General features: G+C 48.9%; 3 protein-coding genes across 14 annotated transcripts; 2 read left to right on the forward strand and 1 right to left on the reverse strand.

Annotated features, from left to right (window-relative positions):
* Positions 1-40,624: 40,624 nt before the first annotated feature.
* GUK1 (guanylate kinase 1) lies at positions 40,625-99,861 on the reverse strand. 3 transcript variants are annotated; one of them, XM_065398718.1, is made up of 9 exons: positions 99,791-99,853; positions 80,878-81,077; positions 64,459-64,572; positions 59,136-59,177; positions 57,508-57,604; positions 48,501-48,639; positions 47,454-47,538; positions 45,473-45,558; positions 40,625-41,729 (listed from the first exon to the last, which is right to left on the reverse strand). In XM_065398718.1, exons 3-9 carry the CDS (start codon positions 64,568-64,570, stop codon positions 41,694-41,696), a joined length of 597 nt encoding a protein of 198 aa, XP_065254790.1. In that variant the 5' UTR covers positions 64,571-64,572; positions 80,878-81,077; positions 99,791-99,853; the 3' UTR covers positions 40,625-41,693. The 3 variants fall into 3 exon arrangements, 2 of the variants coding, with proteins under 2 accessions (XP_065254790.1, XP_065254789.1); XM_065398717.1 differs by lacking the exon at positions 80,878-81,077 and having other exon boundaries at positions 99,791-99,861; XR_010561138.1 differs by lacking the exons at positions 40,625-41,729; positions 80,878-81,077 and adding an exon at positions 46,133-46,268 and having other exon boundaries at positions 45,477-45,558; positions 99,791-99,861.
* A 109-nt stretch (positions 99,862-99,970) lies between these two features.
* On the forward strand, positions 99,971-108,782 carry MRPL55 (mitochondrial ribosomal protein L55). 5 transcript variants are annotated; one of them, XM_065399261.1, is made up of 5 exons: positions 100,000-100,098; positions 103,821-103,913; positions 104,108-104,305; positions 106,505-106,706; positions 108,510-108,782. In XM_065399261.1, exons 3-5 carry the CDS (start codon positions 104,280-104,282, stop codon positions 108,657-108,659), a joined length of 378 nt encoding a protein of 125 aa, XP_065255333.1. In that variant the 5' UTR covers positions 100,000-100,098; positions 103,821-103,913; positions 104,108-104,279; the 3' UTR covers positions 108,660-108,782. The 5 variants fall into 5 exon arrangements, with proteins under 5 accessions (XP_065255335.1, XP_065255334.1, XP_065255333.1 ...); XM_065399263.1 differs by lacking the exon at positions 103,821-103,913 and having other exon boundaries at positions 99,971-100,007; XM_065399262.1 differs by lacking the exon at positions 103,821-103,913 and having other exon boundaries at positions 99,978-100,019.
* Positions 108,783-121,413: 12,631 nt separating this feature from the next.
* Positions 121,414-138,246, forward strand: C2H1orf35 (chromosome 2 C1orf35 homolog). 6 transcript variants are annotated; one of them, XM_065398641.1, is made up of 10 exons: positions 121,414-121,764; positions 121,938-121,994; positions 125,043-125,220; positions 126,555-126,705; positions 127,319-127,364; positions 127,789-127,871; positions 129,930-130,002; positions 131,263-131,342; positions 132,043-132,183; positions 136,919-138,246. In XM_065398641.1, the coding sequence occupies exons 3-10, from the start codon at positions 125,127-125,129 to the stop codon at positions 137,238-137,240; spliced, it is 990 nt and encodes a 329-aa protein (XP_065254713.1). In that variant the 5' UTR covers positions 121,414-121,764; positions 121,938-121,994; positions 125,043-125,126; the 3' UTR covers positions 137,241-138,246. The 6 variants fall into 6 exon arrangements, with proteins under 6 accessions (XP_065254713.1, XP_065254711.1, XP_065254714.1 ...); XM_065398639.1 differs by having other exon boundaries at positions 121,414-121,461; XM_065398642.1 differs by lacking the exon at positions 121,938-121,994.
* Positions 138,247-142,817: the final 4,571 nt, after the last annotated feature.

Here is a 142,817-nt window from a genome sequence, read left to right on the forward strand (position 1 = left end):
CAACTAGTCCCTGGACTCCTGGAAGGCGGGTGGTTTTTTAAGTCGTGACATCCAGGGCCCCCCATGAATACCGATGTCCCCCCCAAATAATAGGATGCTAGAACTGGCTCCGGAGGGGAGAGCTGGGCCGTAACTGGCTGTGTCTTTGGAAAATCCATGGTAACCACCAGGGCAGACTCTTCCCTTTGCCTCTCTTTGGACCTTCGGCGTCCCTCCCCCAAGAACTCCTGGGCAGCGCAGAGTTGCCCTGAGTGGCTGACTGGCTTTCTCAGCTGCTACAGTATAGACCTAGCCTAGGCCTCATCTCCTCAAATTCTGCTCCCATAACCAAGAGCGCTTCCCATGTAGGGTGACCATATTTCCCAAAGGTAAAACGGGACACCACATGGGGCTAGCCCCATTTCCCTCCCTCTCCCCGCTTCCCCATGCAGGGCTGGCCCGAGCCGCTCACCCGAGCCCTGCCCCTCCCTCCCCATGCAGGGCTGGAATGGCTGCTTGCCTGAGACCTGCCTGCCTCCCATGTGAGGCTGAGGTGAGTCCTGCCTGCCCCCCGCCCGAGTCCTGCCTCCCCCACCAGTACTTGGCTGGCATCACTGCTCACCCCCCTTCCCCCACACGTTCCTCTGCACCCCACTTTTTTGACCAAAGTGGGCCTTTGTTCCGTTTGCTCTTGCCAACTGATCAAGTTGGCAAGAGCAAACGGGACAAAGGCCCACTTTGGCCAAAAAAGTCGGAAGGGCCTGGACAGGTCTTAAAAAAGGGATTGTTCCGGCCAAAACGGGAATGAGACCCTACTCCAATGAGACTGATCCGCCACCAGCTTTCACAAGCGTCACCATGGGCTTGCCAGCTACATTGTCTCAGAGAGCTGCAGACAGAGAGGCCATCTCCTATGCTGTGCAGTGGAGGCCTTGAAAACTAGTATCACGTACACTGTTCTCTCTCTGTGCGAGAGTGAAACCATGGAGAATGGCTGCTGAAAAGCAGCCAAGGGCGATAAACCAAAGCTACTGCAGAATCAGTGAATTGTTATGGGGCTCCACCCTGCGACGAAGGGAATCTGGACACGCTATCTGGAGAATCCGGCTCTCTGCCCCGAACAGCAGGAACGTTTCCCCAAGTCATCGCTTACCAGTGACTGTTCACGTGTCGCAGGGGGAGCCAGGATAGTTGATGGTCCACCGTGCATGCCATGCACTCGCTCCCTGCAGGGCAGACAGGGACGGAGGAGCAGAACCAAAGCCAATCACACAGCAGGGAGATTCATTGCCTCCTTCCCCTGCTCCCCCAGGCTCTGCCGAGCCGAGTGGGCGGGGAGCACGAACAGCACTCACAGGCCCCTGCACTTACGCTGTGATCAATCCTTGGCCGGATAACAGCGAGAGCGCATGGTTAGCAGAGTTTCAATACAGCATTTAGTCAGGGTAACCGTCTGCTGCTGGCAGCTTATTGCATGGGGTCGGGGAACCAGGGAGACCTATCGGGGCTCACCGACAGCATAGAAAATATCCAGAGAAGCACTCAGCAAAGCCCGCTTCCTCTCCGCCCACCAGAAAAGGCTGTTTCAGGCTCTGCCACGGCTGGGCTTCTCTCTGACTTATAGATTGGTATCCTGCTGGGCCAAGGTCAGAGGCACTTTGGCTACCCACGGCACTAACAGGAAACACAACTGCTGTACGGGAGAGGGCACTCCCAGCCTGGCCATGCCACAATTCTGAGCCACCCTTCTAACTGGCTCCAGGCACAGCGTACCGCCACACACCACGCTTGGCACCTGATTCGAAGCCCACTGGACTCGGGGGGGAGCCTATCCACGGATTTCAGTTCGCTTTGGAGCAGGCCCTTGGGTAGTAACCACGGCTGCCAGCCGTGCCTCACCCCTGCTAGAGGCCTAGGCTGGGACATGAGTGCCTTTCTGTAAGCTGGCACGCGGCTTTTTGCCACAAGGGCTGTGACCGTGGTATCGGGTTGGCAGATCCTCCTTCCTCTGTGCAACTGGAGACTCTAGAGTCGTGATACTCACGCTGAGGCTCACGCATCCCAAGTGGCTCTTTAATGCGTCTCCTGCAGATCTGCGCAGCACGGGATATTAAAACACGGTGTGATTGTTTCATTCACTATAGTGCTATAGAGTCAATCCATTCACACTCCTCTGGCTCTTGTGGGTAATCTGATCACTAATTTGGCTCCTGAACCACTGAGGTCTGAGTAGCACGGCTCTCGTGCATATGCACCTCCACCCACCACACACGCTGCTGGCTCCAGGCTCTCTGCCCGTTGCTAGTGCACTATGGGAGAGCTGCCCAGCTTTTCCCACAATGCATTGGCACAGCCGCTCTTCAGCGGCCGGGTGGAGCATGGAAACACACAGTCAGGAGGCAGAAAGACTGTGGAGCGGACACAGCTCACCATGTGTTTGTTGTAACCGGCTTGGGTGACCGACAGTCACGGAGAGGTTACAGAAAGACAGCTGTACAGGCAGCATGGAGCGGCCTTTCGTCCCTGCCGAACGAGAGCGCGTGCTGGAGCCATCACCGTGACGGGCTCCATTGGAGCCTCCTCGCTCAGACAGCCCACAACAGGAGAGTGACAAGTGTCCTCCGCAAACAAACAAAAAGCAGGCCAGGAGCCCGGATGGCTTGGGGAGGGGTTGATAATGGGGTCTAGGACCGTTGACCTCTAGTCCGACAGGTTGCTAGCGATGCTGAAGGCGGTTACCATCCAAAGGCTACAAGAAACGGGCTGAGTCATTTCAGTCTAGTTCACAAGGAACAGGTGCCCACAGGATGCCCCTGTTGGCCATCTCAGCAGAGATGCAAAGGATTAAATAGAGGCTAACCTATCCTCTCAGCCCATAGGGTTAGGCAATTCCCCATCCACCTGGGGCCCTGTCCTGCTGACAGATGGGAGGCTTTAGTGGCCCGGGCTGTCAATCCAGCACCCTTCACTAGTGGCGCTGGATGCTGGAAAAAGATTTTAAAGACAACATCAATTGAGTTGGGGCAACATAGTCACTTTCCATTGATTGTTGCTATACTGGCAGTAGAGCTGACTGGGAATTTTTCAACTAAGCTTTTTTTTCCCATCCGAAAATGCAGATTTAATTGAAACTGAAAATGTTTGCGAGAATGTATCAGTTCCGACTGGAAGGTGTCTCAGGTCGAGGATGGAATTTCTGGTCAAAACAAGAGCAAAACCTGCCTTGGGATACCAAATAGCCCAGTGGTTAGACCACTCTGCTGGGATTTGGGAGACCCAGGTTTTAATCTGCACTCTGCCGGACTTGGGCCAGGCACTTGAATCTAGATCTAGATCTCCCACATACCAGGCGAGTGCCCTAAGTGATTGGCTATTCTGGTGTGGGTCTCCCATGAAAAGTGTCAGAAGTGTTCATTCTGATGAGGAATGAAACCCAGAGGCGGAAACCTTGATATTTTTGATGAAACAGAGTTCTCGTTTTAGCTCTAATGGGCAGATTACAACTAAATCCCCAGCAAGTACTCCCAGCCCCAGCAGGCCCTGCAATAGCATTTTATGGCACAAGTGTGTCCACCCAGCTATAGGTATAGCCCCTGCCTAGTAACAACCTAACCCACGCACACTCCTCCACTGGGAAAAAGTGCGACGGTCACCATTTTGGCTGACACCCTGGCAATTTACCTGGGGACCCCTAGAGCTAAAAGGCACAGGCTGCTACAGCTTAAGTTAGAGACCCAGGCTCTCAACTAGCCCAGCAGCAGCCCCCTACCCTCTGCAGATTGGGCACAGAAGAAACCTGATATCACACACACATCCAGGGGGTGGGGTGGGGGGGTCACACAAGTACAAACCGTCATGATCATGTGGCCCGTAGCGCTAGTCAAAATGTTTTTCATTCAAATGATTTTCTGAGGAAAAATGCTCTTCTCACAAAACAAAAATTTTCCAGGGGTAAACTTTAGTTTTGCTGGAAATTTTTCAGCAGGAAAACTGAAATGACGTTCCCGGCTGTCCGCCAGGAAGGTTCACCTCCCGCAAGGGAAATCGACAAAAACTTTCCTGGCCCAGGGACACTGCAGCTGAGCCTTCCACCCAGCTCCAGGAGCTGTAGCTCTCAGCCAGCTCGGGGAGCCAGAGTCTCTGCCTCTCCATCTCTAGAGCTTAGGGGGGAAATGGGGAGACAAAGCACCCACCTCTTTGGCTCCTGGAGCTGCAGGGGAGGGGAAGGGAGGCTGAGTAGCCAGGCACTCTGGTCAGGGAAGGCTCTGGTCAGTTTCACAACTGACATCGACAAGAGCCTTCCAGGAGAAAGGATGAAAAATTCCATTTGCTTCTTCTGAAATGGAATTTCTCTTCAAAATTTCCCACCAAAAAAAAAAAAAAAATCTCACCTTTGACGTTTCGTCCCAGTTCAAGACAATTTTTTTTTTAAGTGAAGTTTCTCCGGAAAAGGGATTTCCTTCTTCCAACTCGTCCAAAAAAGCCCTACATTAAACACGGGCCATAAAGAAACAGACATGCCGTTTTCCAAGGGACAACACTACTGGGTGTTTACAGAGCGACTTCCATCCCAAAGATTCCAACGTGCGTTACAAACTGCACTTCCCCTACCCATGAAATGCAGCCACCTCTGGGGTGGCATGCGGCAGCCGTTCAGCAGCAACAACCAGGAAAAGTGATTAGGAGTCCCTGGTTTTGACAAAGCTTACCAAATATGGCATTAAAAAGCAGCTACTCCCGCCAGTGTCTCAGTTCTTAGGATCTTGCAGGGAATTTGATTGTTTCTCCTAAGCAGTCTGCTACGAGTGATATTCCCGAGAGTTCTAAAGTACCTGGAAAAGTCTGTTCACTGTGGATTCAATTTCTCTTTTGATTAAACACCACAACTGTATAAAGAGCTGCATTATGTAAGATAAAGGATGTTAAGCAAACCAGATGCAAATTAAACTGACAGGTCTGTCATTCGGATGGACTGATATAGCTGTGGCAGCTGCTTCCCCAGCATTCAGGCCCCATCTCTGTCTCCAGCAGGACTCTTCTGCTGTTGAGTTTCCTCACTGTGATTCAATGTTGGAGTGTTTTTGTGCATGTGTGCATAAGAAAGAGCATGCAGGTGTGTGATTTGGGTGTGCACTTATGTCTGTGGAATGCTCTGAGTGTGGGTGTGTACACACTGCTGCGCATGCACGGTGTTTGTCAGCAGGAGTGCTGCGTGTACGTGCCGCGTGCAGAGCGTGTGTGGGGTGTTCGTGTGGTGCTGAGAGTGCACGGGAGTAGTTTGTGAGCATGAGTGTTGTCGTGTGGTAACACAACCTGCTGAATTTGTCTATGCAAGGTGTACTTAGAGCATCCGTGTGGCGTTCAAGTGCACCAAATGGGGTGTGTATGGCATTGGGGGGGGGAGGGATAGCTCAGTGGTTTGAGCATTGGCCTGCTAAACCCAGGGTTGAGAGTTCAATCCTTGAGGGGGCCACTTAGGGATCTGGGGCAAAATCAGTACTTGGTCCTGCTAGTGAAGGCAGGGGGCTGGACTCAATGACCTTCCAGGGTCCCTTCCAGTTCTATGAGATAAGTATATCTCCATATATGTTTGGGCCAGCATTATGTAAATGCTTGCATGTTTTGTCTATTAACCCCACTCAAACAGTTTTTCACCCTCAATCTTATGCCAACCCCCCGTGTCTCTGTATGAGTGGGCGGAACAGTGGAGGAGAGATTTTGTTAACAATCTACTGCTCCGAGAGAAAACGAACAAGATGAAACAAACTGAGAAATAGTATCTGTCAGAAAACCTGTTCTTTTTGCAGGCAGTCTAGGAGAGCCAGGTTCTTTGCCCAACTGGAGTGCTGCTTTATGTACCAACGTGAATACTACTTGCTTGGTGTGGGTCTCTCTCGGCGATAGATACTGCAACTCAATCCCCATTATCATCATCTTATTCAGGCATTCTCAGCAAGGAGTGATGCTGCCATATTTCTATAGGATCTCCTGAGACTCAGCTCCTTGAATGTACTCAGTACCTCTACCAGAGCCTCTGCTGTACTGTAACGTAACTAATACGGCGTATTCGAGAGAGAAATCAATTCTCCCCTGCACCTCGCTTCCCTGTGACTGAGCATCCCCCTAAAATATCCATTGACGATCAAGTCACCATGAGCCATGTTCCTCCATGCTCCTGCTGGGTGGTAAAGGTTAGCTGCTACGGTTTGGATCTGTCCCTAGGTTCCATTAGGACTGGGTCGTCTAGTCTAGACGCGATAAATCAATCCCCGCTGGATCGATCGCTGCCCGCCAATCGGGTGGGTTGTGTAAACATACCCTTAGACTTCTAAGGCCAGGAGGGCACGAGTAAAGGTTGCTGGCTATACTGGTGAAAGCCAGAGCAGCTCACTCTCCTAGTGCAGATGCAGTTTGCACTGGTAAATGGTTCTTTTGCCGATATAGCTTATGCTGGTTCCCTGAGCAAAATAACCCACACCAGCAAAAACATTTTTATGGGTGTAAAACGGTCTCTAGACTAGGGCTTTTGCCAGTCTATAAAAATGTCACACACACAGATCACACTTCTGAATGATACTGCTGTATCAGCAAAAGTTTCCAGCGTACACTTGGCCTTAGTCACTTAGGTGCTTTTGAAAACGTGGCCCTCTATGAACAATTCTTAGTCTGTAGTTTGATTGCAGACAGCTTCTGGCAGGAATTCAGAATTCAAGCTGTTTTAACTTGACACAGGACACATGACATGTTGCAGTTTGCTGAGTGGATGGCACGTAACGTAACTCTTTGGATCAAGTTGCTGGTGTAAATACTTATGATCACCAATCTGAAACTGGCTCTCTGCATTTCTGCACTATTGACTTGAAAATCTGTTTCTGCAAACATTCCTGCCAGTGAACCCATTCACTACAACGGTCATGGAAAGCAAACATGAATGGAGTATGGACGCTGCTAAATCAATTTACATAAGCATTCAAATGAACATTTGTTGAGGAGTTTTTCAGTAGCTGTAGCTACAGTCTTGCCCAATATGTATGCTTAAGTTCTGTGAATAGGTGCGGGGGGTGCTGCAGTACCCCCAAGGTTTTACGCGGGGCTCTGCTCCTGGCCCCACGCCCGGGGTCCCGACTGTCAGCCCCACGGGGGCTCTGCGCCCGCCCCCAGCTGTGGCCTCAGCCTGGGCCTCCTTCCCCCTGCGTGCATCCTCCCCTCCTGAAGCCACGGCCCTGCTCTCGGCCCCAGCTCTAGGGGGCGGCAGGGGGCTCAGACAGGGGCAATGGGGGGGTGTAGCACCCCCACTATAAAAAGTGTTCCAGAGCCACTGGTTCGGTGCATCATGATTAGGGCACATTGGTTCTCACCTACGTGCTTTTCATGTCTGAAGAGATAAACTTAAGTCATCATCTGACTATTTTTAGTCAATTATACCCCAAAAAATCCTGGCATATAATGATCTTTTTTCCTGTCTTTTTTAAAATCTCTCAGTGGATGCTAAAGTCACCATATGGTCCACAGTAAAACCCTAAATGCTTGTAGTGCCAAATAAATAATGATCAAAAGTAGACAAATGAAACCAAAGTTTAAGAGAGATGATATAATGCAGCCTATGATCAAGAGAGAAAAAGTCAGATTGAAAGGAGCGAAGCAAGCATTTGGTGGAAATACGCATGGGATTACAACAGAAGTGCAGATTTTTGCTGTAGGCAAAATGTATGCAACCACTTGAAGAATTTTAATTGTGGCTTATTTTGTACATGGGTCTAATCAGGAGCCAAGAGCTTTTAATACCAAGAAAGCGATTTTGTATGCAATGCCAGCTCTAACAGGAAGCCATCAGAGGGGCCATAATTAGGCAATAAGACACTCCCAGGCAATGGATTTCAGGGGATCTGTTGCACGCCTTGAGTGGTGTTAAGGGACATGAGGCCAAAGGGCATGGGACTTTCAGAGAGCAAGAAGTCCAATTATTTCCAAGGATTGCGCTGGCCCAGAGTGCCTGTTTGCTATTAGCAAGAGAACATAGAAAGAATCCTAAAAGAAATAAAAAGTTAGAGCTGCCCATTTTAAAGGGGCTAGAAATATACTTCTCCGCTCATCACGCTGTCTCACATACAGTTTGGTGGCCTGGGATGGGCTCACGTGGTACGGAAGTGGTTGAGGGGAAGGAGGAGTTGCTGGGTGCTGCACAGTGGGACTGGAGCAGGATCCAATGCCTCACAGTGGGAGGTCAGAGGCCAATCAAAAACGTGCGGCTCCCTCCACATTGTCACACCAAGGGTTACCCCGTGCCCAGCTCTTCTTCGACTGGGGCAGGCTCCTTTTCCAATGTGGGGCTAGTCAAAGCAGTGTGACTCTGGGGAGCCATAGTTACTGTCTCCCAGCTGGACGGGAGTTCAGATCTGCTCTGTGTGTGTGTCAGAAGAGGATGGGCCAAATACAGAGGGGAGTCTACGTTGGCAGAATTCACCCCCGAGACCTTGCCAAGCACGATTTTGCTCTCACAGTGGCAACGCCATAAAAGCCAGTGGTGTAACTGGCATCAGCACCAGGGACCTTGGTACACACCTCACAGCAACTTAGACATCACCCCCCGCCTGCCAACACATTCATCTCTGCATTTGTCCCAGTAAGCCAGCCCAACTCAGCATGACTCGCGGAGAGGGGTGCATCAGGAAAGGCAGCTCACCGGAGAGTGTAAAAGTATGTGAGGGAGGCCACCCCCTAGTGTAACTTACCTGTTCCCTTGCCCCATCCAGTCCATACAAAACGCAGCCACTCAGATCAGCTCCCCAGCCCTTGGCTCCGACTGCGTCACTTCCTTTTCAAATCCTTCCATCGGCTCACCCAGCTCCACGGCATCAAGTTTAAGCCCCCTGCAGTCACCTTCAATGCCCTACATAGTTCTGCCCCTCGCTACGCCCTGCTGCTGGGCTTACTGCATAGGCCTGCATCCCCATCCGTTCTGCCAGCAATGCCCACTCCGGTGCGCTGTCGGTCCACCTCTCCCCTCCACATCCCCCTCCGACCCATGAAACTCCCTTCTCAAGCTGGCCCGCAAGGTCACTGCCCTGCACTCATTCAAATCTCTCCCAAAGACCCACCTCCTCCAAGAAATGAGCCGCCAAAGCCCTCTGCAGGCCACGAAAGCCCTTCCATCAGCTTCAGTGGGCTTTGGATCAGGCCCGTCTAAGGCATCTGTTTATCTGTTTCATCTCTTCACACTCGGAGGGAGCTGCCCATTTAGGGACTGAATGCTGACAAGGAGGCCTAGAAGCACAGCAATAAGTCTGGGGGCCGCCGTCGGGGGAGCGGAGCGGGGGAGTGCGGAAGGAAGATAGGCACTTACTGACTGTTGACATTCCAGCCTTAATGTTAACTCGAGGTTATTTTTGTACGTACACACAGTGCCGCAGAGCATGCACGTTACGAGACAGGCAGACACCCGTACTTACAGCTAATCTTGGCTCGACGAAGCTTCCTGTCGGGCGGACGAGGAACATCTGTGCGGGATCCTGAAGGCAGCACAGCGCATCTGTCAAGGTGGTGGCCGCTCACAGCGGGTTTGCAGCTGGTTTTACACAGATAAGTACTAGCTGCCGTTACAAAGTTGCTCCGTTCACCGGGACCATTTCAATCTGGGCAAACCCTCTTTAACCCTTGTTCTACTCATCACCGTCAGAGACCGCAGCGGTGATCCAGTTGGCAGAGGGGATGTCACACTCACAGCAGAACTCAGCTCTCCCTGCCCTGCAGCTTTGGATAATCATCGCACATCACACCAGGAGGTGCAACCTGGAGGGGGAAAGACATTGGACATGGGTCTGCTGGACCACTGCAAAACACTAGGGGCCAGATTCTTTTCTCCTGTACACTGGCCTTACTCCAAACAGAGTCACTCCAGATTTACACCAGTTTAAGTGAGGCTTGGTCTACACTGAAGATTGGCCCCAGTTATAGCCCACAGGTGAGGCTGCACCAATGCAAGCTACAGAATAGACAGACTATACTGGACGCTGTGATTTGCACCTTCTTGAAATCAGGATGAGATGCACTGGCTTATATTGGCTTTGCCTGCCTACATCAGAGCAGCTACACTAGTGGCTGAAACCCCCCAAGGTGGACAAGGCCTGAGCTCCAGATCTGGACCCACCTCTCTGCACTACGTAGGGTGACCAGACAGCAAAGGTGACAAAATCAGGACAGAGGGTGGGGGGTAATAGGAACCTATATAAGAAAAAGACCCCAAAATTGGGACGGTCCCTATAAAATCGGGACATCGGGACATCTGGACCCTAGCGCTACGGGGCCTGCCAAAATGCTCCTCTTGTCTAACTCTGTGCTTACGTAATGCTTTGCCGCTTCCAGTATTTTACTGCTGGAGGCAAAGGCCGAAGCAGCCAGACATATGCAGGACGTACCCCCAGCTCCGGTTTGGCAGGCAGAGTGGGCATGAATAGATCTGTAAGCAGGGCCTGAATGCTTCCCTGACAGCTAGCTGGGAGGGGGAAGAGACCCTGGGTGCATTTATGTAAATACAGTTTGCTCCTGTTTTGCTTAGATTTGCTAGATATTCAGCTGATGGAGCGGTGTTTTGCTCATTGTAATCAACTTGGCTGGTGTTGGGTCACAAATTATGTTCGTGCTGAATGCGGGGGTAGTGAAATTATGGTTGCCAATGTTTGTAATTATTGTGGGAATACAGAAAAGCAGGACTGTGCTTAACCTGTCCCAAAGGAGAGAGTCACTTTCAGTGTAAAGAGCAACAGAGAGTCCTGTGGCACCTTTAAGACTAACAGAGGTATTGGAGCCACAGGACCCTCTGTTGCTTTTTACAGATTCAGACTAACACGGCTACCCCTCTGATACTTTCAGTGTAAAGAACCTTGGTAAAACAAGAGCTCGCATGTCCGAGCCCTGTGAAAGTAAGAAGGGTGGGGGCAGGGATACTAGTCAGGAAGCTGCACACTCTCAAGGGTTCTTCCTAGACTGCTTTAACCTGTTTCCCCCAAGCTGTTCAAAAAATACAGCTAAATAGACTCATTAGGAACCGCTTTTGTGGGTTAAAACTCACTTCATCATCAAAAATAACAGGAGTACTTGTGGCACCTTAGAGACTAACAAATTTATTAGAGCATAAGCTTTCGTGGGCTACAACCCACTTCTTCGGATGCATCCGAAGAAGTGGGTTGTAGCCCACGAAAGCTTATGCTCTAATAAATTTGTTAGTCTCTAAGGTGCCACAAGTACTCCTGTTATTTTTGAGGATACAGACTAACACGGCTGCTACTCTGAAACCTATCACTTCATCATGTGCATGGAGTGGAAAATACAGTAGCAGGTATATATAGTATACACAGTACATGAAAAGATGGGAGTTGCCTTACTAAGTGTGTGGGGCGGGGGTCTGTGCTAACGAGACAATTCAATTAACAGTAGAATACCAAGGGAGGAAAAATCACTTTTGTAGTGGTAATGAGGGTGGCCCATTTCAAACAGGATCTGCACTGACCAAGGACAGCAAGTGAGAGTGGGGAGTAGAGAAGGGGCGGGCATGTGAAGAGGACTTTTGGGTTGCTGAACTTAAGAACTTGAGGGGAAAAGGGCAAGGTCCAACCTACTTGGGGTGGGTCTTTTACTCATGGTTTATGTTTATGAACTGTGTTTTCCCAAATTAATGCCAAGTTACTTCCCTCCTTTTTTAAAAGTTTCATAGAATCATAGAATCTCAGGGATGGAAGGGACCTCAGGAGGTCATCTAGTCCAACCCCCTGCTCAAAGCAGGACCAATCCCCAACTAAATCATCCCAGTCAGGGCTTCATCAAGCCTGACCTTAAAACCCTCTAAGGAAGGAGATTCTACCACCTCCCTAGGTAACCCATTCCAGTGCTTCACCACCCTCCTAGTGAAATAGTGTTTCCTCATATCCAACCTAAACCTCCCCCACTGCAACTTGAGACCATTACTCCTTGTTCTGTCATCTGCTACCACTGAGAACAGTCTAGATCCATCCTCTTTGGAACCCCCTTTCAGGTAGTTGAAAACAACTATCAAATCCCCCCTCATTCTTCTCTTCTGCAGACTAAACAATCCCAGTTCCCTCAGCCTCTCCTCATAAGTCACATGTTCCAGCCCCCTAGTCATTTTTGTTGCCCTCCGGTGGACTCCTTCCAATTTTTCCACATCCTTCTTGTAGTGTGGGGCCCAAAACTGGACACAGTACTCCAGATGGGACCTCACCAATGTTGAAAAGTTTCTTTTCTACACTCAGACTCTGTGCTTGCGAGTGGGGGGAGTATTCCTCTCAGAGGCACCCAGGGGTGATGTATAAATTTCCCAGGTTACTGGGTGGGGGCTCAAGCCGGTTCTGTGTTGGATTGCTGGAAAGGAACCCCTAGATATTGAACCCGGCCCTGGTTGCTGCTGGCTCTGCCTGGCAGAAGGGTTACAGATCATTTACTGTGGGTCGGTCAGGTGGGAGGAGGAAATCGTTCGCCGCACTGTGCATAAGGTCAAAGCCGAGTCTGCGAGAGGGGAGCGATCTAAGCTCCTGCGTTCGCCATCGATGGTCACAGGAGCGAGACCGTCTGGGGATTGGTCCTGCTTTGAGCAGGGGGTTGGACTAGGTGACCTCCTGAGGTCCCTTCCAACCCTGATATTCTATGATTCTACCACATCCCCATGCCCAGACAGCCTTTGAAAAGCAATGCAGGGACGCAGCGCTTGTGGTTACAGAGAGCTGCCTTCTCACCCTGGCAGAGGGACACCAGTCGGCATCCCGGCCAAGCTGGGAAACATCCTGGTGGGAGGCACAGTCCAGTGCTCTGAAACCAGGGCAACTCCTGCCCTTTCCAGAGCTCTGAGACCAGTCCTGTTCCTTTCCAGCCTCACAGCCACACCTCTCAAACAGGCCCACACGAGATCTCCCCTCAACCCCCACAACAGCCTCCTCTCCAGCCTCCCAACGCACACACACAGACGTTGCCTCCCTTCAATCCATACAAAATACAGCCACTAAGATCATCTCCCAGCTCAACCATTTGACCAGATCCTTCCCCACTTCCAGTCCCTCCACTGGCTCCCCATCCGTTAGCCCAGCAAATTTAAGCTTCTGGTCACCCCACCCTTACAGGTCTGTCCGTCCTTTATCCTTTAACCACAAGTCCACACCGCCTCCGAGCCATATCCCCTAACGCTACACCCCCTCTGCACCACCCGCATTCTCACCCATGTCAACTCGCTTGTCATCTTCTCCCACAACTGCCTCGGCAGTCTCCTGTGCACGGTACAAGCTCACCACCGTGCTCAGCCACAGAGCCTGTACCCTGCCCACGCACCACCCCCTCTTACAGGCCCACTTGTCCTGTGCTGCCTCCAGTGAACCTAACTTTTAAAATAACCATCTCGCTTCTCCTTCCCGTACCCTCTGCCTTATACCATGAGCTCTTCAAGGTGGGACTGTCCCTGCTTCGCTGTCTGGAAAGCACTACCACACTGTGCGAACTAACTCACAAAGAGTAACAACATTTCCTATTTGTACAACACGAGCACCTAGGGGGCCCAGCTAAAATCAGAGCCCCTTGGTGCTAGGTGCTGGACAGACACAATAAGAGCTCCTGTCTCACGAGCTTCCACTTGGCACGTAAGCAGTGCTTTTCAGCTGTAGGGCTCCCAGTGCTTTACAGAGGTGGGGATCATCATTAGAGCTGGTTGGGGGAAAAAATGCCTGTTATAGTTCAGTGAAATTTTTTGAAGAATTGTTTTACCAGATTTCCCCAGGAGACGTTTTCCAGTGTTTAACAGAAACTGAAACCTAAACATTTTTTGAAAACTATTTTTGGTAAATAAATAAATAAATGAATGAATACAGTTTGGTTTTCAATAAAATACATCGGTCAAATTTTTCCCAGTTTTTTCAAAAATAAACTAAAGTGAAAAACATTCCAAGACAATTTTGGTTTAGGTTGAAAATCCATTTTTGGTCAGAAAAATGTCAGGTAGCACAATTCAATTCTTCCCATTATACAGAGGGGGAACAAGAAAGCAGGGTCAAATGACCCCCTCACTGGCCTTGGCTGAAACCTAACCTCTCTGGACCTGATTCTCTGTTGCTCCATGCCTGCACTTGGCACAGATATCACTCTCGGGACAGCCATGGACCTACCCAAAAGGCAGCCTTGGGGCTGCTCTAGCTTATGCTCCAGCTGCAATGGCTTTCTAGGGATTGTCTGCCACATTACACTAGTGGAAGTAAAATCTTTCCCTGTCACGTCCCTTCTCTTCCCTTCCCCAGCTCAGTCCCTTCACCAGGGGAACTGGGAGAGAGGCCAGACTAGTGTAGATCTGTTCTGGGAGCCCTACACCAACAGATAGAGCAATAGGTATTACCTGGGAGCCTCTTCCCTGCCTTTATGGCCTCATTACAATGATAGAGCAAAGAGACAGAGTACAAGGGAGAATCAGGTCCTCAGTTTCAGTTACCCAGTCTGTACAATGGGTTTATCAGCCCCCATTAGGCCCCAAGGGCCACAAGCTGAGGGTATCCTCCATTCACTACTCTCCCTGGACCTCACAGAAAGGGGCAGGAGGATCAGCCATCTCCATGGCACTGCAGCCTGCCATGCTCAGATCAAGGACATTTTAAATACCCCTCCTTACACCCCCCAAAGGTCTGTGCAGCAGATTTAAATGACGCGTAGATCACTCCAGTAGTTAAGAGGACTCTGTCAGGTCACCCACCCTCCGTTTGTTCCATCCATTTGTCCTAGATGCATAGATTCCAAGGCCAGAAGGGTCCATTGTGATCATCTAGTCCAGTGGTTTTCAAACTTTTTAGGCTGCCTGCCTCTTTCCAAATAACGTAGCCCGCCACGTACCGCCGTCTGAGATAGGGTTATGGTAATCTAATCATAGGTATATTAAGTCTTACTAAATAAAGTGTGTTGTCCGCCATTATGGGATTTTCCTCGTGTAGCCCGTGACGAGAGCTTGCGTACCACTAGGGGTCCGTGTACCCCAGTTTGAAAACCACCCATCTAGTTTGACCTCCTGTCTAACACACGCCAGAGAACTTCCCCCAAAGTAATTGCCAAAGCAGCTCTTTAAAATCAAGATTGGATGTTTTTCTAAAAGTGACCAGCGATGCAGAATCCACCATGAGGCTGGGTAAATTGTTCCACTGGTTAATTACCCTCACTGTTAAAATATTACACCTTATTTCCAGCGTGAACATGTTTAGCTTCCACTTCTAGCCATTGGATCACGTTAGACCTTTCTCTGCTAGATGGAAGATCCCGGTACTAAATATTTGTTCCCCACGTATATACTTATAGACTGTAATCGAGTCGTCCCTTAACTTTCTATTTGTTACACTAAACAGTCATGTCTCGTCTTCCGTTCGACTGTACGCTACACTGGCGCACTCTGAGTGGACAGCACCCAGAGCAAGGAGAGACAGTGCTTAGGTACAGACTGTTATTAGGGTTAAGCCTCCCTCACTATTTCTACCCCATGAATCTACATTTAAAAGTTTGGGTTAAGCCTGGACCCCTTCCTTGCCCCTCAAATGTCCCCATGCGACTGCCCATCAATTTAACCTGGGGTCTTCGTTGCCCATATGGTGCCACTGGCTATTAGCCAGCCTGTAAATTAAAGGCCTCCAGCTAGCACCCCATCACCCTAACGACACAGACAGTGCCCCTTCAGCACCATCTGCCTTTGCTGGAGGACCCACGCTTTACGCTCAAGCAGCTTCCTCAGTACTGTGACTGCTACTGTCACCCCCATTATCGCAGTGTGGCTCTGTCCCCCGCTGCTGTGTGACCCCACCAGGGCACCGCTCCCTGCTCTGTGCGAACAGCCCTCTCGTTAAATTAGTGCTCATCCTAGACACAGCAACATGATGGAATCCACATTGACGACGCAACATGAAGATGAGCATCAGTTCACTCAGGTTAGGAACAGATTTTCTTCCTTTCCTTCTCCTCTGTCCACCCCCAGCTCAATAGAAAAATGACAGCTTCTACCTAAAGGTTACCAGCTTTCATACAACATCCCCTGCACCCCTCCAACCCCGCTCCAAATCACCTTCGAATTGCTACTGCATTATTCCACCCATTTTTAAAAACTCTAATTAAAGACACACTCAAATCAGATAGCCTATTTTTAGAATAATGGCCTGGGACCAGCTCTGCCACAGAGACATGCTGTGTGACTTTAAACACCAGACTTAACCACTCTGTGCCTCAGTTTACCCATCTGCAGGCAGTCATACTAACACACCTCAGAGGGATGCTATGCAAGTAGATTTATGTCCATAGAGTGTTTTAAAGTTTTCTGGTGAAAAATGCTTGTTAGATTAGACTGTATTGCTTCTTCACTTCCTACATCCTGTGTCCCACAGAAGCCAAAGAGAAACAGTGTTCGCAATAATACTGCTCCCTGCTTTTGCATGTCTTTCACATTAATTTCCAGCACAACATACAGTGTCCATAGACTATCTACATATAATGCAAAACCTTAAGAGACACATGCACTCTCTTCTCTATCTCCCACACACGGAGACACCCTATGCACAGACATTACATTGTCACACGCAGGCTGCACAAACCTCAGACTGCTCTTCCAGTACATACACACACGAAACTGACCCACATACACCGCACAGAAGCTACACACAGATATTATGCATGCACACAAACCCCAACAGATACCTACACCTCGCACTCGTGTGCTCACACACAGAAAAAATACCAAGACACACCACATACTGCACACTCACAGATTGCTCTTTAGATTCACATATACCACTGAGACCATTCTGGGTCAGTCACTGCCTCCCACACTCACCAAGCCAGATCCACTGTACATCAGGCAAAACTGCCCGCAGCTACTCACCCCTCATGGCCCGTTCCTTTTGCTACCAGCCGTGATGGACCGTCCTCTGCTCAGACAACATCACAAAAGGCCACACACACACAAAAAACCATGGAAGGGACCAAAAAGAATCCCACCTAGCCACACGACTGTATTTTCCTGGCTCTTCACAGGAGAGGAACAGAGTCATGGGTCAAAGCTGGTGCCTGACAGGAGCAAAGCACACAGCTACGGCTACTGTATAAGGACTGCAACAGTAAAGAGCTCAGAGAAGAGGAGGGTTTGTCCAGGCTGTTCACTCCGTGCAGAGTTCCTCGGCTTACCCAGCACTGGGCTCCAGCCATGCACTCACTAATACATCCCAGACGTCAGGGGCAGGGGGTGGGCCCTGACTGTTCTCTCTGGCTGAGCAAAAATGCAGAGACGCTGGGTGAGTGCACAGAACACACATCTCTGGCGGGCTCGAGGGTCTGCTTTATATTACCGGACTTGTTTTGGCAGGAGGCTGCCGAAATATATGTGAAACAATGAGACAACCCAACATGCTTAAGCACTGGATTTACCCCCAGAAACACCAGCCTAAAAGCACGTGCGTTTTTCCTTCCCAAATTCTCTACATGTCCGACCTCTGACCTTATAAATGCTTATATCAGCGCAGCTATTTGTAGGTTATTTTTTTCCTGAGCAGAGAAGATGCATTACCGGACCCCATAGACAAGGACCCACCAACTCGAAGCAACTCTGCCATAACAGAGGCAAAGTCTGCAGTCCACTGCTATGATGATCAATACTCCCCACAACACACCTTTCAAGATCCGGGGGTCCTACGTACACCTATCGCAATGTGCGGTCTACCACATCCAGTGCGCTAAATGCCCCAGTAACAACTATGTGGGTGAAATGAAGCAACCACTATGCTCTCTAATGAGCTCACACAGAAAAATGATAAAAGACAAAAACACCCTATCACCCACGGGCGAACACTTTTCACAAAGCGATCACTCCACGTCTGACCTCTCAGTCCTTGTAGGAAACCTGCACAACACCTTCAGAAGATGAGCCTGGAAGCTAAATTCATAACTTAGCTAGTCACTAAAAATCATGCACTCAATAAAGACACTGGATTTATGGCACATAAGAGTCTATAACCCACTAATTCTCCTTTGTCCTAGGACTGCAGAGGTGTTACCTGCCCACTTTACCTTGAATGATCTCTTAGAATCACAGAATCTTAGGGTTAGACGGGACCACAAGAGTCATCTAGTCTAACCTCCCCTCCACCCCCCTTGCAACATGTTAACTCCTTATGATAACCAATCTGTTCCACCTTGCATTTTGCTGTGACACTGAGCACCTTTCCCAACCCTGAAGAAGTGCTCTGAGTAAGCTCAAAAGCTTGTCTCTCACCAACAGAAGATGGTCCTGTAAAAGATACTACCTCACCCACCTTGTCTCTCTAAAGGACCTTTTAAAACAGTTTATTCTGAAAATAAGGAAGAACGGTTCAAGCATATCCAGTGATTCAAGCCTTTCTGGAAGACAATCCTGTAAAGCTGAATAGAGATTAAACCAACGGAGTTCTAGAGAAATTACCCTAAATATATAGAGAAAAAGTGCCTATTGAATTTGTAAAGCCAACCTAGGAAATTGAATAGAGAATTACATCCTTGTTGCTGAATTACGTAGGTAAGATTGCCTTTCTTTCCATACGATGCTGCCCTAAGGAAATGGCTAGTTGCTCTGTTCTGCGTTTGGCGGGTGCCAGTGTGGTTTATTTGGGGTAAGGCGGTAATATCACCGATGCTGCACGATGTAATAATGTTTGTTACTGCTAGTTTTTTAATATCATTTTGTATCAAAAGGAAAAACCAGTTGTGCAATATCATTCCCATCTTACCTTTCAGAGTTTACCTTCGGCAGGTCTACACTAAAGGGGGTAAGTCGAGCTAAGTTACACAACTCCAGTTATGTGAATAATGTAGCTGGAGTTGACGTAGCTTAGGTCAACTTACTGTGGTGTCTACACCACGCTGGGTTGACGGGAGAAACTCTCCCAGCGACTTACCTTACGCTTCTTGTTCCAGTGGAGTACCGGAGTCGATATGAGAGCGATCTGTGGTCGAATTAGCGGGTCTTCACTAGACCCGCTAAATCGACCCCTGGTGCATTGATTGCCGCAGCATCGATCCCGATAAGTGTAGACGTACCCTTACATAGCATCACTTGCATAAACCGTGTCATCATATTTTCACTTTCAATTTGCCTTGCTGATAACCTCTTCAAAAGTTTTACAGATGCTCTTGAGTATATTTGCATAGCTACGTATATTATTTTAAATGGAAAAAAATATGTTGAGGCAATGCTAGTTTTCAAATTTAGATGTCAGGAAATGCAACAGCTAATGTTTTCATAACAGTACTTCACTCACATTGTACATGTGTAGTATTTCAGAGGACTAGTTAGGATGTTCAACACATCTTAACATAACATTATTGCAATATTTTTATTAAAATTTACCAAGTGAGCCACGAAGTCTATGTATTCCCACCATGACATTAAATATAATTGGGGAAAAGTGATATTTACTGATTAAACCAAAACCACACTACTTTTCCTAGATAAGTGTTTATATAAATATTGGCTATGCTGCTTTAGATCTATAGATAGGGCCCTACCAAATTCATGGTCCATTTTTGTAAATTTCACGTCCATAGCATTTAAAAAATCTTAAATTTCACAGTTTCAGATATTTAAACCTTAATTTTCACAGTGTTGTAACAAAACATGAATATGTATTTGAAAACAGCAAAATATAAACATGTAAAGCCCTTAAGACGCAACGTTTCTCAAACTGGGGGTCCCGACCCAAAAAGGGGTTGCAAGGCTATTGTAAAGGGGTCACGGTATCGCCACCCTTACTTCTGCGCTGCCTTCAGAGTTGAGCGGCTGGAGAGCGGCGGCTGCTGGCCAGGTGCCAACTCTAAAGGCAGCGCTGCCACCAGCAGCAGCAGCACAGAAGTAAAGGTGGCAATACCATGACCCCCTACAATAGCCTTGAGACATTCTTTTGTGTCGGGACCCCCAATTTAAGAAATGCTGTGTACTTTTGCATACTTTTAACCTTATAGTATAGGGTAAAAGTACATAAAAGACCAGATTTCACAGGGGAGACCAGATTTCACGGTCCGTGACACGTTTTTCATGGCCATGAATTTGGTAGAGTCCTATCTATAGAGTATTAAGTGCAATGTGGCTCAGCTAAGCCAAGCTAATAATGTCATGAGCATGTTTCCTCCGCAAAAGTTAGTAACTATGACATTGAAAACAATTATACTGAAGACTCAATGGGCCTATGGAGACAAGTTGTTGCAACAGATTTGGAGATGAAATTCAATCAAGTCCAGCCCCAAGTGGGAAGGTGAGAGATTTTTAGTCCTGCCTTAATTGCAAACCTTACACAATCTTAACTAATCTTACTGAGGTCTCCAAATTATTATTATTATTACTTATTTGTATTACCATAGTGCCTAAGAGCCTTAGTCAAGGACCAGACGCCCCCCCCCACACACACACACATACACACACACTGCGCTAGGCACTGTACAAACGCAGAACAAAAAGCAGGGTCTCTGCCCCATAGAGAGCTTACAATAATGGCATTATTATACTACCAGTATTATTTTCTATCCTATTCTTTATACAGCCCCATATTTTGTTTGCTTTCTTAACCACTGCTGCACCTTGAGCAAAGGTTAAGCAGAGTGGGATCCTGGTCTATGACTGGCAAATCTGCATACTATGGCAATACAAATAATAAATTAATTAATAAATACTAATAGAGTCCTCCACAGTGATGCCACAGCAAAGATCTTATTTCTTGATTTGGTTGCAGTTCATTCTGAACCCAATTCCATGGAGTCGTTCAAGCTGTTCTTTCCACTAGGTCAGGCCTGCACAACATGCGGCCCGTGTGGTCTCACTGTGCGGCCCGCGGGGGTTGAGTAGGTGGGCTCACTGTTCGGCCCGCGGGGGGGTGAGTAGGCAAGCGGCGGGTGAGGGAGGGGGGCTGAGTAGGTGAGCGGGTGGGCAGTGGCGGGGAGTCAGTAGGGAAGCCGAGGGGGGTGGGGGGCTGAGGGGGCGAGCGGGCGGGCGGGCGGTGGCGGGGGGGCAGGTGAGCCGGCGAGCCGGAGGGGTGGGGGGCCGAGGAGGCAAGCGAGCAGGCAGTGGCGGGGGGTGAGGAGGAGAGCCGGGGGGGGGGGAGGAGGAGGCAAGCAGCGAATCGGTGGCTGACCTGTTCTACTGATCTGGTCTGGCTCCCATCCCCTCTCCCAGGGCTGGCTCCAGGCACCAGCAAAACAAGCAGGTGCTTGGGGAGGCACATTTCTTGGGGCGGCATTCTGGCGCCGGCCATCATAGGCGCCGACTCCGGGGCATGGGGGAAAAGTGCCCCCGCCGCCCCAGCTCGCCGCCCCAGCTCGCCTCCGCTCCGCCTCCGCCTGCTCCCCTGAGCACGCCGCCGCCGCTTCTCCCCCCTCCCTCCCAGGCTTGCCGCGCGTGAAACCGCTATTTTGCGCAGCAAGGCTGGGAGGGAGAAGCCGAGCGGCGGGCGCTCGGGGGAGGCGGTGGTGGTGGAGCGGTTCCTCTACCCCCCTGTTACTTCCTGCGCCCCCCCCAGCTCCCCTCCGCTCCGCCTGCTCCCCTGAACGCGCGCCGCTGCTCCGCCCTCCCTCGCCTGAGAGGCACGCCCGGGGGAGCAGGCAGAGCGGAGGTGAGCTAGGGCGGGAGGTCGCGGGAGGCCCGCAGGAAGCAATGGGGGGGGAAATGCAGCACGCCGGGGGAGGAGGCAGGGCTGGGGATTTGGGGAAGGGGTTCGGAAGGGGTGGAGTTGGGGCGGGGCCAGGGGCAGAGGGGCATGGAAAAAAAAGGGGAGGGCGGCCAAAATTTTTTTTTGCTTGGGGCGGCAAAAATCCTAGAGCCGGCCCTGCCCTCTCCAAGGGTTGTAGCTGTCTGGAGGTGCCTGCCTTCCACGCCTTCCTCATTCACACCCCATTCATTCAACAGGGCAACTGATTACAAAGCGGGGGGAGGGAGATCTTATTCTACTTCTAGCAAAAAGACATTTTTCTTTTACCTCAATTATACTACCTTAGGGGCCCGCTATAACAAATTACCGAGGTTCAATACTGCTGTTTCGGTGGGGCGGCGCTGGGGAAGGAGGGTTTGTTTCTGCGGGGCAGGTGGCGCTGGGGGGGGGTGTGTTTTGGCGGCGCTGGGGGGTTGTTTCCGTGGGGCGGGCGGCGCTGGGGGGGGGGGTTGTGTTTCGGGGGGGCTGGGTGGCACTGGGGGGGGTTGGCGGCGCTCGGGGGGTTTCGGCCCTCAGCTGTTTTCTTTGGAGTAATATGGCCCTCGCCGCTTTACGAGTTGTGCAGGCCTGCACTAGGTATTCCCAAGGCATTTGTTGACTCAATTGCTAGCCACGGTCCTAGCTTTGTTAAATCCCTCACAGCCATCTCTGGTCTAAATAACGTTGGGTCCATTTGCAATATTTGCCACCTCGCTGTTGACCTTCTCCTTTCCAGCTCGTTAATAAACCGAACACCAAAACTCTTCTGGATCCTCGTGACTGTTAACCTTTTGCCATGCTGAGGATGGACCATTCGTTTCCACTCTTTGTTTTCAGTCTCTCATAGACAGGAAGGATTGCCCAGTGTTTAAGGCACTAGGGTTAGAGAACCAAGATTCCCTGCTCTGTCGTAGGCTTCCTCTGACCTGGGGCAGATCACTTGGGCCTGGTCTACACTAGAAAATTAGGTCGGTTTAACTACGTCAGTCAGGGGTGTTTAAAAATCCACACCCCGAGTGGTGTAGTTAAGCCGACCTAAGTCTCTACATAGCCAGCACTAGGTTGAAGGAAGAATTCTTCTGTTGACCTAGCTACCGCTTCTCAGGAAGGTGGATTACCTACACCAGTGGGAGAATCCCTCCCATTGGCAAAGGTAGAGTAGTGCTTCAGTGTAGACAGCAGCACAGCTCTGCCGCAGTAGAATTTCAAGGGTAGACTAGCCCTTAGGGTGGGTCTTCACAGCACAGTTAGGTCGAGGTATAAGTCAAGTGTTAACCGTAACCCAACTCCAGTCCACACACACACACAAGTCTGTAGCTCCAGTCAAATGGGATTTGAACTCAACATAGGTGGCCTCTCAGGGGCTGTTGGTTGGAGCTTAAATGCCACTGAAACAGAAGCCAGTAATGCAGTGGGGACTCAGCTATGGTCTGTCTGTGGCTCAGTTCCCCATCTGTATAATATCCCTCCCTGCGTCGCAGGGGTGTTGAGGATAAAAGACTCTAAAGATTGTGAGGTGCTCAGGTACCACAGTGATGAGGGCCCGGTAAGTACTTTAAATCAGTGGTTCTCAACCCTGGGTACGCATATCCCTGGAGGTACGCAGAGGTCTTCCAGGAGGTACATCAACTCATCTAAATATTTGCCTAGTTTTACAACAGGCTACATAAAAAGCACTAGCAAAGTCAATACAAACAAAAATATCATACAGACAATGACATGAGCCACGTTCTCACACTTCTAACACAGAGCCCAGGAGAAGCCGTTCTGACCTCACTTAAATAAGAAACAAAATGATGCAGCAATCAAGAGCATGAGGGGGTTGGAAGAAAGAGAGATGAGAGAAGGGTGCCTTACTCCATCTCATCGACCTTCTCCAGAGCTTGTTCTGACCTGCTCATTGTATCCTTCCTTCGTGGGAGCGGTTTACATCAGTGCACTGAGATGTGAAATTAAGACATAAGCTGAGCTTTACGGAACCCATCGGCATTGCCTGGGCATTCGCACCACATTGACGAAGACCCAAAGTGCTGCCCTGCCAGGCACCTGTTCAGACATGCACTCTGAGGGTTCCTGGCATCTCTCCACAAGTCTCATGCAGAGCTTTTCAAAAGCAGCCGACAAGCAACGCCCTCCAGCACCATCCTTGGGGGAGGAATAGACCCTTCCTCTAAAGGGGCTTCTTCATCAGCAGTTAAGGCGGCTGAAGCTACTCTGGACGACAGCTTCAAAACCTGCATTCCCTGCCTCTGTACAAATGTTCGAATAATCATTTTGTTTTCTTCATACAGGCCATGTGTAACTTTAGCGCCCTCGTGGCCAAGATGGAGTCTGCTCTCCAGGCAGCTCTGGCCAAGAGATGGCGCGTGCAGGAATGCAGCAGGAAAAATCCCTTCCACCCCAGGGGCACCTGTTCCAACCCCCCCAGAGTGAACACACCCACCCACAGGGAAAGTACAATGGATATAAGAAAGGGAGATATTTATTTACAGAGGGATGAGAGGAGAAAAACAACAAGGGGAAATATAGGGGGAGCAGTAGAACAGGGCTGCATCCAAGCCGAGGCCCCACAAGCTCGGTGGTAGCACAGTCTGGAAGGGCAGACACTGAGCAATGTGTCTGCATACAGAGTTCAGGAGTGCTGAGCAAAGTTCCAGTCCAGGGGTGAGTCTTGGGTGCTCCTGGTCGTCTTCGGCGCCAGTGAACTTTCCCCCAACAAACCCCTCCGGTGCCCTCTTCTGCCGCTCTCTGCAAAGCCACACAGAGCGACCACCTCCCCACTTAACCAGCTACAGCCTCCCTCCTTGTCCCCAATGCAGAGTCAGAAGCCCCAGTACTCACAGCCCCATGCAGCTCTGGGCAGCCGTGATACTGGGTCCAGCTGCGGCCTGTCCTTCTCGGGCAATTCCTCCCTGGCACAGAGCTGCTCCTGTCTCCTGTCCTGGGGTATCCCTGATCGGCCCTGTCCTTCCCAGGCCTCGGGCAGGTTCTCTCTGCTTCACTTTTCCAGGGTCTGCCGGCTGCCTCCCCCTCTCCCTGGAGCTCCAGCGCGGCCCCCTGGAGTTTCCCTCCTTTTTTCTTACTCTCCCCCTCCCACTTAGGAAAAAAATGTAAAGGGCCATGCTCTCTAAACCCCAAAGGGGTTACACATGTATCTAAGTCTTTGGGGATTAATGTGCAAGGATCTAGCCACTTGGTCACCATTGATGTTAATAAGAGTCACAATTCCAGCATGCTAAGCTGAAGACAGAATGACTATTTTCACGTACAACTAACCCTTTCACCACTGGGCCCTGCTGCCGATACTGGGCCTGGGCAATAGAACACGGTGGGGGGGCTCTCGGAAGTATCATCATTCCACTGGGACGTACCATGAGGGGACATGCAGTGTGCTCGATGTTGCCCTCTAGGGGTTGGTGGAGAGAAGATAAGGGACATCTCTCGCAGCTAGCCGGAGCAGGTCTCCTTTAGCACAAATACCAGAAGCCTGAGGTTTTGGAGCCAAAGGACCAAGATTCTCCTCCCAGCTCACTCAGCTACGTCCCTCTCTGTGATTTACATGGTATAATTGTGTCTGTAGCACGTGGATCTGGCACTGTACTGGAGACAGGGCTAGTGGGCTGTGTTGCCGGATGAGTACGCAGGGAGCACTAGAGGTGCATTTTGGCCCATGCACAAAGTACTTCAGGCACCAGCAAAGCCGTTAATTATTAAAGCAGAATGAGGCTATTTTTAATTCTGGTTTAAAAAAAAATCAAAATCACAGTTGCAAGGGAAGTTACTCATTAGAACCCTGCCTGTCTTTACAGCAGAGGCCAGGGGGAAAGTTACAGGAGTCCCCAGGCTTCCATCTCCCCCGACATAAACTAACATTCTTGTTTACAGTTGATTCCCCAAATGCTCTCCAAGCGCTACCACCCTCAGCAGGGAGCCTGCTCACTACCCCGGCCAAACGACTTGCTTTTCTCCTCCTGGCGTCCCAGCCGCATCACAAGAGTTCCAGAAAACTCCAGCAGGGCTCTTTTAAAGGGCTGAAGGACTGAGTGTTTACTTAGTCTGTACTGGGGCGGGCTGTGTGCGTGGAGGTAAGATACCACTCTCCTCCAGGAGTGGGGAGCAGAATCCTGCTTCTAGGGGCTATCTGGGACACAGCAACGTAGGTCAGAATATCAGAAGGGAGAAACTGCCCTGGTGGTCTCTTTCCACCCCATTTAGAACTGCCAGACCGTCTAGACATCAGAGTCGTGTAAGGAGAAGGTGGGGCTGTGCTCTGTTGTTTACACTCACAGGTCGAGCCGCCCAACTGTCTCACCAGCTGGAAACGTGGATGAAGAGCTGGAGCTTGTTAGAAGCAGCAGGCCGCAGGGAATGGGGGTGGCTCTGCGGAGCCCACTGCCCTGCTTTGGAAAAGCCTGGGAACTGACAAGAAGGGGGAACTCCTGGCTGGATAAAGAGACTCCCTCTTTATCTGGGGGAGCTGTTCAGGGAAAACAGACGGACATACAGGACTTGCGGGGGTGTCTGAAGCCGCTAGGCCTGCATAGGTTCCCAGCAGAGGGCGGTAAGCCGTTAGATAGAACAGACCGTTTTAAAATCTTTTTTCTCTTACGCTTTGTTCCTATGGTTAAAACAAAACTTCGGTTTGAGAAAGGCCATTTGGTCGCTATATTCAGCGACCTGCTGGGTAAGCACCGTGACACACCGTCTGCTGTAGCCCAGGCCTCAGCTAAGGGTAGGAGAATTGTGGAATTCCACCCTGGGACAGAGAAAGGCACGAGTCCTGAGCGGGCGCACTCAGAGACACCGCAAAGGGGACAGAGGTGCAACTCGCCCTGAAACCGTGAAATTCAGATTCCGGTTCAGCGTTACGGAGTATCGGTTTCGGCCTGGACTGATCTCTAGGGTTAAGTGATGCATTTAAGAACAGAGGATGGGCCAGACTGGATCATCAAACCCAGTCCTTGGCTTTCAGCAATATCTTGTACAGGATGGGTAAGGGACCAGTGAAACACCACATCCCTTCCCCCCCCCCCTTTTTTTTTTTTTTTTTTTTTTAAATCAAGCTAGATATGGAGAAGAAATTCCTAAATTCCTTCCTGGCCCTGGTAGACACACCGGCCAGCACAAGATCCAATGGTCTTATTTTAACATGAGCCTCGTTATGGACCATACATGTCTCCAGCCCATTGCACGTGTCCAGCCAGAGTAACTGTTGCCGTCTGCAGCTGTGAATTCCACACAGTCACTACATATTGGCTTGGATCCCACTTCTGAGTTCATTCCCTCCTGCGTTCCATCCCACTCCCTAGACTCTGCATAAGCTACTCTCCATTTGCCTCCTCTTCCTCCTCATGACTTTGTACCTGGATCAGACTCCCCGTTAGCATTCCCCAAGTTCTCTGCCTCTCCTCCTTCTGATCAGTGCTGGATACTGGGCGTAAGCTGCATCTCTGGCAGTAGCACTCAACCAAACACCAAAGGCCTTGATTCTGCCAACCTTCCTCCAGTTGCATAGCTCTTCACTGCACAAGTAGTGCTATTGAGTTCAACGAAGCTACATGCAGGGAAGGTACAAGGCTGCGTCGGTAACGTTAGCCGAATCTGGCCCCAAATAAGCAGGACGGGTACCCAGCCAAAGCGGAATTAGGCCCCAGTTCAGCAAAGCTCCCCAGTTCAATTCTGGTGCGATGGCTTAGATGGCAGCCCCCCCACTGACACATACTCATGTGCTGAAGTGCTCTGCTGGGCCAGGCTCCATCATGGACAAGACACATTGAATTCACGTGATAGAATTACAGAAAATGGCTACCCTGCAGTCAGAGGTGCGACTGCAGCACATGTAGACCTACTTGAGCAAGCTACCTCGAATAGCAGCAGCAGCAAGGCTGTGGTAGCACAGGCAAGTACACACCCAGGGTCCTGGGCGGACTTAGTACAGCCCCTGCTACTGCAGCTGCACCGCCATTGTTATTCAAGGTATGGCTACACACACGTGGTACAACAGCTGTGACTGCAGTGTCGACATGCCCACAGCAAAGGTCACTGAACATCTAGAACCAAATAATGCTTCTCATCTGAGCTGTGCTTTAATACAGTCTCTGGCAGGGAATTTCTAACAGAGCACCTAGTTCTGAAGCATTGTTTTGACATTTGTGACCATAAGAACAAAGACACGTATAGATACTATGGGGGTAGATGCTTTAGAAATGGTTGTCCGTAGCTATGCAGACATAAGGTTAAATAATAATGACTCTTACCAAAGAATCCCGGGGTCACCATAATCAGCAAGTTTTTGTCCTAGGGAATGATTCCACTGTGCTCCTGCAGCTAAATGCCAGTAGCCAAGCACGGTCTACTGTGCTGATTATCACACAGCTGGGTGCTTTCTTGCAGCTTGGTACTAAAAAAAAGTAATAATAATAAGCATTGTACTGGAAAGGACTGTGAAAGCTTTGTGCAAGATGGGCCATTTGCTTCTAAATTCCTACTGCAGGCCTGGATGGAACCACAGCGCTGCACTGACAGCAGTTTTTAAAAACCCTGATGGAATTTTTGTGATCAAAATCTGAACACATTCCGGCCCAAGGAGTTGGCCAGAAAAATACAGCCCACTATTTTTACATATATATAATGTATTCTAAAAGGTTTATCTAGCTCGGTATTGTCCAGCTTCCATCCCTGTAGTATCTAAGCACCTAATAAATACGAGTGGACCAGGTTCATTCACTTCTCTCTGTACTCGCAGGGTAAAGCACATTATGTACATAAGCAAGACAGAACTGACATTAAGCAGAATAGACAAGGTGTTGATGTACCTGACTGCTGACTTTACATGATTATTGCTACTGGGTGAGTTGCTTTAGTGGTACCTGAAGGTCAAGAGTAAACTGAAGAAAGAAATGGAGACCAGGGCGAAAAGCAGAGGATAAGAGAAGAAAATAGATAAGAAAATGGATAAATAGGTTAATAAATAAGTTACTAAATAATAATAATCATCATCACTTTACACATTAAAGCTCTGTCTGAAGCCAAGGCTATGGTGAAGTACCTTTCTTAAGTGCATGCGTCACTATCTCACTGAACTGAGGCCTAAATCTGATGTTCATATTAAAGGAAAGCCACAGGTTGAATTTTTCTTTACAAAACGTGCAATCAGCATCACATGGCTTCCTCCTTAGAAATGGATCTGCTGGATTCATGGGAATACATTGTTCTGGTCTTAAACGTAATGGGTAAATTCCATCTTCACTCACATGGTTGTGCAAATCCACGTAAGTCACACGGCTTAGAGAAGCTCTGAGGAGAGAGAATTTGTCCGAAAGATTTTACAAAAGATCCTAGACTTGTACAAGGTGAGACACTGAATGAGCAACCTTTGCAGACAATACCATTTTGTTTTACTTCCAGTGTAGTGAACTCACGATAGACCAACTATAGTCAGACCTGATCACTTTTAGGTCTATTTATTGTTTTATTTAGATTGTAGAGTGCTGGGAAAGTGGCCAAGCTGTTGCTTATGTTATTGTATGCTCCTGATACCACAGAGTCTGAACACCAGGGATGTAACAGGAGTCTCACACGTAGCTAGCTACATACAATTAGTAGTTTCTGTACTATGGTGCCATGCACTGCCAAGAGGAAAAAATGCATTGTTTACACAATTGACATTTCCCAATTAAATTATTTTTTCCCATTATTTTACATTGATAGAGCAGCTAAAGGACTGAAGTGCCTCACAAACTATGTACAGACACCATCACTGAAAATGCAACTGCTTCTGGGGTAGGGAACAGTTGCACAAGCACACTGGACAACAGTGAAAGGGAGGGAAAGTTTTTTTGTGGTCAGGTATACCAGAGCTAACATCTCTGCTCCTGGGAAGGCCATGAGATCCTGAATGGACACAAGTGCTCGGTTCCTTGGGTTTACACCTCATCCAAATGGAGAGATCAATGCCTCAGATTAGGCCTGACCTAAGGCCCATTGAAGTCAGTAGAGAACTCCACATTGGCTGACTCCTGGAAGGTCCTCAACAGGGCATTAATTCAGTGGGTGTAGAGGGAACTCAGTGCCCCATCAGACTGACTCCAGATCAGCTTGGGATAGTCTGGTATTTAGAGTGGATTTCCTCAAACAGCAAAGAGTTTCTCATGTGTCCCCAAGTCTTCTCTAGTTTCTTCCAAGCTCTGCATGGAAGGAGGTTTAAACTGGACCATAATGCTGGACCATAGAGATAGAGGGAAGGGGATAGACAGTATTCCCAAGGATGTTCCAGAGATGGATTTCCAGTGGAGGAGAGATCAGCTCTGCCTGTTTCCCTAGGAAGGTTAAACTGGCAGCGAATGGCAGTAATTTGATCATATAGGCCAAGTGACTAACAGATCCTGTGGTGAGCCGTTCTCTGCATTCAGACGGGCTCAGAGTGATTGCTGCTGGCAGGGCTGCAGAGCCCTGTTAATATATATTCTAGCTCCAGTAACATGACATTAACTATCTCAAATAGCATCCCCCCCCCCCCCAAGGTTCTTCTTCACCACATTAACAGCCACTATCAGTGGATAACTCCCCCCCTCCCCCCGAGTCTTTCCCATTCCGCTTCTGCTCCACCAATCACAGCCATGACCCAGCCTTGGTTTCTTTCTCCCATGCCCACTTTTTGGGCCTTCGTTCATGCTACTCCCTAGGCACGGAGTCCAATTTCCAAGCTACCTTCCTCTCCCCATTCAACGTCCTGCTAAACACCCACATCCGGTGTTGCTGCCAAGGAATTAATTAAAAAGAAAAATCCAAAAGCGCCACAGAGAGGAGTACATGCCTTACTGAGGGACTGTGTGAGATGTTATTGTAACCCTTTTCCTTCCTCCTTACATATTCCCTGTCTCCCTTATTCTCGTCTGTTATTTGTGGCATCCTGTCTGCACTGAGGCCCTGATCCCGCACTAAGACCTTGATGCCCAAACAAAACCCAATGACTTCTGTTGGGCTCTGCACAAGGAGAGGGGTCTGCCCATGCAGTTCTGGGTGCAAGATCCAGGATGCAGGCCCCAATCCTGCAAAGACCGCACACTATGTCTAAGCTTTCCAAAGGGGTCCACGCCTCCATTCAAATTTTTTTTAGGGGTCTGCAAATGAAAAAAGGTTGAAACCACAGCATTAAAGTCTATATGCTGTAGGGTGCTAACCAATATTTTGGTATATTTCTCGTCCACTAAAGTACAATTCTATGTGTTGTCCCATTCAGATTGAACTCCGCATCCATTTAAAGGAGAAATGTAGTCACTTCTAAAAGATTTATTAGCGTGGAAGGCACTTTCTTTTGGAAACAGGATTGATTGTCCTTTCGAAAAGAAATCTTCCCTTTCTGCTAGGCAGTGTTAATAGCTCAACAGAACTGGGATATGTTGAGAGGAGTGAGCAAGCTTAATTTAGTTTTGCCTCCACTGTTAAAAATTAGATTCTCAGTTAAGAACCAAAACCTTTGACTTACATTATACATGCTCCAGTAAACTAACCACTAAGACATAAATAGACACAGCTGGGTCCTGATTTGACAGCCAGTGTCACAACTGGAATGTCTTTTTTAGCATATTCAACATTTAGCCTTCTTTCACAACTTTGCATTATTTGAAATACTGAGTAATAAGCAATGCAAACAGGGAAAGCAACGTTTAAAGTGAATCATTTGTATAGCAGGCAGGATGTCTTCTAGTCAGCATGTCCATTCTTTGGGTGCACATTCTGTTAAAACCAGTGCGCTAAGTTAGCCATAGCTGGCAGGTTACTTGGTTGGATTGGTAGATCAGTCCACCTGATGTGGTGGTTAGGATGCTGTACAGTCACATTGACTCAGCTGTCACTCACGATAAAGAAGGGCTCCAACAGTCTGTAGGTCAGTGCGCGTGGGAAGCCGTATCAAGAGGTGTCGCTTGGTACGTCAGTCCCCAACGCCATTTTTTGTTGAGACACAGTAACAACTGTTCTCATCTAATCTGCTTTAATTATTAAGGGTTTGAGGACCACAATAAATACCAGGAGATATTCTGAAGGCAGAAGAAAACAGTGTGATGAATCTAGCAGGCAAGCTGGAAGCCCGACAGCAGACATTTAATGGGGAGGGGTACTGCTTCATGACAGTTCTGACTTGTGACGCTTACGCCCCTGGCATATTTGTGTCTGTCAACATACAAAGTGCACAGTATAGTCAGCAATCACACGGCTGAGTCCCAGACAAAAGGGGCCAGCACTTAAGGGCACCCAGACAGGACAGCGATAAGTGCCCTAGAAACACACGTACACAGAAGACAAAAGCATTGTGCACTGTACCCGCTAGGAAGATTGAGCAGTTTATGAATCCTAGCTTCAAGCCACCGCAGAAGGATATTGCTAAATATAAAGAGTGAAATTCTGGCTCCATTGAAATTAATTGGAGTTGGGCCGTGGACTTCAGTAGAGCAGGATTTCACTCCAAACATTGAGAGAAATATGTTTGGATTAACAGAACCACATCAAGTATGTTGGTACCAACCTATGAACCGCCTTAACAAAGTTTGATGTTATGAGCCTTTAGCTTCTGAAATCTTTGTGGCTTTGTTATCCACACATTGCTGAGACTCTAGCGTTAAAAAGTCAGTAGCCATGATTAGAAAGCAACCCTACTGTTATTCCCCAGGTGCTGCTGCTAAGGAGGCAGAGGGAGCATAAGTGGCACCCTCTCCTGCATTGCCTGAAGACGCAGACTTAAGAGAGAAGTTAAACGTGTGACTTGCAAAGCCTAGGTGAGAAACCCACAATGGAAGCCTCCCCAATTTTTGTTAAGATACCTAGAGCAAATGGAATTGGTTTGAAATTACAGGGGAAGGAAGGAAATGGGGGAACGGTATTGTAAGAAGAGTACTGGGATGAGCAACGTACCTAGCTGAAGTAAACGGAGAAATAATGAAGCTATAGAGCAGCTATATAATAATACCTACATAGCTCTTTTTGTCAGTAGATCTCAAAGTGTTTTACAAAGAAGGGCAGTATCACTATCCCCATTTTACAGATGGGGAAACTGAGGCACAGAGCAGTAACATGACTTGCCCAAGGACATCCAACAGGGCAGGGAAAAGAAACATGCTCTCCGAAGTCCTAGGGTAGCACACTATCCACTAGGCTGCACTGCCTCCCACCTGTGCCACCCCACTGACACCAATCATAGTATTAATATACAACCTGAATCTAAAAAATGAAGGTGTTACTTTAGAAAGAGACCCTGTAAACGAGGAGCGAGTGATGACCACTCTCCCCAACAGCCACAACAGAATCAAACTCCCAACAGACTTAGATTCTTCTTCTTCCAACTTCAGTCCCATCCTCAAGTCCTCCTCCTCTCCAGTCTGTCTTGAAACAGCGCCTCAGAAACACCACAGCTAATCAAATCCTTTTGTTTGACATTCATCTGTCTAGTTTGGGGTCTTCCAACCCTTCTCTTACCCTCCACTTCTAAAATTAAACACCCTGCTTCCATCTTATTTTCTGGACTCTCTTTTTCTGACCGCAGCCATTCACAATGATGCAGTAGCTCTCAGAGACTGTTGCTAAGCTTCCCTTGCAAGGAACGCTGTATTTCATGCAGGGAGCTATTTTCTGTACGTTCATTTAGACCCCGCAACGGGGGAGGGCTCAGAACCTAGGCTCCAGCCCAAGTACCAACATCTACCCTTGCAATGTTATAGCCCCACAGCCTGAGCCAGCTAACCTGGGCTCCGGGACTCAGTGCCCCGGCTTTCTAGTGCAGCGTAAACACACCCTTACGTGATTTTCAGGAGCAATGGCTCTTCTTAAGGTCACTGGGAGCTTTGGCTGAGTAAAGATGGAGTGAAAACTGCAGAGCTCTCAGGCCTTTCGTTTTTAAATGTAATTTTTCGTTTTGAAACATACTGCACATAAGCGTAGTCGATGTATAAACGTAAAAAAGCAGAGGTGCCCATGTGCAGGGGTTGTCTATTTAGGATGATTACTGGGGGCTTTACGTGTATTTTCCCCCAACGTTTGTTTAATTTTCACTCCAGCTCAGGGCCTCAACCTTTCTGCTTTAGTGCTGGGTCACTGCTTAGCTGAGCCTCGAAGTGGCACTTCCACGCCACAGCAAACATGAGAAAAGGAACAATGGTATTGACAGAAAGGTCCTTTCCCAGGAACTACCCAGCTTCCCTTTTCCAGCCTGGAAAATGTTTCCTTTTGAATATTTGACACTTTACCCACCCACCCACCCCTGCTCTCTTCCCACAGCAGCTCCAAGCCTGTGGGAGTTGGTGGTTCTCTCACCAGCCCAGAAGGGCTCAGCAAATGCCCAAGTACATCTCAGGCCCTTGGTACATGTTATTGTTTAACTACCTGTTCCCTTCAGTGCTCTCAGCCCTCTTTCCTGGCTGCTCCCTACAGGCTGATCTCTTTGCTGGCTAGAATGAGCTGCACACACATGAACTGCATCTTCTTAGTCTGCAGCCTAATCAGGCCACTAAGGTGACTTGCCTTTTGCTCCCCTTTGGTTGCTGGCTGTCTGGCCCAACCCCAGAAGTCCACCCCTTCTGAGGTAATCAGAGTCCAGCAGGAGACGCCATTCTTCCACCCCAGCCCCATGCCAGGGACACAACAATTCCTTCTTCCTCCCCTTCACAACAAGAGTCGCTACTTCCCCTTCCCCGGTGGTAATACAGGGGGACCCTGCAGCCTCCTTCTTCTAGGGGTTCCTGGACCTGTAAGCCCTAAAGATTTAGACACCCTACCACTATGGCCAAACTTGGAGGAAAAGAGGGAGCTGAGTCTCTTTCCCAGCACATCCTCCTGTATGACCTGACTGGTTTCATGCTCTTTGTAGAGCACATGATCCTAGGACTCCTCCCCATCTACAGCAGCCCCTCCATCTTGCTGCTGTCTCATCTCGCTGCTGTCTCTTCTCCCTGCTTTGACCCCATAAGTAGTGCCCCCACCCCATCCTCCTGCAGCCCTCCTTCAGTAGCTGTAAACCCATCCAGCTATGCCATATGCTCTCCCACACCCACCTCCTGGTTGCCTGACTCCTTCTCAGCTGATGTCCTCCATTGCCTCCAGCTAGGGAGGCAGGCCAAATCTGGCACAGGTGCAGCTGAGCCATCATTAACCCTCTTAAAGGGCCAGCTCACCCTGTGAGAGCCTGCAATGAAGTCCTTAGCCTGGGTTTATGACATCATGCTGCACAGTCATGGAAGTGATTGTGACATCACAAATGTGGAATTAGGACTCCACCGAGAACCAATTCCCGCTGCTCACCTCTCTCACGCGGAGCCCTGTTGGCCATAATGGAATTGCTCATGCCAGTAAGGTGAGCAGGACTCCCCCTTGACAGAATGAAAGCCCCTTCAATTGATTCTGGACCCAATCCTGCAATTGGATCTACCTGTGTGGAGCGCTAGTGACCTCAATAGGACCCCACCCCAGAGCCAGAGTGTCCTTGCGTGTATCTGTTTACAACAGGGGTGGCCAACCTGAGCTTGAGAAGGAGCCAGAATTTACCAATGGACATTGCCAAAGAGCCACAGTAATACGTCAGCAGCCCCCCATGACTCCCCCCACCCTGCTCCCAGCGCCTCTCACCCACCAGCAACCCTGCCAATCAGCGCCTCCCCCTCCCTCCCCATCATCTGTTTCGTGGTGTGCAGGAGGCTCTGGGGGGGAGTGGGAGGAGCAAGGGCACTGCAGGCTCAGGGGAAGGGGCAGGAAGGGGTGGAATGGGGTCAGGGCTTGTGGCAGAGCCAGGGGTTGAGCAGTGAGCACCCCCCAGTACACTGGAAAGTTGGCGCCTTTAGCTCCAGCCCCGGAGTCGGTGCCTATACAAGGAGCTGCATATTAACTTCTGAAAAGCCGCATGTGGCTCCGCAGCCACAGGTTGGCCACCCCTGGTTTACAAGATTAGGGCTCTGATGGCAAAACACTCAAGCCCAGATCCACAAAGATATTCAGGCCCCTAAACCCCAGACTTAGGCTCAACTGTGATCCACAAAACTCCTTGTGGCTGCCGCCTAATCCTGTAGGTGTCTAAACTCACTTGGTGCCTAATTTGTCAGGGTAGACATTCCCTAGGTACCTAAGTTTCTGCCTCTGGACATGCACACTTCAGAGACATCAACGGTGCAGGATCAGGCCCTTACTATCCATTCCCAAGGCCCTTACTAGTTTGGAATTAGGCCGTACCACGGCAAATGGCCATTGGTAACATCGCAGTGTTAGTTAACGGTCGCACACACCACTTTATATTTTCACAGTGCTGCACAAGTGCCAAGTTCCTTTCCCCTCCATCTCTCTCCAGCCTCACTTCTGTAGCATGTAGCAGCCAGGCTCATAACTGAGCCATTTCCATCCCAGCAGAATCCAAGATCCTCAGGTAGGCCTAAGGCTGGAACACACATTTTGGATATTTCTGCTAAAATGATCCGTGGTGAAATAGTGAACTATGTTGGCATTGGCTATGTCATCTTTAGGCTTCAGAGTTAACACCCCATTGAGCTGTATCTCCAAACTCTTGTTTAAGGCTGTCTGCAGACTCAGGAAGATGCTGCAGTGGTTTACACTTGGAAGGTTAATTTCTTTTAATGAGAGCTGAGATTCTAAAGAATCTGAATACTTTCCACAGACAGGCCCCATAAATACATTAAAACAGGCCAGATCCAACCCACAAACCAGGTGTTTGACATCCCTGCTCTGAGTAGCCAGTTTCTCCAGAACTTCTTCAGCATTTTAAAGGCACAAAACATGTTCTCTGGCTGTTGGGTTCATTTCTCCTGTTCAGCTATATCACCTCCAAACACCTCCAGACAGTGGCTGCCAGCAGGTCAAGAGGTTGGAAAGAGACACTGGGCTTTAATTTGACAATCACAACATAGAGGCATTCGAAAATCCTGTGCCGTTACATTGGGGTTTCTATCTACAGCATCCAGGTATCTTTTGTAATGAAATGCAGTCCACTGCCTAGATTGCAAGAGCAATCTAAGCTCATTTTCTTTTTCTTCATGCATCATAATCCTGACACCGAGCATGTCACTTCCCATTAGCGTGAGAGAATGAAGTGTTCATTGCTTTAGTCCACCACACAAAGAGATGGAACTATAAATAGCATGCTTACCAGTTTATTTCATTGGGGTCATTTAAAGAGCCCAGAGCACGGATTGTAAGGGTGGGCTATTGGGGCAGAATCTGAGATTATTTTAATTCCCTTTGTTCATTAGTCTTCTCCGCTCCCTTTTCTAAGCTGTTCCATAGCGTCACTATGAAGTGTTAAATAGCTGCTGCCTTCCACCCCAGAGATGGTTGCATGTCAGTGCTGAGTGAAGGAACCCCTATCTGCCACTTATCGAGCTCAGGGGGACTTTCTGAGGATTCAGTAATTCTTGTGTGTCACACTGGCTGCAGTGCCTTCCAGAATTCAAGGGAGCCCAGGGGAACGTCTGAGTATGGAGCTTGCTAAAGGACAGTCACAGGTACAGCATGGTGCATTTTCAGCTGGTAATGGGCACAGAATCCTAACTGGTACAAAGAATGATCCCGAGAAACACCAGTTCGGGCAATGCACGACACAGCTCCGTTCCTCTGTGTTGGGGCAGAAGGGTCCTAATGAATTTTCTTAGTGCCATGGGCCCCCTCTAGTGCTCCACTACCTGGACTGCAGCTAACCCTTTCCAAAGTTAAATTGCAACTGAGCAGGAGGGGGCCTGACTTTTAAAGGTACTTAGGCACCCTACTCCCAGTGGGAGCCTAAATACCTTGAAATATCTGGTGCCTAAGTTTTGAGTTTAGCTGTATACGTTCCAGTTTGGGCTCCACTGAGCTCTCCAAAACTCCCACGTCGGCAACTAAACTCACTTGGCACCTACGTTTTCAAGGGAAAAGCTCACTCGGTGCCTAAGTTTCTGTCTCGGGGCTTACTGCTGCGTACTTGGAGACCTGTCTCCCAGCTAAGCCCCAGAGCGATGCATAACCCAGAGAAGTTGGTGTTCTTCCACTGAACTTGCCTGCGGATCCTGCTGTGGTAGGCATGCTCGGCGGCCCCCGAGGGGATTGGTCCCACTCAAAATCTGACTGCTGGAGAAGGGGTGCCATCCACCTTATAACTTTCAGCCCAGTAGTTAGAGCACTCATCGGGGAGGTGGGAGAGGCAGGTTCAATTCCCCCCTTCAAGCAGAGGGGGAGAAAGAATTTGAACAAGGGTGTCTCACCTCTCAGATGAGGGCTCTAACCACTGAGCTCTAGGGCATTCTGATAGGGGCTTCCTCACGCTCTCCTGTTAAATAGTCATTGGGCCAGAAAGACAAGAAAAATGAGAATGACTCCGTAACCCCAATGATCAGTGCACCCATTGGGGAGGTGGGAGACCCAGGGGCCAGTCCCCTGCTCCAATCATCAGTTATCCCACAGGGGAACAGTTTCAACAGGAGAAACTGAGGGAGGGCTTCCCACCCCCCATCAGCATATACCACAGCTCAGTGGTTAGAACACCCAGCTGAGACATGGGAGACCCGTTTGAATCCTTTCACCCCTTTTGGAAGAGGGGGAACTGAACCGGGCTCTCCTACACCCCAGCTCAGTGCTCCAACTACAGGGCTAAAAAATATAAGATGGGTGGTAGCAGCAGCCCCTCCCCCTGTCTTTTGTGCAGATCGAGGAAGGCAGCAAATTCATTCAGAAATGACTTAGGCACCTAAACCACCTGACTCCAGAGGCTGGGTTCCTGTTCATGGATCATAGCATTAGGCACCTCTCTCCCCGACAGGAGTGGAACTTAGCACACACCTCTCTTGTCCGCATCGGCCCATGGCTAGCGGCCAGGGCTCCCGGCTTAGCATGCTGGCTTCTGTAGATTGCATTCTAAGATGCCTCTCTCTCCCCCCTCATTGCAGAGGGAGCCTAGGTGCCTAACTCGGGTTCCTGGATCACAGCACGTTGCTGTGATTTTCCAGGCACTTAACCATCAGCTGCCAGGACGCTCAGCATTGCAACGCCCGAGACCCTACAGGGAGCTGGGGCCTGGGCACCTAGGCAGCTACCACTCTGATTTCCCATTGCACTGAAAGGAGTTAGGTAGAGGGTCTGGCATCATGAGAGTTCAGAGGGTGTTTGAGGGAAAAGGGGAATGGCATCAGGTCAGACTCAGCAGAGCTGGGACAGACCTATTAGATCATTAGTCCATCCCCACCTACCAAGTCCAGGCTGATGCTCTACAGGATACGTCATTGGAATGAAGAACACGCTCAAATAAAAAATAAATATTGCAAGGGAGGGAGGGGGGAATTTCTTACCTGTCTTACTACTACTACTGTCGACTATTAAAAGGGGCAGATGGGGAAAAGAGAGAAGAATGTTAATTTTTCATCTTTAGTGCTGTTTGTTGACCCGCTTTGGTTCTGGTAGCTGGCACACAAATTAGTTTCCTTGCCCCGCTCTCCTGCCCGAGGCCATAATGGCTCATGCTGGGTGGCAGGGAAACACCTACCCCCTGCTCTTTTCACTCAGTTTTCTTCAGTTAAGCGACCAGCTTTGTACGTCACTCGTTATTACTGCAGTTCTCTTTTGGCTGGAACATACCAGAACCCTTGACCATGTCTCAAGGGCCCCATTCGGGGAAGCAGTGGAATTTCTGCTTATCGATGAGGGGGATTTGTATAGTGGGATTAGTGCACGATTTAGGGTTATCTGAACTGCTTAAGGTCATGGGGGCTTCCTGCTGTGCTGATATAGGTCAGGCACAGATTAAACTCCCATCAGGCAATCTTTACAATAAGGGAAAAGTTTGTGGGATCCTGGCACGGACAGCGTGGCCTGAAACACAGGATGGCCTCATGGGAAATATCATTGGTGGAACTGTTGGTCCTTAGATCATGGCTGTAATATCTCCCATAGGGCCTTGTAGCATTGGTTCCCAGAATCTCCTTATGCTCACATCTCCCAGGGCACTCTCAAGGGAGAAGGAACCCCAAGGACAGAATAATACACACAGCCAATGAGAGAGTCAGGCTGCACAAGCAAAAAAATAAAAAGTAAAAAACAAAACCAAATCTTTAATTCAGCACTCGTAGGAGCATAAGGGTAGTCAGGGCTCAGGTGTTTTTACCACCACCCCGCTATCCCGAACCCTCCATGCTGCATTATTTCATAAGTGAGAAATTTCCCTCCTAAGACACACACAGTTCTTCTGGAATACAGAGATCACTCAGTTAAGACATAGAGCTCGTCTGCCTGCAGATTCAGGGCAATGACAGGAACACAGGATTTCAGTCCTCATTGTTCCTCTTAACAGTTGGAGTTGTTAGGGCCCAGCACAGACGATATTGCTAATTCCACCCCAATCCATGTTGGGATGAGCCTGAGAGGGAAAACTTTGGAATTAATGAACAACCTCCCGGAAACCAGGCTGAGCCAAGCTTCAGCTTTGAAGACTGCTGTCAGATCACATGCAATTTTTGTGAGGAAATGGACATTGAAAGAACGTTACTGTTCTACCATTCACCATATGGGTGTAGGTGATGGTGGGGAAGGGGGATAACCTGGGGAATGGTAGGTGCAACCACGACTCTTCTTTTGGGAAAACCATCAAGGAGAAAAGGTGTAAAATGGTTTGGATCTTTCAGAATTAAGCTGGTTCTAAGATGTTCAAGTTGAAGGGAAACCCTGAAGTTTTAAAGGCAGAGAGGTCTCCAACTGTTCTGACAATAAAAGGGGGCATTTTACATTTCTTCCAGGAATAAAAGCGCTGCACAGCCTGGAAAGAAATTCCCCAAAGAGTTGAACTTGGGAACACCCAAACCTTTCCACCGCTGCATTCATACAGAACAACATATATGACCACACCCGACAGTCTTTCAGGGCAGGCAGGCGCTGAACAATTGCTCCCCTAGGAACTCCTTTGAGCCAGAAGAAGTCAGGACGTGATTTTATTTCGTGGTAGATAAAGCGGGTCTCCAATTTTTTCAAGCAACCCCAGCCGTTCACCTGGCTAGATCCTGGGCACGAGGACTGAGGTTTGGAGCAACCCAAGCTCTGCTGAAAGGAGCCCTAGCCAGCAGCAGTAGCGAGATCCAACCGAGAGACTCGCTGAGAATGTCAGTCAACCACCTAAAGGAATGGTGGCTGGAGTCACTGGCCTAATGGGAGAACAAAAGGGAAAGAGTGGGAGCTTTCAATGGGGATAGCTCAGTGGTTTGCGCATTGGCCTACTACACTCAGGGTTGTGAGCTCACTCCTTGAGGGAGCCACTTAGGGATCTGGGGCAAAAATCTGTCTGGGGATTGGTCCTGCTTTGAGCAGGGGGTTGGACTAGATGACCTCCTGAGGTCACTTCCAACCCTGATATTCTATGATTCTTAGTGGAACATTTGGTGGGGAGAAGGGGGGCACCAGCATTAGCACCGTCCTCTCTCCGAGTTTGTCTTCAGCCCGTCTCTTTCCTTTTCAGTTGCATCTCTTCTCTCAGTTGGTCACTTCAGGCCAGCTGATGACACTTCACACTTTAACCTATTTGTCTGCAGGAGGAAGATCAAGTCAGGTCATACTAAGCAGTTTCCCTCTGCAGGTGGCCTCTGGTGCAGGCAGCCCAGGGCTGAGAAGGGAGTATCCACCAAAAATGCTATGGAGGAGACTACTGCTTGCAGTTTCACATACTACATGCACTGATTGTATCTGCATGGGCTGTATCTACCATCAGGCTATACAAATGAATTCAGAATAATTCTGCTCAGGAAATACAGTACAGGGACTTTCAGACTGTTTGTCTGAAATCTCCATGCAAACCTAGAAGAGCACTGGACACTTTAGCGTGCGCACAAAGTGGCAGAAGCCCCGGCTAATATAAATATAAGGTTGGTTTTGCTTTTGTTTTGGTTTTTTTACTATAAATGTCATAGTAACTCAGAAGGGGATCAGGCTAAAGGGAATGTCTCTCTTGGAACAGAATGCTGTGAAGCACGTTAGGAATGGCGGCCAAGCAGACTGAACTCAGGACTTCTTGGAGTCTTGGATCTTCTGGATTTCCTGCAAGCAGATGAAGAAAACGATTGATCGTGTATTGCTCTCTGTAAATAATTCATAGCTTCATAGATTGTAAGGCCACAAAGGATCATTATGATCTTCTAGTCTGACCTCTGGCATAGAATAGGCCATAGAATTTCATCAAGTGACCCTTGCATCAAGCCCGTATTTTATGGCTGAAATGGACTATATCTTTTAGAAATACATCCAGTCTGGATTTAAAGAGAGACTTCACATGATTGAACACATCTCTTGGTAAATTGTTCTAATGGTTCTCTCACTATCAGGGTTAAAAACGCGTGCTTTGCTCCCTATCTGAATAGGTCTAGCTTCAGCCTCCAGCCATCAGATCTCATTCCGCCTTTGTCTGCCAGGTTAAAACATCTTCTCCCATGTACTTATAGACCATGATCAAATCACCTCTTCACATCCTCTTTGTTAAAATAAATAGATTAACAGTCTTAAAATCTCTCACTCTAAAGCAGATTTTTCTGACCTTTGTAGCCTATAGGACTAACCTGCTTGCTTGTATATATATATTCTTATAGTTAAGTATTTGATGTATTGTAATAGGTTTATAGATTTATATTAACTTAAACTTAAATAAAAACCTAATAAACAAACTAAGAATAAAACTTAGGGAAACCAAGCTTAGCCTAGTTTCCTTGAAACTTAAAGTTTAAGAAAAACAAGGAAGCAGGCCTAAAGTGCAATCCGGCCAAGGCACAGCTAATGGCCAATCGTGTCTCTTTCTTGGGCCTCACCCTGACAAAATGGGGTAGAACCCCAGCACAACAAAAAGTAGATGCAATCCAAACATTGCCTTTACCACAGGACCCTTTAAAATCCTTTTTGGGTTTAACTGGGTACCACAGGGATTTCATTTTCAATTTTGCTTCCATTGCAGGTCCCTTGTACCAGCTCTGGAAAAAAAAAAAAAAAAAAAAAGGTGTCCAATGGAAATGGACTGAACACACGAAAGCAATATCGCAGCAAAAACAGGCCATTGTCAAGGCTCCGGTGTTGATCACTCCAAATCCTAACATACCCAATCATCTGAAGGTAGTCTGCTGTAACACCTCACCCCAACCAAAACAGTTGTTTTCTTTCAAAAAAATTGTATAATGGCACAATCCTTGTATGTCTCATTCACAGACTTGTTACCAGTGTTTAACCCAAACAAGGATGTGTACAGGCAATTGGTTGCTGTCCATTCTATAGGTCACCTCAAAAACATCATCTATAGGAAATGCATTAATGCACCTCCCCGGGTGGTCTATCACACTCCAACTTAAAAAGTGCCAGATGTCGCTCTAAAAAGAGCCTCAGTACATCTGTAGGTGTAACGTGTTTGAAACAAACACTGTTCTGTGTAAACTACAGGGAGAGAGAGTACGGAATTCATCATCGTCATGCCTAATAAGGCTGACCACATATAAAACTCCAATGAAAAGGGTAACCTATGCTGAAAATAACCAATTTTGCATGGTTACCAACCAAAAGAGGTACTAATATGGGCCCTTGGAGTGTCCTGTCACAAAACCAAATTTTTGTTTATTCCATAAAAAATTAAGTTATTTCACCTATTCCCACTTTTAAAAACATTACTATTATTCAGTCTGGGGCATGTAGCCTATAGGACTAACTTGCTTGCTTGCTTGCTTGCGTGTGTATATATATATATATATCTTTTCTTATAGTTTAAGTATTTGATGTATTGTAATAGGTTTATAGATTTATATTAAAGTAAGTTTGGCTGTAATGCAAGAGACCTACAGGCCATATCCTGTATGTTAAGCTAAGGCAAATTTAGCATATCCATATTAAGACCTTTTACTCAAAAAGCAAAGTTGACCTATAGCTTGTTACCTAAATAGATGAGTACCCACGCCTATGTCTATGACCTTTTATCTAGACCAATAAACAATAAAAAATGGCATAGGGGTTTTTCCCCACAGATTTAACAAGTACACCACAAAAGACTGATGTGCGTACATACCTGTCATCAATATGCACATACATACTAGCCTATGGGGTAAGTGTACCCTAACATTTCTGTGGGTAAGGAATAAAATTTGGGCATAAAAGGAAGGAGGTCTGGCATTTGCCCTATAAAAAAGGTAACCTACCTCAGTAAAGTATCTCCGTTCTTACTTTACTCCATCTCCATTTCTCACTATCTCCGTTCTCACTTTACTCAATTTTTATTTACTTTCTCCACTCTATCTATCTACGATAACTGCTACTATTCGTAGGCTATACTTGTTTTTCTTAAACTTTAAGAAACTTTTCTTAAACTTTAGTTTCAAGGGAACTAGGCTAAGCTTGGTTTCCCTAAGTTTTATTCTTAGTTTGTTTATTAGGTTTTTATTTAAGTTTAAGTTAGTCAAGTAAACACTAGTCAGCTTTAATAGCGCTTAGCATTTTCTAAGCACTGCATCCCTCACTCAAAAATTAAAAAACCTAAACCGCAAGGCTGTTCCTGTGTCTCTTACCACCAGGTTATCAAAAAAGGGTGTAAGTATGTTAACCAAAGCTTTGTTGCATGTAATACTATATTATCATATATATCTTTTAAATAGCAGTAATGCAATTGTAACTTTGTAACTCTGGGTATTTTATCATTTACTTACTATTATTAATTTTAATAAAAAGTCTTTAAAACTATATCTGTCTCAGTGTAAGCTTTCTGTCATACCCCCGAGGGTTCTTTATAAATTCTGTGAAGCCTAATTCAGAACAAAAACTTTTATCTTCTAATCAAACATATTGGCAAGCCTAAACCCCATACTAATTAATATTATTAATAATTATTATTAATATTATTAACATAAAATAAATAAATTACATTCCCATATTATCCAAATTAATATTATCAGTACACCCTATATCAGGCTACACCTTGCATCATTCTTGTAGCTCTATTCTGAATCCTTTCGAATTCTTCACCATCCTTTTTGAATTGTGGACCACAGAACTGGATACAAAACTCCACAAGAGTCTCACTTAATGCCAGACATAGAGGTAACCCCACTGCCCTGCTCCTACTTGAAACTCTTCTGCTTATACATTCAAGGATCCCATTAGCCCTCTTAGCCACCGCATCACACTGGGAGCTTGTGTTGAGTTGGTTATCCACCAGGACCCCATGTCCTTTTCAGAGGCCCTGCTTTCCAAGATACAGTTCTCCCAGCCTAATTGACAAGCTTAAAGTTCTGCTCTTTGTTACAACACCCATGTTCAATCTTCAGAAGTAAATGCTTGGACAGCAGTGACCTTTAGGGCTCACGAAGCCAACAACTGGGTCCTGGCTTTGGGTGCATGAAGGTCAGAACTGATTATGTTCTGACCAATGTCACTGTGCTTGGCCCAGTCCAACACTACAGAAGACACGGCCCCTGCCCTGGGTAAACTTTTGCAAATACTGGTCCTGGACCAGGAAAAAAAAATCTGCATACTAGAGTTCCCTCTTTAAGGCCCTGAGTCAGCAAGGTACTTCAGCAAATGCCTCATGTCCAGCATGGGAGTAGCATCCCATGGAAGCCGACGGGACTACTCATACTTAAAAAGTTTGGTATGTGCTTGGACATCTTACTGAGTCAGGGCTATAACCCTAGCTACCACTTTGCCTTCTCTCGGAAACGGAATGTTTGTCAAGCATTTCCTTCTGATGCTCTCTAACAGTTGACTCTCCATTTACAATGGCTTCGACCGTACCCCCGGCAGAAGAGCCCTAAATGACTTACCTCTGCAAGAATCTCCTTCAGTTCAGAATAGGCTTTTTGTAGATCATTATTGACGATGATCAGGTCAAAAAGGCCAGGTTCATTACCTAGTGAATCAAAACAGGAGTTAGAACACAGAAAAGGAACGTTGGCTCCTTTGCCTTCTTTTTTGGGACTCTAATTCTTGTGGACTCCTAACATTCTTATTTTATTTCAGCCACTGCTAATAATCTCCTCTGTCAAGCCATCCTTGTGAAGTAGTTTTATAGGAGAGCGTGCTGCGTTCTACTTAGATCAAGTCTAGTCTTAAGATTGCATCAGGCTAAGAGCTGAAAATGACACAGGATTCTCCCAGGTAAGAGGAGTGGATGTGGAAGATGGGATAGAACAAGGAAAGCATCAGCAATTTAAAGGCAGAAGTATAGTTTGATGAGGCAACTCTAAGATTTTCCCTTTAAACAACTCTATGCAACTAAAGGGAAAGAGGTCCAGTGGGTAGAACACTAGCCTATGACTTGGGAGACCTGCGTTCAAGTCCCACTTCCGCCACAGACTACCTGTGTGAATTTATTTACCTAGGAGCCTTAGTCATGGACTGGGACCCCCATCGTGCTAGGTGCTGTACGAACAGAACAAAAATGAACAAAAAAACCAGACTGTCAACTTGGGCAAGTCATTCACCTCTCTATGCCTCAGTTCTCCCATCTGTCACATGGGGATAGCATCTCTTCCCTACCTCACAGGGGTGTTGTGAGGATAAATACATTAAAGATTGTGAGGCACTCAGATACTACCCTGAGGGGGGCCACGTAAGGACCTAAGATAGAAATAAGGGAAGCTGTTAAAAAATGAAATTCATTTTACTTCATAATAAATTAAAATCTTGACACTTAACCTAGTGCTCCCAGCCACCCTGGAGTGCGTTAATAGCTGTCAAAGTATTTGTATGGTGTGGTTGGTACTAAAAAAAACCAAAACAAACAAACAAAAAACCCAACAAGCTCCATTCACTCTACACCAGTGGTCCCCAACCTTTTTCGTCTGGCGGGCGCCAGAGGACGAGCCACCGCGGACTGTGGCGGCGGACGAGCATCCGCCGAAATGCCGTCGAGAAGCGGCAACGTCGCCGCTGAAATGCCGCCAACAAGCAGCGTCATCCAGAGGCACCGCCGAAAATCGGCGGCGACGCCTCTGGATGACGCTGCTTGTCGGCGGCATTTCAGCGGATGCTTGTCCGCCGGCCAGTACGCAGACGCACTTAGATGCCCCGGCGGGCGCCATGGCTCCCACGGGCACCGCGTTGGGGATCACTGCTCTACACAAACCCTGAAGCACTAAGAACAGTGTAATGCTGAACAGTACATCAGTGGCCCTAGTACCTCCTAGCAGCTTTGAGACTGAACTGCCCCATTCCCCTCATGCCTGGGACTGGGGGCAGGGAGGATGTAACAGGAGTGGAAGCCAGGGATGGGAAGAACTGGTCTGGAGGAGTGAGGGGAGGTGGGAAGGGGCTAGGAGGTCCTTCCCGCTTGTCAGGGGGAGGGGATCTTTCCCATGGTGCTGTGCCAAGGGGTGAGGGAAGGGAGTCAGGGCTCCTGATCTTTCAGAAGGAGGGGGAAGGGACCGGAGAGGAGGATTTTTGCGGTTAGTGCCTAAGGTTTTACGCAGACAATGGAAGGCTGAGGTGTTCTCTCTCACAAACACACCCGGTGCCTGTGAGGTCTTTACAGCTGCCATTTCCATGCTAGTTTAAGTGGTGACATGGCCCCGCCCCTCTTTGGCAATCCAGGACAGTGAATCCCCTCTTCCCCCTGCAATTAGCTCCCAGCTGCCAAATAGTCGTGGTCAGTTCATCTGGCCGGATCTGCCATAAACCCCCGAGACAGGGAGCTAGACATCTGTGTATGACAAGGCGCCAAAAACTCTGATGTGCTCTCCTCCCACCCGCCCCTGGCCCCCAGTCCCCACTGGGGTTGTGTCTCTGTGAGCTTCCTGTACTTACTAAGTTCCATGTCTACGCGAGCGGCGTTCAGCCGCTTCTGTAGACTCTCTTCGGACTCCGTCCGTCTGTCGCGCAGTCTCTTTTCCTATAGCCCAAAGACGACAAGCGTAAATGCACGTTCCAAGCACCGTTTGGAGGAGAACAGTCAGCCCTGGCCCCCAGGCCCCATTACTGCCATCACAACCACCCTCAGAAGGCTCCAAGTCACAGTCATCATGTTTGTGGCCAGAAACGACCATCAAATTGTCTAGCCTGACCTCCTGTATATCAAGGCCACCAACGCCACCCAGCACCCACACACTAAACCCAACAACTGGAATGAGACCAAAGTGTTACAGCCCACAGGAGACTAGACTGTCATGTGCCACAGGCAGAGAACAGGAAGTCATTTCAAACACCCTCTCCTCTGGCACATGGCTGTTTCTGGAGCTAGGTGACACTGTGCTGCCCATTGGCCAGAAGGAATAGATCAAGAGGCCGGCTGTGGGCACTGGCCTTGATCAATAAAGCTGCACGCATGCCATGGGATGGAAGGAAGTATATCCTCACTTTAGCAAACAGTTAACTGACTTGCCCCAGGCCGCAATGCAAGTCTCTGTCCAAACTGGGATTTGACCTCAGGAGCTCCCGGCTTCCAGCCCTGTGCTCAGGCCACTGGACTATGCGGCTTCTTGCAATGAAGCTGCCAACTGAACAGCCATGGAGGTATAAATGGCAGCGGTTAGGCGACACTTTGGAGCTGGCTTTGCGGCAGCAGCTCACGGCCTGACCTTTCTTCTTCTTAAGGAGGAACACCACTCACATAATGGACTTAGGGTAAAAAACAGAAGAAACAAAGTGGGGGAAGGATGGTCTTGTCGGAGCCTTTTAAAGAGAAGGCTGAGCGTGCACAAAGCCAACACAAGGAGCAGGGAGGAGAGAGGATAGGCAGAGGTTTGATCAAAATCCATTACCTGTTTTGTGGGTTATATAGTAAATTGATCAATGGAGGGGAGGCAGGAAATTCTCATCACTTCACTGAATTCATCCATTAATTGGATCACTCACCAAGACTTCTATGGACGGAGCCCGGACCGAGATGTAGATCGGCTTCAAGTCAGTTTTCTTAATGTTCTTGACGCCCTGCAAGTCGATATCCAGGACGCAGATCTGGTTCCGTGCCTGCACGGCCTGCACTGCAGCTTTACTGGGGGGGAGGGAGAGAAGAAGTTAGTTACTGGACACTGGGGTGGGGATGCCGTGCAGGGAGACCCAGGGAACCTTAGCTATCTATTCCTCGTGCATTAAGAACCATTCACACAGTATGCCGCACCTCTGACATTCTCTTTGGCATTGATATTTCCCAGTCCCCGTCCCTAAAGGTGTCTTCCACATGGTCACAAGAGGGAGGTGAGTGAACTAGAAGTGGAAGTTTCAGAAATGGAGGCAGTGTAGCCTAGTGGATAGGGCATAATACAGGGGACTCGGGAGACCCGGGTCCAATTCCTAGCTTACCCTGCTGGGAGACCTTGGGCAAGTCACTTCTCCTCTCTTTGCCTCAGCTTCCCCAGCTGTAAAATGGGGATAATGATACTGACCACTTTTGGAAAGCATTTTGAGATCTACAGATAGACGTGCTACATAACAGCCAGGCATTATTATTTGTACATATCTCGTTAACAGTTGTCTCTATTTCCTCATGGAAAACTGCAGCAGTTCTAGTCTGCTAAGGGACTTGATCACAGCTCCTTGGATTCAATAGGAGGGGGTGGCTAGCAGGACTGTCTCAGTGACTGGTCCCCAACTCTAGATTTCCTCCACCCCCTTTTCCAAGAGGGCCCACATACATTGGCCTACTGGGCAAGCTGGAAGGCCTAGCTATTCTCCCAGGCTTGCCCTGAAGGGGGGCGGGGGAATAAATTGTTCACAAGGGGCTGGCAAAGAGGGAGGAGTTTTATGGTGGGTACTGGAGAATTAGATTTTGTGGGCTGAGACCACAGAATCTGACATGTTCTTACAAAACCATATAGGTGCCGAGAGCTTCATACAAGTGCATATTGCTACATCAAGATAAATTAAGTGTATGGAAATGGCTAACGAGATGGCATTGCATTCCATTGAGGTAAACACAGAGCATCTTAGTTACAGGCTAGCAATGACATCATTTCTTTGGAGATGCTCAAACACCAGAGCCCCTACAAATCCCTAAGGACTACGAGGGTGACAACATCAGAAGTAAGGTAGAACACAATCCAATGCCTGGAAGTTGAAACTATACAAATTCAGACAGTAAATAAAGCATAGATTTTTAACAGTGAAAGTAATTAACCGGCGGAACCATTTACCAAGGGTTGTTATGGATTGTTCATCACTGACCATTTTTAAATCATGACAATGTTTTTTCTAATAGATTTGCTATAGGAATTCTTTTGGGGGGAAGTTCTGGCCTGTGTTATACAGGCTGTCAGACTAGATGATCACAGTGGCCTTCTTCTGGCCCGGGAATCTATGAATCACAGATGTTTGGACTAAGGAGGAAAAGCCACTGAACAAGGTTACTTCTCTATAAGAGGTCACAAGTTTCCATTCTAATATGCAGTATCCTTCAGAGCATTTGCCTAGATACCAAGTTAAGAAGATGAGTATTAAAATATTTTTCCTTTGGACTGGCCAAGATAATCATATGCTTTCCCCACTGTGGGCTGCATCTGATATGCCTTGACCTTCCCTCCAAATGCTCTCTATGATCCTCTTAGAACAAACTAACATCTAAAGAGCAGTGACTCCAATTATCTGAATACTGTAATAAATGGTGTTAGCTCCTTGGGGCAGGGACCATCTTCTTCTTCTGGGTTTGTACAGCACCTAGCACAATGGGGTTCTGGTCCGTGGCTGGGGCTCATGTACTACAAATGATAAAGAGTAAGAGGAGAAAACCTGAGAAAATGTTTTGAGGTGGCTACGGAGGGTTAAATTAGTTAAATTGAGTGGCCACATGGTGGCAACAGAGGATAAGAGAAAGAGCAGTTCTTCAGAGAAGGCTTTCATACTCTCAGGCAGAGGTTAAGCTGTAGTTCCTCTTGTGAACCTTCGCCCCCACCCAACCCTGATCCCAGGCCCTCCCCACAGGTGCTCATAGAATCCTAGAAAGGTAGGGCTGGAAGGGACCTCAAGAGATCCGCTAGTCCAGCCCGCTATCTGATTACAAGCTGAGGCTTTGTCTTCACTACCCGCCGATCCGGCGGGTAGCAATCGGTTTATCGGGGATCGACTTACCGCGTCTACTGAAGACGCGGTAAAATCGATCCCTGATCGCTCTGCCGTCGACTCCGGAAATCCACCTCGGCAAGAGGCGGCAGCGGAGTCGGCGGCAGCAGTCGACTTTCCCGCGTCCTCACCGCTAGGTAAGCCGACCTAAAATACGCAACTTCAGCTACGGTATTCACGTAGCTGAAGTTGCGTATCTTAGGTCAGACCCCCGCTGCAGTGTAGACCTAGCCTGAGTGTAGACGGTCATATACTCTGCTAGTATGATAGCAGTTGCTATCGTGTGTGTGAGCAAGCATTCCTTTTGTCAGTATCTGTCTGTACAGCATGCCCTTTTTATGTAAAGGTGACCCATCCTAACAAGATGGGTGCTAAAATGCAGCCTATATTCTCCTGAATTGTTATAGGAAGAATAATTCTCCCAGTTCTAATCAGTAACACGCTTACTGCCTATGAACTTCATGACTTAAATGGAACCTGACCCAAAAAAAAAAAAAAAAAAATCCATCTGACCTTTCAGTAGACGGGCTAATGTTCTGTCCATATTTTGATTCTCAGTTACATGACAAAACTGTCAGGACAGCACTACAGAGACAAGATGAGACTAAACAACCTCTAGGGGATGGGTGCGGCTGTTTGGTTTTGTCCCCGCATTGTCTATGTGCTGTTCACCTCCTCTCCCTGGGGGTACGGTTTGGATGCGAATGATCATACTCTCCCTTACCTGGGCTACTGCTACCATGGATTGCCTGCCCATCTGTCCACTCCTCCTACCACTGTGTCTTTGCCTCCTTCCCTGCTGCCTCTTACACATGGGACATCTCCCTGAATGGATCTGCTCAGTCCCTACCACCTCCTCCTCTCCCAAACCCTCCCCCAAGACCCTCTTCTGCCACAACACCTGAAGGATAGCATACAATTAGGACAGTGAAGCCATGGCTGCACACACCAGGGTTGAGGAGATGAGCTCACTCCAGACAGGTGTGGGGCGTGATTCCTAGGGAATCCTGTTTCCTGAGCTGTGGTGTCCCCCTAGGCTAAGGAAATCGTGGTGGAAGCAAGGCCTCCCTAGAAGAGCTCTGTTACCAGAGCCTCAGTTCCCTACCTGCAAAACAGGGATAATCACCTTTCCCTTCCTCCCAGGGGTGCAGTGAGGATAAATACATTAACGATGGTGAGATTTTCAGATGCTACGGTGATGGGGGCCATACAAATACCTAGGATAGATGGAAAAGGGGGCCACTTTCCTCTTCCCAGAATTGTTTTAACAAGATGGAGCAGAAAGCTGGAGTTAGGAACGGATTTAACAAGACCTCTCCTGCTGCAGCAGGTGACACAAATCCCGGCTTTCGAAGTTATTCTTGGGATTTCCACATTAATCCTGTCCTAAAGCCTTTAAACCCACCTTATCATCATCGCTGCAAACACTATACAAACACGGAGATCTACGAGCTTGCCTTGCACATCGATCTCACTGACTGGGCTGGATTGCAGTTCTCCTTTCTTCCCCCCCAAACTGCAGAAGATGTTAGCGACTAGAGCTATGGCTTCGACTGTTTTCTGTCACAAATCCACAAAAATTGCTCTAACACTAAGTGTGCAAAGACTCCCCCACCCCATCCTCAGATTTAAGCCCATGAGATGCCCAAGGTGCTGTCTCTTCCACTCCTAGCGATTTCTCAGCACCTCACATTACTGGACCCTACAGTGGCATGCACACACTCAGCAAAGATCTTGGTCAAGGTTCTCCAGAGGGACTACTGAGTTTGGCTGCCTAACTTGAGGCATCTAACAGGGGCCTGATTCTCAGAGAGTGGATGCTCAGCACTTTCTGGAACACAGGCTCCTTTAAGTGGTCTCCAATTAAGCATCCAGAACCATCAGTCTGAAAAAATCTTAGCCCTTGTGATCAGAGAAGCGGTGTTTGTGGGCGAGTTTGTTTTTCAAAATGACTGACACCTCCCGAGTAAGTTAATTTCTCTTTGGTTCAGGTTCTTATATCTTTCCCATCACCAAAATGTCTTGGAAAAAGCATGCTAGCTTTCAGTCACGAAAGGATTAGATCTCTTGGATATGGCCTTAAATCCTCTGCTTTCTTCTACCGCACTTTCAGTAAGCCTTGGGTTTTTTTCCTAATTTCCTCGGTTAACATTTCCCCTCCCTGCCTGCATGGTGTGAGAACTAGCTGGCTGCAGCTCAGAGAAGGCTGCGTTTCAGGATTGCTTTTATCGCTTTGAGATGAAAGGTGTTCTTGAAAAGGACAATATTGTATGAAGAATGGCATCACCATGTTTCAGGGCATAAGCTAGTGGGGCAGGGGCAGGAAGAAACTTGTATCCACAGCACAGCATTAGCTGTTGCTGGAGATAGACTAATGCTTCACCTAGTCTGGTGAAGTATAGTCACCTACTTCAGTACTGGGCAATCCTTGCATTCATAAGATGGCCACAGGTGTGCAGTAGAAATGAACCTACAAATATCTGGTAAAGCAAAGCAGCTGTCTTTGGATTTAAAATATCTGCTCCTAAATGTATACAGATGGGCAAAGCAGAGCGCATAAAGGGTGGCAATATCTAGGGAGAAAAGATGAAGGGGAAAATTCAGACTCTGCATAAGCAGCTAAGTGAGCAGCAACAGCGTTGCACTCGCTTACGCCAGGTTTGAATTTGGCCCTAGGTCTGCACTGAAACCTGCGCTATTTCAGAATCACAGACTATCAGGGTTGGAAGGGACCTCAGGAGGTCATCTAGTCCAACCCCCTGCTCAAAGCAGGACCAATCCCCAACTAAATCATCCCAGCCAGGGCTTTGTCAAGCCTGACCTTAAAAACCTCTAAGGAAGGAGATTCCACCACCTCCCTAGGTAACCCATTCTAGTGCTTCACCATCCTCCTAGTGAAAGAGTGTTTCCTAATATCCAACCTAGACCTCCCCCACTGCAACTTGAGACCATTACTCCTTGTTCTGTCATCTGCCACCTCTGAGAACAGCCGAGCTCCATCCTCTTTGGAACCCCCTTTCAGGTAGTTGAAAGCAGCTATCAAATCCCCCCTCATTCTTCTCTTCTGCAGACTAAACAAGCCCAGTTCCCTCAGCCTCTCCTCATAAGTCATGTGCTCCAGCCCCCTAATCATTTTTGTTGCCCTCCGCTGGACTCCCTCCAACCTTTCCACATCCCTCTTGTAGTGTGGGGCCCAAAACTGGACACAGTACTCCAGATGAGGCCTCACCAATGTCAATCTGCTGGCAATGCCCCTACTGATACAGCCCAAAATGCCATTAGCCTTCTTGGCAACAAGGGCACACTGTTGACTCATATCCAGCTTCTCGTCCACTGTAACCCCTAGGTCCTTTTCTGAAGAACTGTTGCCTAGCCATTCGGTCCCTAGTCTGTAGCAGTGCATGGGATTCTTCCTTCCTAAGTGCAGGACTCTGGGAATAAGTTTATGTCTATACAAAGGTTGGCACTAGATGATTTAAATCTCCGAGAAAGTTAGAGGGAGGGACTGGAAGTATTCTATAGAAGGAGGAGGAGGCCCTTATATTGCTCATGGTCAAGTTTAATGATCCCAATACTGAGTCACAGTCAAAGTTGTTGGATGAAAAGGCCTGTGCTCAACCCAGCTGTGAACAGCCCCTTTCTGCATTAGCAGTTCCTGGGATTTTGTCATTCAGATATCAGACTCATGCTTTGCCTGTGTTATATTCTGTGTTTGTACAGCACCTAACACAATGGGGTCCTGGTCCAGCTGCTCCTGCAGCACAACAACAAACATCGCTGAGCATTTCTAGGACCTGCAAAAGGCTGGATCCTGAACAACGGTAACTTCACTGACAACTGGGGGTGCTCAATACTGCTTAGGATCCGGCCCTAACTAGTCTGACGGATCATGTCTAGAGCATTTCTGGGGGAATGGAGAAAACAAACCTTAGTCTCTATGATGGGAAAACCTGAGGGGAAATGTGTTACTATTACAAAGCACCTTTGATTCTGAAGTGTGCCTAAACAAACACCAGTATAGCGTACATACAGGACATACTTCCCCACTGCTAAGATACAGTTGCCTCTGGGGTGCACCGTGGCAGCTGTATAGCAGGGCACATTAATGTGATGTAACAGTTTAGGACAGGAAGGGAAGAATACTTAGTTTAATTCAGGGTTGCTTAACCTGTGGGTCAGGACCCAAAATTGGGTCGTCAGAATGTTTCAAAGGGTCGCGTGGCAGCTCCTGTCCCACGGAGCTGGGTGGGCTCGCCTACCTGATCCAGGTACTGCAACCTCTAGGGTCCCAGCGGCACTCAGGGTTAGCCCAGCTGTCATGACGACGGGAGTCCAGGTGGGCTAAATTTGAGTGAGTGCCACTGCAACCCCATGAGCCAGGTCACAACTCCATTCACACAAATTTGGTCCAGTCAAGGGGGGCAGGGTCAAACCTGAGCGACGCTGCAACCCCATAGGTTGCAACGCCTGGAGCAGAGAGCCAAGCCCCGCCAGCCCCATAGTACAGGAGCTGCCACTGTGGGGTGAGTGATGGACAGAATCCAGCCGCCCATTCCTCCCAGGGGCAGGATCTGACCGAAACCACCCCAGGACCTCCAACCCCAGACTATTTACTGGGTCGTGAGAGGCCATAAACATTTACAAATGGGTCCTGAGCTCAAAAAAGTGGAGAACCACTGGTTTAACTGAAACGGCAGGGGACACTTAACTACCCAAGATATGTTACCAGAGTGGGAATTCAGCCAGAGACCCACCTTTAACCATAGAAAAAATGCCTTGAGATCATTAAGAACCACAAACAGACAGGCCCTCCATTTTGTTTCACCCCGAGGGTGGTGCCTGTAAAGGCACAGCACCCCTATCACTGGCCTGGAGCTCTGACTCAGAGGGAAGAGCCCCAGCTAGTCACTAACTAACACCTGACCCCAGAATTCTTCCAGAAAGGTACTGAGTGTGCAACTTTGCTAGTGCAGGAAATCGAAACAGGATGGCAGAACACAGTGGTACGGTCAGATCTCTTCGCAACCACCTCCTCCACGGAAGGGACGAAACAGAATTCCTGTTTTTACTGGCTTCTCCTGCTCTTCTTGTCCATCCCAGCTCAACTCACTATTGTTTCCCCAGTTCTTTCTCCATCGTTCCCCTTCTCCTCCCTATCATGACATTTTAGTCAGAAAAGAGTTAAACTGACATAAAAGAGCAAAAAATAAACTCTCCATTTCACTCTGTAATGGCATTTTTCTTTTAATCTTTAGTTGGTAACTCATGTATGAGCAGACAGGGCCCTAAAAGTTCACACCGATCACACCCAACTGAGTGCCACATCTTTGTCTGGCCCATGCCCAATGCCTCCCCTGGCAGAGGAGTTTGTGTTACACTCTCCTGACCAAACAGCAGCCATTGCCATTTGGGGCTGGTAAGCTCAGCTTGCTCCCTGAGAGGTATCCCAGAAGAGGGGCGGCCTGGATTAAATGGACAATCCTGTTCAAAGGCAAACTCCCCTTAGCAGATTGAATCCATGGATTCAAGAGGCTTGAAATTGGTTTCTCCTTCAAGGTGAGTTGGAAGGTTTCTAACGGCTGAGATCGAAGGTCAAGATTACGTGTTCCTCCTGAGCAAGCCAGTGACATCAGAAATGCTAGAGTAAAGCAGGAAGCTGCCTTCCTTATGTTGCCTTAGGGAAATAATGTCGAATCTTTCAAGAGACACAGAAACTAGAAGTGAAGTGTAGGCAGATACTGTAAAGTGAGAAAATTATTTTCATTTGTTTTAAAAATGTATTGATCTGTAATTTTATATTCTTATAATGCACTCAGAAGTTTAGGATTAATTTTTTAAAAGTGATGTGTGATTTTGGTTGCCCCAATTTTGGAGACACTTTAAAGGGGCCTGATTTTCAGAACATGCTGAGCACCTGACCTCTAAAAGGCAGGTCTCCTTAAACTGTCAAGTTTGGCCCCCAAAATCACAAGTTGTTTTGGAACTTTAGACTTTTTTTGCATGTATTTTTAAAGCATTTCCGTTCACCCTTAAGAGGTATTCGCAATTTTAAAATCAACTCATTCTATTACTGATTTGGTATCTTAGAAAACAATTGCACTTATTTTACTTTTGCCATTCGGATCCAACCTGGGCTGTAATAATTGTCAGAGATTGTGTGTTAAGTAAGATATCTGACTTTTAATTTATATTGCAGCTTATTTAGTGTTTCATTGATGATCACTTTTATGCCAGTAGCAATGCTATTTTAAAATCCACTTTACACTTTAATCCTAATTGCAGGTGCTAACACCAGAGAGAATCTATTAATTTGTAAGCGTTACTGTACCAGATTGAGTCGTGTGTCACTTCCTTTCACCACTGATCTGATCACACTCAGGCCTTTGGGGGATAACACAGGGAGTGAATGCAGAATCTTAGTCCCATTTTGTTTAATTAATCTTTGTAGAGCACTTTGAAGATGAAGAGCACTATAAACATTCCGTATGAGTGAAATTCACCTCTGTGAAGGGCCAGCGTGAGCACTATGAACTCTCTCGCACTCAAATCTTGGGGCTTAAGCAAAATTTGAGTGGTGCACACGCCTGATACTGACCTTTTGCACACGGGTGAATGTCACCAATTACTAGTGACAGAATAAAATTAATAGCAGACATGCTGCCAGAGTGAAAAGCTTAGACTAGGGAGAGAATAGTGTCATGGCAAGTTAAAATATTTCCCCATCATCTCAGGGCAGAACACAGGTAGCCAGTAAATGGGCAATCCGTAGTCCACATGAGCTATTGGATACAGCGTAACAGTTACATACCTTGTTCCATATATGTTTCCAGAGAACTCCGCATGCTCAATGAATTCGCCAGCATCAATTTCTTTCTGCATTTGTTCTCTGGTCACAAAGTGGTACTCTGGATCCAGCAATATTGAAAAACAATCTATATCAATGTGCAGCTTCCATCTGACTTAGAACAAGATAAAGGCTCAGGGCCATGTGTACACATTTGGAGACTTAACATGTACTAAAGCACCTAAATGCCTATGTTAGGGAACTAAATGCTTATTTAGGTGCCTAGCTTTCAGGCACTCAAATTAAAAAATTTGGCCCTTGGTTAACACATACAGAAACACAACGGATCCCCGCACCCCGCTCATGGTATTTAGTTATCTCCAATGCATCTTTAATAATTGGCCGGATATACTGTTGCTGCTGTTTACGTTGCCTCTTCTACTCTCCAGATCTCCAGTGACCTCTCTCATTACAGTGCCATGCTTACAACGCGCTACAGTAGTAGATGAGAAGTTATTTCAGCCTAAGTGCCTCTATTTTTAGAGGCTTATTGTGCCCCCGTCCCCGAAACAAAACCCACTTTGGCTGAAATTTCTTCTTCTCAGTTGAAAGGTAAACTTTCCTTTGGGAAAGTAGGTAAAAATCTCATGTGGACCTTTTTGAGCTATTCAGGCATAAAGACACCAGTACAACATTTCAGATGCTTTTCGGTGCTGGGTTGACTCTAATGTCCCTGCATTTTAAACCTCAGTTGCTCTGGCAACTGAATTAAATTACACTGTTCCCTCCAAGTCAGTAGTAAAACAATGACCCCAGAATGCTTTTTGGGAGGGGCCAGGGTTCTATTCTGTGCTACTGGAGGCAAGGTCTCTTGGAATAGGGATGAAATCCAGAGCCTTACTATTAGTAGTTGGCCTTTAAGATCTAGATTTTCAAAACTGGGTGTCTAGAGTTTCGCTCTTAAATCCACCTGTAGGTACCTAAATTAAATGGCCTGATTTTCAAAAGTTTTGAGCACCCAGTAAGTCCCATTGAAGTTAATCAGAGCTGCCGAGTACTCAGCACTTCGGTACATTCTGTCCTAAACTGTTGTATAAGATTGCTGTGTGCTATTACGCAGCTGCTACCTCCTACAACAGAGGCAGCTGCATTTCATTTGAAGGTGAAGCGATCCCTGTGTATAGTTTGTATCTTCAGTTTATAAAACAGGGCTTTGGAGCTGTGCTCCGGCTCCGCTCCAGCTCCAGGCAAAAACCTGCAGCTCTACTGCTCCGGAGCTGCTCTGCACTCCAGCTCTGGGCTCCGCTCCAAAGCCCTGCTTTGGGATCGTTCAGAATGAAAGGTCCTATGTAAGTGTAAAATACTGTTATTGGACACGTACTAAAGTAAATACACTCCATAAACTCTAAGTAAATAAGGTCTGACTTCCCCGCAATTGCACTTTCACGGAACATGCCCATAAACAACAAAACTTGCTCAAACATGTACTTATCCATTGGTTACAAGCCCTATTTGCTCTTCATTGTCTACCAGCAGAACTAGCTACTCCTCTCAGGTTCTGCAAGCTTTTACATAGCAGGAAACGCCGTCCAGAATTCTCAGGGCAGTAGCCCTGCCTAATCTGACAATACAACAAAGGGCAATACACTGACCTTTGCCATTCACTTCTCCGACTCTTGGTTGCCTTGTGGTATCTGGAAGCAAACACAGTCTCTGTAATTTTGTAGTTCACACAAGAATATAATAATGTAAAAGCAATACAAAGCCACTTACTCAGCAGCATACACAGGCTTCAATTCGATCACTTGGTAATTTGATTCTCTATTTAATTCGATCAAAGCTTCTGGACCCAATTTGCACCTTTTGTTTCTAGGTGCCTTAAGTGGGTATTATTAGACGATTCAGTCATTGCTTATAGAAGGGAAGGATGGCCCAGTGGTTAGGGACTTGGGACTTGTGAGACGCAGATACAATTCCTTGTTCCAGCACAGACTTCCTGTGTGACACTGGGCAAATCACTTAGGGCTTGTCTATACGGGGAAAAAGCCTGTGTTAGCTACTCTGCTCTGCCTTCCCATGTAGACATTCTTACTGTGCACTGAGAATGCCTTTGTACTCATTAGTTTAATAAACTTCGGCAGTGCATTAAGGTAAACTGACTGAGGGAGTCAGTGTGGGGTAGCTACTGTGCTTTAAATTCACACCCTAGTTTACTGTGCATTAACCTCCTTGTCAAGTATCAGAGGGGTAGCCGTGTTAGTCTGAATCTGTAAAAAGCAACAGAGGGTCCTGTGGCACCTTTAAGACTAACAGAAGTATTGGGAGCATAAGCTATCGTGGATAAGAACCTCACTTCTTCAGATGCAAGTGCCACAGGACCCTGTGTTGCTTTTTAATCTCCTTGTGTAGACAAGCCCTTAGGGTGTTGGAGCGAGGTGGTGTGGTTCCCCACTGCCCTGGAGAGGGACAAGCCCCTCTCAACACCAGAGTGGGCGGAGCCAGTGAGTCCTGCACCCGCCCCCCAGAGGTCAAGGGGCAGGACAGGAAGTATAAAAGCCCGACTCCAGAGCTCACTCGGGAGGTGGCCTAGCTCCTGGTTGGGAGACCCCGGCGACTTACAACAAACTCGAGGACTGGCCTGACCTGCCGACGCCCGATGCCGACCAGAGCCTGGAGGAGCTGCCCGGCCTGCCCCTCGCCAGTTACCTAGAGGAGCTCATGGTGCTTGACCCCCCCGGAGAACACCGTCTGGACCCAGGTACCTCTAGAGGGGGAGTTAGGAAGTAGCCTGGAGGCAGCTGACCCTAGTCTGGCTGCAGCACTGCCAGAGCCCATGTCAGTGTGTTGCGGCCGGGATCCCCACTGACACAGCAGCGGGCCGTCTGCTGCTGCTAGGGCCCTGGGCTGGGACACAGTGGAGTGGGCAGGCCTGCGTCCCCCCTGCCACCCAGCTTGTGGCTGGCAGTCTCCCCCCTCCCAGGCCCCTCTGAGCCGAGAGCCTGGGCTGGTTGTTTGCCTGCTCTTGCTCAGCCCCTGCCCGAGGGGCCTGAGCCATTGTCTCTCTGCTGCCCACCCTGACCCAGGGCCTGGGCCTGCCAATTATATAACTGTTGCTCAGCTCCTGCCTGAGGACCTGAGCCTTTGACTCGCTACTGCCTGCTGACCATGGGCCGGGCGCGAATGACTGTCTGTGTTTGCCTCTGTTGCTGCCACGGCGAGTGACTTCCGTCGCCAGGCTAATTCCCCGTCAGCAGCTGGTAGGAAGTAGCGAGGCAGTGTGGTTCCCCGCCGCCCCGGAGAGGGATGAGCCCCGGCCAAACCCCTCTACTGGTATGTACATACTACAAGTGCTGCTATAGCTATGCCACTGTAATGCTTGTAGACACTTACGACAGCAATGGAAGGGGTTTTTTCATCACTTTAGTAAATCCACCCCCTTGAGAGGCAGTAGCTAGGTCGATGGAAGGAATCTTCCATCGACCTAGCTGTGTCTATAGTGAGGATTAGGTTGACCTAACTAAATTGCACAGCTTGTGAAATTTTTCACAGCCCTGAGCGATGTAGCTAGGTTAACCTACGTCTTCCTGTGCCCCTAGTTCCCCCTCTGTAAAACAGGGATAATTCTACTTCCCTACCCCACAGTATTGGATAAATTCATTTCAAAAGACTGCGAGGTGCTCCTATAGATAGATTTAATGAATAAGGTCAGAGTTCTGAATGAGGTAGGAGACCAAGTTAGAATCCATATGGAGACCACTATAAGTTGTGTTATTTTGAAGCACTACCATGCAGGGACACAGGAACAATTTGTATAGTGGGGTACTGAGAGCCATTGAACCAAACTGTAAACTCTGTTTATAATGGAAACCACTTCATGCCATGGGGTGCAGCAGCACCCCTAATTCCAGCACCTATGCTATCATGTACTCTCGAAACTGTGATACACCCTTTGGCAGTCAGCATGGAACACAACATGAATGATTTATTTCAAACTGGTTGGAATGGACTTGATCAAAAGGAGGATGTAGTCTCATCTCTAAGCTTCTAAAAGCACTGATCAGCTGGGTGTAAGTGCTGTGCACCGATTTAAAACAAACAAACAAACAGAGGCAGCCTAGGGAACAGACAAAGTCTATTTCTGTGCTGAACTGCATCTGAAGAAGTGGGTTTTTTACCCACGAAAGCTTATGCCCAAATAAATCTGTTAGTCTTTAAGGTGCCAATGGACTCCTTGTTGTTTTTGTGGATACAGACTAACACGGCTACCCCGATACTTGTGATGTGAGATTTTGTTGGGGTTGCTAGAGACATACAAAGAAGCATTATACATGTATCAAAGGGAGACATTTTAAAGTCTTTTAGTCTCAAGCACTTTTAAACTTATTCTGAAAATCACAACATTCAGAGATCAGAGGGGTAGCCGTGTTAGTCTGGATCCATAAAAAGCGACAAAGAGTCCTGTGGCACCTTATAGACCAGGGTTTCTCAAACAGGGGTCGGCGCTTGTGTAGGGAAAGCCCCTGGCGGGCCGGGCTGGTTTGTTTACCTGCCCCATCCGCAGGTCCGGCCGATCGCGGCTCCCACTGGCCGCGGATCGCTGCTCCGGGCCAATGGGAGCTGCTGGAAGCGGCGGCCAGTAAGTCCCTCGGCCTGCGCCACTTCCCGCAGCCCCCATTGGCCTGGAGCCGCGATCCACGGCCAGTGGGAGCCGCGATCGCCGAACCTGCGGACGGGGCAGGTAAACAAACCGGCCCGGCTAGCCAGGGGCTTTCCCTACACAAGCGCCGACCCCCGTTTGAGAAACCCTGTTATAGACGAACAGACGTATTGGAGCATAAGCTTTCGTGGGTGAATGCCCACTTCGTCAGATGCATGTGGTGGAAATTTCCAGAGGCAGGTATAAATATGCAGAGAGGAATTTGTGGAAGTCTGGGGCCAGGATTTTGCCAAGAGCCTCCAAGCTACTGGTACAGAAAGTTCCTACTGCAGTAAAAATCCATTTGATAAGTAGACCTGAAGATACCACCCAAAGTCCCAGCAAAAATAAGAGACCCAGCAAAGCTGGACTTCAACATGAATGTCATTGTTCGCAAAGCCTTGAAGATACTTCTAAGTGGTCAGTTAAGGCAGCGGGTGCTAACCGCATGTTTTGCAGTGGACAGGTTGTGTAAAAAGACTGGAAATTCAAACCTAGCCATCCTCTGGAAATTCAGAATGCAATTCACCCAGGTTATAGACTGAGAATCTGCAACATCATTAACATTCAACCGTCGTTCTTTTAAAAATTACAGAGGGCAAAAAAATAGAACCACATTTTGCAAAGATTATTTTTTTAAAATTGGTTTAAAGAAAGCGGTTAATGATCCAAGAGAACTTGTCTGAACTGGGCAACACGAATGTGCATTCTAGACTGGAAATTGGCTATGTCTGGTTGCTAATATAGAGGGCCCTCAATCTAGACCTAAAACATGACTTTTCAGACAGGGAAGATCATCTGGATTATCCTTATTCTCGATCCTGAGGTTCCATATGAACTGGGCCAAGCCAGGGGGTTCATGGGGACCTTGTCCGTGGAACCCCTCCGCCTCTAAGGATGTCCTCTGGAACTCCTCCGTGGCATTTTCAAGGCTCAGTGCAAGGCCTTCTTGTAACTACCAGCACATAGTTATGTATTTGGCTTTCCTCTTTCTCCATCAGCTCCTCCCTTTTCTTTTTTGAATTCATTTTCTTTGGACCAAAGGGTCAGAGATTTGGGTTAACCTTTAAATCTCGCACAACTTCCCGGATACCGTATCCAGTGATAGAGACTTTATCAATCAAATACATTTTAGTGCCTGCAAATGGGAGGGCTACATTTATCCTGTTCCATTTAAACATTTTTCCATCTGAAATTGAATATCACAACTTCAAGTAATACGTATCTTTTAGAGACTGTAATCACTTTGGGGCAAAGACTGTGCCTTCCCATATGTCCGTACAACACCTACCACTCGGAGAATGCTACTGGAAACAAGCAAACAAACAGCATCTTCTTGTCACATCAATAAAGACAAAGCACAGATTATATCACAGGTCATCTACTCAGAGTCCTGTAGCAATGATCCAGTCGTGGGGTATTCATTTATTATCTAACTCCTTATCTTAGGTGAGTGCCAGCCACCTTTGTATCTGGGCACTAGAAAAGTATATATGATAAAATCAGCATTCACAGCTCTCCACATTTTGGAGGTGGATGGGAGAGACAGTAAGTTAGCCATATAATAGGGCTATTTATGTACTAAAGGAATCCACCACACACTTCTCATGTAGAGAAAACAAAGACTGCTGTATAGCTTACAGTTCTAAGCAGGAAAATAAATCAATGAGCCAAAACAATCACTGGCACAAGCGGGTAAGTAACTCAGTGTCAGGATATAAGAATCTGAATAGAAGAGCAGAACTATTCTGCTGACTCACCCTAACAGCCAGACCACATAGGTCTCATTAAATCCACTCACAGAAAGGTTAAAGCTTGCAGAAAAGCAGGTGGGGTCTTGCACAGCGGAATCTTAATCAATTCTCTTGGGGTGTTTAGAGGACACAAGCCATACGTTTGTAAGTAGTTCTGCTTTAGGGCTTTGTGACTTGAAGACTAAAGACAAATCCCAGGAAGGGATGACTCTGAACAACATCCATTGCATGCTGTGTTAGGTGTAGCATGAAGATACCAACCCTTTAAAAGGTGCAATTCTAATGAAGTTACATTTACACTAGTAGTAAAACATGGCCCAAGTTATGTAAACATACTTACTAGCACACAAGTTAAGATAGATCCATTAACCCAAGCCACAACAACTAACATGCAATTTTTATGATTTGGGGGCTAACTACGTTGAAAACTATGTGTAGTAGCTACGCAGTCAGGCCCTTGGCTGTTATTAAGCTTCGGTTTCACTTTCCCTGCCCCCCCCAGCTGGGTTGCGCACAAATACTCACGAGAGACACTGAAGCCGAAGACATTGCCGTAGTCTTTAAGCAGCATTTTTAACAAAGTGCTCTTTCCTGCACCCGATGGGCCACTCAGAACTACCGGTCTTGGTCCCGTCATGGCTGCAGATGGGAAAAAACCAAACACCTCTCTTGGTTAGAAACACAGAATCATAAGAAATGCCAGCTTTAGATTCCAGCAGATGCCACATGCACTTGCAAGCTACTGCAGCCAACTACGCAATCATCAGCAAACAAATGGCACGGCCTAGGGGAGGAAAAGGGGTATCAGAAGAAACAGTAGAGGGGAACTAAGATGAAATATGAAATCAGATAAGCATAAATTCTCACAATGTATGGCTGAAGTGACTAGTTTAGTGATGGTGATGAAATGTGCTGGACTGACAGCCCTAGAGAGCAACATCCTCTATCCAGAGAGCAAACACAGGATGAGCAGCAACAGGACAAGATTTCCTCCCACTGTGCCTCAACCCTTACCTGGAGTGGACATCCCTAGGCCAAAGTGAGCTCAGTCTCCAGGATCCAGTCAGTTATGGCCTCTCTACTGAGACTGCTAACAAGAGGGACAGCTAGTGCCAAGTATAGGGTGAATTCAATGCGATGTGGGCAAGTGCCCCCAAGGAACTGAACTGAGATCAAACTCACTTCATATAGACCCACTGAGCAGCAGTCAGACGGATGCCAGTGGCTACTAAGCTGGGCAGGATTCATCCTGAGAGCACAAGATTCCCTTTTTCCTTTTACCCGGCCCCTGAACCATTTAGTCCCAAGGGATGGACTTTTCTCTAAACAGAAAAGGGACTAGTATTCAGTTTGCTGGACAGTATAAAGAAGCATGTTTACATGGGTATTTGGTTTGTAGGTTGTCAGGGGACCCTTTTATACTCAATTGTTGAGCCAAACCATGTTTTTCCCCCAGTGTACCTACAGTCTATATAAATGTCATCTGTTATCCCAATAGAACACCTTGTATATACACAATGCGATGTTCGTTTACCACATGCGTTTAATAAAGGTGAGCAAAAACATCTGCACTGCAAGGTCTCAAGGAAGTAAAACTGCCAAAGAACCGGTTTTGCTCATTTTTTTCATTTTCACTGACACCAGTGGAATAACACTTCCTGATCTAAGTGACACACCGATAAGAAACTTATGGATGATGCAGCTTGGGAGGGATGGGGAAAGAGAATCCAACTCAGCCATAAAAGCTTGAATCACAAGGCCGGGGATGTAAAAGAAGAGCAACTGACCCAGGCACTGTAGATGTTGCCACAGAACTTTCATCATGAACAAGCTGAACTGCTCATTTCAAAGAGGAAAAAGCCAGGGAGACGGGCATGTCTTAGGAGACTGGTAACACATTGCAGAGCCCTTCACCTTTACCAAATCCTGGCCAGGATGGTAGTGACTGAAAACCATTACCCTCTGACAGCTGTTTGGTGGCCTCAGTCCAGTCTGCCTTGGACAAGAGTCCACATAACCCCCCTCCACCATAAATAGTTGACAACCTCAGCAGAGGATGGAACAGGTAAGTGTGCCTAACACCCCCTCATTGCTAGAGTTGGCCCCTCCAGGTCATACCAGAGGCACTGTGGTGATGGAAGCCACCGTTCTGTGACTAGGTGAGGACTTCGATCCCCATGGCTATGAACCACTGCACTTTCATCAGTATTGAGTTTACATGAAAGTTTACAAGAAAAGTACATTATCATGCTGCAACATTTTGGACTCTTATGAGGGTGCAAACATACCCCAACCTTGGAGAGAGTGGGTCTTTGTCTCCCTCTAGTGGTTGAGCCACACAAGTGGATAAGGGTCTACTACAGCAAAGTAGCGGAATTACTCAAGCTTGAGCTCCAACAGTAGAAGCTCCTGTACTGAAGGTTACAGGTTCAAACTCCAGTGAAGTCTTTCCTCAACTAAAAGGTAACACTCCTGCCCCCACCTGCCCCTAAATAAAATCCCAATGTACATTCTGATCTCTGAATCAGGGGCGGCTCTATGTTACTTGCCGCCCCAAGCACGGCAGTCAGGCGGCCTTCGGCGGCACGCCTGCGAGCGATCCGCTAGTCACGCGGATTTGGCGGCGTGTCTGCGGGTGATCTACCGGTCCCGCGCCTTCGGCATACCTGCCGCCGAAGCCACAGGACCAGCGGACCTCCCGCAGACACGCCACCAAAGGTGCCTGGAGCCGCCCCTGCTCTGAATGCTCTCTCTCTGCAGACCCGGCCTCTTTTGGCTCAGCATCTGCAGGCGACGCTCAGCAAGGATCTTGCTCTCATGCCGAGTAGAGGGAAGAGGGCTGTTTCAGACAGATGACAGAACTAATTTTTTTAAGTTAAATAAAGCCTTTCTGTTGGTGGTCAGTGGTAGATGGGTAGTGGTGATCTGAGAAACACACACAAAGCCAGCCTCTTATCACACTTGGCAAGGAGCGAGAATTCCTTCACAATACTGAATTCCCAGTCTCAGTGCCCTTCTTCCCTGCACGGGCGAGCCTAGCTCGGACCCTAAACTGGAAAGTAGGCAGCTCCTCTACTCAATCCCATTGTGACACTGACTCACTGCGTGACCTTGGGCCAGACACAACCTACCAGCGACTGTTTGCTTACCTAGTAGGGAGGGGGGGGAAGGGAAGAGGGAGTGTTCACTTGCATAATTCCCTGGGGTGTGAGGTGAGTTAATAATTAGCCAACGCTCATACAGGTGCAGATGAATTGCATCCTGTATTGGCATGCAGAGCACCCCCAAAGGAACAATCCTGCACTAGTAACAGTTGCTGGACTAAAAGATTCAGTGGGTCTCATCTCAAACTCGTAAAGACACAAACAATTAGACACTTACAGAATTAGTCCCAGTCACATATGCTCTGCAGGCTTAGCTAACGTGACAACTCAGACTCAGGGCAGGTAGAACAGAGCAGGTGGATTACTTGTGTATCTCTAACTCTAATCTGCACAGCTCCACAGTCCATCCAGACGCTATATTTATAAATTCAGCAAGCTCCAAAATCAGCACACGAATCCTCTGTATACCCCATACAGGATATTATGCATTACCAGACACTTGCCTGACAACTACTAATCTCTGTATACACTGAAGAAGGGAATTTTTATATACATAAGGAAGTCTTGTTTGTACAGGATTCTACCAACACAAATTTATTTTATTACAAAAGAACCCCCAAGAAGTTAATTAAAAGCACTATTCAAGTAGGGACTGTACCATTTTACTCTTATAAAAACATAGCAACTGGAAAATGAAGACACATTAGATTTACAGACGCTCCCCAACTTACACAAGGCGTTCCGTTCCGGAACGCCTTGCGTAAGTCGAATTTTCCGTAAGTCGGGAATGTATACCCGACAATTACGCAAAAAAAAAAAAAAGCTTACGGAACTTACGGAACTTTTTCCGTAAATCCGGATTTGCGTAAATCGGTTTGCGTAACCTGGGGAGCGTCTGTATTATTATTTAATTTATTCCCCAGGAATTGGTCCCTACAGCATATTTAATAGTGCTTTATCCTATCTAGTTTTTATCACTTCCCTTGGGATATACATCCACGGTTTAATAAACCTCACAGTTAGAATTTCAACCTACATTGTCTTTCCTTCCAGCCCTTAGTCTTTGGCGGAGTACCCACTAAATTTCAAAAGTCATGCTAGATACCAAAGTGGAGAAAATGCATTCCCGTCCACTTGCCAACTACTGAAAAGGCAACGGGATCTTAATGGTTAGAGCAGAGGATGAGGAATAAAGAGCCCCGCGTTTTATTCCCAGCTCTGCTGCTAACTCACTGCATGAACTTGCACGGGTCACTCAGTCTCTCTCTGCCTCGGTGTCCACTTTTCCCATCCATAAAATAAGGATAATCGCTAAGTGATAGGGTCATGATGAGGCTTAATTAAAATGCTTTTAACAACGAGGCTCTGCAAGTGCAAATTATTATTACTGTTTTGGTCTAGGAAAGGACCAGATATATAAGGCAGCTTTTTCTCCAGCCCTCCAAAAGCTGAATAGTAACTAAGGCTACATCTACACTACAGACTATACAATGGCACAGTTGTACCACTGCAGCTGCAGTAAGGTCTCCCAAGTAGCCGCACTATGCCGATGGGACAGAGCTCTCCCGTGGGCATAATTAAATCAACCCCAACACACCCTGACACTCAAATGCCAACGAGGATCTTTGCTGCTTATCTAGGCGTTAATAATTCACTCTTCACCACAGTATCTGCCTGCTAACAAGAATTCCTTAGGCTGCCTGAAACACAGAACTCTTCAATCTCCTACTTGTATATGCCAGTCGGGAGTGCTTGGATATTTTTATTCTTGCTGTCTCCTCTTTTACATTTTCTTTTCTCTGCTCGCATTTCTTTTCCTATCCGTTAACAGCCACTAACAGGAAAGGGAAATTTAAAGCAAACAAAATTTGTTACAGGAACTGCACTCTATTCAAAGCTGATCCGGAAAGGAGACAGAGATAATCGTGGTTGCTTAAATAGCACTGGCATATTAGCAGCATTCCCCAATTGCATGCCTTACCTTTTACTTTTATGCCCTTTTAGTCGAAGTATAAAATCCAGCTCTTTGTAACAGCAACAAACTGATAATGTGAGCGAGCAGGCAGAAAGCTGAGCTATTTGTGAACCATCTAAATCCTTAATTACAGAGTCTCCATCTTAAAGGAGCCAATGAAAACTCTCCGCTGATCTTTAATCTCCTCCTGTGGTTTCTTCCACTCTCCTACTATTCTTACTGCTAAATCTCCAGGCATGCCCGGGTAACACTCTGGTAAATGCCAGCATAAGCCTTCCACATCAAAGCACACTCGTTTTTTTAAGAAATACAAGGGACCAACTTAAGTGACTGTTTATATGTAACTGATCTGAAATATTACACATCCATAAAAAGAACGTCTTAGCAGCAAAGACATGATCATCTATAAAAACAAGTACAATAGGGAAAGGGTTTGCTATTTAATTCAAGTTAAAAGAAGGAAATCTGGGTCAACTTTGACTGCATTCTCAATGCTGAGCTCTCAGGCACAGCTGTAAAGAGATAGAGGAAAAATTAGTAATCAGATCTATACCTTTCTCCATAGACAGCAAAAATTATTGAAATTGAACTAGGCCAGATTCTGATCTCAGTTACACTCTGGAGTTACACTAGTAGCTCCGCTGAGTTTAATTTTATACTGACATAACACAGACTCTGGATCTACCAATATACAAGAATACAGTATAGACCAGGGGTCAGCAACCTTTCAGAAGTGGTGTGCCGAGTCTTCATTTATTCACTCTAATTTAAGGTTTCGCGTGCCAGTAATACATTTTAACTTTTTTAGAAGGTCTCTTTCTATAAGTCTATAATATATAACTAAACTATTGTTGTATGTAAAGTAAATAAAGTTTTTTAAATGTTTAAGAAGCTTTGTTTAAAATTAAATTAAAATGCAGAGCCCCCCGGATCGGTGGACAGGACCCGGGCAGTGTGAGTGCCACTGAAAATCAGCTCGTGTGCCGCCTTCGGCACGCGTGCTATAGGTTGCCTACCCCTGGTATAGACCCACTGCTTAGTGCTATATGGGCATATGCTAGATTCCATGTCCAGCTCAGTCCTGCAGACAGATGGGGTTATTTTTGTAACCTAGTTTAAGTCATTACCTTGACTCTTACTATGCCACTACTGATTTCTATTTTCACCTTTGTGTAATCATACCAATCTCCTCTAGCTGCTGTTTCTGCTGCCTGTATTTCATTGCAAGTTTTATAAATGTCACCATAAACATGTTTGCAAACCAATCATATTGAACAGGGCCTATGCCTATAGCCCAGTCTACACTGGCTGGAGAAATGCGTTCGCACAGGGTTGTAGCTAGCAGTTTGGTGCTACAAAGCGGACAACAGTTCTTTACGTACAAGAACAACTATTCTAGCCAATACAGTGCTAAGACTAACTCCAGGAGCAGGGTCCAAGCTCTGTTTTTGAACCCTGTATAATTTCTGAACATTCTGGTAACAGTTACAAATATGGCTTTGTCAATAGCATGATTTGTAACTCGGCTGAGTGTCATGAAGGAGAAAGGTCTGTGTCTAAACAGGGGAAATGATATGGCTTAGGAGGAGGTCAGGCAAATTGGAGATTGCATACTAATAGGACTCTGGTAAGTAACTGGTTTCTAACTACCTTAAGGCTTATTTTTAGCATAATCCTGACAGACAGCAAGATAGACAAACGCTAAAAACTGCCAGGACGATTTAAATAATGTATTGCCATGTTTCCTGTTGTACCGAGTAAGCCCGGTGTGCATTACAGCTGTGAGTAAAACCCTTTGGACGGTAATGGAATGCAGAGATTTTCACCCATACATCAGTAGTGCCAATCCAGCCCACGTCAGTAGAAACTGAAAAAGGTGTTACCATCTGATGGCTCTTTAATGGCCTCTGTAAAGCAAGTCTGATGGTCTCAGTCTAGATCCCACTAGACAGGTGCCCACAGCACAAAAAGCATCAGCACAACTGGTCCCCTCGTTGGCAGCTGCACAGACATTAAGGTCAACAGGGATCATTATGATCATCTAGTCTGACTTCCTGCATAATACAAGCCAGATAATTTCACCCAAGGAATCCTGCATTAAGCCCATAATTTCAGGTTAAGCTACAGTATTTCTTTGAGGAAGACACCCAACCTCAGCATAAAGGCCAAAGACTGACTGAGTCATGGGGACTGAACTATTCTTGTTCCTTAGAGACAGTCCCTTTCTTTTAAGTGGTAAAAGATCTTATTGCTGCTGTTTGCGCAGTTGCTTGTACAATATTTGGGCTGTAGCTAAATAAAGGGCTTCGGGCCTAAAGCTAGGCTCCTAAACTCACATTTTAAGGTTTGATCATTTTGGTGTCAGTCTCCAGAACGGTCAGCCTAGCATCTTTCTCCAGCACAAAAATTAATTTTGAAATGTAACGAGAAAGGTCTGATTCAGTGCTGCAAGTAACACGTGTGTGGCTAGACTGGAGCGTTTGCCATGATACATTCAGGGGCATTTTAACCAAAATACTCAGTATATTACCCTTGTGATGTTAAGAGGAAAAACAGGACTTACTACGTAGGCTGGCCTCAAAGTGGAATTACACTGTTCCAATAAAATAATTTGGGAATTACAAAAATATCTTGTCTGCCCTTATAAGGGCATGCAAACACAGGTGCATATCAAACACTCCACTGGTCTCTGAGCTGTCTGTTGTTATAGGCCGGGGTGGCCAACCTGAGCCTGAATTTATCTATGTACATTGCCAAAGAGCCACAGTAATACCTCAGCAGCCCCGTCAGCTCCCCCCTGCCTGCCAGCAGCCCTAGTGATCAGCACCTCCTCCTCTGGGGGGTGGAGGGAGGAGCGAGGGCATGGTAGGCTCAGGGAAGAGGGCAGGAAGGAGCGGGGGCCTTGGGGGAACAGATGAAGTAGGGGCAGGGCCTGTGACAGAGTCAGGGGTTGAGCAGCGAGCACCCCTCCTCCCCGGCACATTGGAAAGTTGGCGCCTGTAGCTCCAGCCCCCGAGTTGGTGCCTATACAAGGAGCCGCATATTAAGAGCCGCATGTGGCTCCGGAGCCACAGGTTGGCCACCCCTGCTATATGCCTTAGCACACTAAGGGTACAATTAATCATGATTGGTGTCTTTAGGCGTCACCGTAATATAAACGGTCAATCATTTGGGCTTTCAGGCTCAATTCCTGGAAACAGAACAGATAGCTGGTAGGATAAAAGGGGTCTGGAAACATTAATATAGTCAAAGAGTACTATTTTGGGAATTCAAATGGAAAAATAAACCTAGTTTGGGGCTTCCTAGTACAGTCTAAAGCCATGCCCTACAGCCCTCTGTGAAAGTTAACTGGCAACACCATTTTCCTAGTCAGTTCTGCGCCAAGTTGTTGAACAAAAGCAACAGAAAAAGAAAGTGACATCTAAGCCAGGACAAACATCTGACTTAAAATAGCCAACCATTTAAATATTAAAACCTATCAGCTTTCATCATTTCTTTTTTCTACCCAAACAACTCCATGTAAAAATCTAACTAAACTGGCCTTACGAGGAACTCTACCTGAGTGAGCTTTTGGCATCATTGGGTGCTAATGTTAGGGTTGACAGGGGTCCAGCTAGAGGTCAATGCATGTTGGGTATTTGCATAAAATCTGAGAAGGAGCAAACGCAACAGGAACGTGGAATGCACCAAAGTACTGAAGGAACACAGGTAACCTCACGGGCATTGCTCCTCCTGATATATGCCCGGATGTTGCTAGGAGAGTCAAGCACACAAGGCAATGCATCAGAGGGATCGCCGTGTTAGGCAATGCACAGATCCAAGACATCTACTGTATGATGCAACACCAATGCTGAGTCGACCGACATCATGACAAAGTTTTCTTGCCACCATTAAACCCCTAACATTGTCACTCACACACACAAGGGTTCATTTATGGCAACCAAGTGGAGGACAACCCTGTAGCATGTGCGCTCCAGCTCCAACCAGTTGAGCCCCTACTACTCAGTGCAGATCAGCCCAGGGCTACACGGTGTCACCTTAATTGACTCTGCATTGGAGTTGGCTGGTCTAGAGATGCAATGATCAAGTGGAGCTACATCAATAGCCCCCAAGACCTGTGACTGCGGCAGAGAGCCTCAAAATCGGAAGCAGCTCCTGGAATGCCAGCTGCTTGAGCGCAAATGTCTTCCAGTGACTTGGGGGACTGCAATGATCAGGCAATCGCATGTGCATGGATGTAGCCGGAAGCAGTATGAGAACACAACAAGAAGATGGGTAACCATTTCTTTTTGCTGTGCCCGTTCACCACTGTATTTGAGCATTTTAGCTATTTAAAGGCAGATCTGGGTTTGGGGTGGAGGTGTCATTACCCGCACAGACTTTGAGAGGTGCTATTTCAAACAACAATGCATTCAGATGACAATACCCATGGCCATCTGTACTGGACAGTTTGTTAAACTACGCTGCAGGTCCCTCAAGTTATATATCTGGGATTCCCCAAAGCCACCCCCACTCACTGCCCTCTACCATGACCTGTCCAATAGTACAGTATCCAGCGTGTTATTTATTTTAATATCAAAATGAATCCATTTTATATTGTTCCCAAATTTTCAACATGCCACAGCTTTATTAAGAGGAAAGGGCGTAGCTGCTTTGTAGAGATTGTCCAGGAGAAGCAGAAGGGTTTGCCAGTGGAGTAGGGCAGAGTTGGGCCTTTTGATAGTCAAGAAGGCCTGGCGGGCATTTCTGGTTCATGATACCCAGGAGGCAGTTGAAGCTTTTGATACTGGAGGCGGAACATGCACCTCCTTTCTCTTTCCCTCTTTTGAGAAAAGATGACTAAGTTAGAGAGAGGGAAGGAGACTTACGTTTCTTGTTCCCCCACCCCAGCAACTCTGAAAGCAACACACACAGCTGCTATCTATCGGTACGGACACATCAGACTCGCATCTCCAACTGGGTGTTGCAGAACAAAACATTGAAGCCATTGCTTTTTATTGGCGAGATCATTTTGTTTACAGCCTCCATCAGTGCCTTTTAATAGGTAAGGGCTATAACTTTAATGCAGAAGCATCTCTGATTCCCACCTGGTGGCTATGTAGAAGAGCCAAAAATGTGCCCTGATAATTAAATGGATCCCATCTGAGATTTAAAAAGATGTGTGTATTTGAATGAAAGAAAAGAAAAATCCTATGGAACAGTATAGGATTTTTTTAATAAAGAGAGTGATAAAATGTGTAAGGTTCCATTAAAGGACAGAGTTTTAGTGACTCAGAACTGTTTTGCTGATTGAATTGCAGGCTGTGTTTTTAAATGGAAGTTATGAACAACACTCAAGATACCTGACATTTATGAGAGCTGCAGGAAATAAAGACAACAAGGAGTCTGGTGGCACCTTAAAGACTAACAGATTTATTTGGGCATAAGCTTTCGTGGGTAAAAACCTCACTTCTTCAGATGCAACTGAAAGCTTTACCCACGAAAGCTTATGCCCAAATAAATCTGTTAGTCTTTAAGGTGCCACCAGACTCCTTGTTGTTTTTGTAGATACAGACTAACATGGCTACCCCCTGATACTTGACACCATGAAGGCACTAAATTTAGCCGTATGGAGTGGAAATCCATCAACCTCAACAAAAAACTTGCACAGATACAGACAGACATCATCTTCCTCTCCAAATGCAAACAGATGGACATCATACCAAATGGACTGAAGGTAAAAAATCCATTGCAATCAACATACTACACTGACTATGGTGAGAGACTGTGCCACACACTCTCAAAGAAACTGAGGAACCACCTGATCAGCATCCTGTACAGCAGACAGGAGAAGATCAAGAATGAGCTCTCAGAACTGGAGACTCTCATACAATACCAACCTTCCACACAAACTTCCACGTGGCTGGACTTTACAAAAATGAGACAAGCCATTTACAATGCACACTTCACTTCTCTACAGAGGAAAAAGGACAGTAAGCTATCTAAACTCCTACCTGCCACAAGGGGCTACAACAGTGGTACCCTCAACTCATCTAACAACATTGTCAATCTTTCCAACCACACACTTAGCCCAGCAGAAGAGTCTGTCCTATCTCGGGGACTCTCTTTCTGTCCCACCATCCCCACAAACACGATACAGTTCTGCGGTGATCTGGAAGCCTACTTTCATCGTCTCCGACTCAAGGAATATTTTCAACGCACCACTCAACAGTGTACTGACCCACAGGAACCCTCCTACCAACACTACAAGAAGAAGAACTCTGCATGGACTCCTCCTGACGGTCGAAATGACAGACTGGACCTCTACATAGAGTGCTTCCGCAGACGTGCACAGGCTGAAATTGTGGACAAACAACATCACTTATCCCATAACCTCAGCCGTACAGAACGCAATGCCATCCACAGCCTCAGAAACAACTCTGACATTATCATCAAAGGGGCTGACAAAGGAGGTGCTGTAGTCATAATGAACAGATCGGATTATGAACAGGAGGCTGCCAGGCAACTCTCCAAGACCACATTCTACAGGCCACTATCCTCTGATCCCACTGAGGAATACCAAAAGAAACTACACCATCTGCTCAAGAAATTCCCGGCTACAGTACGGGAACAAATCTACATGGACACACCCCCAGAACCCCAACCAGGGGTATTCTATCTGCTACCCAAAATCCATAAACCCGGAAACCCTGGACGCCCCATCATCTCAGGCATTGGCACTCTTACAGCAGGATTATCTGGCTATTTGGACTCTCTCCTCAGACCCTACGCTACCAGCACTCCCAGCTATCTTCGAGACACCACCGACTTCCTGAGGAAACGACAATGCATTGGTGTTCTTCCTGAAAACACCATCCTGGCCACCATGGATGTAGAAGCACTTTACACCAATATTCCACACGAGGATGGACTACAAGCTGTCAGGAACAGTATCCCTGATGAGGCCACAGCACGCCTGGTGGCTGAGCTTTGTGACTTTGTCCTCACCCACAACCACTTCAGATTTGGGGACAACTTATACCTTCAAGTCAGTGGCACTGCTATGGGTACCCGCATGGCCCCACAGTATGCCAACATTTTTATGGCTAACTTAGAACAACGCTTCCTCAGCTCTCGTCCCCTAGTGTCCCTCCTCTACTTGCGCTACATTGATGACATCTTCATCATATGGACCCACGGAAAGGAGGCCCTTGAAGAATTCCACCTGGACTTCAACAATTTCCACCCTACCATCCACCTCAGCCTGGACCAGTCCACACAAGAGATCCACTTCCTGGACACTACAGTGCAAATAAGTGATGGTCACATAAACACCACCCTATACCAGAAACCTACTGACCGCTATACGTACCTACATGCCTCCAGCTTCCATCCAAGACACATCACACGATCCATTGTCTACAGCCAAGCCCTAAGATACAACCGAATTTGCTCCAACCCCTCAGACAGAGACAAACACCTACAAGATCTTTATCAAGCATTCTTAAAACTACAATACCCACCTGGGGAAGTGAGGAAACAGATTGACAGAGCAAGACGGGTACCCAGAAATCACCTACTACAAGACAGGCCCAACAAGGACAATAACAGAACACCACTGGCCATCACATACAGCCCCCAGCTAAAACCTCTCCAGCGCATTATCCACGATCTACAACCTATCCTGGAAAATGATCCCTCACTCTCACAGACCTTGGGAGGCAGGCCAGTCCTCGCTTACAGACAACCCACCAACCTGAAGCAAATACTCACCAGCAACTACACACCACACCACAGAAACACCAACCCAGGAACCAATCCCTGTAGCAAACCTCGTTGACTACTCTGTCCCCATATCTACTCTGGTGACACCATCAGAGGACCCAACCACATCAGCCACACCATCAAGGGCTCATTCACCTGCACATCTACTAATGTTATATATGCCATCATGTGCCAGCAATGCCCCTCTGCCATGTATACTGGCCAAACCGGACAGTCCCTCCGCAAAAGAATAAATGGACACAAATCGGACAATCAGGAATGGTAACATACAAAAGCCAGTAAGTGAACACTTCAATCTCCCTGGTCATTCTATTACAGATTTAAAAGTCACTATCATTGAACAAAAAAACTTCAGAAACAGACTTCAAAGAGAAACAGCAGAACTAAAATTCATTTGCAAATTTAACACCATTAATCTGGGCTTGAATCGGGACTGGGAGTGGCTGGCTCATTACAGAAGCAGCTTTTCCTCTCCTGGAATTGACACCTCCTCATCTATTATTGGGAGTGGACTACATCCACCCTGATTGAATTGGCGCTGTCAACACTGGTTCTCCACTTGCGAAGTAACTCCCTGCTCTCCATGTGTCAGTATATAATGCCTGCATCTGTAACTTTCACTCTATGCATCTGAAGAAGTGAGGTTTTTACCCACGAAAGCTTATGCCCAAATAAATCTGTTAAGGTGCCACCAGACTCCTTGTTGTTTTTGTAGATACAGACTAACACGGCTACACCCTGATACTTGACCATGCAAGGAAATAAAGAGTAAATCTGAGAACCAACCAGATAGGATGCACTTGGGCAACAGCTGTCTATAGCTTCCTTTAGGAAACCATTGTGTAAGAACTCTGGAGAGTGTCTTTCAGGAAAGTATCTCAAGTGCTTTATAAACATTAAATCTCATACCATCAATAGGATGCAAATATTAGATGAATTTATAGATGGATAAAAAAAATCAATGGAAGTTAGGAGCCTAAATACCTTTGTGGATCTGGGCCAAAAAGATTAAGTGCCTGGCCCAAGGTCACAACTAGCCAGTGGGAGAGACAGGAACATATAATCCAGGAGTTTTGACTCCCGGTCTCCTTCTCTAACTACTACACACAAAACACCCCATCCCAACTAATTCTGAATCTGGATAGTCATTGAACATTTTCTAACACTAATCCTTCTCTTTGGGAGTCAGAATGTAAACAGGGTCACTCCTATGTTAATATCCTCATTTTTAAAGGATGTTGTTTTATACATTATGAGGGACTGCCAACTACCCTGTAGGTCATTGCAGGACTGATTCACAACCCGTGCTACTGAACATCACTATTGGAGTCTGGTTTCAAAAGATAAATGAAGCAGAACCAAGGATCTCTCCCCTCCCCCCCAAATTTGTTCCCACTTCTCCACCTTCGCTGGCAACCATCACAGCAGGCCTGTGCAGACTAAAAAGAGAGGTTGGGGTGGTGGAGGAAGAAGTGATATGTGAATTGCAAATAATGAAGCAATTCTTTCCATAAGATCAGATAGCTGAGGCAGTCACTGTGGGTGGTTGCTAGTGAACATTTGTTAGATCACTGCCAGTTGGCAATTGTCACTGCTGTGCCAGCGTTTGCCAAAAATAGCATTTACTGTACCATTTGTGGAAGATGGCCTACCACGAAGCGCACTGCTGCAAAACCACAGGCTTTGTTTTCTCACCAACCCTGCTGAGACACTCAACAGCATGAAGGTGGCAGTCTGATACCAGAGTGTAGATTTTACCTCAGAGAGGGCAAATCCAAGTTCTCCAAGGCTCGCACAGCTGCAGGAGTTTTCTAGTTCCTTTATGTGAGGCCTGATAGTGGCTCTCAGATCCTGCATCTTATCCAAGTGCTCCCCTGCTAATTTGGCCTTGGCCTCCAACACAACATTAATTTGGTTTAAAGGAAATGTGAATGATATTGTCTTTACTTATCTGTAACCTGTTGAATGAATCATAGAGTATCAGGGCTGGAAGGGACCTCAGGAGGTCATCTAGTCCAACCCCCTGCTCAGAGCAGGACCAATCCCCAATCATATTTTTGCCCCAAACCCCTAAATGGCCCCCTCAAGGATTGAACTCACAATGCTGGGTTTAGCAGGCCAATGCTCAAACCACTGAGCTAGCCCCCCCGTACTACATCTCACAATATATATCCCTGTACTTAATTAATCCTAGATCAAAAGTGTGTGTTAGTATTAAATGAGAATTTACCTGATGTGTAAACTGCATGAAAACTAATGAAGGATTGTTTCTGGCTCTCACATTGTGTTTACGTTACGTTTACCCATCACATGAGTTTGAAGCCTTTGAAATGTTAAAAATTGCTAACTTCAAAGCATGGGTCATTGTGTTCGACAATGGAAATTCAGACACAATCTGCAGGTGATATTCATCAAAATCCAAGTAGGTGAAGAAGCTGTTCAGATTGTCTTCTGTGAGCAGGATCTATGCTGGTTTAAAGGGAATGATCCTGTATCTCTGAACACTCACAGGGTTGCGTTCCAGATGCAAGACTGATATCCCCAAAGTTATTTTGGTAACCCTGACAGACTTATGGAAGCCTAGCAGATCACTACATCTCTGCTATCATTTTGGACTTACAAACTTTGACTCACCTGTTAATGTATTTTACCTGCTTTAACCTCTCAATAACTCATTTCTTTTCCTTAGCTAATAAATCTTCAGTTAGTTCGGGGGGGGGAGGGATAGCTCAGTGGTTTGAGCATTGGCCTGCTAAACCCAGGGTTGTGAGTTCAATCCTTGAGGGGGCCACTTGGGGAATCTGGGGCAAAATCAGTACTTGGTCCTGCTAGTGAAGGCAGGGGGCTGGACTCGATGACCTTTCAAGGTCCCTTCCAGTTCTAGGAGATGGGATATCTCCATTAATTAATTTAATAGTTTACTATAAAAATTGGCCACCAGTGTTGTCTTCGGTGTGAGATCAAGAGTATCCACTGATCTGGGGTAAGTGACTGACCCTTCGGGGTTGGGAGTAACCTAATGTGATAGTATAGTATCAGAGGGGTAGCCGTGTTAGTTTGGATCTGTAAAAAGCAACAGAGGCCTGTGGCACCTTTAAGACTAACAGAAGTATTGGAGCATAAGCTTTCGTGAGTGAATGAAGTGGGTATTCACTCACGAAAGCTTATGCTCCAATACTTCTGTTAGTCTTAAAGGTGCCACAGGACTCTGTTGCTAATGTGATGGTATAGCGCTCAATAACACAAAGTCCAGTTTGTCTGGTGGCACGGTAGGCTAGAGATCCTAGAGATCCTAAGGGGACTGTTTGTGACTCTGTGGCAAGACTAATATAGTGATCCAGGAGTGCACATTTATTACTGGCTTGGTGAAATCGAATTATAGAATATACCACCAGTTTGGAGTGTCTGCCCCATTTTCTGACAGTCTGACCCAAGATTGGCACTCATAGTTATGAGCCACTTCAGACAGCGTGACAGAGTATACAATTGAGTCCTTCACTGCTGTTGGTATTTTGGAGACGTGTGCCTAGCACATGACTGTTCTTTCCCTGCTAGCAAGTATGTTAACCAGTAGCATAAATAAATGTCTCCTAGATGGAGGATGACTATTTCATATACATCCAAGCAGACGTCCACTGGCGTACTCTACTATTCCATTGATTTTCATGGGGGAAGTGCAGCACAGTAGGTAAGCCAGAGCACAGAAAGTTCAGCAAAACTAGTACTGATTAGCAAAGGCTTGAAGAGAGAAGGTAATGAAGCCGTTTTAGGAGTAGAAAAGAAGATCAGAGGAGAGTTTTTTCTATAGCCTCAAGAGAGGTTTTTGGATTAGACACCTTTAATCTCATTTCCTATTTTTAGCATGTTCTTTATAAGCACTACATCCCCACCCTTCTAAACCATGGGACAACTGATCGGGTCTTCAAAGCTCTGAAAGCCAATCTAGTTGAAGTTTTAAGTAATATGGCAAAAATTAATAATACTTTGCAATACACACACACACACACAGCATTTTTGGGCTTCGAAGACATCGTAGCATAACATGGTACCTTCCCTTCGGGCCCAGTGCGATAACTTAACTGAACAGTAAAGAATCATAACCTGCTGTTGTCCAGAGGAAGGCTGCTTAGGGTGGGGCATGCTCCAAAGCAATTGTAGACAGCAGTGTGCAATTGACAGCATGTGCTCGGGAAACAGAATTGCTGCGGTCAGCTCACGTGCGGAGACTTGTGCTTAATTAGCATTCTGACAGCAGAATGGCCTGCGTGAAGTTTTCATGGTGAACAGACACTGCACACACGCTGCATAAGAGACAAGGAAGTAATCTAAACATTCAATTCTATTCCCCAAAGGGATCAACCTATTCTAGACCTCCACTTTTCTCGGCCCACTTGAAAGCCAAGAGAGTATTTTCACTAAGACCTCAAAAGGCACAATGCTAATTGACTAAATCACTCCCTCCAGATATAATGATTTTTTGGAAGCTATGATGGTAAAGTTAAAGGACCTGTGCAATGCCACTCAGTCAGCTACTCCAGAATAAACCTCCAGCATCAGGATTTTATAAACACGACTAAAAATTCATTCTGGGTTGGAATTTGGTGTATTATGTCCCAGCACCTTCTTAAAATAAAAACTCAGTTTCTTGTGTTCCAGAAAACAGAAGGGAGGGAGAGCTCAGTGGTTTGAGCATTGGCCCGCTAAACCCAGGGTTGTGAGTTCAATCCTTGACGGGGCCACTTAGGGATCTGGGGCAAAATCAGTAAATGGTCCTGCTAGTGAAGGCAGGGGGGCTGGACTCAATGACCTTTCAAGGTCCCTTCCAGTTCTAGGAGATAAATTAATGGAGATATCCTATTTTAAAAGCAAAAATTAAATCAAACAAGGTTTTGTTTTTTTTTTTTTTAATCATCAGTTACAGATACAGTTTTTGCCATTGTTTATGTCAAAAATTCCTGGGTGTATTAGCAATGAAAGTTTGCTGGACAATGTACTCACTAAAGGAAAAATCTTTAACATATAAAGTTATATACACATATACCTGCACACTCACAGAGCAATTCCTTGCTTCTCTCTTTCTGGGATTATAAAGTGCTCTCGTGAGCTGTATATGGTATAGACGTTATCATAAAACAGAGACCAGAAATTCTTGGAATTCTCCAAACAGCAAAAGAAAAATAGCCAGAATAGAAAGGCTGTGAGGACAATTAAAGCAACAACCTGTGTTAAGATAGAGGGAAGCCCTGCTCAAAGTCCTCAGACTGGAGTGAGTAAAAAGAGGTGTGTCAACTCTCTGGGCAGCACAAAGGTTTTTACTGGGGAGTGTGAATATCCACAATATCAATTACTCTAATTCATCCCTAGCTCAATTTTAGAAGCATTTTTACCAATCTATCCAGTCAACGACCTTGTAGTTTAGCCCATAATTAATACTTTAAAAGTATAAAGAAGTTCAAGCTAAATACTTCCACTGCCTTGACCTTATTGGCTTAGGTTCTTGTTGGACTCCAACTCCTCACTCTGCTGTTCCTCTAGAATTGTGCACTCCTCTTTCTTTCCCAGACAGGTACCAAAAAATGTCTATTTCTGATCTCTGCTCCAGGACCAATATCTGCAAGTGTCTGCTGGTCCTAAAGAGATTTATTTTGGTCTAGTCTCAAAAAATAAATGTTTCTAAGCCATCCCATACTGGGAGATTATTGGACCGTAAGACCAGTGATTTGATTAACTTCTTACTATCCTCCACGCCACAGTCTCGCACTGCTACCATGACATGAGTTTAGTGATTGGCCGCTACCCCATGATCAGCTGGAGACAGAAACCACTACTTCATATCACATGAAACTGTGAAACACCAGCTTTCAATAGATGTACAGTATTCACTGCTAGCCTTAGGAGTCACAAGAGAATGAACTTTCAGCCTATCATGGGTTCTCTCAGCTTGGCAGTGCTTTCTCGGACCCGATCCAGGAGCGACTGCAAGTCCCAACTCGTGGACCCTGTGCAATTTTCAATCTTTGCCAAAGAACTCCGTCCTAAACGCATTTTATTTTTTTCAAATTGCTAACACACTCAAGATCATTACAACTGCTGCATGCTGTACCTTCTCCACCGTAAAAGTAACCTGTAGCATGAAACACCGCAAGAAGGCTCACATATATCCCTGTGAACATGGCTATATACACACACACCAGTCCCTTACATCGTGCTAGGATCATTCTGACCATTTACATTCCTGGGTTGCTTTCTCCTGCCTTCACATCCCCCAGCTCTACACCATTGTGCGATGTATGCTAGCAGTTAACTGAATCGAAGATGAGATCAGGCTTTAAGAAGTTTCACTTGGCTCCCAGAACACTGAACAGAATAGGAGCAGAGCAGCACAGTGGGAGACAGCGACAAAAGAGTGCGTCCTGGAAAGGACCTTCCCAATGGGGAAGTGGTTTTTTTGTTTGTTTTTTTTTAAAGCACTGTCTCCTTCCATCCATCAATGCAGCTGAAAGGGGACGTGAATGTGGCAAAACCACATAGCTGCTATTTGACTGGTACTAATTTGGACTATCATGCGCTTATTCTCTCGCTCTGATAGACATAGAATAGAAAGGGCCAGCCCAGCAGGCTAGTGGCAAAGCAGTGTTCTGTTATTCAGGGATCAGAGTCCAGCGCCTTCATTCCCAGGTGATGCCAGGGCAGCATGCTTAATCAACCCTTTGGCAGAAAGGAATGCGGCGTCTCACTCTCTACAGCTCCTGGGGGAACCAATGGGATCTGGAGGAAGAAGCATCAGAAGCATCGTGAAGTGCTTTAGGACTTTTATAGAGGGTGCTCAGTGGTTCCCAACCTATTCTATAACAGGACACCCTTCCCATATAGCCACGTGGGACGGGCAGGCTGGTTGAGAAAGCCTGCACAGTAAGCTTGTGTTTTGTTTTCACTATAAATTATTTTCCTGTACCTCTCATCCAAGTGGTTTTAACATCAACAGGCCTTGGGACAGCCTGCTGGCGGCAAGCCGAAAGGAAACAAAGGCTTCCGCTGTCTATCTATATGGAAATAATTTAGTAGAAAGGCTTTGCAAAGCTGAACAGAAGAGGAAGTTATCTGAACCCCTATCGTCATCAGATTGCAGCATACTTTTTAATTGGATCACCTCGTATCCAGCCACACGAAATTCAAATTAGGAAATAAAAAGAGGCTATTTGCCCCATGTTACCATACGGTCTGGTTCACAAAGGATACATAGACACATAAATAGCTACAAATGGAGGGTGGCTTGCATTCCTAATAGTACTCCCAGCTGGGGTCTGCAGTAATTAGATATTTTCTGCTTCAGTGGTTTCTAAGCTGGGCTTAACTAAATCAATAGGAGGGAAAATTCCTTCCTCTCAACGCAAAAGACAAGATAAAAGCTTGATTAAATATCCAATTGCAACTTTAAAACTCCACATCACAGTAATATTGTTTGGCACAAATATTAGACATTTCATCTTCAAAGATACTTGTAAACAAATGCTAATTAACCCTCAGAACACCTATGTGCAGCAGGCATCATTATTCCCCTTTCACAGATGTGGAAAGCTGTGACAAAGGTTGACTGACTTGCCCAAGGTTACAGAGGAAATCATCTAGGAGCTACAATTCCAGTTCACAGTTCAGGTTTGCAGTCACTACATACAAAATCTGCCAGGGTTTAACTAAAATCAGTTCGGAAATCAATTTATTTCAACCAGTGAAAACCAGTCTGTAGACACAATTTCATAAATTCACTGATTATGAAGCAAGAAGGGACCATTGTGATCATCTAGTATGGCTTCCTGTATTATACAGGAAGCCAGACATCAAAGAACCACAGAAATGTAGGGCTGAGAAGGGACCTTGAGCGGTCACAAAGTCCAGCCCCCTGTGCTGTGGCAGGACCAAGGGCTTGGCTACACTTGTGAGTTAGAGCGCATTAAAGCAGCCCTGGGTGCCCTAGCTCACTACCCATCCACACATAGAGCACTCTGACTCCGCAGCACTCCTAGTACTCCACATCGGCGAGTAGAATAACGTTTGCTGCGCCTTAGCTACAACCTTAGCCCGGGCATCAGTGTGAACGAGGTGTTGCATTACTGCGCTCTGATCAGCCTCCGGAAATGTCCCATAATCCCCTTAAGTCAAGTGGCCACTCTGGTCATTGTTTCTGAATCGCTGCAGGAATGCGGATATGCCCTTTCAAAGCTCCGTTTCTGACAGCTGGCATGCTTATCTGCTCCGAGACAAAGCAACCATTACTGTGGAACGCTGTGTGTGAGAGAGAGAGAGAGAGAGAGAGGGGCAGGGGAGAGGGGGGGTCTGCTGCTGTCTGAACTTACAAGACAGCATGCTGACATGCTCTCAGCCCCCCAAAAACCCACTCTCTCCCCCCACACACATACACACAACACACTCCCTATCACACTTCACCCCCCACATTTGAAAAGCATGTTGCAGTCACTTGCATGCTGGGATAGCTGCCCATAACGCACCGCTCCCAATGCCGCTGCAAGTGCCGCAAATGTGGCCACACCAGTGCGCTTGAAGCGGTCAGTGTGGACAGACTGCAGCACTTTCCCTACTGTGCTCTCCGAAGGCTGGTTTAACTCAAAGCTCTCTACATCTGCAAGTGTAGCCATGCCCCAAGTAAACCTAGGTCATCCCTGACAGTGTTTGTCCAACTTCTTTTTAAAAGCTTCCAATGATGGGGACTTGGAAGCCTATTCCAGAGCTTAGCTACCCTTACAGTTAAAAGTTTTTCCTAATGTCTAACCTACATCTCCCTTGCTGAGATTAAGCCCATTGATTCTTGTCCTACATTCAGTAGACATGGAGAACAACTGATTACCATCCTCTTTATAACAGCCCTTACCATACTGGAAGACTTATCAGGTCCCCCTTCAGTCTTCTTTTCTCAAGAACACACACCCAGTATTTTTAATCTTTCCTCATAGATCAAGCTTTGTCAACGTTTTATTTTTGTTGCTCTACTCTGGATATACTCCAGTTTGTCCACATCCTTTCTAAATTGTGGTGCCCAGCGTTGGATACAGTACTCCAGCTGGGGCCTCACCAGTGCTGAGAAGAGCAGGATATTTACTGCCTGTGTCTTACATACAACTCTCCTGTTAATACACCCCAGAATCATAATCAACCTTTTTTGCAGATGCATCACATTAACGACTCATATTCAGTTTGTGGTCCACCATAACCCTTTTCAGCATCCTTTTCAGCAGTACTACTACTTAGACAGTTATTCCCCATTTTGTAGTTGGGCATTTGATTTTTCTGTCTTAAGGGAAGTATTTTGCATGAGTCTTTATTGAATTTCATCTTGTTGATTTTGACCAATTCTCCAATTTCTCAAGGTCACTTTGAACGTTAAACCTGTCCTCCCAAGTGTTTGCAACCCTTCCCAGCTTGTTATCTGGGAATTTTATAAGCACACTCTCCACTCCATTATCCAAGTTTTTAATGAAAATATTGAATAGTACCGCATCCAGGACTGACCTCTGTGGGACCCCACTAGATACACCCTCCCACTTTGACAGCAAATCATTGATAACTACTCTTTGAGTATAGTCTTTCAAGTAGTTGTGCACTCACCTTATAGTAATTTCATCTAGACCACATTTTCCTAGTTTGCTTATGAGAATGTCATGCAGAACTGTGTCAAAAGCCTTACTAAAACCAAAGTAGATCACATCATCAGCTTCCCCCCCCCCACTAGGTCAGTAATCCTATCAAAGAAAGAAATTAAAATTGGTTTGGCATGATTTGTTCTTGACAAATCCATGTTGACTATTCCTTATAACCCTATTATCCTCCAGGTGCTTACAAATTGATTGTTTAATAATTTGCTCCAGTATCTTTCCAGGTATTGAAGTTAGTCTGACTAGTCTATAATTCCCCTGGTCTTTTTTGTTCCCCTTTTTAAAGACCGGTATTGTGTTTGCCCTGAATTATTTCCTGTTTGAACTAAAGAACATCTCTTCAAAAAACATCCCATCTTGATTTAAAAGTTTCCAGCAATAGAGACTCCAGCACAATCATTAGTAAATTATTCCAATAGTTAATTACCCCATCAAAAATTTGCACCTTATTTCTAGTCTGAATTTATCTAGCTTCAACTTTCAGCCATGGGATTGTGTTAGACCTTTGTCTGCTAGACTGAAGATCCCTCAATTACCTACTTGGGGAACAAATTTGACACTTATAAACTGTGATAAGTCACCCCCTTAACATTCTCTTTGTTAAACTAAAGGGATTGCACACCTGGAACCTATCACTATAAAGCATGTTTTCTAATCCTTTATTAATTCTTGTGGTTCTTCTTTGACTGCTCTCCAATTTGTCAACATCCTTCTTGAAGTGTGGAAACCAGAACTGGACACAGTATTCCAGCAGCCGTCACACCAGTGCCAGATACAAAGGTAATATATCCTTTCTACTCCTACTTGATACTCCTCTGTTTAGGCATCCAAGGATCGCATTAGCTCTATTGGCCACGGCCTCGCAGTAAGAGTTCATGTTTTACTGATTATCCAGCATAGAATCATAGAACCATAAGGTTAGAAAGGACCGCAAGGGTCATCTAATCTAACCCCCCCCCCCCCCCCCCCCCAAGATGCAGGATTTGTTGTGTCTAACCACCCAAGACAGATGGCAATCCAGACTCCTTTTGAAAACAGTCAGTGAGGGAGCTTCCACAGCCTCCTAGGCAGTCTGCTCCATTAGCATGACCCCCAAGTCCTTTACAAAGTCACTGCTTCGCAGAATAGAGTCCCCTATCCTGTATGTATGGTCTACATTCTTTGTTCCTAGATGTATACATTTAGCCATATTACAATACATATTGCTTGCTTGCACTCAGTTTACAAAGCAATCCAGATTGTCCTGTACCAGTGATCTGTCTTCTTCATTGTTTACCACTCCCCCGATTTTTGTATCATCTACAAACTTCATCAGTAATGCTTGTGTTTTCTTCCAGGTCATTGATAAAAATGCTAAATAGCATAGGGCCAATAATTTATCCCTGCAGGACCCCACAAACACACCTGGTTAATGATTCCCCAATTACATTTTGAGACCTACTAGTCAGCCAGTTTTTTAAATCTGTTTAATGAACGCCGAGATGATTTTGTATTCTTCTACTTTAATTAAAATGCTGTGTGGTACCAAGTCAAATGTCTTACAGAAGTCAAAGGTAATAGTATTTGTGTAATATACTTAATCAACCAAACTTGTAATCACTTAAAAAAAAGATATCAAGTTAGTTTGACAGGATCTATTTTCCATAAACCCAGGATGATTGGCATTAATTATATTACCCTCCTTTAATTCTTTATTAATCGAGTTCTGTATCAGCCATTCTACTATCTTGTCCACCACTGATGTCAGTCTGATAATTCTATAAGTACCTGGATCGTCCTGTCTACTATTTAAATATTGACACATTCACTTTCTTTTAGTGCTCTAGAACTTACCCAGTGTTCCAAGATTTATTGAGAATCAACGTTAACAGTGCAGAGAGCTCTATGGCCAGTTCTTTTAAAAGTCCTGGATTTAAGTTACCTGAACCTGCTGATTTAAAAGCATCTAGTTTAGTAGCTGCTGCTTAACTTCCTTAGACGAGTTATTTAAACTGGTTCAGAAATGGTTTAGCTCTTTCTTACTGAATTAGGATAAATCAATATAATCCACTAGTAAACCAATTTAAGCATTATGAAAACACTGTTTCATAAGAACACCTCCTGAGTTTGGTCAGTTCAGGGGAAAAGGAGATGGAAAATCATCTCAACTGACAGCAGTGAAATGGGTTTGTGGAATACATTACTCGAAAAGGCATCAGAGCAAAGAGCACTAACCAGTCCAAGAGAAATCTACACTGGTTGCTAAGGATTAACAAGGAGGGAAGGAGAGAGAGACTAGGATGGGTAGGGCCAGGACTTGATGTGCCATACAAATACCATAAGTCCCCTGTGCATAGCAGGGCACTCAGTGCTATTTACAAAGCACTGTACAATACCCAAATATTGGGGCCCTTTTATAACCAAGGCCTCGTCTATGCTAGAAAATTAGGTCTGTCTACGTCACTCCAGGGGTGTGAAAAATCCATACCCCGGAGTGAAGCGGTTAAACCAACCTAACTCCCAGCATAGACAGCACTCAAGTCGATGGGAGACTTCTCCTGTTGACCTTGCTACCACCTCTCAGAGAGGTGGAGTACCTATGCCCATGGGAGAATCCTTCCCATCAGAATAGGTAGTGTCTTCAGCTGCAGCGTTTTAAGCATAGACAAACCCAGAGTTAAGTAACTGCAGAGGGAGCGAGAAACAAAGAGGTACAGATAGGGAGAAAAGGCCAGTCTTCAACAGAGTATTGAGAAAAGATGGAAAGGTACTAGAAACCTGTTCCGGGCATCCATAAAGCAACAACACAAGAGCCCCAAGAGACAGAAGAGCTGCAGCAACTAGACACAGAAGGCATGTCTACACTGCAGTAAGACACATGCTTTTCACTCCCTGATCTGTATTGTTGGGTGATTTTTCTATGCACAGCTAAACAGACCAAATTTCCCTTCCAAGGGAGGCTGCATTTTGGGGGTTGGAGCGTAGGGGATTCTCCTTCATTTCAACACTATTGATCAGGTGTCAACAGTGCATTCAGCACAGTATGAAATTGCCATACCAAGTAGAGGGCTGTGGTGGCTACTACCCCCACACGGAGTTTGGCATCACCCACATCCAGCCCGCAAAGTGCTTTGGGGCAGAAGCTGTCAGAGACATTTAAAATGCCAACAGCCTGTACTATCACAAATGTGGGAGATAATTCTCCCTGAAGCCAGAGGGTGGGATGGGAAAGGAGAGGCAGGTAGAGGGGGAGCCTGTGGAGAAGGGGGTATCTTGGTTCTGGGAGGGGGCTGAGAAGAAAACTGGGGGCCCTGAGGTGCATGTGAAAGGGGAGCTGGGGGCCATGGAGTGCATGTGGAAGGGGAGCTCAAGCAGGAAGCTAAGGGAGAAGCACTGAGGATGGGGCTGTATTGTTGGAGGAGAACAAGGGGGGCTGTGGGAGTGAGGGTGCAGGGGTCAGGAAGCTAAGGAGGCATGGGGAGCTGTGGGAGGGGAACCTGAGTGGGGTGGGGGGAGTATTAGAGATGGGTCTGTATTGGGAGATGGGAGGGAGAGCTGGGGCCAGAAGGAGGCTGTGGGAAGGGGGGTTAGGGGGGAGCACTGGGAATGGGCTGTATTGGGAGAGGAGAGATACAGGGCTGGGGGGAGCGGTGGGATGGGGCTGTATTTGGGGAGGCAAACAGGGGCTCGGGGAAGGGATCTAGGAATGGGGCTGTATTGGGGGGGGAGTATGGGGGGGCTGAGGGAAGCCCTGGGGAGATGGGCCTATATTGGGGGACGAGAGGTATGGGGCTTTATTGATTTTGTTCCAGATGTCCTGGCTGATGCTGCTGCCCAAGTATGTGAATGTTTCTACATTGGTGAGAACATAATCCTCTATCCGTACTGGTGATGGTGAGGCAATATTAAAGGTCATGATATCTGTCTTATTGCGGTTGATTTTCAGTCCAATTTGCTGGCTGAATGCGTTGAGTCGAGTTGTTTTTTCTTGTATATGGTGTTGGGTATATGATAGGAGAGCGACATCATCTGCAAAGTCCAGGTCTTCAAGGGATGAGAAGAATGTCCATTTAATGCCTCTTGGCATGTCTTCTGTTGTACGCCTCATTACCCAGTCGATGGCAATGTTGAAGAGGATTGCAGACACGACACACCCCAACATACTCCTGTTTTGACTGCAAAACTGAGCTCACTCTGATCAACACTGCATATAAAGTTGAAATAGAAGCTTTTGATGACGTTGATTATATGGAAAGGAATTCTATATGCCTGCAGAATACGCCATAGGCTGGTCCTGTGAATGCTATCAAAAGCCTTCTCAAAGTCAATGAAATTTATGTAGAGTTGCCATTGCCATTCTAAGCACTGTTCTATTATGATCTGGTCTGTGCATCCACGCCCTTTCCAAAAACCAGCTTGCTCTTTTCTGAGAACGCTATCAACTACCTCTGATATACGCTGGACCAGGGATAGGCAACCTATGGCACGTGTGCCAAAGGTGGCACGCGAGCTGATTTTCAGTGGCACTCTGTGACGAACTGGGACTGTTCTTACTGTGATCTGTAAGTGCTGACAGGGGAGTGTGGCTAGGATGGTCTCCATTGGGGGATGGGAGAATGACTGAAGGGAAATACCTGAGCCTGTAACATGAGAACCCAGGAGGGGGCTGGAGCGAGGTGACACCTTTGCCCGGGAAACTGAACAAAGGCTGTGGGAGGGGTCGCTGAAGGCAGACTCGGGGAAGCTAGCTGGTGAGGAGGCTGGAGGCAGGGAGGGCTCTGACCTCTGGAGGGGGCTTGGGGTGCCCAAGGACCCCAAGATGGACCTAACTGAGGGGTATCCTGTTGTCTGTGCCTGCAAGACCTGTCTCGGACTGTATTCCCGTCGTCTAAATAAACCTTCTGCTTTACTGGCTGGCTGAGAGTCATGGTGAATCGCAGGAAGCCGGGGGTGCAGGGCCCTGAGTCCCCCCTTACTCCGTGACAACTGGTGGCAGCGGTGGGATCTACTGCACCCCGTGGACGGCGCTTCCTGCAGTAAGTGACTGGGGAGAAGTAAAACGAAGGGGGATTGACGGGGACCAGGCGTGCTGAGGAGTCAGAGAGAGACGGTTATCACCCCTGGGAGTGTGTGACCAGAGAGAAGGACTTTTGCAGTAACAGGGTCCCCCGGGGGATCGCAGCGAGTGGTCCCAGGGGGGGAGGAGTCTGCAGCTCGACCCTGGCAGAGAGGTGGTGACCTCGAGAAGGGCTGGCACACTAGGGGTCTCCCTGGAGACTGTGGGGAGCGGTGAGCACACAGGCCTGTGAGCGGCCAGCAGGAAGATGTATGCCAAGCGGCTTAAGAGCGACCTGGTGGAGCTGTGCAAGCAGAGGGGGGTGCACATTGGGAGGCTCACCAAAGAACAGCTCATTGCCCAGCTGGAGAAGGGAGATCGCGCGAATGAACTGATCCCTGTCTCTGAGGGAAGCAGCCTGGCAGATGCAGCGCAGGCCCCAGTGTCTGTCCCAGCTGGGAGTGGTCAGCCGGCTGCTGAGGGCTTCCAGAGACCCCTCCTTCCTACGCCTAGGGGAAGGGTGGGGAGGAGCCCAGCAAATACCGAGGGCGCAGTGACCCCCCCGGCCAGCAGGGGATCCTCCCGGCGACGCTCGGCATCCGTGGAGCGGAATGGGCTGGAATGGGAGATAGAGCTAAAACTGAGAGAGCTGGAGGATCGTGAACACCAGAGACAGCATGAACGGGAGGAGAAAGAGAAACAGAGGCATCATGAACTGGAGCTGGCGAGGCTGAAGGGCCGCGAGCCCCCGGCTGCGGTGAGTGAGGGGGGACCCAGGACTGCACGAAGCTTTGATAAGTGCATCATGGCCCCACGCAAGGAGGGGGAGGACATGGATGACTTCCTGGATGCCTTTGAGACGGCCTGCGAGCTGCACCAGGTTGATCCTGCAGACAAACTCCGGGCTCTCACCCCCTTACTGGACCCCAAAGCCTTGGCCTTGTACCGCCAACTAGAAGAGGCGGAAAAAGGGGACTATGAACTATTCAAAAAGGCCCTGCTACGTGAGTTTGGGCTGACTTCTGAGATGTACCGGGAAAGGTTCCGGAGTCAGGATAAAACCCCGGAGATCTCATATCTGCAACTAGCCGTCCGCATGGAAGGATACGCCAGCAAGTGGGCTGCTGGGGCCCGGACAAAGGAGGACCTGGTTAAACTGCTGGTACTGGAGCAACTGTATGAGCGGTGCCCATCCGACCTGAGGCTGTGGTTGGTGGACAAAAAGCCAGAGAACCCGCGACATGCAGGCCGGCTGGCCGATGAGTTTGTAAAGAGCCGGTCAGGGGCTGGCAGGGAGGAGTCCCAAAGGAACAGTCCCACCTCAACGCAGAGCGAGAGTCACCATGGGCCATCCCAGCGGGAAAATGCGGAGAAACCCCACCAAAGGGGAAGATCCAGCGTCAGGTCCATCCAACCCACTCGAGGGGACCCCTGGGACATGGTCTGCTATCACTGTGACCAAAGAGGTCACATACGGGCCCAGTGCCCCAGGCTCAGGGACAGACTGAGCAGACCAAACCCACAGAGGGTTGACTGGGTAGAGACCCAGCCGGGCGAGAGGCAGCACTCCCAGGGAAGGGGGGCTGGCAGAGTACCACCTGCTAAGGAGGGAGGAGAGCTCCAGGCCTGCTCCTCTGCGGGGCGGGATGCTCCAGACTCAGGGTTTTTGGTTTATACGGTGGGCGCGGGGCGGTCCCTCCGGAAAGAGTACCTCGTTCCCCTGGAGGTGGATGGGAGGAAGGTCGATGGATACTGGGATACGGGCGCAGAGGTGACGCTGGCCCGGCCCGAGGTGGTGCCCCCAGATCAGGTGGTGCCCAACACCTACCTGACCCTGACGGGGGTGGGCGGGACACCAGTCAAAGTGCCCGTGGCGAGGGTACACCTGAAGTGGGGGGCCAAGGAGGGCCCCAAGGATGTGGGGGTGCACCCGTATTTGCCCACTGAGGTGTTGATGGGGGGGGACCTGGAGGACTGGTCAAGCAACCCACCAAGTGCACTGGTTGTGACCCGCAGTCAGAGCCGGCGAGGGGCACTGCGCCCTGGCCTTGGGGAGGGTGCCTTGCCCGAGGCGCAGGACCCTAACCTGGTGGGGAGGGAACGCCCAGGGACACGGCTCAGGGAGGCTGCGGCCTCAGACCCAGCCGGCAAGAGAGAGCAGGTGGCCATCCCTGTCCCAGCTGCTGAGTTCCAGGCCGAGGTGCAGAAAGACCCCTCCTTACGGAAGATAAGGGACCTGGCCGACCTCGGTGCGGTACAGGCCATGGGGAGAGGTGGCCGGAAAAGGTTCCTGTGGGAGAAGGGGTTCCTGTACCGAGAATGGGCTCCCCCAGGGAAAATGGAGTCAGGGGGGTTCAGGAGGCAGCTGGTGGTACCCCAGAAGTATCGCCGCCAGCTGCTGTACCGGGCCCATGACACCCCGCTCTCAGGGCACCAGGGAACCTGGTGTACCCAGCAGAGGCTGCTACGGAGCTTTTACTGGCCTGGGGTCTTTGTTACTGTCCGGCAGTACTGCCGATCCTGTGACCCTTGTCAGAGGGGAAGGAAGGCCCGGGACAAGGGGAAAACGGCTTTAGGACCCTTGCCCAGCATAGAGGAGCCTTTCCAGAGGGTGGCCAAGGTTAAAAGCGGGGCTCTGAACCAAGAGAGCCCGAAGCACAGACCTCCAGACTGGAGCGCTGGGAGAAGACCGCAGCCCAGTTGGAACCCCAGGGGTATTGGGGTGGGAAAAGGGCACAGGCCGCATAACCCTTCCCCCATGCGAACTGCAAATGCCCTCGAGCACCCCCGACCTAAGGGGGGGAGTGAAACTGGAGGGGCCTGGTGTAATTCTCACCCAGGAATGGGAGGGATGCTGGGGCATCCATGGGAACGGGGGTAGGTTCGAACTTCCCCGGGTCACTGGCTAAAGTGACCCCGCTCAGTTCGGTCTCGAAGGGGGGAGATGTGACGAACTGGGACTGTTCTTACTGTGATCTGTAAGTGCTGACAGGGGAGTGTGGCTAGGATGGTCTCCATTGGGGGATGGGAGAATGACTGAAGGGAAATACCTGAGCCTGTAACATGAGAACCCAGGAGGGGGCTGGGGCGAGGTGACACCTTTGCCCGGGAAACTGAACAAAGGCTGTGGGAGGGGTCGCTGAAGGCAGACTCGGGGAAGCTAGCTGGTGAGGAGGCTGGAGGCAGGGAGAGCTCTGACCTCTGGAGGGGGCTTGGGGTGCCCAAGGACCCCAAGATGGACCTAACTGAGGGGTATCCTGTTGTCTGTGCCTGCAAGACCTGTCTCGGACTGTATTCCCGTCGTTTAAATAAACCTTCTGCTTTACTGGCTGGCTGAGAGTCATGGTGAATCGCAGGAAGCCGGGGGTGCAGGGCCCTGAGTCCCCCCTTACTCCGTGACACACTCACACTGCCCGGGTCCTGGCCACCAGTCCGGGGGGCTCTGCATTTTCATTTAAAATTAAATGAAGCTTCTTAATCATTTTAAAAACCGTATTTACTTTACATACAACAATAGTTTAGTTATAGATTATAGACTTGTAGAAAGAGACCTTCAAAAAAACATTAAAATGTATTACTGGCACGCGAAATCTTAAATTAGAGTGAATAAGTGAAGACTCGGCACACCACTTCTGAAAGGTTGCCGACCCCTGGGACTATGATCTTACACAATACTTTGCTTGGCGCAGATAAAAGTGTGATACCACGGCAGTTATTACAATCACAGAGTTCCTTTCTTTGGTATCTTCACTATAACCCCATTGGTCCACTCCTCTGGCACTTTTTCCCTTTCCCAGACTGATGTAAATAGAGGGGCCAGGATAGATCCTGCTAATTTAGGATTTACTTTGAACAATTCTGCATTCAAGTTATCCTTGCAAGGAGCTTTCCCATTTTATAAGGATTTGATGGCTTGAATGATCTCTTCCTTAGTTGGGGTGTCTGTGTTGATATCAAGATCTTCTTCTGCCTCCTGGATGTTTGCTTCCTCTTTAGGTGGCTCCCTGTTCAGCAATTCTTTGAAACGCTCTGTCCAGCGCATTTCTTGTTCTTTTTCGGTTGTTAGTTCCTGATGAGAATGTTTGTTGGTGTCTGCTATTTACCACTGATAAGCTGCGTCATTTTGTAGACAGTTCCTTGTTCACCACGAGCAGCTGCATCCTCTGCTTGTGTTGCCAGGTTATCAATATAATGCCGTTTGTCTGCTCTCACAAGGCGTTTGACCTCATGGTGTGCCTTGCTATACTGCTTGTGGTATTTGTCCTTCAGCTTCTGGGATTTTGTTTCAAACTTTTTTCTTCAGGGGTCGTCTGGTTTCTATGGTGTTCCATGTGTTGGGTGTAATCCACTCCTTTCTTCTCTTCTGCCTGTAGCCCAGACAAGCTTCATTGCTCTGTTTATAAATTGCTGTTACTTTGTCCCACTTCTTGTTGATCTCCTCATCCGCATTCCCCTCCTCTTCATCAAGCTCTGCAAGGGCTTGAAACCTGTTCTTTACCTGCAGAACGAAGGCTTTCTGTATTTCAAGGGACTTTCGCTTGTCAATATCATAACATCTATGTCCCTTGTTTGGTGGACCCACACTTCTCAGTTGTAGCTTGATGTTACAAGGTGGTGGTCGCTGCCAACATCTGCACCCCTTCTCACTTTCACATCTGTCAGGGAGTGTCGCCATTTGCCATTGATCATGATATGGTCAACCTGGTTCTTATCTCTGCCACTTGGATAATACCATGTCAGCTTGTGAATTTCACAATGTTCAAATAGGGTTCCGCTGATGACTAGGTCATTCATATTATAGAAATCAACAAGCCTTTCTCCATTTTCATTCATCGTGCCACACCCATGTGTTCCCATTGCTCTGTCGTTGTTTGTGTTGTCCTTACCGACCTTGGCATTCAGGTCTCCCATGACGATAGTTAGAGAGAGTACCACGCCACAACCTAACTCTGCCGGTAATGTAAGGTAGAATTTGTCCTTTACTTCTTCATCACTGTCATTTGTCGGAGCATAACACTAAATCAGGGTGATATTATTAGGTTTTCTTTCAGTCTGGCTCTCGTAAGTCTGCTGCTGATGGATTTCCATTCAAGCAGGGAACGCTCCACTCCTCCTTCAAAAGGATGGCAACACCCTCATAGTGTTGTCCATTATCCCGTCCAGAAAACAGCAGTTTCTCACGAGGCTGTTAATCTTCCTGATCCTGACCATCTGCTCTCACGGACACCCAGGATGTGTAAGCTGTAGCATCTCATCTCTGCTGTGCCCTGAGCTAGCTTCCTAGTTTCATACATTGTTCATACGTTCCAAAAACCAAGTTTGGTTTTTGTCTTGGTGTTGAGCACTTCAGTCTTCATGCCAGTGGCTTCCTTTTAGCTTTCACCACTGGCAGTCAGACAGGTCATTGGCTCCTGAAGGCCATCACACATAGTAATGGTCAATTTCTCAGTTGCTGTTTCCATAACGTATTTTGTTTTTTACGATACAGGTTTGTTAGCCCTGTGCCTAACCCTCAACCTGGAGGACCAGGGTGTCTGTTTTGTCCGGCACCTCCCCCACAGACCAATTCGGCATGGTTGAACCTACCAGGAGCAAAAAGCCCCCACCGACACAGACTCTGGGGATCATTAGAGAACGCAACCTGTCCCACCACGACAAGGCACAGACACCAGAGGACGGTGGAACAAGCCAGGACATCCAGAACAAAATCAGTAAAGCCAGGAACACCTTCAGGAGTATAATGCAGTCTGGAAATCATCAAAATACAACACCAAAACCAAACTCAAGATTTATCAGAGCTGCATACTTTCAACACTACTTTAGAGTGCAGAATGCTGGGGAATGAGAAAGTAGGACATGTCCAAAATTCCATACAACCTGCCTCAGAAAAAACCTCCGTATCTTTTGGCACAGAACAATCTCAAACCAAGATCTATTGACAAAGTGCAGCCAAGAGGATCTGAGCACCATCATTGCCAGGAGGCATTGGAGATGGATCGGTCATGTGCTTCAGATGGAAACTGATTCCATCACCAGAGTAGCAATAAGATGGACACCTGAAGGCAAACGAAAACGAGGCCGCCCAAAAACAACAGGCCGAAGAGCTGTGGAAGCCGAGCGAAAAACCTGGGGCACAGCTAGGGAATCACTGAAAGACTTGCCAGAAACAGCCAGGAGTGGAGGAGCTTAGTCACTGCCCTAAACGCCAGAGGCGTAATAGGAATATGATGATGATGAGGTATGGGGGCTGTGGGAAGAGGAGCTAGGGGGAGCACTAGGGATGGGGCTATTTTGGGGGATGCACATGGGGGCTGGGGGAAGGGGGCTGGGCCTGTATTGCGGAGGGGAGGGCTAGGGATGGGACTGTATTGGGGGAGAGGAGGTACAGGGGGCTGGGGAAGTGCTAGGGATGGGGCAGTATTCGGGGAGGGGAGGTACAGGGGGAGGGGAGAGCGCTAGGGATGGGGCTGCATTGGGGGAGGGGAGAGCGCTAGGGATGGGGCTGCATTGGGGGAGGGGAGGTACAGGGGGCGGGGGAGCGCTAGGGATGGGACTGTATTGGGGGAGGGGATGGGGCTGTATGGGGGGAGGGGGAGGTACAGTTGGAACGGTAGGGATGGGGCTGTATTGGGGGAGGGGGAGGTACAGTTGGAACGGTAGGGATGGGGCTGTAATGGGGGAGCACTAGGGATGGGGCTGTATTGGGGGAGGGGAGGTGCACAGGGAGGTACAGGGGAACGGGGATGGGGCTGTACTGGGGGAGGTGAGGTGCCCGGAGAGGGGAGGTACAGGGGAGGGGTAGGGATGGGGCTGTATTGGGGAGGGAAGGGGGATCAGGCTGTATTGGGGGGAGGGGAGGGATGGGGAGCGGTAGGGATGGGGCTGTATGGGGGGAGGGGAGGTACTGGGGGAGCGGTAGGGATGGTGCTGTATTGGGGAGGGAAAGGGGATGGGGCTGTATGGGGGGGAGGAGTGGTACAGGGGGCGGGGGGGAGCACTAGGGATGGGACTGTGTAACAGGGTGCTGGCCAAATGGCACTGACTCAGCCCCTGTTAGCTCAGAGCCCGCTAGCTCAGCTCCCAGTAAGGGGAAGAGATTGGAGCGGACAGGCGGTGGCTGATTAAAGCCCTAAAGGGGAGACGCCTGTGAGCTTGATGGGGGAAGGCCTATAAAGCTAGCAGGAAGGAAGTAGGTGGGGAGGAACAGGAAAGTGAGGGCCTGTTGCTCCCCGCTAGCTGTAAGAGCAAGCTGTTCCCCAAGGGGCTACCTGCCTGATAGCAAACTGTATGAAGCTGTATCTAAGTGGTGGTGGGAAAATACAAGGAAATAAAAGGGCACTGGTGTTTGAAAGAGTGGTCTCCCGCGAATTTGTGCCGCGAGCAATGAGGGGCATGTCTACAAGCTGTATGGGTGGGGGGATGGGGCTGTATGAGGGGAGGTACAGGGGGCAGGGGGAGCAGTAGGGATGGGGCTGTATAGGCGGGGGTATAGGGCTGTATGCGGGAGGGGAGGTACAGGGGGGGAGCAGTAGGGATGGGGCTGTATAGGCAGGGGTATAGGGCCGTATGCGGGAGGGGAGGTACAGGGGGGGAGCGGTAGGGATGGGGCTGTATAGGCGGGGGTATAGGGCTGTATATGGGAGGGGAGGTACAGGGGGGAGCGGTAGGGATGGGGCTGTATTGGGGATGGGGATAGGGCTGTATTGGGGGGCAGGGGAGGTACAGGGGGGAGCGGTAGGGATGGGGCTGTATTGGGGCAGGGGAGGTACAGGGGGCTGGAGGAAGGGGGATGGGGCTGTATTGGGGGAAGGGGTGGGGGAGCGCTAGGGGTGGGACAGTATGGGGGGGAGAAGGGATATAGGGGGAGCACTAGGGATGGGGCTGGATTGCAGGAGGAAGGTGGGGGCGCTGCAACTGTATTAGGGGAGGGGAGGTACAGGGGGCTGGGGCTGTATAGGGGCAGGGGAGCGCTAGGGATGGGGCTGTATTGGGGGGAGGAGTGGTACAGGGGGCGGGGGGAGCGCTAGGGATGGGGCTATATTGCAGGAGGAAGGTGCGGGCGCTGCAGCTGTATTAGGGGAGGGGAGGTACAGGGGGCTGGGGCTGTACAGGGGCAGGGGAGCGCTAGGGCTAGGGCTGTATTGGGGGGAGGGGAGATACAAGGAGCTGGGGCTGTATTGGGGGAGGGGAGATACAGGGCGCGGGGGGGGTGCTAGGGATGGGGCTGCATTGCAGGAGGAAGTCGGGGCCGCTGGGGCTGTATTAGGGGACCTGGGAAGGAGGAACCGGGACTGACTCCCCTACAACTCACCCGCCGCTGCCACGCTGCACAGGCGCCGCCAACTCATGAGAGAAGCTGGGACCGGCACCCCGCGCTGGGGAAGCCCCGCCTATAGGGAACCCTCCCCACGCGTCACCGCGCGCGACCCCGCCCCCTGCGTCTCCCACGTGAGACAGGCGGCGCGCTCTTAGCCTCTGGAGTCTTAGCGTTGCTTAGCGGCGCCGGCGCCGCGTGATGACGTTGCAGGGTAGGTAGGCAGGTAGGTGAAGGGCGGGAACAAGGCGGCGCGTGGCGGCTGCTGGGACTGGAGGCCTCCTGCGCGCCCGGGCTTTAGTCACGTGAGTGGGAGTGAGCTCCCCGAAGGGGTAAACCATTGTGTCTTGAGAAGGGGCAGCCCGTGGGGCTGGACCACTGTGCGGAGCGGGGTGCTGGCTGTAAGGAGTGCGGCTTGGGACGGGCCTTGCTGAGCGAAGGGTCCGCTCGTGGGGGGAGGGGCACAGTGCCAGGCAGGCAGAGCGTGATGGTGGGAAGCTGGGCTACGGGCTAAACCATCATGGAGGAGGAAGTCGTGAGGGTGGGTTCTGGGGTGGGGACGTGACAGCCGCGGGGGGCTGGTGGGTTGGGGTCTCCTAGGTGTGACGCAGAACCTCGCCCCCCCAAACCACAGGGCTCACCCCTGGGGTCCCCGGCCAGCGTCACCATGGGGTAAGGTCTGTTTCCCCCTTTGCGCCCAGTACCAGAGCCCCCTCTGTGCCCCGCGGCCTGTCTCCTCCCCCTTGCGCCCAGTACCTCAGCCCCCTCTGTGCCCCACGGCCTGTCTCCTCCCCCCCCCCGCGTCCAGTACCAGAGCCCCCTCTGTGCCCCGCGGCCTGTCTCCTCTCCCTCCCCCCCCCCCCGCGCCCAGTACCTCAGCCCCCTCTGTGCCCCGCGGCCTGTCTCCTCTCCCTCCCTCTCCCTCCCCCCCCCCCGCGCCCAGTACCGCAGCCCCCTCTGTGCCCCACGGCCTGTCTCCTCCCCCTTGCGCCCAGTACCTCAGCCCCCTCTGTGCCCCACGGCCTGTCTCCTCCCCCCCCCCCGCGTCCAGTACCAGAGCCCCCTCTGTGCCCCACGGCCTATCTCCCCCCCCCCTTGCGCCCAGTACCTCAGCCCCCTCTGTGCCCCACGGCCTGTCTCCCCCCCCCCCCCGCGCCCAGTACCTCAGCCCCCTCTGTGCCCCATGGCCTGTTCCCCCCCCTTTGCGCCCAGTACCAGAGCCCCCTCTGTGCCCCACGGCCTGTCTCCTCCCCCCCCGCGCCCAGTACCTCAGCCCCCTCTGTGCCCCACGGCCTGTCTTCCCCCCCCCCCTTGCGCCCAGTACCAGAGCCCCCTCTGTGCCCCACGGCCTGTCTCCTCTCCCTCCCTCCCCCCCCGCGCCCAGTACCTCAGCCCCCTCTGTGCCCCACGGCCTGTCTTCCCCCCCCCCTTGCGCCCAGTACCAGAGCCCCCTCTGTGCCCCACGGCCTGTCTCCTCCCCCCCCCGCGCCCAGTACCTCAGCCCCCTCTGTGCCCCATGGCCTGTCTCCTCCCCCCCCCGCGCCCAGTACCTCAGCCCCCTCTGTGCCCCACGGCCTGTCTTTCCCCCCCCCTTGCGCCCAGTACCTCAGCCCCCTCTGTGCCCCATGGCCTGTTCCCCCCCTTTGCGCCCAGTACCAGAGCCCCCTCTGTGCCCCACGGCCTGTCTCCCCCCCCCCCCCCCGCGCCCAGTACCTCAGCCCCCTCTGTGCCCCATGGCCTGTTCCCCCCCTTTGTGCCCAGTACCAGAGTCCCCTCTGTGCCCCACGGCCTGTCTCCTCCCCCCCCCCTGCGCCCAGTACCTCAGCCTCCTCTGTGCCCCACAGCCTGTCTCCCCCCCCTTGCGCCCAGTACCTCAGCCCCCTCTGTGCCCCATGGCCTGTCCCCCCGCTTTGCGCCCAATACCTCAGCCCCCTCTGTGCCCCATGGCCTGTCCCCCCCGCTTTGCGCCCAATATCTCAGCCCTCTCTGTGCCCCACGGCCTGTGTCCCCCCCCCCCTTGCGCCCGGTACCTCAGTCTCCTCTGTGCTCCATGGTCTCTCCCCCCCGCTACCTCACCCCCTGTGCCACAGGGCCCTATGCACCTATTACCTCAGCCCGCTTCAGCATGCAGCTACCTCAGCCCACCCTGTGATCCATGACTTGCCCCCCCCCTTTGCGCTTGGCTACCTCAGCCTCCTCTATGCCCCATGGCCTCCCTCCCCTCCCCCCCCCCCACACACACACATCCCAGGACTCTCTGACCCCCGTGCCTGCTACTTCATTCTGCTCCCTCTGGACCCATGGCTTTACACCCTCTGCACTTGCTGCCTTAGCTCTCTCTGTGCACCATAGTCCTGCTACCTCCATGACCCTGGCCCTATTGCCCCCATGTTCCCTGGGTGACCTGCCTCCCACATCCCCTCTCCTGCCATGCCCCCTGGGGCACCTGTTATCCTCATGGCCCTCCCTCACATCTCTGTCACCCTGCTCTGGCTGCCCCTATAACTGCCTGTCACCCTGCTCTTGTCACTGCCTATTGCCCTGCTACACCAGCCTGTCACCCTGCCTATCACTCTGTCCCTGCTTCTCCCTACTTCTTTTTCTCAGCCCTTGTAGGTTTTATTTTCCTAGTTTCCCACTGTTGGGATGCTTTAGGATCATACGAGTTCTAGTTATAATACCTCAATCAATTAATCTGTCCTTGCAAGTGCAAGATAAGATCTGATCCATCTTGTGCTGGGGGCTCCTAATTGGATAGGTGTTTGTACATCACCCTATTGTGATGGGGCTTGATCCTGTTTGAAACCTTCAGGTGTTGCCACAACACAAATAACACATAGTAATGTGTTTAGCATGTGTGTGCTACGTGCAGAGTGGGGTCAGAGAAGGCAGGGGCAGGCTATAACTCCATTACATGGGAGCATTAGGGAGCTTTTAGAGTCAGACAAGTGGAAAAGCTATTGCAGTCTTAAGTTGTTGCGTGTGAGCTTAGTCATGACCCTGCTACACAGACTAGTCATGGAAGGTTATAGGAAGGAGGCTCCTACCCAGAGATCCCAGCTTGCAATATGGCCAGGTTTTGGTTAATTTGTGTCTAAAATTCACACAGCACCCTCGATACTGTAACCAGAATGGCTAAAAGATTTTATATGTGGAAAATATTGGGCCAAATTCATTCCTGGTGTCGCCCCTTTAAAGAGTTCAACCAGGGACAAATTTGGCCCACTGTAGTAAAGGGGGGAAAATAACTTCTTCCTATGTGAGGGTCGATATCAATGTATGAGGTGTTTGGGGCCACACTGCAGCCTACCCTATGCATTCAGGGGTGTAGCCAGCTGTCTGAAATGTGTGCTGGCTCTACTGCTCCCCTCCTGTGATTACACCCGTAACCCCACATGACAGACCTGATGTTGTACAACAGGATCATCACTAACCCTGCAGGTGCAGTTAGACTGAAATATGGAGCAGGTGTTAACCCTTGGGATACTGAAGAGTACATGTTTTGGGTACCTCTCCTTTTCCCCTCACCAGGCACGCGATTCCCTCCACCACCAATGATCCCTCCCTGCCAAAGCAATTTCCTCCTGCTGTTCATTCTCTCCTCTCAGCTGCCATTATTGCGTTGCCACACAGAGCTCTGAGCTCTGTACTGGTTCTTGGCGTATGAGAGGAGTTGTGAACCACCATCATAGCGGGAGAGCAGGGTCAGAGGAGGAGAGGTAGGTTTTTGAGAGCAGAGAGGCAGAGCCAGATGGGTTTCTCCATTGCAGAGTCCCAACGTGACCCATCTGTCAGCCATTAGAAAACAGCTCTTCTCCTTTGGCGCAGCAACTCCAGTGGCTTCTAGAAATTAGCCAGTTTCCAGATGACGTGTGTTTGGAAATTAGCTTATTTTCCTAAGGCTTAATAATAAAATCTGATGAAGAATTAAGTGAACTTGCTAATGGCTATGAGAAATGTTGCTGCAGAAAATTAAATGTCATACATTGGATATCTGCCTTATCTTCTGTTTCTGCTTTAATGAAAGTTGCACCATTGTTACCTGGAAAGATCAAAGAATGCAGAGCACAGATTGGCTTGACATGAGCAGCCGTATGCTATAATTTTGCAGAGAAAGAAGGTGAAATCATCAGTTCTCAGAACCTTCCTTTACACTAACTTTTTATTTTAAAGCACATTCCAAAATGCTAATGAGGTATCTCAGAATTGCAAGTTTTTTTTAAAAAATGGGCAGTTTCAGAAGAGATTTGATTAAAGTAGCAAGAAAAGGCTGCTTTGCTTGATCCATCTCTTTTTGGTCCATTTGGTCATTAGGTTACCTACAAAGAGAAGAACGTGTATGGTGCAGAGCTGTGGTGTAACAGTTGGATCACTTACCTTGAAGAACTTTATGGAATAGTTTCATGCAGCGGTTAAATCCAGTATTCCAGACAAAGCCCTTGTTGAACTAGTTCCTTGGACTTTTGTGGTTCTACCTAAGAGCGGGATGGCAGCAGTAAGCAGGACTCTGGGGTAAGCTTCACATACCAAATACTGTGACTTGGCTAAAGGGCTGGCTGATGTTGGTCAGGGTGTGTTCATTTTGATGGAATAAATGGGCAATCTGGCATTCTCTTCAGTGGGAGTTGACAGCACTCACCTCCTTGCAATAGGTAGTCAGTACCTCAAAAGATCAGACCTTTTATGACTAAGAATAAAGTTTGTAGTTATTCTCATTACGACAGGATCTGATCCTGCAGCCTTTATTGTCCAGATTGCCCCAGTGAAGTCAGTCACTGTGAGACCCTGTACCCCATGTTCACCATTTTATGTTATATTTTGTACAAAGTATGCCTTGTGAGGTATCATTAGAAAACTCATAATCCGCTGAATATTATTATCATGTTGAAATGTTACTCCTGGGGGAATTCTGTGAGATTGCGCAATGCAGAATTTTGCAGAAATTAATGTTTTTTGCACATAATTTCCTTTCCCCCACAGAAATGGATTGCAGGGCTGCTGGCCGCCACTACGGGCCACTGGATCTGGCAGAGCCCAGCTTGCACATAGAAGACACTGGGCCGGGGGAGGGAGTAGAGAAGGGGAGGGCAAACTACGGCCCGCGGGCTGGATCGAGCTCCTTGGGGCTTTGGATACGGCCCGTGGCACCACTGGCACCATATCCCTGCGGCCCCTGGGCAAGGCGGCTGAGGGCTCCATGCGTTGCCCTTGCTCCAGGCACCGCCCCCTGCAGCCCCCATTGGCCGGGAACGGGGAACTGCAGCCAATGGGAGCTTCGGGGGAGGTACCTGGAGGCGCGGCAAGGGCAGTGCACGCAGAGCCCCCTGTCCCCCAGGGGCCGCAGCGCTTCCGGGAGCGGTGCAGGGAGCCTGCCCTGGCCCCAGTGCACGCCGCTGCCACCCGGCGCCGCTTGAGGTAAGCGGCGCCGGGCTGGAACCCGAACCCCTCCTGTACCCCACCCCCCCAACTCCCTGCCCTAAGCCCCCTGCTTGCACTTTGCACCCCTCCTGCATCCCAATCCCCTGCCCTGAGCCCCCTCGTATACCCTGCACCCCTGCCCTGAGCCCCTGCTGCACCCTGCACCCCTCCTGTACCCCAACCCTCTGCCTGAGCCCCCTCCTGCAGTCCGCACCCCTCTTGCACCCCTGCCCTGAGCCCCCCCTGCAGTCTGCACCCCCTTTTACAGCTGTGAAAAACATGTCACAGACCACAAAATAAGCCCTTCCCTGTGAAATCTGATCTCCCTGTGCTGCTGGGAGTGCCCCAGCTGGGAGCTCCTAGCTGCTAGTCTGGGCTGAGCTGGGGAAGGACAGGACTTGTCCTTCCCCTGCATGGCGGCTCTTGGTGGGGAGATCAGACCTGCCTGCAGAGGTAGCACAGAAGTGAGGGTGGTACACCCTCACTTCTGCACTGCAGCAGCCCCGGAGCTGAGCTTGGGGCTTCCACCCCTCAGGGTGCCTGGGCGTGGGGCTTCTGCCCCCAATGGCTCCTGGAGTGCCCATGCGTTTATCCACCATTGACTGGGGCTAGCAGCTAGGAGCCCCTTGCAGGGCACTCCCAGCAGCAGAGGGAGATCAGATTCACCTCCAACTCTGGGAGCCTCTTTCCCTGCTGAAGGAAGCTCCAGGGCTGCTGCCCAGCTGTGAAGGCATCACAGAAGTGAAGGTGGCAATCCCCTGGCCCCCCTACAACAGCAACTCTCCCCCCTGCACCCCACGATCATCTTTTGGGTCGGGACCCCCATGGTTAAAATACCTTGAAATTTCAGATCTAAACAGCTGAAATAGTGAAACTGACAGATTTTAAATCCCTCTGGCTGTGAAATTGACCAAAATGGACCATGAATTTGGTAAGACCGTAGTCATGTATGTTAGTCAGGGCTGGCTCCAGGCACCAGCGCAGGAAGCAGGTGCTTGGGGCGGCCAATGGAAAGGGGCGGCACGTCCTGGTCTTTGGCGGCGGGTCCCTCAGTCCCTCTCGGAGGGAAGGACCGGCCGCCGAATTGCTGCCGAAGAATGAAGCGGCATGGTAGACCAGCCGCCGATCGCGGCTTTATCTTTTTTTTCTCTCCCCCTCTTCGCCGCTTGGGGTGGCAAAAAAGCTGGAGCCGGCCCTGATGTTAGTCTACTGAACTTGACTACCTTTTTCTCTGCCTCCCTATGGAATGGAGGGAAAGAATAACTAACCCTGCCCTGTTTGAATTCCCTTTAGTTTGTTGCGTCAGGATGCAATGCACAGGTTACTACCCATTGCTTGCCATCTGCATACATCCCTCAGCCAACATAACTCCAACAGGACGTCCATCGCCCGCATTCAGAGGCAGACGTACGGCAGGTCCTACCCAGTGCTCTTGGTCAGGCCTGATGGATCTACTATTCACATCCGCTATAAGGAGCCAAGGCGGATACTTACAGTAAGAAATATTGAGCAAAATCTATTTTTTAATAGAATTGCTGGGATGGAGGTTGTATTGAGTATTGCACAAATAGATATGAGTATTGCACAATATTGCATAATGAGAAGGATGGAGTTACAACTTTCTTTGAAGCATCCTGTATCAGTCACTGATGCACACATAGGATTTGCCATATTGGATCAAATCATTGGTGGTCAGGATATTAGACTGGATGGATCACTTTGATGCTGGTGATAAACCTCCAAATAGGCTTGTCCATTTGTCCGGGGGCAGAGTTGTCTCCATATCATGAAACATGAGGTTCAATTAACTTCCTCCAAGGAGGTAGAGCCTCCAGTATTTTTAATGGTCATCTCTTCAACAGGACATCAGGCTAGGTGGATCATTAGATACTGTTGGGGTGGCTGTTCCAGTGTTCCTACATCATAAATACTTTGTAAAGCTGTAGAAGTAGTACTAATTAGCAATCACATTGGATTTTTGGAAAGTTGTGTTCAGCTCTATCCCAATTTCTTCCTAGTTTGCTTCCCCAGCCGCCTCCACCCTGAGAGGGCCAAGTTACATTCATTAATCCCTGCTTGTTGAGGGCAGGCTGCATCTCCCTTTAGAGCCTGTTAACATTGCTCCAGGTGGTGGCCTGAATGATGAAGGGTGCTCCCTTCCCTTCAAATGGATTACTGAAGATGGAGGGGGCTAATCTTCAGAATTTTTTATTTTCCCCTCACCCATTTATAAGAATATGGGGCTGAAATCTCCCCTACCCTAGAAATGTAATGAATGCCCTGTCTGCGTCCTGTGGGTGGTTACAGTTCAGAAGCCACCTCATGCTCCAGGCATTTTTCAGGCAACCCCCGCCCCCCTCTTTCCCGCTGATCTCAGCCTCCTCTGGCCAAAGACAGGTCTCTGAGATACAGGCCTTTTAGGGGGGGAATGTGGTGATTCCAGGAACCAAATCCTTTTACTCCTTGGAAAGTCACTTGAATACAAGAGCAGGTGGGTCAGAGTCTGGATGGTTCAGGGGATTAGTAATAGGATAAAATGCCTTTCACCTTTAGGTCACCAGCACAAAACAAGTCCCAAAACTGAAAGTCATTGCCATCTGATGGATCTTACATACAAGTTTAGTGGGTCTTGGGTCAGCTCCCAGTGGGTAGGTGCCCACAGCACAAAACCCACCACCACCACAAATGGTTCTTATTGGCCTAGTACTGAATGAGTCCAATTGAATTATCATTGCATGCCTAGATGTGGTCCATCCAAGTCAGGGTTGATGCACCATGGCTGGTGGGGTGAGAAGTAGCCAGTGCTGTATCTCTAGTGTGGATAAGCACAGGACTACATTTCACAGAGCTGTTTGCCCAACACTTTTCTCCAGTAATAAATCCACTTAAAAATGCAATCTTCCTAATTGAAAAGAAACCCAATCCCTCCTCCCACTTATTCATTATTTTTTTTCAGCTTATTTTGCACAGTGTTAATAACTGCAACCTCTACATACCACAGTACTTTTCCCATTGCCCAGTCAACCCCTGTTGGAAGGTTAGATGCTTGTGTTCTGATGACCTTTCACTACTACATCATACATCCTCGGGATAACAGATGGATGCAGAATAACTTCTGCATCTGCCCCCAAACCAGTGAAACCCCAGCAATCAGTAAGAGAATTGTAATTAATAAAATGATTCCTATTTGATTAACCTCTATTGGGATTTTTATTTTGCAGCAAACTCCTCTCCTTTTGAACACTGAGGTATTTGAATAAGATGCCTTTGACTGATTAATTTTTGTTCCCTTCCACAGATGCCTGTAGACATTAACACTCTTTCCGAGGCCGAAAGAAGAGCGAGGTTACGGAAACGCGATCCCAGAAGGCTTAAGAGCAAACAGGAGCAAGTGTTGGATGATGATTTTAATTTGGACGATTACAGAAAATTTTGGAAGAAGAAATGAATTTGTTCTGAGGATCTGTGGAAGTGTAAAGGGAAGATTTGGCAACCTTGTCCTGCAGAGAAGGAGACTAACTTACTGTTATAAGGAGAAAGTTCGTAGCTGAGTAAAGGTTCTTTCTTTCTCTTCTGTGCACCTGTTTCATTTTGTATGTATGTGTTATTTAGTGTTGGTGAAAGCTACTGGACTGACAGTCCTGGAGACTGAAGTTTCTGTTTATCCACTACTCAGATACAGTATGGGCACTGGCAGTGCAAGATCCTCCAGTCCGACTCATCAAAAATACCTCAACCGTGATCATCTCATGGTCTAGATAATACTTAGTCCTGTCATGAGTGCAGGGGACTGGACTAGATGACGTCTCGAGGTCTCTTCCAGTCCTGTGTTTGTATGAACATATAAACGTCCGTACTGGGTCAGACCAAAGATCCATTTAGCCCAGTATCCTGTCTTCCAATAGTGGCCAATGCCAGGTGCCCCAGAGGGAATGAACAGAACAGGTAATCATCAAGTGATCCATTCCCTATCACCCACTCTGAGCCCCTGGCAAATAGAGGCTTTGCATTTATCAACATTGAATTTCATCTGCCATTTTCTTGCCCAGTCACCCAGTTTTGAGAGATCCTTTTGTAGCTCTTTGCAGTCTGCCTGGGATCTAACTATCTTGAGTAGTTTTGTATCATCTGCAAATGTTGCCACCTCACTGTTTACCCCTTCTTCCAGATCATTTATGAATGTTGAATATTCCCAGTACAGACCCCTGGGGGACACCAGTATTTACCTCTCTCCATTCTGAAAACTGACCATTTATTCCTACCCTTTGTTTCCTGTCTTTTAACCAGTTACCAATCCATGAGAAGATCTTCCCTCTTATCCCATGACATCTTACTTAAGAGCCTTTTTGGTGAGGGACCTTGTGAAAGACTTTCTGAAAAATCTAAGTATACTATATCCACTGGACTCCCCTTGTCCACATGCTTGTTGACCCCCATCAGAATTCTAGTAGATTGGTGAGGCATGATTTCCCTTTACAAAAACCATTACGACTTTTTCCCAACAAATTATGTTCCTCTGAGTCTGACAATTTTGTTCTTTACTATCATTTCAGCCAGTTTACCCGGTACTGAAGTCAGGCTTACCGAGCTGTAATTGCCGGGATCACCTCTGGAGCCCTTTTTAAAAATTGGCCTCACATTTGCTATCCTCCAGTCATTTGGTACAGAAGCTGATTTAAATGATAGGTTATGAACTACAGTTAGTAGTTCTGCAATTTCACATTTGAGTTCCTTCAGAACTCTTGGGTGAATATCATCTGGTCCTGGTGACTTACTACTGTTTAGTTTATCAATTTGTTCCAAAACCTCCTCTAATGACACCTCAATCTGGAACTGTTCCTCAGATTTGTCACCTAAAAAGAATTGCTCAGGTTTGGGAATTTCCCTCACATCCTCAGCAGTGTTCCCTCTAAATTTTCCCACCCATGTGGGGAATGAATTTTGTTATGTGCACTGATATGGAGGTGATATGTGACGCATCACCTCCATATTGGTGCATATAACAAAATTCATGAGGGTGGGGCCAAGGGGTTCGAAGTGTGGGAGGGGGCTCAGGGCTGGGGCAGAGGATTGGTGTGCAGGGGTATGAGGGCTCTGGCTGGGGGTGCAGGCTGTGAGGTGGGGCTGGTGATGAGGGGTTCAGGGATGGGGCAGAGGGTTGAGGTGCAGGGGTGTGAGGGCTCCGGGTGGGGCCACAGATGGGCTCAGGCCTGGGGCAGAGGGTTGGGTGCAGGGGTATGAGGGCTCTGGCTGGGGGTGCAGGCTGTGAGGTGGGGCTGGTGATGAGGGGTTCAGGGATGGGGCAGAGGGTTGAGGTGCAGGGGTGTGAGGGCTCCGGGTGGGGCCACAGATGGGCTCAGGCCTGGGGCAGAGGATTGGGTGCAGGGGGTAAGGGCTCTGGGGTCGGTCCAGGGATGGGTTTGGGGTTCAGGAGGGTGCTCTGGGGCTACGGGAGGGGGAGAGGTTCTCTTCTCTTCTCTTTCCCCCCCCCCCCACCCCCCCCAAGCAGCTCTGGGGCTGGGGCGCAGGATAGGCGCCTTCGCCGGCAGGTCTGGGCCGGGGCTGGGGGAGGGGCCTCAGCTGGTGTCGACTGTTTGCGCATATGAGCCAGTGATCAGCAGCGACAGGCCAGGGCCCCTTCCTGCTGGGATCCATGCTCTGGCTCTTCCCAAGGAGCTGACCTCCTCGGCTCGCTCTGTGTGTCCCCCACCAGTGATCTGCTGCACTTCCGCTGGAGCCCAGCTGCACGGTGCCCTCCTTGGCTGGCAATTCGGAGCTGTCACTGGTGGGGCCCCGAATCAGGGCAAACTGGGCTCTGTGAAATGGGATGGCTGCTCTCGGCAGCCAGGCAGGCCCAGCTCCAAGCCCACAGCCTCCTGTTGCCTCTGCTCTCTACCAGCTCCCAGCTAGCCAAGGGGTCCCAGGGCAAATGAAAGGCCAGCAGAGACCCATTGTTCCCCAGCAGGGTGGCGAGCCAGGGCAATAGGAGCTGATTGCCCTAGTCTGTAGCGCAGTGCATAGGACAGACAGGCTGCCATAGCCTCCCCCCCCCGTCAGAAAGAGCCCGATCCTGTGCCACTGAGCCCATGGCACTTGGCTACATGGGAGCAGCCCCACAGAAGGGCTCTGCCCTGGAGCCCTGCTAAGCCCCGCCTGGCATTGGAGGGCTCTAGCCTGTCTGAGCACTGGTACTGTACTCAGCCGCTGGCAGGGACCTAGGGACCCTCTCCTCCCATGTTTGGGCCTGGCTGGGGTGCCATGGCTGCGTCGGGGCTGAGCTGGGCAGCTGCGGCCAGGTCAGGGTTGGGGCCGGGCTAGGCCACCCCGGCTGCAGCTGGGTTCAGGCCGGGGTAGGGGTGCCCCAGCTGTGGCAGGTTGGGAGCTGGGCTAGGTTGGGGCCGGGGGAAGGGCAGGTCCCCAGGCAGGTTCCCTGAGCGCCTGTGCACTGCTAGGAAGGCTGCTGCGCGGCCTTGCAGCTTACGGGGAACTTAAATCCTCAGCCGTAAAGACAGATGGAAAGAATTCATTTAGTTTCTCTGCAATGGCCTTATTGTCCTTGAGGGTATAGTGTATTAAATGAGGATATTGATATACTAGGCATCACAGAAACTTGGAGGAATGAGGATAATCAATGGGACAGAGTAATATCAGGGTACATTGTATATTGGAAGGAGAGACCCCTGTATATTGGAAGGAGAGAACAGGTCATGCTGTTGGAGTGGCACTATATGTGAAAGAAAGCATAGAATCAAATGAAGTAAAAATCTTAAATGAACCAAACTGTACCGTAGAATCTCTATGGATAGTAATTCCATGATCTAATAATAAGAATATAGCAGTAGGGATATATTACCAACCACCGTTCCAGGATGATGATAGTGATTGTGAAATGATCAGGGAGATTGGAGAGGCTATAAAAAATCAATTATAATGGGGGATTTCAACTATCCCCATATTGACTGGGTACATGTTACCTCAGGATGGGAGGCAGAGATAAAGTTTCTTGACACCTTAAATGACTGCTTCTTGGAGCAGCTAGTTCTGGAACCCACAGGAGGAGAGGCAATTCTTGATTTAGTCGTAAGTGCCACACAGGAACTGGTCCAAAAGGTGAATATAGCTGGACCGCTTGGTAATAGTGACCAAAATATAATTAAATTTAACATCCCTGTGGCAGGGAAAACACCACAGCAGCCCAACACTGTAGCATTTAATTTCAGAAAGGGGAACTACACAAAAACAAGGAGGTTAGTTAAAGAGAAATTAAAAGGTACAGTGCCAAACGTGAAATCCCTGCAAGCTGCATGGAAACCTTTTAAAGACACCAGAATAGAGGCTCAACTTAAATATATACCCCAAATTAAAAAAACATAGTAAGAGAACCAAAAAAGTGCCACCGTGGCTAAACAACAGAGTAAAAGAAGCCGTGAGAGACAAAAAGGCATCCTTTAAAAAGTGGAAGTTAAATCCTAGTGAGGAAAATAGAAAGGAGCATAAACTCTGGCAAATGAAGTGTAAAAATATAATTAGGGAGGCCAAAAAAGAATTGGAAGAACAGCTAGCCAAAGACCCAAAAAGTAATAGCAAAAATGTTCTAAGTACATCAGAAGCAGGAAGCCTGCTATCCGTCCCACAAAATATACAGCAATTGTAAACAGATCAGCAGATAAGCTGCAAAACTAAAATTGAGAGGGAAACAGCTATGCCACATCTACAACTATCAATCTTATGATTTTTCATGCTGTATCCCTTGCTCAGCCATTTCCTTCTACCTTTCTCCCTTAGTCAGTTGCTACTCCCCATGTTCAACTGAGGTGCTGATCAAGCAAAAACTTATGCACATGTTTAATTTGACTCACGTGGGTAGTCTACCCATTGATTTCAATGGGGCTGAGGAAATTGGAAGGTGTGTGTGTTTGTAGGACCGGGGGCTACCACTGTAATGTCCCTGGGGCAGGGTTTGAGCTTTAATATCTGTAGAGATTGTGGTGCTGAATAAAGGATAAATAATTTGATGCACATGGCGTGTGCAGGTGTGGATCCATGGGGGCTATCGCTGCACAAGGTTAAGGCTGTAGATCTAATTATGTCTGACAAGAAACAGACCTTGAATTCCTTTGGGATGGCATTTAATGCAAATAGGCTTTAAACTGTGAGATTAATGAGCTATTTTAAGATCAGCCCAGAGAGGAGCTTGGTAGCTTTGCCATTTAACCCTTTGGCTTCCTTGTAACTTTCATGAGTGCTTTTTAAATGAGTTTGTGGAGGGGGGGCATGGGGGAGGTATCCTATTTTCCTCTCCCTTTTAACTCCTCTCCCACCCCGTCACTTTCGGGCATGGTACATGAGGCTGAGCAATGCTGGATGAAGTTCCTTCCACACCTAGTCAACACCACCTGTCACAGGGCCCACTCACCGTAGGTGCCACCTCCTCCTGGCCATCCTGGGGATTAGCTCTGGACGGGCGTTGCGCCCTCACCGTCAGCATCTCTCCGTCCTCTCACCCTGCAGACTCCTCTTATTCCAGGAACCACATGCTCTTCTTCAGGACTCATCCCTCCGGCCAGGTCACAATACATATTCCCCCTTTGCAGGGTATGAAAGTCCCTCCATAGGAAATGGCAGGCTTCCATTTACTGTGCCAACTGTGCCACGTTCCCCGTGGCTGGTAGGGGAACCCAGGCCCGCCCTCTACTCCTAATGCCAGCTCAGGGGCCCTCTGGTCAGCAGCCAAGGTCTACACTCCCATTCTTCGCTGCTATTCCCCTGAGCCTTCTCCTACCTTCCTAGCTTCTTCCCCTGTCTGGGTTTGCCAGCCTCCCAACTCCCTCCACTTAGGGAGTGACTGGAGCCTACTTCCCTGCACTTTTCTTCTGTTGCCAGCTACCTGGCTTTATACAGACCCCCATCTGCTCCTCCCCATCTGAGCCTGCTTCCAATTACACCGCTACCTCAATATAACGCCACCCGATATAACACGACTTCGGATATAGCGCGGTAAAGCAGTGCTCCGGGGGGGCGGGGCTGCGCACTCCAGTGGATCAAAGCAAGTTCAATATAACGCGGTTTCACCTAAAACGCGGTAAGATTTTTTGGCTCCCGAGGACAGCGTTATATCGAGGTAGAGGTGTAGTTCCCTGCTCCCTAGCTCCTCTTCCAGGTGCAGCCTGTGGAGTTAATTGCCCTGCCTGGCTGTTTTAACCCCTTCCAGCCCTGTGTGGGGTGGGCACCCCATCACACCACCCCAGAAGTGGTCTCTAATAAGAGGCACTCCCTGACCTGCCCCAGCAGTACTCCCCGCCTCTGCCACTAAAGGGCATTGTGTGTTCTGCCCAGAGACTGGCAGGAACGTGAGCTGGCTCTTCGGCGCTCTTTGGCCAGACACAACGGTGTCTGCACCAGCATTCCATGATGGCGGCAAGGAGAACAACTTTATGGTATAAAAGTTTAGTGAACTTAAATGTTCCCCTGTGGGCAGGGTAATTATCCACTAGGAGGCTTCTTGAACCTTCCTTTGCAGCAGTTGGTGCTGGCTACTGTTGGTGACAGGACACTGGACTGGATAGACCACGGGTCTGTTCCAATATGGCAATTCCTGTGTTCCTAAAAACTGCAGAAAGAATGCTTGGACCAAGTGCTGGTTATAACGAAGGCTAAGATTTTTGTCACGGTTATTTTTAGTAAAAATCAGGGACAGGTCACGGGCAATAAACAAAAATTCACGGAAGCCTATGATCTGTCCTGACTTTTACTAAAAATAACTGACAAAATGGGGAGGGGGGGGGAGTCCAGCACCCACCGATGGGTCTTCTCCTCCCCTCCCCCCATCCTCTCAGCAGCTTGAAGCTGTGGGGCCTACAGCTGGGAGCTGTGGGGTCCCCCCACCACCCATGGTGCCTCGAAGCTGCGGGGTCCCCCTGCCACCCACAGCGGCTGAGAGCTCTGGGGTCCCCTGCCGGCCGCAGTGGCTGGGAGCAGCAGGGTCCCCCGCCACCCACGGCAGCAGGGAGCTGTGGGGGCCCCACCGGGGCTAAAGCGGAAAATGTCACGGAGGTCTTTGGAACTCACGGATTCCATGCCATAATCTGTGACATAATCTTAGCCTTCGTTATAACTGATTAAAAGGGGAGAGATTATAAAGACTGGGGCAGTGCATCTTAGAAAAGAGACAACTAAAGGGGGATATGACAGAGGGCTGTACAGCCATGAATGGTGTGGAGAATGTGAATAAGGAAGTGTTATTTAACTCTTCACATAACTCAAGAACTAGGGTTCACCCGATGAAATTAATCAACAGCAGTTGAAGTATTTCTTCACACAAAGTATAGTCAGCCTGGGAAACTCATTGCCGGGGCTTGTTGTGAAGGCCAAAAATATAACTGGGTTCAAAAAAGTGTGAGATAAGTTCATGGAGGATCAGTCCATCAATGGCTCTTAGCCAAGATAGTCAGGGGTTGCAACCCCATGCTCTGGGTGTCTCTAAACCTTTGACCGCCAGAAGCTGGAACTGGACGACAGGGGATGGATCACTTGAAATTGTCCTGGCCACTGTTACTGACAGGATCTGGGCTAGGTGGACCATTGGTCTGACCCAGTATGGCTGTTCTTATGACAATTCCTGGTCAAAGAACATAGGCCCAGATCCTTAAAGGTGTTTAGGCACCTAACTCCCAATGAATCAATGGGGGTTAGGTGCTGTCATAACTATAAAGGGAAGGGTAACAGCTCTCCTGTGTACAGTACTAAAATCCCTCCTGGCCAGAGACTCCAAAATCCTTTTACCTGTAAAGGGTTAAGAAGCTTGGGTAACCTGGCTGACACCTGACCCAAAGGACCAATAAGGGGACAAGATACTTTCAAATCTTGGGGGGGGGGGAAGGCTTTTGTGTGTGCTCTTTGTTTTAAGGGGTTGTTCGCTCTTGGGACTGAGAGGGACCAGACATCAATCCAGGTTCTCCCCATCTTTCTAAACAAGTCTCTCATATTTCAAACTTGTAAGTAAAAAAGCCAGGCAAGGCGTCTTAGTTTTACTTTGTTTTCTCAACTTGTAAATGTACCTTTTACCAGAGTGTTTATCTTTGTTTGCTGTACTTTGAACCTAAGACAGAGGGGGGTCCTCTGAGCTCTTTAAGTTTGATTACCCTGTAAAGTTATTTTCCATACTGATTTTACAGAGATGATTTTTACCTTTTTCTTTAATTAAAAGCCTTCTTTTTAAGAACCTGATTGATTTCTCCTTGTTTTAAGATCCAAGGGGGTTTGGATCTGTATTCACCAGGAGTTGGTGAAAGGAAGGAGGGGGGAAGGGTCAATTTCTCCTTGTTTTAAGATCCAAGGGGGTTTGGATCTGTATTCACCAGGAGTTGGTGAAAGGAAGGAGGGGGGAAGGGTCAATTTCTCCTTGTTTTAAGATCCAAGGAGTTTGGATCTGTATTCACCAGGGAATTGGTGAGAGGTTTCTAAAAGCTTCCCAGGGTAGGGAATGGTGGCAGCGGACCAGAACTAAGCTGGTAGTTAAGCTTAGAAGTCCTCATGCAGGCCCCCACTCTTGTACCCTAAAGTTCAAAGTGGGGATACAGCCTTGACAGGTGCCTAAATACCATTAAGGATCTGGGCCATATTAACTACTGGAGGTACATGTTTAAGAAACAAATCTAGGAATTTAAGGGAACAGATTAGCATATCTCAGTCTTTTCTGGTTGGTCAGTCCTTATTCAAATGCAACAATTTTCATGACCCTTTTACCATTACTGTAAAGCTAAGAGTTAAAACAAAATCAATGATGATATGATGATCAGTTACAGACAGAAGCTTGAAGCAATGGTGTGACGTTGTCTGATTAAAATATGACCATGCAAACCATTGTTGCTACCACTGTTATATAATTGCAATGGATCTTATACAAAGTTTGACACATGGCCAGAAAGGGTTAAGCAGCTTGCAGGCCAAATAGCTCAGAGTCAACCTTTAAAGACAAGTTATAAAGTATGTGAATGGTAATTAGGGCCATTCCATGTTAGATAGGCTAGAACTTTGAAATGCAAACCTATATTGTTGGAAATTAAAGGTGATACTAATTGTATGTGTTTACTTATATCTTGTTTAATGATTACCTATGTAAACGGACAGTTCCTGTCTGTCAATATAGCTACTGATTCAGAGATCAAATAGGGAATATTAACATTTAAATGAACTGTAAACATAAAATATCCCTGTGTTCCTCTCTCTTTGAAATGTATAGAAAATCACCTGAGAATGATGAAAAACGGGCAATTGCCTTATGTTAATCTGTGTAGATAATTATTGGTGATGCTTAGGAAATGAGTCCACTTCAAAGTCCCCATGAGTGCCTATTGTTCAGCTAAGGACTCCGAGCTGTCAGAAGAGGGCCTGAAGCTGTAGAAAAGACCCTTGGATCCTGATCCTGTCATCTCAGACCTGCTTGATGCTTCTTGCAGGAGATGCTTAAGTCATAAGGCTGAGATCCCAGTCCTAATCTGGAACACCCTGAACATAAACATTGGACTACACTCTGGAGCCTGGCGGCACCGCCACAACACCATCCAGAACCGGCTGGTGAAAGCCATCCCACCGTCCCTGGGGAAGATCACCCTCGACTGCGCCATCCCCGGGACAGACAGCAGACTGCAACCCGACATCGTCGTGACGGATGCAGAAAAGAAGGTCCTCATCGTAGACGTCACGGTGCCTTTTGAAAACCGGTCACCGGCTCTCCACGAGGCCCGAGCACGGAAGACGTTGAAGTACACCCCGCTGGCCGAGACCTTGAGAGCCCAGGGCTACGAGGTCCAGATACACGCCCTGATCGTGGGAGCCCTGGGCTCCTGGGACCCCCACAACGAGCCGGTTCTGAAAGCGTGCGGAGTTGGTCGACGCTACGCCCGGCTCATGAGACAGCTCATGGTGTCCGACACCATCAGGTGGTCCAGAGACATCTATACGGAACACATCACAGGACACCGTCAATACCACACTAAGTAACCGAGACCGCCGACCAGGGAAATAACCCACTTCCTTCCCTGACGGACCAAGGGACGCACCCCACCCAGGTACTTATCCGCCACACCGATACTGACTTGGACTCCTTATTCATTCCATGGGTGGCGTACCCGACCCCACTTATCCACTAACACTTTAAAAACTCCTGCACCCCAATCTGAGTTTATGCCGGTTATGTGATATGTATGTATCTCTTCACCCTTGCAACCGATACCTGTAATCCCTCATAACCCAAGCCTGACCCCAGATGTACAGTACGTTCCCTCTTAACTCATGTATATTTAATTTTAAACATTCACTTTAATAAAATTTTTAAATTTCTGAAAGAACTCTTTTCAACTATAAAGCTCACCATCTCTGCTATGAATCTGAATCTCAAGAACTGTACTCATGTCTGTATGTATACTGATCTTTTAACCAATACTCTCTCTCTCTTTTCTTTTTTAATACATTTTAGTTTAGTTAATAAGGATTGGCTGTAAGCGTGTATTTGGGTAAAATCTGGAATATCCATTAACCTGGGAGTTAATGTGTCCGATCCTTTGGGATTGGTAGAACTTCTTTATATGATGAATACGATTTTCAGTAATCCTCATCATAACTGACTTGGGTGTCTGGGTGGAGGCCTAAGACTGGGCTGGTTTAAGAGAACTGTGTTGTTGGCTTCTGGGTAACCAGTGAGGTGTTATAGAAGCTGTTTTGTGCTGGTTTGGTAAATCTAAGTATTGGAATATCCACCAGCTTTGGGGATTGCCTGCCCCAATCTTTGCAGTTCACCCTAATTGAGTGACCTCAGTTGGCTCCCCTGGGACCCCAGTCACAAATGGCTTTTGTTCAGATGGTGAAATAAAGGTTCTGGAGCCTGATCCAACTTCCACTGAAGCCAATAGGAGTCTTCTCACTGATTTGATCAGGGAGCTACATCAGACTACCGGGGATGAGGCTTGGGCCTGGTCTACACTGGGGGGAGAGGGGGGATCGATCTAAGATACGCAACTTCAGCTACGAGAATAGCGTAGCTAAAGTCGACGTATCTTAGATCGAATTAAAATCACTTACTTTGCGTCCTCGCGGCGCGGGATCGACGGCCACCGCTCCCCCGTCGACTTTGCTTCCGCCTCTCGCCAAGCTGGAGTTCAGCAGTCGATGGGAGAGCGATTGGGGATCGATTTATTGCATCTACACTACACGTGATAAATCAGTCCCCGATAGATCGATCGCTACCCGCCGATCTGGCAGGTAGTGTAGACGTACCCTGAGATGAGAAGTGTGGAATTAGTAAAGACCCTGATGTTCCAACAAGCATTCAGTAATGTACCTTCACAGCCCAATGGCTGTAGGGAGGCAGTGTGGTCAAATGGATAGTGCACTGGCCTAGAACACGACACTAACTTCCTTTGTAAAGGGCTTTGAGATCTATGGATGACAAGTGTTCTATAAGTGTTTTTATTATTAGCAACCAATAACAAGCACATCTATAGCCCTTCTCCTCTGAGGATCTCAAAATGTTTTACAAACACTAAGGAATGACGTCTTATAACCCTCCCTGCCCATATTATTGTCCTTAGCTGTTACGAAAAGTGAGGTATAGGGCATTTAAGGCTGTGACTCAGTAGGGATTAAGCACCTAATTCCCTTAGGCTCCTTTGAAAATCCCAGCCTAAGGGAAATGCTCCTGGCCACACTGAACCAGGAATAGAAGAGTCTTTATGAGTTGCTGGGGGGTGATCGACCCCCACTTCACCCTGGGCCCCGTCCCCACTCCAATCCCCCACCCCACTGCTTCCCACCCCTGTTCCTCCCCAGCCTCTTCCTGCCCCTGCCCCGCCCCATTCCACCCACTCCCCTGAGCACACCCCGCCCTCACTCCTCCCCCTAGCACCTGCTGAACGCTGCTGAACAGCTGATTGCAGTGGGTGGGAGGTGCTGAGAGGGAGGGGGAAGGTCTGATTGGTGGGGCCCACCAGTGGGCAGGAGACACTGGGGGGAGAGGGAGGAGCTGATGGGGGGGGCTGCTGATGGGTGCTGAGCAGCCACTAGTTTTTTTCCTTGGGTGCTCCAGCCCCGGAGCACCCACGGAGTTGGCACCTCTGCCAACAAAAGTGCCATGTAGTCATAGCCTTACTCCCCGGTCTTATAGAAACAAGTCATCTCAATTAAGTGTGCTTGAGAAGGACTGGATAGTTCAAACGAATTACACGTCTCCATTTTGGGAAAGGCCTTCTGACCAACCGAAAGCTTCCTCACTTTGTCAATATAAGCTCAATTATTTTGACTGGCCTGGTCTTTTGGGGATTTAGAATAGGTGAGGGGTTCTCCCCCTTTTGGAACCCAGAGTTGTTCTCATCATACTCTGACACATTTTCTAAAAAAAAAAAAAAAAAAAACGTAAAAAAAAATTCCAAATCTAAAATTTTCAAAACTGAATTAATTTTTGTATGCATCTTTCTGATTTATTTTATAGGGTCCTATATATTATATATTTCATAGGGCCATTCATATGCACCTTGTTTATTTTATAGGGTCTCATATCGTATATTACATAGGGCCATGCATATACATCTAGCTTATTTTATAGGGTCTTATATTCATATATTATATATTTCATAGGGCCCTTGGTATGCATCCGGTTTATTTTATAGGGTCTTATATATTCATATTTTATAGGGCCTTTCCTATCAGTCGGGCTTATTTTATGAGGGTCTTCCATAATAAATTAATTAATACGTTGTGTTTTGCATTTTCTCAGTGCTTTACAAACATCATGTAATCCTCACAACAGCCCAGCCAAGGAGACTTGTGGTTAATAATAATACTGACTTGTTAAGAGGGGACTCAGAAGAGACCTGGCTGTTACCGCTTTGTGTCAATACCTGGCAAATGAAGGGGGGTTAAAACTCCCCTCGGGGTGTTCATTTAGACTCAGCTCCTTACACACACACACGACTTTGCTCATGGGAGCAGCCCCCTAGAACTCCAGGGGCATGAAGTCACTTGCGCGCGTGCGCACAGCCTTTGCAGGCTCGCGCGGCCTCTGTGCCTGTGACGTCAACCAAAGCAGCGCGGACGCCTCCCTTCTAAACCCGAAGGCACCAAGCGGCTGCATGTGCACCCCCCCCGCCCCTGCAGCCACTTGGTACAGCTTGTGCTCTCCTCCCCCCCCCCGGCTGCCCATCGCAGTGGTAGCTCCCTAGGCATGGGGCTGCTGCAGCAGGCGGAAGGAGCTGGGGGTAGGTCCTAGTCCTGCTTCTTGCAAATTGCTGCCCCGGGGGCGAGCAGGGGAGGGTCTCGCGCGGGGCTGATCCGCATTCTGCAGCCTTGCCGCGGGCTGGAAGCTGCTCAGCCCCCGCCCGAGGGGAAGGAACCTGGGGGTTTCCTTTGCTTGCAGTACCTTAGGGTATTGCAAGGCAGGGCCCAGCTGCAGGGACAGAGGCCCTGGAGCCTGCAGCTAAATTGGAGCGCGGGGGCCCAGCAGGGCCGTCGGAGCATGAAGTGGGCATTGAGCCTTTGAATGCTGCACGCAACATCTTCTGGTAATTAGGCACTGGCTTGGCGGGTGGGGGGTTGGAATCCGGCCTTAAAGCCAGGGGTGCTTGGGGTTAAATTCCTGGTAAAAGGAACTCTGCTACCTGCAGAGGGAAGGCACCAGCTTTAGGGTGCCTTTAGAAAGGCCCGAGAGAAAGAATTTGGTTTGCTGTCTCTGCAGGAATGTTTGCACGCTGTAGCCGGATATAAAAAGAGGCCGGGCAACTTCCAGGAGCAGGTATAACATCTGTCGGTCGCTGTTACGGTTGATTGCTGTGCTGACAACATGCTCCGCAAAAATAAACAGCCCTAAAACCACCCCCACCCCCTCATCCTGCAGGTCCGTGTGGCTGAGAGTGTGAGCTTGCAGTGTTTGGGCCTAAAGCAGAGATGCACAGAAAGACCCGGTTTTGTTCCTTGTTACTGTGGGGAAAGCAGGTTGTGTTGCTTCTGTCTCCTGTGCAGTCTCTGCTGGGAGGAACTCGTGTTTGCAGGAGTCTGCAAAGTTGTGTATCTGTGTGTGTGTTTGTGGCACAGTATAAAAATACCAATAGTTATACATGCTAAGATATGGGGTAGATCAAATGTCATGCTTCAGGGCACATCGGATTCCATGGGGGTCAGGAAAAGCTTCTCCTGCTCTTCCTCATATACAACTGTGAAAAATCTGCCAGGCATAGGCATGCGCAGCACATTTCATTAGGGTGTACACCCAGGGAGCCCCACCCTGCCCCCATCCACTCCCTCCTACTTCCTGCCTCCTGACTGCCCCCCTCAGATCCCCCAGGACCCCTATCTAAGTCTCCCTGCTCCTTTTCCCCTGACTGCCCCCCTAGGACCCTATCCCCTACCTGTCCCCTGACTGCCCTGACCCTTATCCACACCCCCGCCCCTAGACAGGCCCCCGGGACTCCCACGCCTATCCAACCACTCCCCGCCCCCTGACAACCCCCAGAACTCCCGACCCATACAACCTCCCCTGCTCCCTGCCTGCCCCAACCCTTCGCCACACCCCTGCCTCCTGACAGGCCCCCCAGAACGCCCAACTCATCCAATCCCCCCCAGCTCCTTGTCCCCTGACCACCCCCTCCAGAGACCCCCCCCCACCCTAACTGGCCCCCCAGAACCCTCCTTGCTCCCTGTCCCCTGACCCCTATCCAACCCCCGCCCCCTGACAGACCCCGGGACTCCCATGCCCCATCCAACCCCCCCTGCTCCCTGACTGCCCCCTCCAGAGACCCCCCACCCCTAACCACCCCCCCAGGATCCCACTCCCCTATCTAACGCATCCTGTCTCCTGACTACCCCCACCCCTTATCCAACCCCCCCAGCCCCGGACACCTTACCATGAGGCTCCTAGCAGCATGTTTTGCTCCGCGCAGAGCCAGACACTCTGTCCCACGCATGGGCGGCAGGTTTCTAGAAATTTTGGTGGTGCCCAGAACCCGCCCCTCCCCCAACTCCACCCCCCCACCTGCCTAAGGCTCTGGGATGGAGCTTGGGTGGGGGAGGGGGTCTGGGGTGCAGACTCTGGGATGGAGTTTGGGTGCTGGGTGCAGGCTCCGGGCTGGGGCAGGGGGTGGGTGTGCAGGAGGGGGTGAGGGGTGCAGGCTCTGGGCTGGGGGTGGGGGCGTAGGAGGGGGTGAGGGGTGCAGGCTCTGGGAGAGAGTTTGGGAGCAGGAGGGGGTGAAGGGGGAGGGGGTGCACGCTCTGGGAGGGAGTTTGGGGGCAGGAGGGGGTGCAGGGGTCAGGGCTGTGGGGCTGAGGATGAGGGGTTCATGATGCAGGAGGGGGCTCAGGGCTGGGGCAGAGGATTAGGGTGTGGGGGGATGAGGGCTCTGGCTTGGGATGAGGGGTTTACGATGCAGGAGGGGGCTCAGGGCTGGGGCAGAGGATTAGGGTGCGGGGGGGGATGAGGGCTCTGGCTTGGGATGAGGGGTTTACGATGCAGGAGGGGGCTCAGGGCTGGGGCAGAGGATTAGGGTGCGGGGGGATGAGGGCTGGGGATGAGGGGTTCACGATGCAGGAGGGGGCTCGGGGCTGGGGCAGAGGATTAGGGTGTGGGGGGATGAGGGCTCTGGCTGGGGATGAGGGGTTCACGATGCAGGAGGGGGCTCAGGGCTAGAGCAGAGGATTAGGGTGCGGGGGGTTGAAGGGTTTGGGGCATTGGAGAGACTCAGGGCTAGGGCGGAAGGGCAGGGTAAGGGCAGCCTGCCCTGCCATTTGGGGATGGGGGGCACTAGGACCCTGGGGCAGCAGACAGCAGTTGAGCAGGAATGTGCTACAGCAGCAGCACAAGCAGGCGTGGCCGGGAGAGGCCTGCGCTGCTTTTTTTCAGGCAGGGATGCTCGGGGGAGGAGGGAGACCTGTGGGGGTGTGGCAGGCGGGGGAGGGGGGAGACCCGCGGGGGGCCAGGCGGGGGCTGGCCCGGGAAGGCGGGGGAGGGGCCGGCGGCTTGCTGCACGTGGAGAGTGGAGCCATTTGCCCACCCCTGCATTAGGGTGTGCCTGGGCACAGCCGGCACACCCCGTGCGCATGCCTATGCTGCCAGGGGCACTATGGGCGTGTTTTGCCTTCCTCTGAATCGCTGCACTGCCTGTGTCAGGATGCTGCCCCTAAAGAACTGAGGGTCTGCCCTGGCGTGCAACTCCTGTGTTCTCCTAGGTGTGACCTTTGTCCTCTTTTGCCCCACGTGCCTTGGGAGAGCCTGCAAAGGGCATGGATGGCTGAAGGAATCTGCCTCAGGCCACCTATTCTTGCTCGTCTGTAGGGCTAGGATGGTGCCACCTAGCACACTGTGTGGACAATGGGATGGATTCAGCTCAGCTTTCCACCACTCTCTGCTAGTGTAAACCCAAGGGCGGAGGAAGGCTCGCCAGTGGGAAGGTCATGCTGGCAGAAAACAGCCTTAGCCTCTCCCTCCTGGGGCCAAAAAGGGGGTGCCCAAAGGGTGCACTCTCATTTTATCCCCTGTAGAACCCCAGCCAGACAAGAGCAGGCACCTCCAGCTGAAATGCCACTGGCGCTCTCTGCGGGGTGAATCCCCCCAGAGGTATTGTGGGGGCAGACTAACACGGGAAGCTGCCATTCACAGCATCCTGTGCCAGCTGCAGGAATTAGTGCAGATTCTAGCAGTCAGTGTCCCTCCTAGGAAAATCAGTCCTTTGCCACCATCCGGTCATGGTTTGCAGATCTTCCCCCTCTGGCATGAGGTGGGTCTGGCGGAAGCTGGTTGGCTGTAAGATGTGGTCTGTAACCCTTGGGATTGTCCTGCCCTGTTTTCTAGATCTGGACGATTCGGGGCAGAGATCTGAGCACCTCGTGCTGATCGATTTCACTTCCAGCTCCGCCGGCTGTTTCTTCCCGCACCATGTTCGGCTCATCCAGGGGAGGAGTGCGAGGGGGGCAGGACCAGTTCAACTGGGAGGATGTGAAGACGGATAAACAGAGGGAAAATTACCTGGGTAAGAGTTGATCTTGTCATTGTATGACGTGTCTTGTGTGAATTCAGCTCTTGCGAAAGGCGCCTGACAGGCTGGTGTCCTTTGTATGCCTACAGGACGCATACGGCATGGGCACCATGCCTTCCCCTTCCCTGCTGCCATCCCCCTGTGAGCACCAATCCTGACCTGAGAGCACCACTTCTGGAGCTAACAGGAGGATTTGGTCTCTCTGCTGAGGCTGCCGACGCGGGGGGACAGTTATTTTATGTCCTGTCCGTGTGGTAATTAGGAACTGGACACACGGGAATATTGGTGTTAATATTATTCACATGGAGATGGTGTTGCTCTTTGCTTCGTGTCCTAAAAGCTGTGTCATGGTGGTGATCTTAAACACTACTGTGTTTCATAGATTTTTTTTTTTTTTTTTTTTTTAAGGCCAGAAGGGACCATTCTGGCCATCTAATCTGACCTCCTACGTAACCTCACCAAGTGATTCCGGTGGGAAACCCAATTATTTGGGGTGGAATTAAAGCAGCTTGTTTCTAAAAAGATGGCCAATCTCCATTTAAAGAGACTGCTTGATGGAGAATTTACCACCTCCCTTAGCAAGCAACCAAGAGTTGACTGAATTTCACTGCTGGGCAAAGTGAACCCTATTCATACAGTCAGCATTGCTGCTAAAGCACTTTGGGAGTTGTAGTGATATAAAAACCTGAGGTCCTGTTTGCCCAGTATGTTCGTTAAATGGCACTCTTGTAGGCTTTGTGGTTTGCCCTGGGGTCTGGCCAGCCTCCCTCCCCCAGTTGTGCATAGTGCTGTGTGCTGTTTGGCTGCCACCCTCCACCCCAGAGATGGCCGCATTTCAGTGCAGCAATGCATATAGAGTTACAAAGCCCTTTTGGATCCCCGAGGATGAAAAGTGCTATAGAAATGTAAGATGTTATTGTTCGCTGTTAGTGGAAGCTGAATGGCTGGGACAGATTGGCCCAAATGCTGTCTTTTCCCCTCAGAATAAATGATCAGCCCCTAGACCTATACAAGAGCCTTTGAATCACATCCTGGACCTTGTCAAGAATAATGCTTAGCTATTACATAGCACTTTTCACCCCAAAGCACTTTACAAAGGAGTTCAGGATCAGTAGTCCCATTTTACAGATGGGGACACTGAGGCATGGACAGTGAAATGCCTTGTCCGCAGTCACGCCGCAGGTTAGTGGAAGACCTGGGTGTCCTGACACCCAATGCTGTGCCCTGCGTGATCTATCGTTAGTCTGGTTATATTGTTTTAGAAGTGACGTTTCATACTGGCCTAACACTTTAGGTCTCTTGAAGGCTTCTCTTATTCTAAATGGCAGGCAACTCCCTGATGGCTCCGGTGGGCAGGTGGCAGAAGGGCAAAGACCTCACCTGGTACGCAAAGGGGAAGCAAGGCGACGTGCAGATCTCCCGAGAAGCCGAGCTGGCTGCAGTCCGGCTGGCTGAGCAGGAGGCCATGATGGCGGCTCTGTAAGTCCGTGGCGAATGGGTCTAACAGGTGACCTCTCCAAGGCCTATGACATATTGAGAACCACAGCTTAAAAAGCACCTTGGAGTTTGGTTCATCTGATCTGAAATGTGTAGTCACAACTGGGCAAGTCACCTCTGCTTCCTCTCCCACCATTTCTCTGTTGTGGCTACCTAGCTAGTAAATTCTTTGATCTCTTACTGTGTGTGTTTGTACAGCACCTGGCGCGGCAGGGCCGTGATCTTGGTTAGGGCCTCTGGGGACTGTCATAGTGCAAATAATTCATCCAGTGTTGTGGGATTGTAGGCAACCTGCTCTGTCTGATATTTCTAGGGTGCCCATCACCGTGGTGTCTGAGAACCACATACAAATGCATTTGTGAGCGCCAAACAGGTTAGACTGGGTAAACATCCCAACTTCCTGGCTGAGCCTGAGCTTCCCTGCAGTCTTGTGGTAATAGCAACTCTGCGTCTAGTGACTCGGTGATCTTCAAACAATTCAACCGATGGAGAAGCAGTCTTGGCGTCTCGCTGCCTTTCTCCCAGCCCCTCTCCCCGAACGGGTGATTCAGCCATCGCTTGCTTTTGTAACTTGTCTGGATTTTACTTTTTCCAGGGGCTACAAGAATGTGAAGAAACAGCCCACGGGCCTGAGCAAAGAGGTAAGTTAGGCGTCCGAGTGTGAGATATGTGGGGCCTTTGTGTGAGAGATTCAGGGGAGGGAGCGGGAAGCGGCGCTTAGCAGGGCCACAGGCCCTCTCCCTACCAAGTTATCTGGGTTTGGCTCATGAGCCTATTGACATTTAATGCTTTCTTATTTCGGAGCCTGCATTCACTTGGTCCATAAAGAATTTCTACTGCTGCTTCCAAAATGTTCCCAGCCCTGCTGGGTCATGAAGTATCAGTTCTTATTTAAAAAAAAAAAAATCACATCACTCTGATTACCATCGTGCTTCTCTGTGTGTCCCCTGACTATGGAAAATACAGTGTTGAAGAATTCAGCGCCTCCAGTTCTTCTAATGCACGGATGCGGTTAACTGGTCAGCTCCTTGGACTTACTGCTCCTTCTAACCTGTTCCTTCCTAGGATCTCGCTGAGGTCTGTAAGCGTGATGGAGCAGAGCGTGATGAGAAGGATACAGACCGAGTCTTGGGGCTGGGGAGTTCCAGGTATGGGGCTATTTTCCATTAGCATAAGAACTCCAGTGCTTTTCCCTGCTCTTTAGAACCTCTGGTGGCTAAAGCAGGAGATCTGGTGACCCCAAAACCACAAACGATGTGGAAAAAGGGATAAACAGCGAGGTGGCAAAATTTTCAGATGATACAAAATTACTCAAGATGGTTAAGTCCAAATCAGACTGCGAAGAGTTCAAGGGCGCTCCCAGAACCGGGTGACTGGGCAACAAAATGGCAGATGAAATTCAATGTTTATAAGTGCAAAGTAATGCACATGAGGAAAATATAATTCCAACTATACATAAACATGATGGGGTCTAAATTAGCTGTTACCCCTCAAGAAAGAGATCTTGGAGCTTTTGTGGATAGTTCTCTGCATCTGCTCAATGCACAGCTGTAGTCCAAAAAGCTAACTGTTAGGAACCATTAGGAAAGGGGTTGATAAGACAGAAAATATCATTATGCCACTATAGAAATCCCTGGTACGCCCACACCTTGAATACTGTGTGCCGTTCTGGTCGCCCCATCTCCGAGATATAATATTAGAATTGAAAATAGTACAGAGAAGGGCAACAAAAATGGTTAGGGGTATGGGTCAGCTTCTATAGGAGGAGAGATTTAAAAGACTAGGACTGTTAAGTTTGGAAAAGATATGATAGAGGTCTATGAAATCATGACTGGTGTGGAGAAAATGAATAAGGAAGTGTTATTTATCCCATCACATCACACAAGAACCAGGGATCGTCCAATGAAATTAATATGCAGCAGGTTTAAAACAAAACAAACATAAGGCAGTACTACTTCACACAATGCAACTTCAACCTGTGGCACTCATTGCCAGAGGATGTTGTGAAGGCCAAAAGTACAAATGGGTTCAACAAAATTAAGTAAGTTCATGGAAGATAGGTCCATCAATGGCTATTAGCCAAGACGGTCAGGGACAAAACCCCATGCTCTGGGTGCCCCTAAACTCTGACTGCCAGAAGCTGGGAGTGGACAACGGGATGGATCACTCGATAATTACCCTGTTCTGTTAACTCCCTCTGCAGCATCTGGCACCAGCCCCTGTTAGAAGACAGGATGCTGAGCTAGATGGACCATTGGTCTGACCCAGTATGGCCGTTCTTATGTTCTGCAGTGCTCATCCCTCCACATCCTTGGCAGTCTTCCCCCATGTCTCTCCATGCTGCTTCCTTGTTCTCCTCTCTCCCACCAGGGAAAGGAAGTCAGTGGCGAGCTGGGGTTAGAACAGGGTGTTTTCAGACCCCTCCGGCCCTGTGGTGGTTCCACCAGACCACACTACCTCCCATTGTACAGAGGACCGCATTACACAACTACAAGAGCAGACCATGGGCCACTGGGAGTAATCTTCCAAATAGGAAGCCATCTAACCATAACGTATTAGCCAAAGTCAACCCTTGAGCAGCTTCCTCGTGGGGCAGTGGGGTTGGCCCCTTGAGCGAATGGGAGGGGTATTTTTACTAGCTTGTTATATTATATAATATGCTGAAGTTGAAACCCCTGTTTAGGCTGGAATCTGTCCAGTCCCTGCAGAAATGTGTCCACCTTTCGGGTGAGTGGTGGTCTCCTCTGTAGAGGTTGAACGTGGATTAATAGGAAGGATTGGAACAGAAACCTAGGCTCTGGGTCCAGGAAGCACAGGATGTGTACGAGCAGGCAGTGCTTAATGCAAGGGGATTTTGAAAAGAAGCGGAGGGAACCTGATCAGATTGATTCCTGTCCAGGGCCATTGTGGAATAACAGTAATACTGCGCGTTCATCGGAGAGTTTTCAAAGGCCGTTCAAAACACAGATGAATCTTCATGCCCCAAGAGGAAACTGAGGCAGCACAGAAGTTAAATGACTCTCCCAAGATTGCGCAGCCACTCAGTAGCAGAGTGGGAACAGATCTCAGGAATTCTTGACTGCCAGTCCCCTGCTATAACCAGTAGACATTGCTCCAAAAGCGTCATCGTCTCAGCCCTCACGGTGACTAGAGAAAATCATGCCGTATGCGTGTGTGTGTATCTTTACATTTTATTTTCCCCCCAGTGGCGGTGCTGGCAGAATGATGCTCTCCAAAGAAGACAAAGAGGCTGCCAAACTGGGGCTTTCTGTTTTTACTGTAAGTCTTTCCATCCCTGTGCTAGCCGTTCTGCGTGCTAGGTGCTTTGCAGAGCTTAGGAGAGGCTTGATCCCTGCTGCGTCTACACTAACTTTTACCGTCCAAGCGAAACTCCAGAGTGTAACTTTCTGGGGTTAGTTTCACATTCCACATTAAGGGCTGCATTGGGGTGTTTGTTTGTTTTTTAAAGGGGCTGATCCTACTCGCATGTCTGTGTAGGTGCTGGCGTGGCCCTCCTCACTAATATCTGAGTGCCTCATGATCACTAGTGGATTTTATCCTGACAGCACCCATGTGAGGTACAGAAGTATTGGCCCTATTTTACAGATGGGGGAACTGAGGAACAGAGACTAAGTGAGTTGCCCAAGCTCTCACAGGAAGTCTGTGGCAGAGCGGGAATTGAACTCAACTCTCCTCAGCCCCTGGCCAGGGCTTTTACTAGACACCATCCTTTCTCCATCTGTTCAAATGGATCTGGGAATTTTGTCACTGATGTCATGGGAGCAGGATTTTGTGCAGGAGGGTAATAGTTTTATTACCTGGATAACAGAAATAAGCCTGAATTGGCTCTCTGGGCCCCCAACCTCCTTGAACTCTGGGAGCATTTCAGCCTAACTCTAAAGTTTGCAGCCAGCGCCTATCTTTGTAACAGGGCAAATCCCTTGATACAAACACATCCCCCAACCTTCAGGAGAGTTTGACTTGGGGTCAGCCCAGCTCTATGGCACATCCTAAAATATTAAATCCCTTATTGTGAGCATTGGGGGTTGGCTGGGATTGGGAGATCGCTCTAGCGGCCGAGTTAGTGTGGTAACCCTGAGCGCCCCATGGGTAGATGTGGGGAGTGGAAATGCAAGGCGAGGCTGAGGTCATGGCTGGGAGGAGCTTGAGGGTGAGAGACGGTCATGGTGGGGCCCAGAAAAAGGATTTCTAGAGCAAGGGTCTAAGATGGCACCACTTTGCCCTCCTGCCAGGCAGCACTAGCTGTCGCCCCAGCACTGTTGCGGCTGTGACCTAACTTGCAGGGTGTAATCTTTACATCCAATGGATGGCGCCACATAGCAGGGAATCAGCAGAGTGAGAAGGAAGGAGCTCCACGCTGACAGCCCTGGGCCCCCCCTCCCCAGCTATGTTGCCACCTTGTTTAATCTTGGTATTGCTCAGTAATCGCTCTGAACAGTGGGACCTGCTCTGTGTTGTTAACCATGGGCACCCTCAGCCTGACGGTCTCGTACATCATTTTGTCTTTTGGAAATCTAGCATCAGAGAGTGGCAAACAGTCCGGAGGCCTCAGGTGCGAAGAGAAAACTGGGCAAGGAAGAGAAGGCAGAAGAGGGATGGTAAGAACAACCCACTTGTACTTTACGCACAGCTGGAGCTGCGGTGGGCTACCGTGAGATGCTGTTCCCCAACAGCCGGGTGTCTCTCTAAATCAAATTCCCCTCTGGCTGCGTCTGCACCTGCTTTGATTTCACAGAGCTCCCTGCCGGCAAAGCCTTTCGCGTGTGGACATCTGCAAACTTGGAGCTAGCAGCTGGGATTCATTTAATCCCAAACTAACTTCCTTCCGCGCAGAAGTGGTTTTATAAAGATTAGGCTAACCCAGTGGTTCTCAACGTATTTACCATTGTGGGCCACACATGCAGCTCTCTGTGTTATTTGGGCCACATCCGCACAATGTATATACTACCTATATGCCCATGAGGATATCGCATGGGTCGCAACTGTGTGCTGATTGGGCAGCAAGCAGCCTGCGGGTTGAGAATCACTGAGCTAACTAATTGCGTGGAAGAAACAATACCATGTGAGTGAAGCAACCAATCACACAGATAGATTATTAGATAGTTGCAGCAGCTTGTGAGCCACTCAGGGCTTAATCCGTTCTTGCAAAACATTCATTGAGTGATCCACAGCAGTCAGTCATTTTGGGCAGGCACTGGGCTGAGACCTGGCAACTTGCCTCTGGACAGCAAATGCAGCTGTGCTTTAAAAGAAGCGCCGGTGCCGTTTGCATGTCTCCCTGTTTCTTTACCCGTGCAGGCCCGAGAGCAGCAAGAAATCCAAAAAGGAGAAGAAGAAGAAAAAAAAGAAAAAACACAAGAAAGAGAAGGAAAAGGAGAAACATCACAAGAAAGAAGCAGCCACCACCTCCTCCTCCCCCTCTCCAGATCATGGGGAAAGGTACCAGAGCTCCTGCTATCATTCTCTCTCATGGCAGTGTCTAAAATCATAGAAGATTAAGGTTGGAAGAGACTTCAGGAGGTCATCTAGTCCAATCCCCTGCTCAAAGCAGGACCAACACCAACTAAAGACCCCAGTCAGGGATCAGGACACCATTGTGCTAGGCACTGTACAAACATAAGGGCAGTCATAGACTCCAAGGCCAGAAGGGACCATTAGATCTTCTCATCTGACCTCCTGTATAACCTGTGAGTGTGTTAGATATTATAGCCCCATGAAGTGTGTTAGGTATTATAGCCCCATTTTACAGATGGCAAAACTGAGGCACAGAGTTCCAGATCATAGAGGAAGTTGATATTAGTTGAACTGGGAATTGAAACCACGTCATCCAACTCCAGTGCTCTAACGCCAAGACCAACTTTCTGACCTTCTGTGCAGCTGGAGAATTTCACTCAGTTACTCCTGTATTGAGCCCCTTCCTGACCCTGGAGCTCACAAACTCAGGCTTTGTCCACCCTGCACTTTCCTTGGTAAAACTTTTGTAGTTCAGGGGTGTGAAAAAACACCCTCCTCCCACCTCTCTGAACAACAAAAGTTTTACTGACGAAAAGCACCGGTGTGAACAGCGCTTTGTTAGCGGGAGAGCTGTCCTGCTGCTTCCCATTTTTTTTGTCGGCGGGAGAGTTCTCGTCGTGTAACGGCACTTAAAGGTGTGTAGTGTAGACGTAGCCTAAGGCGTGGGGAGAACAAGCAGCCTGTAAAGTCTCTCCCTGCCGCAGCCTTTGTGCAGTTAGTGTGTCGGCTGCATTGTGCTCTCTCCTTTCTCCAGCCAAGGGAGTTCAGTGTGTGTGTCATGGGGTGGGGGGGTGTTGCGTTAGCCGCGACTGCCTAAAGCTGGGGCTCGACACACGGTAGTTGGATTTGCTCCCCTGGGTAGGACACCTGGTGTGAAGACTCTCTGGCATTAGCAACATCGGGTGAGGCAGCACCTTGATTTTTGCCACACCTGTACAATGCCCTGAGCCCACATGCAGCCACTGCTCCAGGGGTTGATTGTAGCAGGGGGTGAGGGGATTGTGGTGTCTGTAGCTTGTCTGACCCAACTGGGGAAGCCTACAGCACTCCCCCCATGCCCCATCACCGACAGCAAGCTGAGGAGAGCTGTGGTTGCGCAGCACCACCCAAGAGTATCTCTGCTTGCTCCTCGGGTAGTAAAAAGGCTCATTGGGGGGAATCGGTGGGGTGGATTGACCCGTCATACCGAGCCAGCCCCCCCCTCCGGTGGGGATTGAAATGCAAACGTTCAATGGAGTAACCTGCTGAGCGCTCTTCTGTTGCGGCAGGTAGGTATTTTCTGGGCCTCTTGCCAATCTCGGTGCGTCATCCTCTCCCCCGCCCTCCCTGCAGCAGCTTTTGATTAACTTCTGTATTTGCTATGCCCCCCCACCAAGCACCAGTACAAATCTTCCATCCATTAAGAGCTAAATGACTTCTCTCTCCACGCAGTCTATAGCCCACTGCTCCTTGGACCATTCGACCTAGAGTTCCACATCTCAGAGTCCATGGCAGAACACCCTCGGATTTTAATCAGTGGTGGTAGAATGGATTCTTGCTTTAGTTCTCTACTGCAAACCAGCCTGCATATCTCCAGTGCTGAACTGAGAACCACGGCTACAGGATGTCGGATCAGGGAGAGACACAGACTTTGGTCTGACTGCAACTTACAGTGTAATTGGGGGGGTCAAGCTAGTATTTAGCTATTAGCTCATTTAAAAAAAAAAAAGGTTCCTGCTCTTAAATTTTTTTTTTTTTTTAAATATTTCTCTACGCACTGTTTGAAACCTTAACCCCATATGGCAGGAGAGAAGCCACAGTTAGAACATTTTATGTTTCAATATTAATATCTTACAGAATAGTTTGTAAGATCTTTTGGGGGCAGGGACTACAGCCCCTCCCACAATGGGGTCTTGGCTCAGGACTAGGTCTGTCTAGCCCAGGGGTTCTCAAACTGGGGGTCGTGAGGTTATTACATGGGGGGTGTCACGAGCTGTCAGCCTCCATCCCAAAACCCGCTTCACCTCCAAACATTTATAATAGTGTTAAATATTTTTAAAAAGTGTTTTTAATTTACAAGACGGGGGGGGGGGGTCGCACTCAGAGGCTTGCTGTGGGAAAGGGGTCACCAGTACAAACGTTGGAGAACCACTGCCCTAGCCGCTACCACAATCCACAGACATAGTACGGTAACTCCTCACTTAACGTTGTTTCATTGGTACGTTGCTGATCAATTAGGGAACATGCGCGTTTAAAGTTGCGCAATGCTCCCTTCTAACTTGTTTGGCAGCCGCCTGCTTTGTCCACTGCTTGCAGGAAGAGCAGCCCATTGCAGCTAGCTGGTGGGGGCTTGGAACCAGGGTGGACCAGCAGCCTCCCCCCCGCATCAGCTCCCCGCTCCCCCAAGTTCCCTGTGCAGCAGCCGCCCAGCAGGCGATCAATTGCCGGCAGTTCAGCTGTCCCTCCCCCCACTGCCTGTGTTGCTCCTGCCCTCTGCCTTGGAGCTGCTCCCGGGAGACTCCTGCTTGCTGTGCAGGGGGTGGGGGAGAGAGATCGGTGCTAATGTCAGGGTGTCCCCTTCCCCCCTGCTCCTGCCCCCCCCCCGCTTACCCCATCTCCACAGAGCGGGGGGACATGACAGGGCTCAGGACAGAGGGAGCTTGCTAGCAGCAGCTGCTGTCTCAACTTGCTGATGTACTTAAAAAGGCAATGTACTTAGAGTGGGGTCAGTGTACTTAAAGGGGCAATGCTCATCTCTCTCTCACAGACGGTGTGTGTGTCTGTCTTTCTCTGCCATGCTGTCTCCCCTCCCTCCATTCGTGCTGCCTTGTAGAGTGTGAGGCTACATTAACAACAATGTGTTAACCCTTGAGGGCTCAGCTGTTCTAGTTCATCATTTAGCAGTAAGGCATTCCCTGGGAAATAGCCCACCCTCTTACTTCACCACCTCAACCAAGCTTAACAATCATCATTGCTGTGTACAGTATTAAATTGTTTGTTTAAAACGTATACTATATGTGTGTGTGTGTGTGTGTGTGTGTGTGTCTTTTGTCTGGTGAAAATTCTTTCCCTGGAACCTAACCCCCCACCCCCCATTTACATTAATTCTTAAGGGGAAATTGGATTCGCTTAACATTGTTTCACTTAAAGTTGCATTTTTCAGGAACATAACTACAACGTTAAGCGAGGAGTTACTGTATATGGGAGTCAGTGCAGATAGTTCTTAGCATAAACAAGGGGTCTGATTCTCCTCTCGCTTGTGCCAGTGTAATCCAGGAGTAACTCAGTTGAGGATCGTGGGATTACCCAGGGGGAATGGCTGTGTGAGATCAGAACTGGGGGGTCCCAAGTGCTTTTCTCATTTGGCCCATGCTTACCTGATGTGTGAAGGTTACATTTTAGTGCATTCACATTTTTTGATGCATTTGCAAATACTGAACACATGAGGGCGCTGTGAGCCAATTGCTGCCACACTCTATTTAAGGGACATGTTCATGAAATCCCAGAAACAAACCTACCAACCCTACTGGCTTTTTTTTTTTTTTTTTTTTTTTTTTTTGTATTGTATTTATTCCTTCCCCTCTAGACTACAGAGTAACTGGCCTTGTCCAAAGGGGACCTCCAGCAGTCTGTCTCTCCTCCCACTGGCTCAGTGGGATCTCTGAGGAGGATTGTCATTTAACACACCTTACCCATGCCATTAATGTGTGTGACATGTGGAGATTGTCCCTTAACCAGTGGTCTGACTCGAGCCCCCATGCTGCCTCTTTCAAAACCAAGTGACCAGGGCGACCTTGCTGGCTTGCACCAGAGGCATGGAGAGCCCTGGCCAATGTCTGGGTGAGGGAGCACAGGGGAGATTCAGGGGCAGTGCAGCACACCCTCACTGGATCTGCCGGTGTAGTGTAGTGGTGATGATGTACGCTAGACCCACGCGGTAATAGCAGTAAACGTCCTGGAGTATATTGTGGCAAAAGAAATGAAATCCTGGGAACAGGCGGCCTCTCCCTAGCAGCAGCTGTTAAATCTTGGCTGAGGGGCTCTGTGCTTTGTATGCAAACCATTGGGCATGCTGATGAGCATTGTGCAGATCAGGGAGATTTCCCTGGGTGTCCCCTATGCATCCAGCAGCCCTTGTGACCTACAGTTGATTATAAATGCACTGCTGTCACTACAGCCTGGAGGCCTGGCCATGGACTGAAATGAACTGGGTTTAACAGCACAGCGAGCGTGAACGGTTTTGCAGGAGAATAACTCACCCTGAATGCATTTTTCTAGGGCCAAACTCTGATCTGTCAGAGGCGTAAATCCAGGGTTAACTGCATTGATACTGGGCGTGGCAGTTTAGCTGGGTGTAACTGAAAGCAGAACCCGGCCCCTAGTTTGGAAGAACGTTGTTCTTGTCGTCCTAGAATTGGATCCCCCAGAGCTCAGCCCCAAGGCTGGGGGCGGGATTGTGCCCGAGGGAAGGGGAAGATGCAGACGGTAGGATTGTTCCCTGGGCTACGTTCCCCTGTGCGGAGCAGTATCTCAGCATTGTCTGCGTTGTCCTTTCAGCATACAGGGACTGGTCCCTTATCACTTGTCTCTCTCCGTTCCTGCTTCGAGGGTCTGTTCACTGCCCCTTTCAGGGGCCGCGGGGTTTGCACCCGCAGGCTCTGACCCATCTTCTGTGTTGCAGGAGGAGGAGGGAAGCCCCACCCCCCAAGGACCATTCATCATCCTCCCGGCGGCTTGCAGGCGGCTGGCGTGACAGCCATTCATCACCGGGCCCAGAGGCACAGAAGCAGCCCGGCAGGCGGCAGCACGACATGGACTCCTCCAGCAGCGAGGGCATGGGAGGGAGCCCCCCTCGCCGACAGCTCCCAGCCCACAGTAATGACAGGAGTGGCAGCAGGGACCACCACAGCTGGCACTCAACCTCCAGGGGCAAGGGAAATGGCAAAGGGTCCCCCCCAGCCCGCCGCGCCAACCGGCGCCACGACACTGATTCAGATGACTGAGCTGCAGGGAGGCGCGGGAGAGACGGGGACTGCTATGGCCTTGTTTTAAAGGGACGCTGTCCAAACTGAAGTTACAGGACCAGATCCTCAGCTGGTACAAATCAGTGCAGCTGTGAAGTCACTGGATTGAGAGTGCATTGAACTGCACCAGTTCACACCAGCTGGGGATCTCGCCCAGAGGGTTGATGTGGGTTTTTTTTTTTTTTAATGCCCTTATCTATGCTACCGATGCCCTAGCATAGATGCCTAGTGTAGACACATCTATACCAGCAAACGCACTTTCTTATGCCGGTATAATTGCAGCTACACCGGTAAAACCTTTAAGCGGAGCCTAGCCCTTAGCTTGGCCACGGCTGCTCCACTGGTCTATTCCTTTGATTCTGCTGAGCTTGCCCTGCCCTGCTGTGTCTTGTGCCCACAAAAGATTTAAAGCCAGGTGCACAGATCCCTCGTGTGTATCTGCAGGGAGATAACTGTATGCGGAGGAGCGAACCTCTTGCAGAATGGAGGCCTTTGTTTGGGAATGTTTATCAGGTACTTGTGTGCCCAGAGTTAGGTATTTTAGAAAACCAACATCAACTACACAACCTCCTATTCAATCAGAATTTTACTGAAAATCTTGGGGAGAGACGGTAATAGAAGAGAGATCTTGTTTGGATTTTGACTATCGCCTGCGGTGAATGTCTGCAACCCGCTGTGCTAGCAAGGTTAAAGCAGCTGGAACATGATGACCAACAAAAACGGACATTGAATCTAGTCTGTTTCAAGCAGAGGGTGACATAACAAGTAAACAGTGTGTCCCTGAAAACCAGGCAGCTGGAGATGAACAGTTTCGGCTTTAATAGCCTAAAAGGTGTTGCTATCCTTGTGTGTTTTTTACTGTGCTGAAGGGTTTTTTTTTAACCTGACACTTTCCCTTTAAATTTCCCCAATTTTTTTTAAACTTACTTAGAGGAAGTTTTGTAAACTTTTCCCCCCAAGAATAAAAGAACTTGACGTTTTGGAGACTTAAACTTGTATCTGGACTAACGTATACTAACAGTACCCTACCGTCCCTGGATGTGAAGTGAGATCAGAATATCTGCTCTGTAGTTCTGTGGGGCTAAAGTCTCTGCTGTTGTATACTGGCACAATTCCACTGAGTTCTGTGAAGCCCGGCAGCAATTCTGCCCTGTGCTCTCCAGAGCTGAGCCCAGGGGCCCTCATGCCTGCAGACTAACCTCCTGGGTGTAGAGCGATGTCCCTGGCCCTCGATAACTTTGTTTGTGCCTGTTAGTGAGCCGGGGTTGACATTCTCCGTGAGGGCTGGAGCATCTGCCCAGGATGTGTAAGATGGTCACTATATAGATGGTCACCATCACCTGCTAGGAAACCAGGGCAGGGTGCGAAATGGACTGGGTCATGGAACCATCAGTGCAGCCAGTCTCGGCAGGGAGACCAACAGCGAACGCCCCTGCTGGCTGCGTCAGAGGGGTGGGGAGAACCTGCGTGGCACCTGCCCGTGCTCTGGGGGCAAATAAGGGACGTCCAGCTCCGGAGCCGTCGCTCTGGCGCGCTTTGCCACTAAGGACGGGCAATCCTGTGAATGGAACTGACTTGGCAGCACTGGCCTGGGAGCTGCCAGGTGCAAATCTAGCTTCCAAAACCTGGTCTCTGGATGACTGCTCCCCCTGAGGTACTGGTTCCTCCAGCACTGGGAGCCAGTGTCCTAGCCGTTCCTTCCCCTTGCTGGCTGGGCTCGTGTGGGCTGGCTGAGAAGAGGGGAGTGGATCCTGGCTCAGCTGGTAGGACTACGGCTGGGATGGGATGGGAGAGGAGGGTCAATGGGGTAAATCAATGGGAATTTGGGAAGGGAGGAATCAACAAAGCTGCTTCATGCTGGACTGCTGCAATGTGCCTCGCTCTAGTCCCACCTCTGCGAGCAGCTCCATGGAGCTGGTTCGACGACAGCTGTTCTCTGCTCTGGTTAATGGGACCCAAAGCAGCCCCAGTAACCAGCCCGGACAGCTGCTGCCTTGATTGTCTTGGTAGCCCAGAGGAGCCTTGCCCGAGGTTACCCAGCAAGTCAGCGGCAGAGGCGGGAACCCGGCTCTGCGGGCTCCCAGCCCAGTATCCTAGCTGCTGGACCTCCCGTGGAGATGGGCCCAGCTCACGCCAACTTAGATATTTAACCCAGGGGGTGGGTGCAGGCTAACAGCTTACAAACTAAACGTGGTGAATGTGGTTTCAGGAGCAGACTCGAGTGCTCTTTGCGTTGCAATTTAATTACTGTTCAGCTGCGGCTGAATGGCTGGGAGTGCTTGGTGGGAGGAGGGGAAATGAGTGTTGTCCTCCCATGGCTGTTCAGGGGCCTGTTGGATCTTAGTGGGCCGTTGTCCGCGTCTCCTCAGCTCTCCTTACACTGGGCCGAACTCGCCCTCCTTGGCAGTCTCAGCCAGGGGCCAAAGGGCATGTGGGTCGTGGAAAGTGAACTGTTGTTGCTAGCTGGATCGGGATGGAGGTTTGCTGGCAGGGCAGCACCAGGTGGAGGGGAAGGGGAGCTGTGCTGCCACCAGTGCTGTATCTGCTCAATTGGTGTCTTTCTCCAGTGCTGAATTCGCACACTCCTGGTCCATCTCCTCTAGGGTCTGGCTTCGAAGCTTGGGCTAGTGGTGGAAGTGCTCATGCCACCCTCTCTCCTGCAGGGGGAGCTAACGGATCAAACACAGCTGGGGGGGACGCTAAGCTGAGGCAGCGAACTGGCTCAGGCCCAGGTGAAGCAGGGATGTGGAAGGCAGCTGAGCTGACACCTGGCCTTTGAAACAAGCCAGAGCTTCAGCTGCCCGGTCACCAGGGCAGGGGCCTTTCCGGCTGTGTTTGTCTCTGTCTTTAGACCTCGCCAACCATCTGCCTTTTGCCTCGCTCAGCGTGATTTAGGAAACTGGGCGGTAATTTGCCTGGGAACCTATTGCTCATTGGAGCATCCTGTCCTTGCATTATTCCACACAGGGATTCTCTGAGTCAAGTCAGTGCTGGGGAAAGGAGGCTGTGTGGACAGCCCCTGGAAAGCAGAGTCCTCTCTTTGTCCACTGACCAGGCACAGGGTGGGGTAGCAGCCATGCAAGGGGCTGCTTCCGAGGGGGAGAAGGTCTATTCTGTGGCTGGAGCCTCTTTGCCCAGCTGGTCAAGGCAGGGCCAGCTAGTCACAATTCATAGATTGCAAGGCTGGAAGGGACCAATGGGGCTGGTGGTTTTTCCCCATTGAGTTTAAGGCCAGATGGGACCACAATGATCATTTAGTCAAACCTCCTGCACATCACAGAGCGGAGCCCCTCATACAGTGTTACCAAGTCATCTTGTCCACTGGGTGCTGTGGTGTATGGAATCACACGTGCTTGTCAGAGAAAACAATTACAACTACAGCCAGGCTTCTGCAAAGCTCGTGTCTCCGCATGGTCTCTTCTGTTTACCAGGGGTCCCACCTATAAGGTCATGAACCTTATAATGTGCACAGACACCTACTGGCTGAATGATGTGCTGCAAGTAAACATGCAATTACACTTAGAACTGGACTGAGTCCATTAATCTCATTCCGCCCTGGCCAGTGCTAACCCAGTAGACAGCAGCCGGGTGTGGTCCTGGCCAGCTGGCCTTTCATTCCCCTTCAGTTGGCACTGGAATTGGCAGAAATCAGACGGAGAAGGGGAAATAAAAATTAAGCATTAGGAGAAGGGAGACACGCCTTGCCAATGTCACAACTACTGAGAGGCAGAATGGACCAGTGAATGGCACTGGGTGAACCTCAGAACAGCTGGGCTCTGCTGCTTATCAGCTGTGTGAACTTAGGCAAGTCGCTTCAGCCCAGATCCTCAAAAGTATTTAGGTGCCTAACTCTCACTGGAGTCAAGGGGAGTTAGGTGCCTAAATGCCTTTGAGAATCTAGGCCTTCATCTCTAGGGGCTCCTTTCCACCCTTTGTGTGTTGTGTTTATGCAGACTGGAAGCTCTTCGGGGCAGGGACTGCCTCTTACAACAGATATCTACAGCGCCTAGCACAATGGGGCCCGGATCTCGGCTGGGTGCTACCCTACTACGTGTAACTAAGGATAATGGTTAGAAGATGGCATAGGGAGGCAGGAGGCTTTGGCATTCTGGTCCCTGCTGTGCACCTTACTCACCGGGTGCCCTTACATGATTTTGTAACTTTCATAAGCTGGCTGAAGCCCTGAACTGCCTGAGGCTTTCCCCTGGTTGTGAAACGCAGTTAACCCACAAGACCCTTGTTTGTAGCTGCGATAGGGGCCTGCAAGCTGGGTTGCGTGTGTGGTGTCCGCACGGCCTGTCCAACCTGCCACCTACAGCAGTCCTCTCTTCACGGCAGGGGCAGAAGAGAGCTCATGGGAGAGAGCCCTGCTAGTTCTGGGCAGCCAGGAAGATACAGGCCCGAGGCGGGGGGACAGGTGGATGTAGAGTGTTTTTGGTGCAGCTCTCGCTCAGCCAATGAAAAGCTTAGGCCCCGGAGCGAGGGGGCTGCTGAGAGTGGATGCTGAGGACTGTTGATGTTTAGTCTTGCCAGGTTGCCAAAGCCATGGGGAATTGGGGCTGGATGTTGGCGAAGCGCTCTAGAGAAGACGCTGTGCACTAGCCTCCCCTAGCAGGGGTGGAGTCCCCAGGCTGGGCTGCTTAGCGCATAGGCCCCATCCTGTATGGACCCCTGGGGCATGGACTAGAGCCTCTAGTAACTCTACTGTCTCTCTAGCTTCTGCAATTTCTCAGTTAAATGCGGGGCTGGCAGTTTCCCTTTGGCCCTCAATGCAACCAGAGAGAGGTCTAGGGGGTAGCTCCCTAGATTGGGACTTGGAAGACCTGGGTTCTATTCCTAGCTTGGCTACGGCCCTGCTGGGTGATCTCAGGCAAGTCATGTCTCAGCCTTGTGCCTCAGTTTCCTCATCTGTAAAATGGGGATAATGGCACTGACCTCCTTTGTAAAGCACATTGAGCCCTACTGCTATCTAAGAGCTGGGTGTCATTATTACATATTAAGCCCAGCTTCAGAGAGGCCAGGCAGGGATCTTAGTGTGGGCACTGTCTTCCCCCTGCTTTAATCCTGCTCCCACTGAAGGCCGCGGCGAACCCCCCCCCCAGTGCGGGTGCTCCGGGGAACTGCCGCAGCAACGAGCAGTCCTGGCGGCTGGCACCATAGCAAGCCCTCGGGTCGATGTCAGCAGAGTCAGGCGCTAATCCGGGGAAGAAGGTGCATTTCCCGTTTTTAACCTTTCCTAACCATTGGTTATGACCTGTCCACACATGGGGCTGGCTCACTCCCAGAACACCATGGAGCGTTTGCGTTTGGTGGGACTAGCTGACTTCTGGGATAAATCTCCCCCCCCCGCCCCCCCGATTCCCCCTCGGCCTCCAGGCTTCTCATGCAATCCAGTCAGTTTGAGACCGGGGGGGAGGGGGGGCAAGGGAGTCGCCTGTTGCTGTAAGAATAAGGGGAGGTCAATTAAAGAAGGCGACCCCTTTTCAGGGCGGTGGGGAGCGGGGCAGGGGCTGCTGAGGAGTTGGGGGAGGGGGGTTGCAAATGAATCCCATTGTT

This window comes from Emys orbicularis, chromosome 2 (genome assembly GCF_028017835.1).
Source record: "Emys orbicularis isolate rEmyOrb1 chromosome 2, rEmyOrb1.hap1, whole genome shotgun sequence".
NCBI classification, from domain to species: domain Eukaryota; kingdom Metazoa; phylum Chordata; order Testudines; family Emydidae; genus Emys; species Emys orbicularis.

Coding starts and splice junctions, on each gene's coding strand:
- GUK1 (XM_065398717.1), bottom strand. CDS start 99,827: ATGAGTTGGCGGCGCCTGTGCAGCGTGGCAGCGGCGG. Junction 45,559..47,453: donor TCGCGTAGACATGGAACTTA/GTAAGTACAGGA, acceptor TTGATTCACTAG/GTAATGAACCTGGCCTTTTT. Junction 41,730..45,472: donor TGAAGGAGATTCTTGCAGAG/GTAAGTCATTTA, acceptor ATCTGCTTGCAG/GAAATCCAGAAGATCCAAGA.
- MRPL55 (XM_065399263.1), top strand. CDS start 104,280: ATGGCAGCAGTAAGCAGGACTCTGGG. Junction 104,306..106,504: donor GCAGTAAGCAGGACTCTGGG/GTAAGCTTCACA, acceptor AATTCCCTTTAG/TTTGTTGCGTCAGGATGCAA. Junction 106,707..108,509: donor AGCCAAGGCGGATACTTACA/GTAAGAAATATT, acceptor TCCCTTCCACAG/ATGCCTGTAGACATTAACAC.
- C2H1orf35 (XM_065398641.1), top strand. CDS start 125,127: ATGTTCGGCTCATCCAGGGGAGGAGTGCGAGGGGGGCAGGACCAGTTC. Junction 127,872..129,929: donor TTGGGGCTGGGGAGTTCCAG/GTATGGGGCTAT, acceptor TTTTCCCCCCAG/TGGCGGTGCTGGCAGAATGA. Junction 130,003..131,262: donor TGGGGCTTTCTGTTTTTACT/GTAAGTCTTTCC, acceptor TTGGAAATCTAG/CATCAGAGAGTGGCAAACAG.